Here is a 144,179-nt window from a genome sequence, read left to right as displayed (position 1 = left end):
TCTGTGTTTTCAGAGGGTTGTAGTCTACTCTTTGTTTTCAGAGGGTTGTAGTCTACTCTGTGTTTTCAGAGGGTTCGGTCTACTCTGTGTTTTCAGAGGGTTGAAGTCTACTCTGTGTTTTCAGAGGGTTGTAGTCTACTCTGTGTTTTCAGAGGGTTCAGTCTACTCTGTGTTTTCAGATGGTTGTAGTCTACTCTGTGTTTTCAGAGGGTTGAAGTCTACTCTGTGTTTTCAGAGGGTTGAAGTCTACTCTGTGTTTTCAGAGGGTTGTAGTCTACTCTGTGTTTTCTGAGGGTTGCAGTCTACTATGTGTTTTCAGGGAGTTGCAGTCTACTCAGTGGATCACTGTGAAGAGGTAGACAGTAGACAGGCTTTTGGATGGAGATGTTCATGTATCTCCCCTTTCACAATAGAAATACAACCTCCAACCTCTTGACATGCAACGCTCCACAAGGGAGGGATTTGGGCTGAAGGGTAATCAAGTTCACAACTTCAAAGACCTTATATCTAGCTAGTCAACATCATGTATGTTCTGTGATTACCTTCCTTAAGTAGAGTTATCCATACCACACAACATTCTGGCATAGTTCCAAAATTGGTGAGAAGTTTCGATATGAAAGGCCCCTGAAACTTCTTGTTTACTATATAACGTCCATCAATAACTTTTTAAAATGTCAAATCTATTTACGAGTTAAAAACAGCAATCAAACAATCGTTACAGCATCTGTGAATTAAAACAACTTTTTACATATTCCCTCTGGGATTTAAGACACATACATTCCAGAATGAAAGGTTGAGAGAGAGAAGCAAATCTGAGGTCCCAATGACAGAGACAGGCAGGTAGGTAGGCGGCATGGCCAGGCATCAACAAATACTGTGTGATTGATAGCTCAGATTGGGGCTCAGGGCTCCCCACGCCACACTGGGGGGGCATTTATGGTCACTTCCTGGGTTCCTTTGTGAGGAGCGAGGGGCATGTGACCTGGAATGTTGGCACACGGTGCGGCCCCAAACGGGGGCTCTGCCATCTGCCGCAGTAATTCTGCTGGCGCTCTCATGCCAGAATAGAGCCGCAAGCTTACGGAATGCATTCAGACCCACACAATGCACAGAAACAAATAGGCACAAGTTGACTTGTAAAAATAAGGAGGGCTTGTTTGGCTGCGGAAGGATGGAGGGACTGGGACCAGCGTGAGGGGAGACTGCTTGTGTTAGTCCAAGCCCTGACGTTGGGGGGCCCTATGTACCTCTACAAACATCAAAGGGGATTTGTAAAGCTAGTTTAGAATAGTTTAGAATCTGCGGAGGCTGGTTGTTGTGGCGTTTGTTTTCGGCGGAATGTTTCTGTTGCAGTGGTGTAGTAGATATTACTGGTGTTTTATTAGGTGAAGGATTATCAACATTCAACATGTAGTCTAAACCCAAATCATGCTTATAATTCAGTTTGAATAACAATTTTGACCAAGATTCAAGAAAGCTATGGACATAAAGTCAACCAACATACCCTCTAATATAAACTGTATTTCCACAAAGGAGCATTAAACAAAGAGGACATGGTATGAACCGCCAGACATCAAAAATGTCAACCATAACAAGAGCACAGTCAAGACAAAATAAGTGAATGGAAACTGTATTGAATAAGCCTCACCTGTATAAAAAAGCCCTAGTCATGTGACCCTACCTCAGGAATGTACTTCGCGCCATCTCTGCTCTGCTCTGTGTTCAGCTCTGTGTTGGCCAGAACTGGGTTCAAATAGTTAACACAGCATCTGTGAATTAAAACAACATTTCACATATCTTTTCACAATCTTTTGTTTGCGTTAGCCTGTCTGGAGTGTGAAATGGGCGAGGTTTACACTTGTCAGACTAGTACATTGGTTCTATTGTACCCGGCAAGCTCAATCAAGCATATATAAAGTATTTAAAATGATTTTGAATAGCATTTGAACCCGGGTCTGGTGTTCACTGCCGTCTCCAAGAGGCATTCCTGGAGCTCACTGGAGCTGGCTGGTGGGAGGGTGGTGGAAGGGTGGTGGAGGAGTGCAACCAGGGGTTCAGCCAAAACGCAGCATGTGGCCTGCCAGAGCCAGATCTAGAGGGGAGGAACATTGCCAGGACTCGTGCGCACCACCCGGGCCAAAAAACACCAGAGAGAGAGAAAGCCAGGTTTTCACTGTTTGTCAAGCGTAACTCACACATACGCTTGTTCCAGGGGCCAGATTGTATCACATTCACAGCATTGTTAAGAATCAACCAACCATAGCTACTACAACCACAACTACAAAACCCTCACACACATACAGTACATTACATTGAATCTTTTTTTCTCCAACATTTGTACAAATAAAATACAACAGTACGTCTGCACTCCCTTCCCATTGTTTATATCCCTCCGGCTCTATTGCACATTATTATTAATATTATTATTATTTTATAAAGAAATGTACCCCCTTTTTCGTGATTACGATCTTGTCTCATCGCTGCAACTCCCCAACGTGCTCGGGAGAAGCGAAGGTCGAGTCATGCGTCCAGCCAAACCACACTTCTTAACACCCGCTCACTTAACCCGGAAGCCAGCTGCACCAGTGTGTCAGAGGAATACATGTATTTTTCATTGTGGCATGGCGTCAGTGAGATACAATCATATCGCTACACCCGCTATAACATCTCCTAAATATGTGTATGCCACCAAAAACAAGTATTTAATTTGATTCAAATCCATGATGTTCTGCTCTCTATCCATGGAATTATTTCACTGCACCACCAGGATGGAGCTAGCAGCCTATGTTTGTTTTCGTACAATGCTGTTCATTTTAGTCTATTCAAACAGCATGTTTCAAAGGAAACGAGCACTCATTAAGATCAGGTGTGGCCAACACACCTGAACACATTTAACAAGATAGAGTTTGGTTGATGCTGAGAACAGAATGTATATGTTTTAAATAACATTCTTTGAACATTACCCATGTTTTCTTGTGGTTTTAATGGAAAGTTTTCTTAGTGTTCTGAGAACATGACTTTAAATAGAACCATGAGGAAATCCACAGAAAAAATTATGCTGAAGTACTGGAATTCCAACAGAAGAACATTGTTTCTTAACCATATCTGGACGTTATGATAACATTACTTTAAAATAGAACTATGAGGAAACCTGTAGGATACGTTATGGGAAGGTTATATGCAAACTAACCATAGGACAACCACACTCTATCCAAACTCTAAGAAACATTTGGTTCTCAGAAGGTATGTGCTAGCTGGGCTCCGAGTAGTTAACTAGAACTTTTGGTTTGCGGTTAAAGAAGTGTAACGCAATGTCTCTCTATCCCCTGATTAGTTTGCTTTGAACCCAGGAGGGGCAGCAGGAGTGAGAAATTGCCCCTGATTCTAACTTGATTTGGACCAGATGGACAAGTGACAGGAATAAGAGCATGTTCCTCAGTGCCCTGCTCTGTTAGCTGGGTCAGGGTCATGGTGAATTTCTCACTACTGACTGACTCCCACTCTCTGAACTCAGAGAAGCATGGAAGCTTTCCATTTTTCTGTTGTTGCCCAGAAACCCATAACTTGCAGTTCCACAGTTCCTTTACATGTAGTAGAGATGATGCAATGAATAGAATAGAATGTGGTCCAAGTTCTTGCTGATTCTGATGCTGTACAGAATATCCCGCCATGGCCCTGACAGGTGATTAGTCATGCAACTCTTTTAACCCTTTACACTCGTGGGAAATGGCCTAAATGGATGTCCTTCTTACAGAAGAAATATGAAAGCATATGCTTAAGTGTGACAGGTTAAAGGAAATACTCATAGCCTGTTATACATTAAAAAGTATTAGTAAGTTCATAGTATGTGAGGATCTTAAAACATCTAAGGTTAAAAAGATCATGCATTCTGTATTAGTTGATAGATATTGATAACATTCATATAATTGTGTTAAAATCCGTCAAGCGTACAAAGGGTAAGAATTGTAAAAGGAATGTGTAAACGTTATATTGATTACTTTATTTTGTGGTGCCTAATTGAAGGGGAAAAGTGTTCATCTGTGATCTACTAAATGTTCTTAATCTATGAGCCTGAGATCGATTGCTCTGGTCTCCACCCAAGTTCAAGGGGAATTCGCGGTCTTTTCCTTATTGCAGTAAAAGTTCTCAGTGAGGAAACAATACCGTATCACTCTCGTGATTATTTCTCCCCTTTTTCAGGGGCGTAACATTTTTGGAGGCTCCGCTGAGATGGCTGCTCAGATGTCCAGTTTCCACACCCTGGTCGCTGAATTCCGAGCCAGCTAAATCCCCACATAACAACTCAGGCAGGCTGCAGTGAGGAAAGTGTTGCTGTTCGAGGAGAGCTGGAAGTTGGTGGTTAAGTACGTGTCAGCTGAGGCCATTGATCGACCATCAGAGACAGTAAGGACCATCTAATTCAGAGTCAACTCCTGCACAGTAAAAGTTCCTCCTGTTCTGTCAACATGACGACCGCCTTGGAAGAACTACAGGAAGAGGTAGTCGGAGAATTCCACACCCTGACTAAAGACAAGTTACTAGAGATATGTGATTTCCTTGACATCTCAGGCGAACAGAGAAGAGATGTTCAAGACAAATCCCGCATATCATTGATGACTCACATTATGATGTTCCTTGAAAGAGAGGAAGTTGCAGAGTTAGAAGGTGGCGGCATGTCGGAATTGTTGCTACTTAAAGACAAAATTACAGAGATGATCAGTGGCATAGATAACAAAACAGGGCAAACTGACCATGATATTGAAACAGCCGGAACACATCACAGAATAGAGGAACTGAGAACTGCAACCCCACAACAAGGGGTGGGAACTGAGCAGATTACTGCAGCCAAAGCCAGTGATTCTCTGCGTCAGCCCCAACCCCATGCTAATCTTCAGGTGAGCGTGCCGCTCTCACCCAGTGCACAGCCCAGCTCATACTAGCGCAAAGAGTTTAAAATTTCTGGTCAGATAGGTGAACCGGGCCAGAAAGATAAACTGATTTTTTCCAGCCTTGCCCATCAGATCGAGAATGGACTTAACAGAGGCTATCCTGAGGTAGAAATAGTAGACGTAGTAGTCAGGGCAATTTCTCCAGGATCACAGCTATGCAGCTACTTGGAAGGTAAACCCCAGCTAACTCTTCCCACACTTAGATGTATCCTGCATTCCCACTTCCAAGAGAAGAGTGCAACAGAGCTTTACAAACAGCTAGCTTCAGAAGCACAGCATAGAAAGGAGAACCCTCAAAGCTTCCTGATGCGTGTCTTAGATTTGAAGCAGAAAGTACTGTTTGCATCCCATGAGTCAGAATCAGGGCTTAAGTATGACCCTGCTCTAGTCCAGCGCATGTGTTTACACACAGTCCTTACAGGTCTCCAGAGTGACAGTATCAGGATAGACATGCAGCCTCTCCTGCTAGATAGCGAAACATCAGATGAGGTTTTGCTAGAGAAGCTTAACATTGCTTGTGCTAATGAGATAGAAAGACGAAACAAAAAGCGGTTAAATGCCCCACAGCCTGCTACAACTGTAAGTGTAGTCCAGTTAGAAGATACGCCATCTGCAAAGTGTCCTGTGAAGGAAGCCAAAGCTAAGATACCTGCAGAACTGTTAACAGAGTTAGCTGAACTTAAGACAGGTGTAGCTTCTCTAAAATGTCTCAGTGCAGAGATTGCTCAGATTAAGGAGACATTACAGCAGCCTATGTTTCAGTCACCGCCTTGTGCCTATGCCCCACCTCCAGTTAGGAGGCCAGATAGGGACAACCAGCCACCTGTTTCCCAGCAGCAGTATTACAGCAACTACAGTCAGCCCCAAGCACCTGACCCTGCGCAGCATCAATATGCACCTAACCTGTATAACAACCGCTCTGCTCAAGCTCCAAGGAGGTGTTTTGTCTGCCAGTAGGCCAGAACAGATGCACGCTGCACACACTGCTTCCGATGTGGGAGTGGAGAACATTTTCAAGCTGGATGTAAAATCAGGGGAGTCAGACCATCAAGAGAGGCCCCTTTAAACGGGGAAGGGTTACCGCTGAGGGACGAGTGTTAACCGTAGCTACCAAAAAGTCCCAGAAATGTGCAAATTGTGCCAGAGAAGATTCATTTGAGAACCTGAAACAATGTTGATCATGTAAAGAGACACTGTACTGTTCCAAAGTATGTCAAAACCAACATTGGACTAAACATAGGGGAAAATGCACTCACCTGAAAATTGACTCTACCGGTGAAAGGTTTTCCTGCACAGAGGAAAATGCCCACTCTTTACCATCCCTAGCTCAAGGTTGCCACCCCCGTAAGGTCACCTCGCTAGTCGGCAGACAGTGCCTTATTGAGTGTCACCTGAATCGCCACCACCTCCAAGCTCTATGGGACAGGCTCTCAGGTATCGGTCATTGATGAACGATGGAAAGAGAAATCTCTCCCAAACGCAAGGCTGAGAGATGTTTCAGAAATCCTGGACTCACCTGATGATCTAAGGTTGACTGCAGCAAATGGGACTGAAATGCCATACCTGGGATGGATTGAAACAACTTTTCGGCTAGCCTCTGAAACTGACCAAACAAAGGAACTGATCATCCCAGTGCTGGTAATGAAAGGCTGTCACCTATCTCATCCCATCATAGGTTTCAATGTTATCGAGCACATCCTGACAATGACCGACAAGACTAAACAATACAGTACAGTAAAAACAGCTTTCCCAAGCCTCAAAAGAAACAAGGTGAGAGCTTTTATACAGGCTGTTAGCGCAGAACAGACAGATGAATATGCAGTGAAAACCAAGAAAGAGAAGGTTGCTGTACCAAAACACAGTAGCATTCAGATTGAGTGCCGTGTAGAATCCCAGCCTTTCAAAGAGGACATGACAATGCGTTTCCAGCCAGACCTGAACCCGCAGTGGCCAGACGACCTTGAGTTCTTTGACACACTAGTCAGTCAGGAAAGGTGTTTTTCCAGTTATCATGCTTGATGTCTCTAACCCCACTGACCACGACATTGCTCTGCTAGGATGCACAATAATCGGTACAGTACAAACCATTATGACTGTGTTACCTGCCCAGGTCTTTGAAAAAACTGTCACCCCAGCCACAGTGAATCACACAAGCGTTCGAACCCCATGTACTGCTACTAAACAGTGGGATCCACCAGTAGGTTTAAATCACCTCACCGAAGAGCAGAGAGAGGTTGTTAGGCAAATGCTTAGAGAAGAGTGTCACTCCTTCTCCAGATCAGACAATGACATTGGCTGTATTGAACGATTGAAAATGACTATTTCTCTAAAGGACTCTGAACCAGTCAAGCGCACATACATGTCAGTGCCCAGGCCACTGTATCAGGAGATGAAGGGTTACCTTTATGACCTCATAGCCCAGGGCTGGGTTAGGACGTCAAACTCTTCATATTCTTCACCTGTCGTGTGCGTTCGGAAGAAGGACGGGACCCTCCGGTTGTGTATAGATTACAGAGACCTGAACAGAAAGACACATCCCGACCGCCAGCCTATCCCTCGGGTCCAAGACATCATGGACAGTTTAGGTGGTAATTCCTGGTTCTCCCTCTTAGACCAGGGAAAAGCGTATCACCAGAGGTTCATCTCTGAAGAAAGCAGACCACTGACAGCATTTGTGACCCCATGGGGACTCTATGAGTGGATACGTATGCCATTCGGCCTCATGAACGCTCCTGCAGCTTTTCAGCGGTGTATGGAGGAGTGTTTGGAAGGGCTCCGGGATAACATCTGCATTCCTTATCTGGACGACACGCTAGTTTTCAGTAAAACATTCGACAGCCATGTGAATGATGTGCGAAAAGTTTTGCAGCGTCTCAGAGAGTATGGCATTAAACTCAAACCAAGTAAGTGTGATCTCTTTAAACCCCAGGTCCGTTATTTGGGCAGAATAGTGTCTGCAGAGGGCAGCCGAGTTGACCCAGCCGATTTTGAAGCAGTAAGAGCATTGAAAGAAATCAGACCAGAGACTGTGGGCTAGCTCAGAAAAATGCTTGGTTTACTCACTTACTACAGACAGTACATCAAAGACTTTTCTAGGAGGGCCAGCTGCCTGTATGACCTCCTGAAAGCAGATTCAGAGAAATTACCTCACCACCCATGGAAAACAAAAACAAAGAAAGTAAGTAATGTGGTGCCCTCAAACAAGCCAATCTTGTGGACTGACCAGCATCAACAGGCACTTGAACAGCTGATTGCGTGTTTGCTTCACCCACCAGTCTTAGGTTTCCCTGATTTCACTCAGCCATTTGTTGTACACACTGATGCGTCACACCAAGGCTTGGGAGCAGTTCTTTATCAAAAGCAAGATGGGAAGCTTAGGGTCATTGCTTATGGCTCTCGAACCTTAACAGCAGCTGAGAAGAACTATCACTACCACTCGGGCAAGCTAGAATTTCTAGCTCTAAAATGGGCAATCACTGATAAGTTCCGTGATTATTTGTACTATGCTCCGACCTTCACTGTATACAGCGATAACAACCCGCTCAGCTACATTCTGTCTACTGCAAAACTGAACGCAACCACTTCCAGGTGGGTTGCAGAATTGGCTGATTTCCACTTTACAATAAAGTACAGGCCAGGCAGAGAGAACGGTGATGCAGATGCTTTGTCAAGGATTCCACTGGATGTAGAGTCACTGATGGAAGAATGTTCTGAGGAGCTTCCACCAGACACCATTGCCGCCACGATACAAGCAGTTGAGGTACAGAAAGAGGCTGTTGTACCTTGGTCACTTTCAGCTGCATCTATGTCAGTATCAGCTGAAGGTGAGACAACCACTGCCACAATCAGCTCGATCCCAAAAGATGGGATAAGAGAAGCACAAGAATCTGATCCGGTCATCCGTCCTGTGCTCAAGTTCAAACTGTCTGGTTCCAAACCGCCAGTTAAAGAGCAACAGGAATCCAGTCCAAAGACAAAATGCCTATTCAGAGAATGGGACAAATTGACAATAGACAGTGATGGCATTCTGTACAGAATCACTACAGCAGTTAGTTCTACCAGAGCAGTACAAAGGTAAAGTAATGGAAGAGTTGCACAATAACATGGGACACCAAGGTACTGACCGCACTGTATCACTAGTACGTGACCGCTTCTTCTGGCCATATTTGCAAGCTGACATCGAGCACTATGTGACTAAAACTTGTAACTGTGTCAAGCAGAAAAAGCCAGCCCATGAAACAAGAGCTCCTCTGACAAACATTGTGACAGCACAGCCATTTGAACTGGTATGTATAGACTTCCTTCATCTCGACAGATGCAAAGGGGGATATGAGTACATCCTCATGATTGTTGATCATTTTACACGTTTCACTCAAGCCTACGCCACCACATCAAAGTCAGGTAAAACTGCTGCAAATCTCATCTTCAATGACTTTGCCCTGAAGTTCAGGTTCCCGTCCCGCATCCACCATGGCCAAGGGGGAGAATTTGAAAATCAGTTGTTCCATCAGTTAAAGAAACTCAGTGGCATGGCGGGGTCCAGAACAACACCCTACCACCCGATTGGGAACGGTCAAGTGGAACGCATGAACAGAACAGTGTTGCAAATGTTAAAGACACTAACTGAGACACAAAAGTCAAATTGGAAGGAGTCTCTTAACAAACTGGTTTATGCCAATAACTGCACCCATTGCGAAGTGACTGGCTATTCACCATTTTATCTTCTTTTTGGGAGATCACCCAGGCTTCCAGTTGATATGCTCTTTGGATTGTGCACAGAGACAGGTTCCAGTAACCAGCGAGACTACGTGGAGAACTGGAAACGAGGGATGGAAGAAGCATACGCCATTGCAAATGAAAATGCTCAGAAAGCCGCTGAAAGAAGTAAGAAGTACTATGACACTAAAGTTAGGAGTTCAGTGCTACAGCCTGGCGAGCGAGTTCTGATTAAAAACCTGACACCAAGAGGAGGACCAGGAAAACTTTGTAACTATTGGGAAGATACAATTCACACAGTAGTGAAACAAATGGGTTCAGACCTGCCGATTTATGAGTTGTGACCAGAAAAGGGTAGGGGACGCTCCAGGGTCCTGCACAGAAACCTGCTCATGTCATGTGACCACTTACCTTTTGAGACACAACCAGAAATGACCAAAGATGACAAAAGTCTGAAATAAAGGAGACATCAGCCTGAATCAGAGCCTCTAGATTCTGATGAAGACAGCGGGGATGAATATGACCTTTATCATGAGCCGCTACAGGTTCCCACATCTCCTACAGTACCTGAGGAGAGGAATGCTGAACCAGCAAGAGAGTGGGAACACAGGCCCCCACCAGTGAAACAGACAGTTGCAGTGCCAGTCCCTGATATGCTACCAGCACAGCCTCTTGTTGAAAAGCGGCTGGAGGAGACAACAACAGTTAAAGACCTGCCTGCTGAGGAGATGAACTTGCCTGCTGAAAATTTGCCTGATGATCGTCCACCAAGTGCCTTTCCTTCATTAACTGCTGCTGCTGAACCTGAGGAACCAGCCTACCTGCTGCCACAAAGAGAGAGACACCCTCCAAGACGTATCACCTATGATCAGCTTGGTATCCCTTCCTGCTACAGTATCCAGCCACAGCCACAGTTGTTCCCTGTCTACTCTGCACCAGGAATGGTTCCATGGCTGCCATCACTACAGCAATGTTACTTTCAGCCACCTTACATGTATGGGCTTCAGCAAACATGAGGCTACAGAGTTGACATGTTTGACCATGGACTACTGACTAATTTCACAGACTGTCACAAGAGACAATTTGCAGACTATGCATATAGATCATTAAAATTGATGGACTGTTGATCAATAGTATGACAATAAACTGCTTATGGACTGTTTATACAGCTGGTCAACAGATATGGACTGTGAAAATAACTTGTTAGTTATATTTGAACTGTGACCCTTGACCTCTGCTCAAGTACTACCTTACAGAAGAGGATTTCCTAGGTCCAGTGCATACAGACTGTTGAAGAAGACAATGTTGGTAATGTTGGGACAACATTTATTTTGTTGGGGAGAGTGTGACAGGTTAAAGGAAATACTCATAGCCTGTTATACATTAAAAAGTATTAGTAAGTTCATAGTATGTGAGGATCTTAAAACATCCAAGGTTAAAAAGATCATGCATTCTGTATTAGTTGATAGAGATTGATAACATTCATATAATTGTGTTAAAATCCATCAAGCGTACAAAGGGTAAGAATTGTAAAAGGAGTGTGTAAACGTTATATTGATTACTTTATTTTGTGGTGCCTAATTGAAGGGGAAAAGTGTTAATCTGTGATCTACTAAATGCTCTTAATCTATGAGCCTGAGATCGATTGCTCTGGTCTCCACCCAAGTTCGCGGGAAATTCACGGTCTTTTCCTTATTGCAGTAAAAGTTCTCAGTGAGGAAACAATACCGTATCACTCTCGTGATTATTTCTCCTCTTTTTCAGGGGCGTAACATAAGCATGGTAGCAATTGCTGCCGCTTTCAAGGAGCCGGACACTAATCCGGACGCTTATAAGATATCACGCTATGCCCTCAGACGAACAATCAAACAAGCAAAGCGTCAATACATGATTAAGATTGAATCCTACTACACCAGCTCTGACGCTCATCAGATGTGGCAGGGCTTGAAAACTATTACAGACTACAAAGGGAAACCCAGATGCGAGCTGCCCAGTGACGCGAGCCTACCAAACGAGCTAAATGCCTTTTATACTCACTTCGAGGCAAGCAACACTGAAGCATGCACGAGAGCACCAACTGTACTCTTTAAACAGGTCAACATTCACAAAGCCATGGGGACAGATGGTTTACCAGGACGTGTACTCAAAGCATGTGCGGACCAACTGGCAAGTGTCTTCACTGACATTTTCAACCTCTCCCTGACTGTCTGTAATACCAACATGTTTCAAGCAGACCACCATAGTCCCTATGCCCAAGTAAGCGAAGGTAACCTGCCTAAATGATTACTGTCCCGTAGCACTCACGTCAGTAGCCATGAAGTGCTTTGAAAGGCTGGTCATGGCTCACATCAACAGCATCCTTCCGGATACCCTAGACGCACTCCAATTCACATACCGCCCCAACAGATCCACAGATGACACAATCTCAATCTCGCACTCCACACTGCCCTTTCACACCTGGACAAAAGGAACACCTATTTGAGAATGCTGTTCATTGACTACAGCTCAGCGTTCAACACCATAGTGCCCACGAAGATCATCACTAAGCTAAGAACCCTGGGACTAAACACCTCCCTCTGCAACTGGATCCTGGACTTCCTGACGGGCCGCCCTCAGGTGGTAAGGGTAGATAATAACACATCTACCACGTTGATCCTCTACACTGGGGCACCTCAGGGTTGTGTACTTAGACCTCTCCTGTACTCCCTGTTCACCCACGACTGCGTGGCAAAACACGACTCCAACACCATCATTAAGTTTGCTGACGACACAACAGTGGTAGGCCTGATCACCGAAAAACGATGAGACAGCCTATAGGGAGGAGGTCAGAGAACTGGCAGTGTGGTGCCAGGACAACAACCGCTCCCTAAATGTGAGCAAGACAAAGGAGCTGATTGTGGACAACAGGGAAATGGCTGGCCGAACAGGCCCCCATTAACATCAACGGGGCTGTAGTGGAGCGGGTCGAAAGTTTCAAGTTCCTTGTTGTCCACATCACCAACGAACTATCATGGTCCAAACACACCATGACAGTTGTGAGGAGGGCACGACAAAACCTTTTCCCCCTCAGGAGACTGAAAAGATTTGGTGTGGGATGGCAGCTGCTCGGCATCTGACCGTAAGGCGTTACAGAGGGTAGTGCGTACGGCCCAGTACATCACTGGGGCCAAGCTTCCTGCCATCCAGGACGTATATAATAGGCAGTGTTAGAGGAAAGCCCATAAAATTGTAAGAGACAAAAGTCACCTAAGTCATAGACTGTTTTCTCATAGCAATCGGTACCGGAGCACCAAGTCTGGGACCAAAAGGCTCCTTACCAGCTTCTACCCCCAAGCAATAAGACTGCTGAACAATTAATCAAATGGCCACCGGACTATTACATTGCCCCCCCCCCTGTTTTGTACACTGCTGCTACTCGCTGTTTATTATCTATGCATAATCACTTCACCCCTACCTACTGTACAAATTACCTCGACTAACCTGTACCTGTACTAACCTTTTTGACTCAAAGAAGAGTCTTCAACTATAAGGTCTTCAACAAAAGAGTCTTCAACTATAAGGTGCTTTTTTAACACTCCTAACTGTGCCGTTGAGGAACTAGAGCAAGCACACTATCATACGATCTTACAGTGTTAGGCTTTCACAAGGCAATTCAGAGAAACAGATGGTAATTTGGGTGCTCATAGAAAGGAGTCATGAGTGCATTCAGGTGCTTGTTCCGGGGAAAAATGTCTTCACAATCGACCAACATGTAGGGTCATTCTGTTCAGAACAACCCAGGATATGACGCCATGTCATCTTGTAACTGTACATCAAACATAGTGATCATAAACATTGACACTGTATACGACCTGAGTTTTATGATATGGAAATGTGAAGTGCACATTTAAAATTGTATTGTCAAATACACGGGATAGGTGCAGTGAAATGTGGTGTTTTACAGGGTTAGCCGTTGTAGCACATTTGGACTCGCGGGTGTTTGGTTTGCTTGTATGACATCAAAGCGGTATTTATTATAATCGTCAAGGTCTCATCTTTCAAAATATACTGCTAAAAAAAATAAAGGGAACACTTAAACAACACAATGTAACTCCAAGTCAATCACACTTCTGTGAAATCAAACTGTCCACTTAGGAAGCAACACTGATTGACAATAAATTTCCCATGCTGTTGTGCAAATGGAATAGACAACAGGTGGAAATTATAGGCAATTAGCAAGACACCCCCAATAAAGGAGTGGTTCTGCAGGTGGGGACCACAGACCACTTCTCAGTTCCTATGCTTCCTGGCTGATGTTTTGGTCACTTTTGAATGCTGGCGGTGCTTTCACTATAGTGGGAGCATGAGTGCACTACCTGAGCCACACTATAGTGCACTACCTGAGCCACACAAGTGGCTCAGGTAGTGCAGCTCATCCAGGATGGCACATCAATGCGGGCTGTGGCAAGAAGGTTTGCTGTGTCTGTCAGCGTAGTGTCCAGAGCATGGAGGCGCTACCAAGAGACAGGCCAGTACATCAGGAGACGTGGAGGAGGCCGTAGGAGGGCAACAACCCAGCAGCAGGACCGCTACCTCCGCCTTTGTGCAAGGAGGAGCAGGAGGAGCACTGCCAGAGCCCTGCAAAATGACCTCCAGCAGGCCACAAATGTGCATGTGTCTGCTCAAACGGTCAGAAACAGACTCCATGAGGGTGGTATGAGGGCCCGACGACCACAGGTGGGGGTTGTGCTTACAGCACAACACCGTGCAGGACGTTTGGCATTTGCCAGAGAACACCAAGATTGGCAAATTCGCCACTGGCGCCCCGTGCTCTTCACAGATGAAAGCAGGTTCACACTGAGCACATGTGACAGACGTGACAGAGTCTGGAGACGCCGTGGAGAACGTTCTGCTGCCTGCAACATCCTCCAGCATGACCGGTTTGGCGGTGGGTCAGTCATGGTGTGGGGTGGCATTTCTTTGGGGGGCCGCACAGCCCTCCATGTGCTCGCCAGAGGTAGCCTGACTGCCATTAGGTACCAAGATGAGATCCTCAGACCCCTTGTGAGACCATATGCTGGTGCGGTTGGCCCTGGGTTCCTCCTAATGCAAGACAATGCTAGACCTCATGTGGCTGGAGTGTGTCAGCAGTTCCTGCAAGAGGAAGGCATTGATGCTATGGACTGGCCCGCCCGTTCCCCAGACCTGAATCCAATTGAGCACATCTGGGACATCATGTCTCGCTCCATCCACCAACGCCACGTTGCACCACAGACTGTCCAGGAGTTGGCGGATGCTTTAGTCCAGGTCTGGGAGGAGATCCCTCAGGAGACCATCCACCACCTCATCAGGAGCATGCCCAGGCGTTGTAGGGAGGTCATACAGGCACGTGGAGGCCACACACACTACTGAGCCTCATTTTGACTTGTTTTAAGGACATTACATCAAAGTTGGATCAGCCTGTAGTGTGGTTTTCCACTTTAATTTTGAGTGTGACTCCAAATCCAGACCTCCATGGGTTGATAAATTGGATTTCCATTGATTATTTTTGTGTGATTTTGTTGTCAGCACATTCAACTATGTAAAGAAAAAAGTATTTAATAAGATTATTTCATTCATTCAGATCTAGGATGTGTTATTTTAGTGTTCCCTTTATTTTTTTGAGCAGTGTACATTGAGTCCTCTTAATGTACAGAATTTCCCTCACTCAGAAAAAAAAAATATGCAAAAGTTGCCGTATTAGCAGGAGGGATGGGGACAACGTCTTGCCGTGTGCGGTGCTCAAGTTCAGAACGGCTGTCAGTCAAAACTCATACAGCGCTCTTCCAATTTAAGCGTTCATCAGTGGCCAAATCTGCCAAATCTGAGTGTAAAGGGCTACAAAAATCTATGTGAAGTACACAAAACATTAACATGTTAATCCAGGGAAATCCTTGCCCCTGAAAATGTTATGAACCAATCAGCACAAGGACATGAACTTTACTTCCTAACTCTCTGTTCTGTTCTATTCTGCTCTTTTCCCATCATATCAATCCTGCTTTCTGAGTCATACTTCCACTGGAATGTCAGTGACTCACAATGAGACAAGAATAATACTTTCATTTTAAAGGGATACCAATGTGCATACAGAAAGTTTGGACATGCAACAAAACACTTGCATGCTGTTGGAAATAATGTATATCGTCCACATGTCAGCATAAGATTTACTCACACCCTCCTGTCTATGTAGGTTACCTGATGCAGTTTGTGTTTCACACAAGAGCCGTCATACCAAACTACTCCCACGCAAGTCACACCAACTCCCTGGCATTCTCCAGCTCTCTCTCTCTGTGTGTGTGTGTGTGTGTGTGTGTGTGTGTGTGTGTGTGTGTGTGTGTGTGTGTGTGTGTGTGTGTGTGTGTGTGTGTGTGTGTGTGTGTGTGTGTGTGTGTGTGTGTGTGTACACAGAGGTACTCAATCTTTGATTACTGTACAGCTTATTAAGATTCCCCCCTCTCCCCTATTTGACTTCCATTAATTATTGCAGTTTATTACATTATTACAATGTATTGCAATGAATTCAGTTTCTGTATCAGGTGACAGTTAATATACATTCTGAAAGGTAGAGGAACTCCATATATGCACATCCTGTCTGCCTGACCCTGAAACCTTCTCAAACCTTTGTATTCAATATATCGCAAAGGTGTGTTCAGTTTGCATGACTTCAAACACTTACTAAAGTGGTTTCATGCCTAGCTACATGTCTTCTTTCAGCCTAAGGGGACAGTTCACGTGGCCCTAAAGTAGAGCTGAAAACGTTTCTGGTTGAGTTGACAGACAGGAGACAGACACTAGAAGACGGCTGTCTGTTTTGATTGAGTCTGCGTTTCAGAGGTGCAGAACATCCATCCACATCTGTCTGTTTTAATTGAGTCTGCATTCCTGAGGTGCTGAACAGCTATCCATGTCTGTCTGTTTGATAAGACAGTATCAGAGGTGCAGAACAGCTATCCATGTCTGTCTGTTTGATAAGACAGTATCAGAGGTGCAGAACAGCCATCCAGGTCTGTCTGTCTGATAAGACAGTGTCAGAGGTGCAGAACAGCTATCCATGTCTGTCTGTTTGATAAGACAGTATCAGAGGTGCAGAACAGCTATCCATGTCTGTCTGTTTGATAAGACAGTATCAGAGGTGCAGAACAGCCATCCAGGTCTGTCTGTCTGATAAGACAGTGTCAGAGGTGCAGAACAGCCATCCAGGTCTGTCTGTCTGATAAGACAGTGTCAGAGGTGCAGAACAGCCATCCAGGTCTGTCTGTCTGATAAGACAGTGTGAATGTATTTAGCAGTTGGTGTTGCTGTTGGAGTGGCTGTGTGGGATCAGTGTAGAGGATCAGTGCAGAGGATCAGTGCAGAGGATCACATTTTTACATTTTTCTACATTTTAGTCATTTAGCAGACGCTCTTATCCAGAGCGACTTACAGTAGTGAATGCATACATTTTCTTCCGTACTGGTCCCCCGTGGGAATCGAACCCACAACCCTGGCGCTGCAAACACCATGCTCTACCAACTGAGCCACACGGGACCAGTGTAGAGGATCAGTGCAGAGGATCAGTGTAGAGGATCAGTGTGTAGAGGATCAGTGTGTAAAATATCAGTGTAAAGGATCACTGTGTAGAGGATCAATGTAGAGGATCAGTGTGTAGAGGGTCACTGTAGAGGATCAGTGAGCAGATGATTCATGTGTAAAGGATCACTGTGTAGATGACCAATGTAGAGGATCAGTGTGTAGAGGATCAGTGTGCAGAGGATCAGTGTGCAGAGGATCAATGTAGAGGATCAGTGTAGAGGATCAGTGTGTAAAAGATCAGTGTAGAGGATCAGTGTGCAGAGCATCAGTGTGCAGAGGATGAATGTGTAAAGGATCAGTGTAGAGGGTTAGTGTGTAAAGGATCAGTGTGTAAAGGATCAGTGTGTAGAGGATCAGTGTGTAAAGGATCAGTGTGTAGAGGATCAGTGTGTAGAGGATCAGTGTGTAAAGGATCAGTGTGTAGAGGATCAGTGTGTAGAGGATCAGTGTAGAGGATCAGTGTAGAGGCTCAGTGTAGAGGCTCAGTGTAGAGGGTCAGTGTAGAGGGTCAGTGTAGAGGATCAGTGTGTAGAAGATCAGTGTAGAGGATCAGTGTAGAGGATCAGTGTAGAGGATCAGTGTAGAGGGTCAGTGTAGAGGATCAGTGTAGAGGATCAGTGTAGAGGATCAGTGTGTAGAGGATCAGTGTGTAGAGGATCAGTGTGTAGAGGATCAGTGTGTAGAGGTTCAGTGTAGAGGATCAGTGTAGAGGATCAGTGTAGAGGGTCCGTGTAGAGGATCAGTGCAGGCACACACTTTTGCAGTTAGGCAAATAGTCGAAGTTCCAGCCACCCTAGTCATAGACTGTTCTCTCTGCTACTGCACGGCAAGCGATACCAGCGCACCAATACTGAAACCAACAGGACCCTGAACAGTTTCCACCCCAAAGCCATAAGACTGCTAAATAGTTAGTTAATTAAATAGTTAACCAAATAGCTACCCGGACTATCTGCATAAACCCCCTTTTGCACTAACTCTTTTGAGTCATCACATGTGCTGCTACTGTTTATTACATATCCTGTTGCCTAGTCACTTTACCCCTACCTATACCTACATATCAAATCAAATCAAATCAAATCTTATTAGTCACATGCACCGAATACAACAGGTGTAGACCTTACAGTGAAATGCTTACTTACGAGCCCCTAACCAACAGTGCAGTTTAAAAAAAATACGGATAAGAACGAGATAAAAGTAACAAGTGATTAAAGAGCAGCAGTAAAAAATAACAATATATACAGGGGGGTGCCGGTACAGAGTAAATTTGCGGGGGCACCGGTTAGTTGAGGTAGTATATACATGTAGGTTGAGTTATTAAAGTGACTATGCATAGATGACAACAGAGAGTGGCAGTGGTGTGGAGAGGGGAGGGGGCAATGCAAATAGTTGGGTAGCCATTTAACTAGATGTTCAGGAGTCTTACGGCTTGGGGGTAGAAGCTGTTTAGAAGCCTCTTGGACCTAGACTTGGCGCTCCGGTACCGCTTGCCATGCGGTAGCAGAGAGAACAGCCTATTGCTAGGGTGGCTGGAATCTTTAACAATTTCAAGGGCCTTCCTCTGACACCACCTGGTATAGAGGTCCTGCATGGCAGAAAGCTTGCCCCCGGTGATGTACTGGGCCGTTCGCACTACCCTCTGTAGTGCCTTGCGGTCAGAGGCCAAGCAGTTGCCATACCAGGCGGTGATGCAACCAGTCAGGATGCTCTCAATGGTGCAGCTGTAGAACTTTTTGAGAGCTTTGTAGGCATCTCTGTGTGTGGAGTATAGGTGGTCTACAGTTATTTTCCCTCTGGTTGCGTATTTAACATGCTGATAGAAATTCGGTGAAACTGATTTAAGTTTCCCTGTATTACAGTCCCCATTCAATGCTAGCTTAGTGCAAAACCTCTGACTGAGGTGGTATTTAAACAGCTACGAAGAATACGGATGATAACTCTCTCGGTAGGTAGTGTGGTCTACAGCTTATCATGATATACTCAACCTCAGGTGACAATAGCTCGAGACTTCCTTAGATATAGTGCACTAGCTGTTATTTACAAAAATACATAGTCCGCCGCCCCTTGTCTTACCAGACGCCGCTGTTCTATCCTGCCGGTACATTGTATAACCAGCCAGCTGTATGTTGATATTGTCGTCGTTCAGCCACAACTCCGTGAAGCATAAGATGTTACAGTTTTGAATGTCTCTTTGGCAGTTTAATCTTCCCCGTAACTTGTCAATTTTATTGTCCGACGATTGCACGTTTGCCAGCAGAATTGAGGGAAGTGGGGGTTTATTCGATCGCCTTCGAATTCTCAGAAGGCAGCCCGCTCTTCGGCCTCTCTTTCTTCGTCTCCTTTTCACGCAGATCACAGGGGTCGGGGCCTGTTCCCAAGGGAGCCATATGTCCTCTGGATTCTGCTAGTCCGTGGTGAGTAATCGCAGTCCTGATGTATAGAAGTTATTTTCGGTCATAAGAGACAGTAGCGGCAACATTATGTACAAAATGAGTAATAAAATAAGTTACAAACAACGCAGATAAACGAACAAAAACACAATCGGTTGGGGCAAGTAAAACGTCTGCCTTCTGCTCCAGCGCCATTTTACATATCTACCTCCATTACCTTGTGCCACTGCAAATCGACTCGGTACTGGTATGCTACCATAGAACAATAGCCTATTATCACTTGTACACTGAGGCTTGCAGGTTAGGTCAGCATGCCTCAAATCAAATCAAATGTTATTTGTCACATGCTTCGCAAACAACATGTTTAAATTAACAGTGAAATGTTTACTTATGGGCCCTTCCCAACAATGCACAGAGAAACAATAGGTTTAAACTAACAGTGAAATGCTTACTTACAGGCCCTTCCCAACAATGCACAGAGATATAATAGATAGATAATAGTAGGAAAATAACACGAAGAATAAATACAAAATGAGTACCAATAACTTGGCTATATACAGTCCCTTCGGAAGGTGTTCAAACCCCTTGACTTTTTCCACATGTTGTTACATTACAGCCTTATTCTAAAATGGATTACATAAAAAAATATCATCAATCTACACACAATACCCCATAATGACAAAGCGAAAACCGGTTTCAAACATTTTTGCAAATGTATAATAAATAAAAAACTGAAATACCTTATTTACTTAAGTATTCAGACCCTTTGCTATGAGACTCTAAATTGAGCTCAGGTGCATCCTGTTTCCATCGATCATCCTTGAGATGTTTCTTCATTGGAGTCCACCTGTGATAAATTGAATTAACTGGACATGGTTTGGAAATGCACACCTGTCTATATAAGGTCCCACAGTTGACAGTGCACGTCAGAGGTCAAAGGAATTTTCCGTAGAGTGTCGAGGCATAGATCTGGAGAAGGATACCAAAACATTTCTGCAGCATTGAAGGTCCGAAAGAACAAATCAATCTTAAATGGAAGAAGTTTGAAACCATCAAGACTTCCTAGCGCTGGCCGCCCGGCAAAACTGAGCAATCGGGGGAGAAGGGCCTTGGTCAGGGAGGTGACCAAGAACCCGATGGTCACTCTGACAGAGCTCTAGAGTTCCTCTGTGGAGATGGGTGAACCTTCCAGAAGGACAACCATCTCTGCAGCTCTCCACCAATCAAGCCTTTATGGTAGAGTGGCCAGACGTAAGCCACTCCTCAGTAAAAGGCACATGACAGCCCGCTTTGAGTTTGTCAAAAGGCACTTAAAGACTCTCAGACCATAAGAAACAAGATTCTCTGGTCTGATGAAACCAATATTTAACTCTTGGCCTGAATGCCAAATGTCACGTCTGAAATAAATCTGGCACCATCGCTACGGTGAAGCATGGTGGTGGCAGCATCATGCTGTGGGGATGTTTTTCAGCGGCAAGGACTGGGAGACTAGTCAGGATCGAGGGAAAGATGAACGGAGCAAAGTATAGAGAGATCCTTAATGAAAACCTGCTTCAGACCGCTCAGGACCTGACTGTGGCAAAGTTTCACCTTCCAGTGTCCTTGAGTGGCTCAGCCAGAGCCCGGACTTGAACCCAATCAAACAGAAGACTCTTGGCTGTAATCGCTGCCAAAGGTGCTTCAACAAATACTGAGTAAAGGGTCTGGATATTTATGTAAATGTCATCTTTCATGATTTTCTGTATTTATTTTTTTGCAAAAATTTTTAAACACCTGTTTTTTATTTCTCGTTATGGGGTATTGTGTGTAGATTGGTGAGGGAAAAAGGCTTTAACCTAACAAAATGTGAAAAAAGTCAAGGTGTCTGAATACTTTCCGAAGGCACTCTCTTTCTGTCTTTCTCTCGGAGGACCTGAGCCCTCGGACCATGCCTCAGGACTACCTGGTATGATGACTCCTTGCTGTCCCCAGTCCACCTGGCCGTGCTGCTGCTCCAGTTTCAACTGTTCTGCCTGCGGCTATGGAACCCTGACCTGTTCACCGGACGTGCTTGTTGCACCCTCGACAACTACTATGATTATTATTATTTGACATTTTAACATCTTGACCATGTTCTGTTATAATATCCACCCTGCACAGCCAGAAGAGGACTGGCCACCCCTCATAGCCTGGTTCCTCTCTAGGTTTCTTCCTAGGTTTTTGGCCTTTCTAGGGAGTTTTTCCTAGGGAGTTTTTCCTAGCCACCGTGCTTCTTTCACATGCTTTGCTTGCTGTTTGGGGTTTTAGGCTGGGTTTCTGTACAGCACTTTGAGATATCAGCTGATGTACGAAGGGCTATATAAAAATAAATTTGATTGATTGATTGACTGTACCGTAGGTAATCATTTCACTGTTAGTCTGCACCTGTTGTTAACAAAGCATGTGACAAATGCAATTTGATTTGATTGATTTGCGTTTAGTGATAAAGAACTATAGAGATTTGTAGTGAAATATATCTATAGTGATATCTTATATGCTTGATCTAATCAATCTGATAAACATAATTATTTACATACTAACCCTGGCTATGTTACGTTCTCTGCAACTCTGTATAATATTACACATTCCCTATTGTATACTTATAAGTTAACTTAAATAATTGGCATACTTCTCTTTCATTGCTCCCTCTTGGTTAGGTCATTATTGTAAAAGACAATGTATTCTCATTGACTTACCTGGTTAAATAAAGGAGCTGTTCACACAAGTTAAATCACATCACAAGGCCTTAGGTAGCTGAGTCAGTCAGAGGAAAAAACTGGGTTAATGCGAGTCGCTATGTCACATTTTAAAGATGTTTGAGGAATTTCACCAGCACTGTAAAGCCCTTTATGACATGTCAAACAGATGTGGGTTAAGCTGTGTGAAGGATATGCCTTAGGGCCTGGGCTGGAGTGCACAAAGGTGTGCCAAAGGCAGTGGAGATGCCACCGACCATTCCAGCCATCTGTTGGTCGGTTCACAGGCAAGAAGAAGAATACTTGAGATACCATTTTACATTGTATTCATGACAAATCTGTAAAGTCTCAACCATTTACCATTAAGTTCCATTTCCACATACTCGCTCTAGTTTGTGTTGAAGGAATTAAATCTGCGTGACAAAGATGCCAAACGATAACACTATATTACAGTTTTCCACAATTGTTTCAACACGTTTGCTGAATCTTTGGGTCATTTTCCCAAAACTCTAAACACAAAACACAACCACAAAATGCAAAACTCTACAAATCTCTAGCAAAAGCAAACATTGCATTCAAAACTGTTTTATCTCCAAAATGGTTTTTTTTTTTTGCATTAAAACACACACGTCATATGAATAGATCTGTCTACCAATCAAAAACACACTGATGTGCTCAACACAAAACACTACTATGAATATCCCATCAGTAGGTTTATGCCTTTTGCATGTTCAGTGTTACTGTAGCCGGTTGTAAAAGATTGTTACAGTAATGTATACCTACTCAAATATACATAAATAAACACACAAATGCAATACATTAACAAAAACATTGTCATTTATTTAAAAAATGCAGTATTTTTGAACACTTGTGTTTTGTATCTAACACTTTCTATACCCAACAGGAGAAAACCAGGAAAAATATTCAATAAGATAAAGGGCTTTCTGTACAAAAATAAAAAATGAAAGTTGCTCATTCTTTCATAACTCTAAACACAAAAAGACAAAAACACATGCAAAATGTAAGAAAAAAAGACATTAGGCTGCATCCTGTCTCCTATTTGGTCTGGCCCCAGCACCTCGTCTACATCACAAGCAATGTTCTCCCTGGCTAAACAGTGGGGAAAGAATCTTCTGGAGTGACGGATCTAGCTGCTGAAAGCCCCCACATCAACTTCACAACATGCATCCTCCATTGCCTGGAGAAGAGGCAGGCGTGTGAGGAGATGGCGTTCATACACCTTCCATCGCCATGCCGAAAAAAACTCTTCGTTTAGGAATGGGGAAGATGGTGGGAGGTATAGACAAATACATTGTGGGTGGTTGATGAACCAGTTGTGGACCAGAGCAGCCCGGTAGAAACTCACGTTGTCCCAGATGACAACATACCTGGGCTGCTCTGGTCCACTCCTCTGCTCGGCTGGAATGAGGATGCCATGTAGTGTGTCCAGGAATGTGATGAGAAGGGCGGTGTTGTAGGGACCAAGGTTGGCATGGTGATGAAGGACGCCTTACTGGCTAACGGCTGCGCACATGGTGATATTCCCTCCACGCTGTCCAGGGACATTCACAATGGCACGGTGGCCAATAATGTCCCGTCTTCGTCCCCTTCTTTTGGCTAGGTTGAAGCCAGCCTCATCAATGTAAGTATAAATGTGCTGAATTGCAGCAGCTTCCAGCTCCAAGTCTCTCTGAAACAGACAACAAGACAATATGTGACATAGACCTAGAGCAGTCAATATGGTGAAGCACAATACACTGAATTACAGTACTGTAATGTGTCCATACAGTGCTGATATGATAGTACATTCACAGTATAGTACTTACTTGCACATATTCATAGCGCTGTTCTTTAACCCTCTCTGAGTTTCGTTCAAATGGCACCCTGTAGACCTGTTTCATCCGGATTTGGTTGCGCTGTAATACACGGTCCAATGTAGACAAGCCCACTTGGTGAATGTTATTGTTTATTGTGTTGTCTACAATTATGTGGTACTGGATTTCTCGTAGTCTAATGGTATTGTTTGCCACCACCATGTTCACAATACTGGTCTCCTGTTCTGGTGTGACCAGACGGTGTCTTCCACCATGGCCTGGCCGTCTCTCAGTTCTGCAGAAGATCCACAAATATGATAGGATTGGTTATAGTAAGCTAAAATAATCTATTTTCTTTCAATATGAAATTACATTACTGTAACATCGGCCATCAATCACTGAGTAACATAGGCCTACTGATATGTCGGACTGCAGCATACTACAGTATACCTACATAAAGAGCATAGTGTAGATGGTAGGTAACTTACCGGTTCTCATTTCTGAATGTACGGATGATAGATGCAACCGTGTAGCAGCTCAGGTTGGGCTGAACTCTCTGCCCAGCCTCCCTCATACTCAATCCATGGTTGAGCCCATGGTTAACCAATGTGTCCCTTTTCTCATCTGAGACAACTGTCCTTCCTCGTCCTTCCTCTTCCTCCTCTTCCTCTCACTCCTTCACCACTAGCTCTTGCTTCACCATTGACTTTCATTTTCCTCCAAAACAGGAGCGCTCATCTGTGGCCTTTTATAGTGCTAAAGCTCTGATTTCTAAGTGAACAATTCAGCAACTAGTGTTTACACCTGTGAGGAGTGGGTGTTGCCAATTGGTGTATAAAGCTTGGCATTGTGATTGGCGTTGCTTTCCAAAGGGACTAACGAGATTTTAATTGTGAATGTTGTGCCTAATGTAGAGAACTGTGTGTAGTGTTTGGCAAATAGTGTTATAGAATTGAAAACTGAGTGTAAAGCAGGAATTGTGCTCGCAATTTTGCAGACTTGGTTTAGGGATTTGGTACATTAGTTTCAGGTTTCGGTGATTGTCACGCTTGTCGTCGTAGAGAGAAAGGGACCAATGCGCAGCGGGTTTCGTGCTCAACATATTTATTTATAAACTAATGCGAACACCACGGAAGAAAACAATAAACAAACTAGCGACATGAAACAGTGAAAGCAGGCTCAACAAAAAGCAGTGCTCTCAAACAACTACCCACGAAAAACAAAGACAAACACACCCTACTATATAGGACTCCCAATCAAAGGCAACTCAACACACCTGCCTTCAATTGAGAGTCCAATCCCAATCAACTAGACATAGAAACACAGACATAGACCAGTGACAAACCCCATAATACATACATCAACTACCCTCTGCCACGTCCTGACCAAACTACAATAACCAAATATACTCTATACTGGTCAGGACGTGACAGTGTGTAACGATCGTCGTCGGGTGTTGAGGAAGCGGACCAAAACGCAGCTGGGAGCGAACACGTTTATTCTTTACAGTGAAATAAACACGTACACAAAATCAAGAAAATGCCGATACGTTAACTGCTCAAACACAAGAGGCAACACCCCACAAACAGCGTGGGGGAAAAAGGAACTTAAATGTGATCCCAATCAGAGACAACTAGCGACAGCTGATTGGGAATCGACAGAACCCAACATAGAAATAAACCACATAGAGCTAACACAAGGCTATAACGCAAACATAGAAAACAAACCAAGGAAAATACCCAACATGACACACCCTGACCCAAAATTCCCGAGTTCACCTGGTCAGGGCGTGACAGTAACCCCCCCCCCCCAACGGTGCGTACTCCCGGCGCACCAAACTTAAGTCTATTAGGGGGGGGACCCGGGTGGGCGCCTCACCCTCGGTGGAGGCTCTGGCCCCGGGCGTGTTCTTTCCCCCGCCTCCACCTTAGCCCTACCCCTCTGGCCCGGACTGGACCACTGTGGAGCGGCATGCTCAGGCTCTGGAGCGGAGCCGTCGACCGGAACAGGATTGGGCACCGGTGGACCGGACACGGGCCGTGCCGGACTGGGAACACGCACCACTGGCTTGGTGCGGGCAGCAGGAATGGGCCGGGCTGGACTGGGAACACGCACCACTGGCTTGGTGCGGGGAGCAGGAACGGGCCGGGCCGGACTAGGGACACGCACCACTGACTTGGTGCGGGGAGCAGGGACGGGCCGGACAGGACTGTGGACACGCACCGTGGGCTTGGTGCGGGGAGCAGGGACGGGCCGGACAGGACTGTGGACACTCACCGTGGGCTTGGTGCGGGGAACAGGAACGGGCCGGGCTGGACTGTGGACATGCACCGTGGGCTTGGTGCGGGGAACAGGAACGGGCCGGACAGGACTATGGACACGCACCGTGGGCTTGGTGCGGGGAACAGGAACGGGCCGGACAGGACTGTGGACACGCACCGTGGGCTTGGTGCGGGGAACAGGGATGGGCCGGACAGGACTGGGGACACGCACCACTGACCTGGTGCGGGGAGCAGGGACGGGCCGGGCCGGACTGGGAACACGCACCACTGGCTTGGTGCGGGGAGCAGGAACGGGCCGGGCCGGACTGGGGACACGCACCGCTGACTTGGTGCGGGGAGCAGGAACGGGCCGGGCCGGACTGTGGACACGCACCGTGGGCTTGGTGCAGGGAGCATGGACGGGCCGGACAGGACTGTGGACACGCACCGTGGGCTTGGTGCGGGGAGCAGGGACGGGCCGGACAGGACTGTGGACACGCACCGTGGGCTTGGTGCGGGGAACAGGGATGGGCCGGACAGGACTGGGGACACGCAGCACTGACCTGGTGCGGGGAGCAGGGACGGGCCGGACAGGACTGTGGACACGCACCGTGGGCTTGGTGCGGGGAGCAGGGACGGGCCGGGCCGGACTGGGGACACGCACCACTGACTTGGTGCGGGGAGCAGGGACGGGCCGGGCCGGACTGGGGACACGCACCACTGACTTGGTGCGGGGAGCAGGGACGGGCCGGGCCGGACTGGGGACACGCACCACTGGCTTGGTGCGGGGAGCAGGAACGGGCCGGGCCGGACTGGGGACACGCACCACTAACTTGGTGCGGGGAGCAGGGACGGGCTAGACAGGCCTGTGAACACGCACTGGTGAACTGAAGCGTGGAGCCGGTTTAGCCACTCGTCCTGGCTGGGTGCCCATCCTAGCACGGCATGTGCTGGGCATGTCCACCGGACGCACCGGGCTGTGCGGGCGCACTGGCGACACAGCGCGCAACTCCGCATCCCATGGCTTGGTGCGGGGATTAGGAATGGGCCAGACAGGACTGTGAACACGCACTGGTGAACTGAAACGTGGAGCCGGTTTAGCCACTCGTCCTGGCTGGATGCCCATCCTAGCACGGCATGTGCTGGGCATGTCCACCGGACGCACCGGGCTGTGCGGGCGTATTGGCGACACAACGTGCAACTCCGCTTCCCATGGCTTGGTGCGGGGAGCAGGGACGGGCCGGGCAGGACTCTGGTCACGCACCGTGGGCTTGGTGCGGGGAACAGGAACGGGCCAGACAAGACTGTGAACACGCACTGGTGAACTGAAGCGTGGAGCCGGTGATCCCAATCAGAGACAACTAGCGACAGCTGTCTCTGATTGGGAATCGACAGAACCCAACATAGAAATAAACCACATAGAGCTAACACAAGGCTATAACGCAAACATAGAAAACAAACCAAGGAAAAATACCCAACATGACACACCCTGACCCAAAATACCCGAGTTCACCTGGTCAGGGCGTGACACAGTGATTGTGTTTCAAGTTCCAATTTTAGTGTGTAAACAATTGGGGAAAACTGTAAATAAGGATGTGATGACAGCCATATCTACTAAACCTCACAAACCAGTATTGTTACAACAGACAGTGCAGAATTGTATGACTTCATGTTTTTTTTTCAGTGGCTTTATTAAACACCTTCAACATGGATCAGCATTGAACCACGTAGCCCACATCTTGTGAATTATGAGGTCATTGTTATGGTAGCGTATCCAGCTCTAATATTTCAGATCACATAAAAGGACAAAGCAAAAGGCTACAATGTATTCCAGGACAAGTTGTAAATCCTTCACTTACATTCAGCCCATTCCCTTTTCATAATGATCACTTAACCATTCTCTTTTCCGTAATGGAGCCTAATGATCATCTTAGTACCACATGAGAGAAGTCTAAATACCACAGGAGCAACCTGGCTTGCACAAATGAGCACCACGACCTTGGCTGGTTAAAAGCAGCAGGTCTCCAGTGTAGAAGAGTTAGCTACTGGGTCAATCAAAGGTCAGGATAAGAGTCACAGAGCACAGAAGTTATATGGTGTCTGTTATGGTTACATAGTGTCTGTTATGGTTACATAGTGTCTGTTATGGTTACATAGTGTCTGTTCTGGTTGCATAGTGTCTATTATGGTTACATAGTGTCTGTTATGGTTACATAGGGTCTGTTATGGTTACATAGGGTCTGTTATGGTTACATAGGGTCTGTTATGGTTACATAGGGTCTATTATGGTTACATAGGGTCTGTTATGGTTACATAGTGTCTGTTATGGTTACATAGGGTCTGTTATGGTTACATAGTGTCTATTATGGTTACATGGTGTCTGTTATGGTTACATAGTGTCTGTTATGGTTACATGGTGTCTATTATGGTTACATAGTGTCTATTATGGTTACATAGGGTCTGTTATGGTTACATAGGGTCTGTTATGGTTACATAGGGTCTATTATGGTTACATAGGGTCTGTTATGGTTACATAGTGTCTGTTATGGTTACATAGGGTCTGTTATGGTTACATAGTGTCTATTATGGTTACATGGTGTCTGTTATGGTTACATAGTGTCTGTTATGGTTACATGGTGTCTATTATGGTTACATAGTGTCTATTATGGTTACATAGGGTCTGTTATGGTTACATAGTGTCTATTATGGTTACATAGTGTCTATTATGGTTACATAGTGTCTGTTATGGTTACATAGGGTATGTTATGGTTACATAGTGTCTGTTATGGTTACATAGGGTCTGTTATGGTTACATAGTGTCTGTTATGGTTACATAGGGTCTGTTATGGTTACATAGTGTCTGTTATGGTTACATGGTGTCTATTATGGTTACATGGTGTCTGTTATGGTTACATAGTGTCTGTTATGGTTACATGGTGTCTATTATGGTTACATAGTGTCTATTATGGTTACATAGGGTCTGTTATGGTTACATAGTGTCTATTATGGTTACATAGTGTCTATTATGGTTACATAGTGTCTGTTATGGTTACATAGGGTATGTTATGGTTACATAGTGTCTGTTATGGTTACATAGGGTCTGTTATGGTTACATAGGGTCTGTTATGGTTACATAGGGTCTGTTATGGTTATATGGTGTCTATTATGGTTACATAGGGTCTGTTATGGTTACATAGTGTCTGTTATGGTTACATAGTGTCTATTATGGTTACATAGTGTCTGTTATGGTTACATAGGGTCTGTTATGGTTACATAGGGTCTGTTATGGTTACATAGTGTATATTATGGTTACATAGTGTCTGTTATGGTTACATAGGGTCTGTTATGGTTACATAGGGTCTGTTATGGTTACATAGTGTCTGTTATGGTTACATAGGGTCTGTTATGGTTACATAGGGTCTGTTATGGTTACATAGTGTCTGTTATGGTTACATAGGGTCTGTTATGGTTACATAGTGTCTGTTATGGTTACATAGGGTCTGTTATGGTTACATAGGGTCTGTTACGGTTACATAGGGTCTGTTATGGTTACATAGGGTCTGTTATGGTTACATAGGGTCTGTTATGGTTACATAGTGTCTATTATGGTTACATGGTGTCTATTATGGTTACATGGTGTCTGGTATGGTTACATAGGGTCTGTTATGGTTACATAGGGTCTGTTATGGTTACATAGGGTCTGTTATGGTTACATAGGGTCTGTTATGGTTACATAGGGTCTGTTATGGTTACATAGGGTCTGTTATGGTTACATAGTGTCTGTTATGGTTACATAGTGTCTATTATGGTTACATGGTGTCTATTATGGTTACGTGGTGTCTGGTATGGGGGCGTCAGCTCATGATTTTCCCTGGTCTACTTGATACAACCATTTGTTTCCACCACTTTATCATTGCAGGCATTAACCTACCGTTTTAGTAGCCTATCAATAGATTCCTGTTTGTCTGACAAAAGAGAATGATTTTCTGTCTAGATGGAACAAGTTAAGCCCTAACGTTCCGAAATGTTTCCCAGTCGCATTGATTTTATTAAAGCATATTTATAAACTTTACTATCACATACTTTAAACTTGCATACAACAGGTCTATCTTTCCATGCATAGGATAGGTGATGACTTCGTGAATTATGTTAAGGTCCACTGATCAGTGCAGGTAGATTCGTCGCTCTATCTGATGTAATGACTACTGCAGGCAGACATTGACCTCATTGAGGTGGCAGAGAGCAGACAGTGTCCCCACACACCCCTGGTAGTCACGTCACTCTGGCTCTGAGGAGAAATCCATTAAGCCCAGACCTCTATAGGATCAGCTATGCTGCAATGAATGAGACACACTGATGTTGTTTATTTTGATGGCTGGACCGGCGAACAATGTAAAAACAGACAGGCCTCCACAGCCTCCTTTTGTGCCTATTTTGGTTGGTGCCGTGGTCTGGCCTGCACGCGCAAGGGAAGAGAGTTTAAATATAGCCCAGCTAGTTTCTATTATCTCCATAGTGTCTGAGGAAACTGAGGCAGGATGGACCTGTGTTGAGCCAACCCATCAGGAGCTATCAGAGAGGCCTGTCCAGTGGTCTGATGATGTAATGGGAGGTCAGGAGGGCACTTCCTGGCAGTAGGGTTACAGATGTGCAACACCCTGAACACTGAACCGTTCCCCATATACCTCCAGGCAACAGCTCCATCCTGGTTGTCCCATATACCTTCAGGCAACAGCTCAATCCTGGTTGTCCCATATACCTCCAGGCAACAGCTCCATCCTGGTTGTCCCATATACCTCCAGGCAACAGCTCAATCCTGGTTGTCCCACATACCTCCAGGCAACAGCTCAATCCTGGTTGTCCCACATACCTCCAGGCAACAGCTCAATCCTGGTTGTCCTATATACCTCCAGGCAACAGATCCATCCTGGTTGTCCTATATAGCTCCAGGCAACAGCTCCATCCTGGTTGTCCCATATACCTCCAGGCAACAGCTCCATCCTGGTTGTCCCATATACCTCCAGGCAACAGCTCCATCCTGATTGTCCTATATACCTCCAGGCAACAGCTCCATCCTGGTTGTCCTATATACCTCCAGGCAACAGCTCAATCCTGGTTGTCCCATATACCTCCAGGCAACAGCTCCATCCTGGTTGTCTCACATACCTCCAGGCAACAGCTCCATCCTGGTTGTCCTATATACCTCCAGGCAACAGCTCCATCCTGGTTGTCCCACATACCTCCAGGCAACAGCTCAATCCTGGTTGTCCTATATACCTCCAGGCAACAGCTCCATCCTGGCTGTCCCACATACCTCCAGGCAACAGCTCAATCCTGGTTGTCCTATATACCTCCAGGCAACAGCTCCATCCTGGTTGTCCCACATACCTCCAGGCAACAGCTCCATCCTGGTTGTCCTATATACCTCCAGGCAACAGCTCCATCCTGGTTGTCCCACATACCTCCAGGCAACAGCTCCATCCTGGTTGTCCTATATACCTCCAGGCAACAGCTCCATCCTGGTTGTGGTGTTTGATAATTACACTTAAAAACGAAGCACATCCAGTATTTCCTCTAGTCTCTTATCTCTACTACAAAATACAAAACAAGTGAAGCATTTACCCCTAATCACTACCAGTCTTGAATAACATCACCAAAAGCTGTCTGACTAGTTAGTTAGATCATTTTTCAGGAGATAAATGAGGTAGCATACCATTGCTTGTGTGTGTCTGTAAAGCAGCTGTACCGAGTCTCTGACTCACCGTCAGATGCCTTCTGAACCAATCAGAGAATGCATTCCTCCTTCCTCTACCTCCCCCATCTTCCTCTTCTCTACCCACAACCACCTCAATGGAACTGGGGTATTTCATTCTGCCTATGGCCTATTACCAACGCAATTCTATGAAGCCTCCCCAACAATGTGTGCCCACACATGAAAGTGATGCCTGGCCCTAAAGAGAATCGGGGAGCAGCCTGCCCAAAACGTCTGCACTTGAACTACGGCCATTCAGCCGAGGGCCCCCTTTTATCTGTCCTCACACTGAGCAAGCTGCTCCTAGTCTTAATTCCCTTGACCCCTCAATGTAGTCGGATATTGTGGCATAATCCGTTTTTTCAGACCTTCTCATTTGCAGAGTTTGACTTTTTTCTCTCCTCTTCCCCTCTACCTTCTTTTTCTACCCATTATTCATCTCTCTCTCTCTCTCTCTCTCTCTCTCTCTCTCCCTATCCCTCCCTCTATTCCTCTTCTTTCTCCCCTGCCTTTAGGCACCAGCATTCCTCTGTCCTCTCTTTCCTGGGCTGAGACATTCCCTCTGACCTCTCTTTCCTGGGCTGAGGCATCCCTCTGACCTCTCTTTCCTGGGCTGAGGCATTCCTCTGACCTCTCTTTCCTGGGCTGGTGCATTCCTCTGACCTCTCTTTCCTGGGCTGGTGTATTCCTCTGACCTCTCTTTCCTGGGCTGGTGCATTCCTCTGACCTTTATTTCCTGGGCTGGTGCATTCCTCTGACCTCTCTTTCCTGGGCTGAGGCATTCCTCTGACCTCTCTTTCCTGGGCTGAGGCATTCCCTCTGACCTCTCTTTCCTGGGCTGAGGCATTCCTCTGTCCTCTCTTTCCTGGGCTGGTGTATTCCTCTGACCTCTCTTTCCTGGGCTGAGGCATTCCCTCTGACCTCTCTTTCCTGGGCTGGTGCATTCCTCTGACCTCTCTTTCCTGGGCTGGTGCATTCCTCTGACCTCTCTTTCCTGGGCTGAGGCATTCCTCTGACCTCTCTTTCCTGGGCTGGTGCATTCCTCTGACCTCTCTTTCCTGGGCTGAGGCATTCCTCTGACCTTTATTTCCTGGGCTGAGACATTCCCTCTGACCTCTCTTTCCTGGGCTGGTGCATTCCTCTGACCTTTATTTCCTGGGCTGAGGCATTCCCTCTGACCTCTCTTTCCTGGGCTGGTGCATTCCTCTGACCTCTCTTTGCTGGGCTGGTGCATTCCGAGAAACAATGTGCTCCCAGTGTTAGGGGATTAACTATGCATTCAGGAGACTGTGGCAACTCTATCACATATCTCTGCCTGCGAGGAAAAGAGAAGAGAAGAAAGGAAAATAGAAGAGAAGAGAGTGGAGACAGAGCCCTGAGAAGAGAGGAGAGTAGAAGAGAGGGGAGACAGGGACCTGAGAAGAGAAGAGAGGCAGGGCCTTCCAAAGGGATGTGATTGTGTGAAAGGAATTCCAGAATGGTCTAACGTGGAGGGCCATGGAGCTTGGATGGGGTGTAAGAAAGGGAAGAAAGAACGAAAGAAAGAAAGTGAGTATGAGATGGGTATGGGGATTGGTGGTGGTCATGCTAGTATGTTGTTATTGGGTGTTAGAAATGTCCTATGTTGGTAAAGGCTTATTCAGGACTATGAGAGGAAGAAAAGGGTGGTGACCCTTTATGACCCCCAGGATCATCCACTTCTGAGTTAAGTCACGGATATTTTCCATTGACAGTATTCAGCAGATCATTTTACATTGATATTGTTGTGCAGATCCAGGACTCAACAAAACATTTTTTAAATCATATAATGTTACAGAAACAGAATGGAAAAATGAAAATAATGTATTTTGTATTATCTAAAGACATAAATGAATTCAACACATTTCAGTGGATAAACATTAACAGTGAGTTTGTGACATACTGTGTGTTACTGAGAGTGGTTTGGTTTCCACAGGGAAGAAGCTGTCTACAGTGGTAGTTAGGGAGGGGGCAGGGAGGATGTGTCTCTGGGGTTGGGTGATCAGAACAGCTGGAGTAGGAAAACATCATGGGAGGGTATCTTTTTTATGTAACCTTTATTTAGTTAAGAACCAATTCTTATTTACAATGATGGCCTAAACCCTAACCCTATGGGACTCCCAATCACAGTCTGTAGTGACGCCTCTAGCCCTGAGATGCAGTGCCTTAGACCGCTGCGCCACTCGGGAAGCATTTAGCCAGAATGGAGCACAGCTGGGTATGTTCAGCAGTTCATACATATGAAGTTGCATAGCTATACAACTGAAATGCTGGTAAGATAAGTGTGACCGCTTAACAAATACCAATGCAGATGATTACTTACTACATGCATGGTGAATTAGCAGCTCACCCATAGCTTCCACATTCCAAACCAACCCCTCTTTGAGGACTAGAAACAGTGTGGACTTCTAAGACAAAGACAACAGCTCTCCAGCTCATACTGTATCTGATGATTTTGGTTTTCTTTTCTCTAGTCTCTAGTCTCAACAACAATTAACATCCCATTTGCCATTGTGACCTTTCATTATGATTCAGGCTTTTTCTCATGTATATCTCTATCATTGCAGAGTCCTAATGGCGATTGGAGGAGCCCATGGTCATTGATGTTTCTGGTGCTGGCTGGGAGGCCAGGCTGCCAGCAACATGCCACTGACTGGGTCTCCTAGCAGCAGCCATCCATCCCCGTTATTTGGTTCTGCATCCCAAAGTGCACCCTGTTTCCCGTAGGGCTCTGGTCCAACGTAGTGCACTATGTAGGGAATAGGATGTCATTTGGGATGCACCCTTGGCCTTTCTTCCAGGGGCATCGCCACCTCCATCTGAAAGTGACTTACTTCAGGCCCGTTTATCTCTCTCGCTCGTTCTGTCTCCCGTTCTGTTTCTTGTTCTCTCGTTCTCTCTAGTTTGCTCTTGTTTTCTCGTTCACTCTCATTCTTTCGTTCTCTCTCTCTCTCGCTCTTTCTCTGTCCACCTCATCACTGTCCCCCTTTCCCCTTCTCCTCCGCTGCCTGCCTGTTTCTGCATGAACAGCTACCAGTGGCCTCCTGCCAATGCAGCCCCATCCCTCCTTCAAAACACGTCCACCAAGCAAAGGCCCCCCTTTCATGTCCAGGGCCTTGGAGTGGCACTGGGCCTTTTAAAGGGCATTGTTGTGAAGATGAGGCCTTGCTCTGTGGAGTGAGCCTGGAAGAGGAACGCACAATAAGAGACGATTGACGCCTCATGCAGTCCCCAAGACGTAGGCATGTATATTAATTCACACAGCCCTGCCGGCCAGCGGACCCCGGGCCGGGGAGTGGAGCCAGAGATAGCCTGAGGAGACAGTCCTCCTTTTGAGGAGCGGGGGAATGGGGCGGAGGGGGTGCGGAGCGGAGGAGGGGGTCATCACAGAGAGGTGACAGTCCTAAAGAAGGCTGCACTGTCTGTCTGTCGGTCCCCAGCCCCCGCCTGGCCCGCCTGGCCCACAGCTTCATGCCAACTGTGTGAAGTGAGGCTTCTTTTCAGGAGCCTGTCGCCATCCCCTGTTTGCATTCGAACAAACCACTGTGCAGGCGATGACTTGTCTTTGTATTGATGTGGTGAATAATTTAATAATAAGAATAACAATAATTTTTCACAACACCCAAAGTCACTTTACATAAACAAGAAAATCAGCAGGACAACAAGTAATACATTCATAAATTAATATAAGTATATAAAAATACACTAAACATGATGACAGACTAACCAGGGAGAACACTAAACATGATGACAGACTAACCAGTGAGAACACTAAACATGATGACAGACTAACCAGTGAGAACACAAAACATGATGACAGACTAACCAGTGAGAACACTAAACATGATGACAGACTAACCAGTGAGAACACTAAACATGATGACAGACTAACCATGGAGAACACTAAACATGATGACAGACTAACCAGGGAGAACACTAAACATGATGACAGACTAACCAGGGAGAACACTAAACATGATGACAGACTAACCAGGGAGAACACTAAACATGATGACAGACTAACCAGTGAGAACACTAAACATGATGACAGACTAACCAGGGAGAACACTAAACATGATGACAGACTAACCAGGGAGAACACTAAACATGATGACAGACTAACCAGGGAGAACACTAAACATGATGACAGACTAACCAGGGAGAACATTAAACATGATGACAGACTAACCATGGAGAACACTAAACATGATGACAGACTAACCAGTGAGAACACTAAACATGGTGACAGACTAACCAGGGAGAACACTAAACATGATGACAGACTAACCAGGGAGAACATTAAACATGATGACAGACTAACCAGGGAGAACACTAAACGTAAGGACAGACTAACCAGGGAGAACACTAAACATGATGACAGACTAACCAGGGAGAACACTAAACATGATGACAGACTGACCAGGGAGAACATTAAACATGGTGACAGACTAACCAGGGAGAACACTAAACATGATGACAGACTAACCATGGAGAACACTAAACATGATGACAGACTAACCATGGAGAACACTAAACATGATGACAGACTAACCAGGGAGAATACTAAACATGATGACAGACTAACCATGGAGAACACTAAACATGATGACAGACTAACCAGGGAGAACACTAAACATGGTGACAGACTAACCAGGGAGAACACTAAACATGATGACAGACTAACCATGGAGAACACTAAACATGATGACAGACTAACCATGGAGAACACTAAACATGATGACAGACTAACCAGGGAGAATACTAAACATGATGACAGACTAACCAGGGAGAACACTAAACATGATGACAGACTAACCAGGGAGAACACTAAACATGATGACAGACTAACCATGGAGAACACTAAACATGATGACAGACTAACCAGTGAGAACACTAAACATGGTGACAGACTAACCAGGGAGAACACTAAACATGATGACAGACTAACCAGGGAGAACACTAAACATGATGACAGACTAACCAGGGAGAACATTAAACATGATGACAGACTAACCAGGGAGAACACTAAACATGATGACAGACTGACCAGGGAGAACACTAAACATGATGACAGACTAACCAGGGAGAACACTAAACATGATGACAGACTAACCAGGGAGAACATTAAACATGATGACAGACTAACCAGTGAGAACACTAAACATGATGACAGACTAACCAGTGAGAACACTAAACATGATGACAGACTAACCAGGGAGAACATTAAACATGATGACAGACTAACCAGGGAGAACACTAAACATGATGACAGACTAACCAGGGAGAACACTAAACATGATGACAGACTAACCAGGGAGAACATTAAACATGATGACAGACTAACCAGGGAGAACACTAAACATGATGACAGACTAACCATGGAGGACACTAAACATGATGACAGACTAACCAGGGAGAACACTAAACATGATGACAGACTAACCAGGGAGAACATTAAACATGATGACAGATTAACCAGGGAGAACACTAAACATGATGACAGACTAACCATGGAGAACACTAAACATGATGACAGACTAACCAGGGAGAACACTAAACATGGTGACAGACTAACCAGGGAGAACACTAAACATGATGACAGACTAACCATGGAGAACACTAAACATGATGACAGACTAACCATGGAGAACACTAAACATGATGACAGACTAACCAGTGAGAACACTAACCATGGTGACAGACTAACCAGGGAGAACACTAAACATGATGACAGACTAACCAGGGAGAACACTAAACATGATGACAGACTAACCAGGGAGAACATTAAACATGATGACAGACTAACCAGGGAGAACACTAAACATGATGACAGACTGACCAGGGAGAACACTAAACATGATGACAGACTAACCAGGGAGAACACTAAACATGATGACAGACTAACCAGGGAGAACACTAAACATGATGACAGACTAACCAGGGAGAACACTAAACATGGTGACAGACTAACCAGGGAGAACACTAAACATGATGACAGACTAACCAGGGAGAACACTAAACATGATGACAGACTGACCAGGGAGAACACTAAACATGATGACAGACTAACCATGGAGAACACTAAACATGATGACAGACTAACCATGGAGAACACTAAACATGGTGACAGACTAACCAGGGAGAACACTAAACATGATGACAGACTAACCAGGGAGAACACTAAACATGGTGACAGATTAACCAGGGAGAACACTAAACATGATGACAGACTAACCAGGGAGAACACTAAACATGGTGACAGACTGACCAGGGAGAACATTAAACATGATGACAGATTAACCATGGAGGATATGTGTATGGATTATGAGGTTCTGACAATAAGCCCAGAGATGTCAGAGGAATGCCCCAGCCCAGGTTCCAGATTTGGGGAGCTGCACTGCTAAAATCCCTGTCTCCTATGGAGTGGAGCCTGGTGGGGGGATAGTGAGGAGGCAAGTGTAAGAGGAGCACAGTGAACATGTGGGAGTGTTGGGGTTCAGGAGGTCAGTAAGGCATATGGGTGTCAGTCCATTGAGTGCTTTGTAGGTGAGCATGAGCAATTTGAAGATGATCCTGTATTGAACTGGGAGCCAGTGGAGTTTGTTAAGGTTGGGGGTGATTTGGTCCCAACGTCTGGTGTGTGTGAGGATTCGTGCAGCTGAATTTTTTATATGTTGAAGTCTGTCCAGTGTTTTGGCGGGGAGTCCGTAGAGAATGGCATTGCAGTAGTCCAGGCGTGATAAAACAAAGGCATGAATGAGGGTTTCAGCAGTGGGGTCAGTGAGAGAGGGTCTGAGTCGTGAGATGTTTTTGAATTGGAAGAAAGACTGACTTTGTGATATTCTGGATGTGGTGAAATGTAACACCAAGGTTCTGTGGAGTTGGAGTGGATGATGCAGCCTTCAATTGTAATGTTCAGTTGACCCAGTTTCTTGATGAGGGAGTTGGAGGCCATGAGCATGATCTCTGTTGACCCAGTTTCTTGATGAGGGAGTTGGAGCCCATGAACATGATCTCTGTTGACCCAGTTTCTTGATGAGGGAGTTGGAGCCCATGAGCTTGATCTCTGTTGACCCAGTTTCTTGATGAGGGAGTTGGAGCCCATGAGCATGATCTCTGTTGACCCAGTTTCTTGATGAGGGAGTTGGAGCCCATGAGCATGACCTCTGTTGACCCAGTTTCTTGATGAGGGAGTTGGGGCCCATGAGCATGACCTCTGTTGACCCAGTTTCTTGATGAGGGAGTTGGAGGCCATGAGCATGATCTCTGTTGACCCAGTTTCTTGATGAGGGAGTTGGAGGCCATGAGCAGGATCTCTGTTGACCCAGTTTCTTGATGAGGGAGTTGGGGCCTATGAGCTTGATCTCATTTTTTTCATCATTTAGTTTTAAAAAGTTATTGCTCATTCAAGTTTTCACTTCAAGTAGACAGTCAACAACAGAGGGGGTGACTGAGTGGAGTTGGGTTATGTCTGGATGTAGATAACACCATTCCAAAAATATACTGTAGAGCATTGCTGGATCAATAGAAATAGTCTCATAGAGTTATGATAATCCAGCTATCCTTCAGCTTCTGCCAACAGGTTCCGCTTCAATAAAATCAAAAGTAACATTTAGTCACACACTGATATTACAAGGCCTCTGAATTTATCTTTATTTAAGGTTTTGTGCTGACAGATTGTCTGAGCTTTTTTTCCCGACTCAGTCCAATATGATGTCAAGCCTGTGGAATGCATGTTTTACTTGGGTGTTTCTCTACAGCTGTCACCAAAGCCTGGCCCCTGCAGCAACAGACTCCATGTACGATCCGCTATCGGTTAGAGCCTGTAAGTAAGCATTTCACTGTAAGGTCCAACCTGTTGTATTCGGCGCACGTGACAAATAAACTTTGATTTGATTTGATTCAAATGGCACCCTATTCACTATATAGTGCACTACCATTCTAATACACTTACCACCTCGGAGGCATGAGGCTTTCTCTCCTCTGATCACTGTGAGGTCATATAACCTCTGGGTTTTTCTTTATTCTTTATTTACTATATTCTACACTGTGGAATAATAGTGAAGACATCAAAATTATGAAATAACACATGAAATCATGTAGTAGCCAAAAAAGTGTTAAACAAATCAAAATACATTTTATATTTGAGATTCTTCTAAGTAGCCATCCTTTGCCTTGATGACAGCTTTGCACACTCTTGGCATTCTATCAAACAGCTTCACCTGGAATGCTTTTCCAACAGTCTTGAAGGAGTGATTCCATATGTGTTATATCATAGTTTTGATGTCTTCACTATTATTCTACAATTTAGAAAATAGTACAAATAAAGGAAAACCTTTGAATGAGTATGCGTGTCCAAACTTTTGACTGGTACTGTATAGTGTTTGTTTACATTTACATTGCTTACAAACATTGCAGATTTCCCATTTAAAAGTACAGTCTGTGAACTTGGAATCTGTTGAATGCACATTTTTATTCTTGATATTTACCCATTGATTCTTGATTAATATAAGTTATGAATGCTTCATGAGCTATAGACCCATGCCTCAGCTGAATAGCAAAACAAGTGACAGCTGCTGTTTTGTAGTTTTTGAAATCCCAGATTGTAGCTTTAAGATGCTCAGCTCTGTTCCTCGACATCCCAGGAAGAGAGAGAAACCCAACCCTTGTCATGCCAATGTTCCAGTGTTTTCACCCCCTATGGTTGTAAAATGGGCCATTCTTCTGCTATCTTTGAGGTGGCTACAACTGACCCCTCTCCCTTTCACTTTTGATTGCTCTGAGATGGGTCTGGATGGTGAGTAGAGGTTTGTTCATGATTTACTAAGAACAGCTGTATGCGGGAAGAGAAAGCTGAGAAATAACTGCATTAAAAGGGGGGATTTTCCCGCCTACCCAGCAGCATACCACCCTGCATCCCACTGGTGGCTTGCCTCTGAAACTAAGCAGGATCAGTCCTGGATGGGAGACCAGATGCTGCTGGAAGTGGTGTTGGAGGTCAGTAGGGGGCACTCTTCCCTCTGGTCTAAGGAGATCCCAGGGCAGGGAAGGGGACATTGCCCTGCGTAGGGTGGTGTGTTTCAGATGGGACGTTAAACGGGTCTCCTGACTCTCTGTGCTCATTAAAAATCCCATGGTGCGTATCATTCCCAATCTGGCCCCCTTCCATCATGGCCACCAAATCATCCCCTCATTCATAATTGGCATATATCGCTCCTCACCTCTCCAGCTGATGTGTGGTGAGCATTCTGGCCAAAAATAATTGCCGTGCATCCCCCAGGTACTACACATTGGTGGTGGATAAGGGGAGTTTCCCCCTACTATGTAAAGCGCTTTGAGTATCTCACTCAGTTGACAGAAAAACACAAAATAAATCCAATCAATTATTACAATCAGGTTTATTTTTTTCAACTTTGTGAAAGATAGCAAAATACATTTATATTGGCACATATTAGTTATACACTATTATGTTTACTAATGGGAGATTTCTTGTTAAAAAAATTTTTTATATAGTACCGTAAATTCTGGACTATAAGCCACAACTTTTTTCCCAGGCTTTGAACCTCGCGGCTTAAACAATGACGCGGCTAATATATGGATTTTTCCCGCTTTCAATTTTTTTTTCCCAAAAAACACATTCTGTGACGTGCTCAGTTTTTTGGCGGCATGAAGCTTTCATTAGACCAATGAAATTGCCAAACGGGTTAAGGTCAAACAACTTTTTTGTTTACTGTTTAGATTAAATCGAGCGCTCTCAAACTTCCCATCATTCTGATTACGGTAGTCATTTTGTCACCCTCATCATGGCAAAGACACGGAGAAATGCATATGATGCAGCTTTCAAGCTGAAGGCGATTGATCTGGCTGTTGGAAAAGGAAATAGAGCTGCTGCACGGGAGCTTGGTCTTAATGAGTCAATGATAAGACGTTGGAAACAGCAGCGTGAGGAATTGACTCAGAGCAAAAAGACAACTAAAGCTTACTGCTAATTTTTTATTTTTGTTACAAGCTGTGTTTCGTTAAAGCCTATTTATTTTTGTTACAAGCCGTGTTTCGTTAAAGCCTGTGTAAAGTTCATTTGTTTCAATGTACCGGTAGGTACCTGCGGCTTATAGACATGTGCGGCTTATTTATGTTCAAAATGTATATATTTTTTTAATTCAGTGGGTGCGGCTTATATTCAGGTGCGCTTAATAGTCCGGAAATTACGGTATACACTTTATATAGTATACACTCCCACTAAAAGGTTTAGGCCTCTAAAGATGGTAGCTCTGATAGTGTGATACCCTAATACAAACACTAATTGGTGTCAATGGGAGATTTGTGTCTGACGTCCATATACTGTCTACTGTATGCATACAGTATTGCTCATTATACAATGTGTCCTCTAGTGACAGAAGGCACAGAGTGCTGGCAGAGGTCCATGGCTGGCCTGGCCTGGCACCTAGCCAAAGCCTGTCCTGTCATCAGGGTCTGTTGAGAGGTAGTAGGAAGGGGAGATGAGGGGGCCTCTATCTGTAATTTCACTGAGTTGACGGGCCTGCAGACACGGCAAGGTTCTGTCTGACCCTATTACTCTAGGAGTGACTGACCCCTAATGAAGACCACTGTCTGGGTCTCACAAAGATTCAACTCTATGTTACTCTCTCTGTTGGTCTGTCTCTCTCTCTCTCTGTCTGTCTCTCATCTCTCAATCTCTCTTTTTCCCTCTATCTCTCTCTCCCTCTCATCTCTCTTTCCCTTTCTCTTTCTCTCTTTGCCCCCACTCTCTCATTGTCTCTTTGACCCACCTCTCTTCCTCTCCCTGCTAGCCTACTCATTTGCAATCACACACTCCAGCATACTCCTGCTTTCTCTTGTCTTCTTTCTCAATCACTCTCATTGCTCATGACATTAGAATAGGGAGTCTCGCCAGGGGTGATGACAGCCAGGGAATAATGTTACAATAAATCACAATGTTTGAAATGAATTAATCCAGTAGAGTCGGTTGGTCATCTTCATTTGACAAAGCAGTGGTAGGGCAACTAGATTATTGATTGAGTGAGTGAAAGTTGTCATCATCATACCACTCTGAAATATAGGTTATAGCAAATCGCTTATGTTTAGAAAATTGTTGCAACTCCAACTGTTCGTTGGACTTTCAACATTAGAGCACTTTCACAGACAAAAAAGTTTTGTGAAAGTATCTCCCTGTAGCTTCTCAGTCTCCGTGATGTCTGAGGTGTCCTCTGCTCTGGGTATTACAGGTACGATAGGAGAAAGAGAAAGTTTATCGTTCATATTTCATGTCTCTCTGCAGTGAGACCTGGTCAACCATGGCTCCAGCCTCCAGGTGAGAAATGCAGAACACGGTGTTATTCTAGTTAGCATCACAATGTCTCTGCTAGACGACATTAATCTGACAGCCAGGCAAGCTTTGAAAAGCTGCCTGCCGAATTGGTCATAGTGGGGGCTGTGTGGTGTGGATCTGTGGGGGGAGATGGAGTGGTCTTCAGTGGTCGTCACTCAGTGTGAATGAATGAGAAGCCTCTGAGAGAGAAACTCTGGCCTAGCTCATTCATTCTGATCACAGGGTCAGAGCTGGAAAGAGCAGAGACATGACTTATCAATAGATCAGACAGCCAAAGGAATCTCTCACCCCTCGTCATGACCCTGTGAAGAGAAGCAGGACAACAAGGACAATCATTAGGATTAAACCACCTAGATATATAACACTGGGCTTTTATTCTGTCTTTAAAACAAAGGTTATTACACAGAAATATATGTCAATGGGTTACTACCTAGTGCTCTTAAATATATGGTTAAATTATACCTGCATTTAGATAGCAAGTGTGGCTTAATGAATTTTGGTCAGGGGAAACTAAACAGGTCCTTATACCATGTAATTAATTGGTATGGTTGCGGAACAAAGAAGAAGAGAAGATAAAAGGTTCTTGAGGTCCCCGAACAAGTATTGATCACCACTGAACTCATTAATTCAATATCAACCATTGACCATTGAGCATTGATTAAAGACATGAAATTGATGATCTACATGTCAACGATACGTAGGTAATGTTTCCTGCCCTGCTCTGCCCTGTAGAAAGCCCTTCTCCAGGTCATAGCCTACCCTACCTGTCAGCAGATGAATGATTAGAGCATCTAAGACAAGGGCAGCCAGGGCATGTAGTGGAGGGGTTTGTTGGAAGCAACCTTTAAAGCTGGGGTCGTGGTTCAAGGGATCAGGGTCAAAATGGATGCATTTTTGATATGGTGATGTATTTCATTGAAATTTGGGTAAAACTGTGCGTGAGCTTGAGGGTCAGAACTGTGGGAAGATTTCTCAGTGAAGAGGGCCAGAGGGTGACCAGGCAGCAGCTGCCATTGTGTTCAACACAGCTTAAAAGAAGAAACTGTAGACTATAGAGTCCCAACAACCATTGTTCTACAGAGCAGTCATATCAGTATGTGGACAGGCTCACTTCTGTCAGCAGTTTTCACTACAGAAAGCACAGAAATCAAGAGAACAGGAAGTACTAACAAAGTCTGTAGATAAAGTTTATGTTCAATTGTTTGAATTATGAATTATGATTTACAATGCTTCCTACAGTTAGTTGGGATAATAGATAATGACAATATAAGAAGCACACACACACACAAACACACACGCACACACACATGTACATGTAACAAGTGTTTGGACTTCAATGGCACACTGCTGAATGATATCCTATACCAAGTTTCCAAAGATCCGCTGACCAGGAGCAAGAGATTCCAGTACGTCCTGCCTGAGACGTATTGGAAGGAGGCTTTTTCCGGTGTTTATGACCTGGCTGGCACCCTCTCCCTCACCTGTCAGAGGTTCTTCTGGCACGACTCGGAGAAAGACGTCCGCAACTATGCCAAGACCTGTCAAAGGTGTGACCTAAGCAAGACCTCAGAGCCTGCAGCAAAAGCCCCACTGGAGATCACCAAGACCACTGCCCCACTGGAACTTCTGGTCTGCTGAAGACAACAAGACAACAAGTGATTACTGATCACTTCACCGAGCTATCACATGCATTCTCCTGCCGGGACCAGACAGCAAAGAAAGTGGCAAAGAAGCTTTGGGACAACTTCTTCTGTGTCTATGGATTTCCTACCCATCTCCACTCGGACCAGGGAGCGAATTTCCAAAGTGAAATCATGACCGAACTCTTACAGTTGGCCGGTGTCATGAAGTCTTGGATCTCCCCCTACCATCCTATTGGGAACGGTGGCACTGAGAGGTTCAATAGGACACTAGGCAACATTCTGAGATCCTTGACCCCAAAGTCAAAGCATAAGTGGCACCAGATGGTCCAGAACATGAGCTTTGTGTACAACTGTACTACTCATGCGACCACTGGCTTCACAACCTTGGTAGAGTACCTAGGCCGCCTGTTGACCTGATGTTCAAGAACTTCTTCCAGCACGAGACTGTCTGTGACTGCAATGTCTAAGTGAAGTCCCCGGTGAGCGACCTCCAGTCTGCCATGCTCCAAACTCAGAAGAAGTTTGCAATGGAACAGAGACACCAGTCTGGCCAGTACAACAAGAGAGTTAAGGGCCAGTCTCTTTCCATTGGTGAACATGTTTTCGTGGCTAATAAAGGATGCAGAGGAAAATGCAAGCTCGGCGACAAGTGGTAACCAAATGTCTACACTGTCATGGCTTCAAAGCCAGCACTCCACATCTACAAATCCAGGGTCGGGCTGGAAATGAAAGGGTGCAGCACAGAAACCTTCTGTTCCATGTCAATTTCCTCCCCTTGGATGAGACACAAGATGTGTCTGCCCCCAGCTTCCAGAGCAACAACAGTATGGCAAGTGACACCCATCTGACAAATGTGCCTGAGACTGAAGTTCCTCGATTGGAGTTCATCAGCAGCTGAACCTTCCATGGAGGATGCTCTCTCCTGGCTAGATGGATGAGCTGAGGATCGCACCACTTCCTGGGTCCAAGAACAGTCTTCGGCTGAAGACGCTGATGAAAACACTGGCAGCCTTAACCCAAGTAACCAACAGATGAACATTCACTCAGTTAAGCTTCCTGTGGCTGGTGCAACTGGTGCTGGTGCCCCTATATCCCCCTCCCCTATCCCTGCCCCAGAACAACCTAAAAAGGGCTCCCATGCAGGAAATCACTCCACTTCTAGGTTTTGGAGGGTTATAAAACCAGTGTGTAGACCATGGTACAACAAATTGTAAACACTAAAGGAACATTGATAAGACAGAGTCCCACGTCACTCATCTTAGATGTTGAGAAGTTTTTGTTCATGACAGAAGTAGAACTTATGGTCTAAGTCGTAATGTTAAAGGTGCCTTGTTTTTCTATAAGGAGCAATGAGACCTGATCAATCTCAATTCTGTCTTAACCTTTTATTAGGGCCTGTTTGGCCCTGTCCGGGGGTATCATCGGATGGGGCCACAGTGTCTTCTGATCCCTCCTGTCTCAGCCTCCAGTATTTATGCTGCAGTAGTTTATGTGTCGGGGGGCTAGGGTCAGTCTGTTACATCTGGAGTATTTCTCTTGTCTTATCCGGTGTCCTGTGTGAATTTAAATATGCTCTCTCTAATTCTCTCTTTCTCTCTTTCTGTCTTTCTCTCGGAGGACCTGAGCCCTAGGACCATGCCTCAGGACTACCTGGTATGATGACCCCTTGCTGTCCCCAGTCCACCTGGCCGTGCTGCTGCTCCAGTTTCAACTGCCCTGCCTGCGGCTATGGAACCCTGACCTGTTCACCGGACGTGCTTGTTGCACCCTCGACAACTACTATGATTATTATTATTTTTGAACATTTTAACATCTTGACCATGTTCTGTTATAATATCCACCCTGCACAGCCAGAAGAGGACTGGCCACCCCTCATAGCCTGGTTCCTCTCTAGGTTTCTTCCTAGGTTTTTGGACTTTCTAGGGAGTTTTTCCTAGGGAGTTTTTCCTAGCCACCGTGCTTCTTTCACATGCATTGCTTGCTGTTTGGGGTTTTAGGCTGGGTTTCTGTACAGCACTTTGAGATATCAGCTGATGTACGAAGGGCTATATAAATACATTTGATTTGATTTGATTTGATATTTAGCTTTATAAAGTGCATTCGGAAAGTATTCAGAGCACTTGACTTTTTCCAAATTTTGTTACGTTGCAGCCTTATTCTAAAATGTATTAAATCATTTTTTCCACCTGATCAATCTACGAACAATACCCCATAGTGACAAAGCAAAAAAAGTTTTGTTAAATTTTTTTGCAAATGTATAAAATAAATGGAAATATTACATTTACATAAGTATTCAGACCCTTTACTCAGTACTTTGTTAAAGCACCTTTGGCAGCGATTACAGCCTTGAGTCTTCTTGGGTATGACACTACAAGCTTCTGTATTTGGGGAGTTTCTCCCATTCTTCTCTGCAGATCCCCTCAAGCTCTGCCAGGTTAGATGGGGAGAGTTGCTGCACAGCTATTTTCAGGTCTCTCCAGAGATGTTTGATTGGGTTCAAGTCCGGGCTCTGGCTGGGCCACTCAAGGACATTCAGAGACTTGTCCCGAAGCCACTCCTGCGTTGTCTTGGCTTTGTGCTTAGGGTTGTTGTCATGTTGGAAGGTGAACCTTCGCCCCAGTCTGAGATCCTGAGCGCTCTGGAGAATGTTTTCATCAAGGATCTCTCTTTACTTTGCTCCGTTAATCTGTCCCTTGATCCTGACTAGTCTCCCAGTCCCTGCAGCTGAAAAACATCCCCACAGCATGATGCTGCCACCACCATGATTCACCGTAGGGATGGTGCCAGGTTTCCTCCAGATGTGACGCTTGGCGTTCAGGCCAAAGAGTTCAATCTTAGTTTCATAAGACCAGAGAATCTTGTTTCTCATGGTCTGAGAGTCTTTTAGGTGCCTTTTGGCAAACTCCAAGTGGGCTGTCATGTGCCTTTTACTGAGGAATGGCTTCCATCTGGCAACTCCACCATAAAGGCCTGATTGAAGGAGTGCTGCAGAGTTGGTTGCCCTACTGGAAGGTTCTCCCATCTCCACAGAGGAACTCTGGAGCTCTGTCAGAGTGACCATCGGGTTCTTGGTCACCTCCCTGACCAAGGCCATTCTCCCCCAATTAGCTGGACGGCCAGCTCTAGGAATAGTCTTTGTGGTTCCAAACTTCTTCCATTTAAGAATGATGGAGGCCAATGTGTTCTTGGGGACCTTCAGTGCTACAGAAATGTTTTGGTACCCGCCCATAGGTCTCTGGTCAAAAGTAGTGCACTATATAGGGAACATGGTGCAATTTGGGAAGCACTGTCATATTCGTGAATGTAGGTGGCAGGGAAGTCAGGCGCAGGAGAATCCAAGTTGGTTAAATATGGAGTATTTAATGAAAAACAAACTCCATAACCAAAGTACAAAATAAATTGGGTAAAGGATACCCGTCGCACACCGATACACAAATCCACGTAACATAACATACAAAAAATCACCGACAAGGACATGAGGGGAAACAGAGTTAAATACACAAGTAATTAATGGGATTGTAAACAGGTGTGATGGAAGACAAGACAAAACCAATGGATAATGAAAAACTGATCAATGATGGCTAGAAGACCAGTGACGTCGACCGCCGAGCACCACCTGTGCAAGGAGGGGCATCGACTTCGGCAGAAGTCGTGACAAGCACACACATTTAGGCTCTGCTGGACAAAAATGCCTGTCTGTCAGTTGCTTAATTTTTTGCCCACATGTGAGGGAGTAATTGCAAACTTCCTCCAGATAACTGTAAACATTTGACATTGGAATTTATAAAGGGGAAGGGAGTACTTCATAGTGAAAGAGAAAGAAACAGAGAGTAAAGGCATGTTTCCCATCCGAAACAGTTTGTCTATATGTTATGATGGCATTTTGTGACGTTTTGGTTCACTTTGGTCTTCAGCAAGGTTTTTTTTGTGCACACAAATGTTTTTCCTGAGGATAGCCAAAGTAGGCCCCTTCATCTGTGATTGGTAAACAGTAGGTGTTGTCATTCAACAAGAGATGACTAGTGTTGTTATACATTTTTTCACTTGACAAATACTGTACCAAACATCTTTGTCAGATGTAAAATTGCTCAAGTCAGATCTCCTCTGCAAAAATGTTGAAATGAATAACAGATATCTTGAGTTATCTTAGATTCATTCTGACTATTGTCATGAAGTGTAATACTGGCTACGGCATCTCAAAAGGGACAAAAAGTACTATTGTCACTTTTTTCTTGTTTTTCAAGCTTTTAAGGGGGTATGCGAGGGACAGACATTCACTTTGCCTAGCCGAGTTCTGCTAGGAGGAAATCGAACCTAGCATGCAGACGTCTTGAGGGGGGAGCATTGTCAGTGCTGTGCTTTTCCTATGGACTGACAGCAGACACCCTTGTTTTAGGAAAGGAGCAGGAGAATCTTTTGATGGAAATGCCAACTGAAGACAAACATCTTCAGGGCATATCACTAATGTTTCCTAGAATTGAAACGCATGAGAGGGTAGATTCTGTACACCAGCTGTTGTTGGAGTTCCAGGGAGAATAATGACAGATGCTGATTCATTGCCGTAATACTGACCGCTAGCCAACATGTAACGATACTTACCGAATTGACCCATGCTCTCAGGTCGAGGTTATTTCACTGTGATGGAATGTTCTATCTAACTATGAACCAATCTTAGAGATCCTATAATTCACTGTAATTCATGGGACATTTTGATGTTTTTCTCACCTGAGGTAGAGTACCTCCTGACAAGCTGTAGACATGCACTATTTACAGAGAGATACACGCATATAAAGCTCTCCCTCACCCTCCATTTGGCAAATCTGACCATAATTATATTCTCTTGATTCCTGCTTACAAGCAAAAACTAAAGCCAGAAGTACTAGTGACTCACTTAGTACGGAAGTGGTCAGATGACGCAGATGCTAACCTACAGAACTGTTTCACTAGAACAAACTGGAATAAATTCCGGGATTCATCTGATGGCATTGAGGAGTACACCACATCAGTCACCGGCTTCATCAGTAAGTGGATCGATGACGTCATCCCTACAGTGACCGTACTTACATTTCCCAACCAGAAGCCATGAATTACAGGCAATATCCGCACTGAACTAAAGGCTGGAGCTGCCACTTTTAAAGAGTGGGACACTAATCCGGACGCTAATCAAGGCTTCAATACAGGCCTAAGATGGAATCCTACTACACCAGCTCTGATGCTCGTCGGATGTGGCACGGCTTGCAAAATATTGCTGATTATAAAGGGAAGCCCAGCCGCAAGCTGCCCAGTGACGCGAGCCTACCAGACGAGCTAAATGACTTCTATGCGCGCTTCAAGACAACACTGAAGCATGCATGAAACCATCAGCTGTTCCCAACGACTGTGTGATTACATTCTCTGTAGCCATTCTCTGTAGCCAATGTGAGTAAGACCTTTAAACAGGTTAACATTCACAAGACCACAGGGCCACACGGATTACCAGGATGTGTACTCTGAGCATGCGCTGACGAACTGGCAAGTGACTTCACTGACATTTTCAACCTCACAGAGTCTGTAATACTTACATATTTCAAGCAGACCAACATAGTCCCTGTGCCCAAGAACTCCAAGGTAACCTGCCTAAATGACTACCTACCAGTAGCACTCATGTCTGTAGCCATGAAGTGCTTTGAAAGGCTGGTCATGGCTCACATCAACACCATTATCCCAGAAACCTTAGACCCATTCCAATTTGCTTACCACCCCAACAGATCCACAAATGACACAATCTCTATTGCAGTCCACACCCCTCTTTCCCACCTGGAGGAAAGGAACACCTACAGTTGAAGTGGGAAGTTTACATAAACTTATGTTGGAGTCATTAAAACTCATTTTTCAACCACTCCACACATTTATTGTGAAAAAAACATAATTTTGCCAAGTCGGTTAGGACATCTACTTTGTGCATGACACAAGTAATTTTTCCAACAATTGTTCACAGACAGATTATTTCACTTATAATTCACTGTATCACAATTCCAGTGGGTCAGAAGTTTACATACACTAAGTTGACTGTGCCTTTATACAGCTTGGAAAATTCCAGAAAATGATGTCATGGCTTTAGAAGCTTTTGATAGGCTAATCGACATAATTTGAATCAATTGGAGGTGTACCTGTGGATGTATATCAAGGCCTACCTTCAAACTCAGTGCCTCTTTGCTTGACATCATGAGAAAAAATAAAAATCTGCCAAGACCTCAGAAAAGAAATTGTAGACCTCCACAAGTCTGGTTCATCCTTGGGAGCAATTTCCAAACTCCTGAAGGTACCACGTTCATCTGTACAAACAATAGTACGCAAGTATAAACACCTTGGGACCACGCAGCCATCATAGCGCTCAGGAAGGAGACGCGTTCTGTCTCCTAGAGATGAACGTACTTTGGTGCAAATCAATCCCAGAACAACAGCAAAGGACCTTGTGAAGATGCTGGAGGAAATGGGTACAAAACTATCTATATCCTCAGTAAAACGAGTCCTATATCAACATAACCTGAAAGGCCGCTCAGCAATGAAGAAGCCACTGCTCCAAAACCGCCATAAAAAAGCCAGACTATGGTTTGCAACTGCACATGGGGACAAAGATCGTACTTTTTGGAGAAATGTCCTTTGGTCTGATGAAACAAAAATAGAACTGTTTGGCCATAATCGTTATGTTTGGAGGAAAAAGGGGGAGGCTTGCAAGCAGAAATACACCATGCTAACCGTGAAGCACGGGGGTGGCAGCATCATGTTGTGGGGGTGCTTTGCTGCAGGAGGGATTGGTGCACTTCACAATATAGATGGCATCATAAAGACGGAAAATTATGTGGATATATTGCAGCCACATCAAGTCGTCAGTCAGGAAGTTAAAGCTTGGTCGCAAGTGGGTCTTCCAAATGGACAATGACCCCAAGCATACTTCCAAGGTTGTGGCAAAATGGCTTAAGGACAACAATGTCAAGGTATTGAAGTGGCCATCACAAAGCCCTGACCTCAATCTTATAGAAAATTTGTGGGCAGAACTGAAAAAGCGTGTGCGAGCAAGGAAGCCTGCAAACCTGACTCAGTTGCACCAGCTCTGTCAGGAGGAATGGGCCAAAGTTCACCCAACTTATTGTGTGAAGCTTGTGGAAGGCTATCCAAAACATTTGACCCAAGTTAAACAATTTAAAGGCAATGCTACCAAATACTAATTGAGTGTATGTAAACTTCTGACCCACTGGGAATGTGATGAAATAAATAAAATGTGAAATAAATAATTCTCTCCACTATTATTCTGACATTTCACATTCTTAAAATAAAGTTGTGATCCTAACTGACCTAAGACGGGGAATTTTTACTAGGATTAAATGTCAGCAATTGTGAAAAACTGAGTTTAAATGTTTTTGGCTAAGGTGTATTTAAATTTCCGACTTCAACTGTACATGAGAATGCTGTTCATTGACTACAGCTCAGCTTTCAACACCATAGTGCCCTCAAAGCTTATCACTAAGCTAAGGACCCTGGGACTCAACACCTCCCTCTGTAACTGGATCCTGGACTTCCTGACGGGCCTCCCCTGGTGGTAAGGGTAGGCAACAGCACATCTGCCGCGCTGATCCTCAACACGGGGGCCCCTCAGGGGTGTGTGCTTAGTCCCCTCCTGTACGCCCTGTTCACCCATAACTACGTAGCCAATCACGACTCCAACACCATCATTAAGCTTGCCGATGACACAGCGTGATCACCGACAACGATGAGACAACGAGGAGGCAGCCTAGGTCAGAGACCTGGCAGTGTGGTGCAAAACAACAACCTCTCCCTCAATGTGAGCAAGACAAAACAGCTGATCATGGATTGCATGAAAGGGAGGGCCGAGCACGCCCCCGTTCACATCGACGGAGCTGTAGTAGAGCGTGTCGAGAGCTTCATGTTCCTTGTTATCCACATCACCAACAAACTATCAAGGTCCAAGCACACCAAGACAGTCGTGAAGAGGGCACGACAATGCCTACTTCCCTCTCAGGAGACTGAAAAGATATGGCATGGGTCCTCAGATCCTGAAAAAGTTCTACAGCTGCACCATCAAGAGCATCCTGACTGGTTGCATCACCGCCTGGTATGGCAACTTCTACAGAGGGTAGTGCGTATGGCCCAGTACGTCACTGGGGCCAAGCTTCCTGCCATCCAGGACCTCTATACCAGACAGTGTCAAAGGAAAAAAATTGTCAAAGACTCCAGCCACTCAAGTCATAGACTGTTCTCTCTGCAACCGCATGGCAAGAGGTACCGGAGCGCCAAGTCTAGGTCCAAGAGGCTTCTAAACAACTTCTACCCCCAAGACATAAGACTGCTGAACAGTTCATCAAAAGGCTACCCAGACTATTTGCATTGACCCCATTTTTTCCGCTGCTGTTGCTCACTGTTTATTATCCATGCATGGTCACTTTACCCCTACCTACAGTACATGTACATATTACCTCAATTAACTCGACTACCATAGTCACTTTAATAACTCTACCGACATGTACATATTGCCTCGACTGGCCGGTGCCCCTGCACATTGACTCTATACTGGTACCCTCCTGTATATAGTCTCGCTATTGTTATTTACTGCTGTTCTTTATTTACTTGTTACTTTATTTCTTATTCATATTTTTTTTTAAACTGCATTGTTAGTTAAGGGCTCGTAAGTAAGTATTTCACTGTAAGGTCTACGTCTGTTGTACTCGCGCATATGACTAATAACATTTGATTGGATTTGATTTGATTGTTACTGTTATTATTATTTTATTGTTATTTTATGGTGTTAGTTTTTTTACTTTAGTTTGTTTTGCAAATGTTTTCTTACTCTACATTGTTGGTTAAGGGCTTGTAAGTAAGCGTTTCACATTAAGGTCTACATCTGTTGTATTCGGTGCATGTGACAAATAAAATACAATTATTATGTGTTCTACATGTAACTCTATGAATCCACCTTACTAGCCTGAAGCGCTACCTGCTAACTAACTGGGAGATGTATGATATCTACCGTAGCTCAAGTTCATTCTGCTACTGTGTATTTTTGTCCTGATGATAACAAACACAATATTTGAAAATGTTTAAAATGGCCGACATGTCAATTTAATATATTAATGATATTACATAATCATATATACACCCATATAATAAATGCAGAGTGAACTCTAGATAATTTATGGAAATTAACCATCAGAAATAATTCACATTTGCATAGTCAGCTTAGCCTCCAAATCTAATTCCATTATTCTCTCAGCTCGCCTATTGGTACCTCCTCCTGAATTCCCTGTAGGATGTCCATATTCTCCGCCTAACGGGATTTCAGGCACCGCTACTAAGTTCCCTATGTAGCTTGTTCTTAAACGCTGAACTACAAAGTTCATTAGAGGATGTGTCAGCGTGTAACTGCTTGGACGGTTTTGTGCCAGGCTAGAATCCCCTGACCTACCTCCCCTAAACAGAGACACCCTCTAATTCAGCAAATGAGAAGTGCATAATGTGATTATAGTGCAGACTAGCACTGCCTGTCACTGACCCTTCGGTGGAAGCATTTTGCCCACCTCTGGGGAACACTGAGAAACACTGAGGCCTGTAAAGCATTGCTTTAATCCAGGGACACATGGCAGTGGGGGATTCGGTGCCGAGGTAATTCTTTCTACGCTATAGAATTCTTGGGTATATGCCAGAGTGAGGGGCTACATCAGACGTTCTTATCGGTTGGTTGACAAGCAGTCTTCATTTTCTGTTATATTTTGTTGATGTAAAACGGGTTATGGAGCGAGTCTCACTTTCTGCAGCGAAAATAATCCTGAATTGTTTGATGCACCAGTGGTTGACCATGACAAGACCAGCGGCTCATTTCACAAACCGTGAGACATGAGGGTTTTTTGTTTTAAATTATTGTCACAACTGGAAATGCACAATTCGTTTTTTAATAAAAAAATGTTTTTTATTGTTCTTTGGCATAGTGTTGTCACATTTAAAACTTTCCAACATGAGAGAGAGGTCATTTTCTTGGACGTGTTTGTACGCAACGGTATATAACTTAAAAAAAAGAGATAATTGTCCAGTCGCATAACATGACTACATATCTTCTAAGTATGATATAATATCAGAACTTGTGATGTAAATGACAAAATCAGACAAATGGGAGGCCCAGGAGAGGAGAGGTGTGAACTAGAGCTGGGGGAGATGAGGGGGGTCAGAGCCACAGAGCTCGCTATTCACTGCACCGCCACCTTCAAACAGCAGGCTATCTCCTGTTTGGCAGGAATTCTGTGCCCAATCTCATCAGGCCGTGTCGCTGCTGCTAGCGGGCGGGATGCTCGCTGGCCGGCCGAGAATAATTGGAGGAATGCTGCCTCTTGTGCCAGGCCACCAGGCCATGAGAACCTGACCCACTGATATTCAGTCTGGTAGTGCTGCAGAGGACAGGAGACCAGAGAACTAGTTGTCTGCCTGCATACATCACTCCCACTGCAGAGAGGAGAGGAGACCAGAGAACCAGCTGTCTGCCTCCATACATCACTCCCACTGCAGAGAGGAGACCAGAGAACCAGCTGTCTGCCTCCATACATCACTCTCACTGCAGAGAGGAGAGGAGACCAGAGAACCAGCTGTCTGCCTCCATACATCACTCCCACTGCAGAGAGGAGACCAGAGAACCAGCTGTCTGCCTCCATACATCACTCCCACTGCAGAGAGGAGACCAGAGAACCAGCTGTCTGCCTCCATACATCACTCCCACTGCAGAGAGGAGAGGAGACCAGAGAACCAGCTGTCTACCTCCATACATCACTCCCACTGCAGAGAGGAGAGGAGACCAGAGAACCAGCTGTCTGCCTCCATACATCACTCCCACTGCAGAGAGGAGACCAGAGAACCAGCTGTCTGCCTCCATACACACCAGAGAGACATTGACTATGTCTTATACTTTAGCTGTGCATTATAAACCCCCCCACACTAGTGACTTGATTCTAAAAACATATATTGAACGAAAAGCACCCCCCCCCCCCACACACACACACACACATTTTCTCTTAACACCTAAGCTAGATGTTTCAAGCCGACAACTTTAAATCCCAATGAGCTGATTGTTCCCCCAGTCAAAACGAGCTTCCATCGACCCCACTGGGGAAGAACTGACTGTATCAGTGGGTCACCACTGGAATGTAAACAACAGACATTTGTTTCTCTTTAGGGGTTCGTTGAGCTACTCTTCAGGAGGGGTTGAGGATCAATCAGTCGCTGAAGTGTGAACTGGAAAGTTGTGGTCCTGCATGGCCCCTTCATCGCATATGACGGGAGCACCTTTAACTGAAAAACAAATCTTGAAGCCTGGCAGGAGATTAGGTTTTAGTCCTGTGAGTAAGAGCATGTAGATGTGGCTCACCATCAGTGTTGGGATTAGTTACTTGAAAATGTAATATATTACAAGTTACTCGTTACATTTTACTGAAGTATCGCATTACTTTAACAATATTACTTTGTGTGGAAAGTAACGCGTTATATTGCTAGTTATATTACTTTGCGTTACTTTCATGAAAAAAAAAACAATCTCACCGTTTTCTTTGACTGTCAGAGGCAGCAAGGCTCTACCAAAGATAGGCTGCTTACTAACTCAGACACCAGTTTCTCCTTTCATCTGTGGTGCTGCTTTCCTGTGCCAGAGCAGGGTTATCATATGGGCTGCTTAATTAGCCATATACACTGTTAGCCAAACATCTGCACAGTTCACATCTATTCATTCAAAATCTTTCTCTCGAGCCGACAGTTCTGTTTATAGACGTACGGACGCACGTACAATGACCCATAGAGGTGTATTGAAGGCACACTTGCTACTAGATGGGGAAGCCCTTTATGGACTTTGCTATCACAGAAGCAATCAATGGCAAAGATCAGATGTGTGCCCTTTTATACATTTCTAGCATTTCTCCACTCACTCGAGAATTAAATGTGGGAAAAAAGTCAAGATCGGGTCATGGAAACACGCGCCCGGTAGAGATATGATTCTGAAAGTAACGCATGTGTTGTTTGACAAAGTAACAATAGGAGTATTACCCCATTTTATAAAGTAACATGTTACATTACTCCATTACTCATTAAAGTAATCTGATTACGTAAAGCATCACACCCAACACTCCTGTTACCCACAGAGGTGTCTCCTGCTGTCCAACTGAGAAGATGGGTTTGGGTTTGCATCTCATTATTTTATTCAGATGCATCTCATTGTTTTATTCAGATGCATCTCATTGTTTTCTTCAGATGCATCTCATTGTTTTCTTCAGATGCATCTCATTGCTTTATTCAGATGCATCTCATTGTTTTCTTCAGATGCATCTCATTGTTTTCTTCAGATGCATCTCATTGTTTTATTCAGATGCATCTCATTGTTTTATTAAGATGCATCTCATTGTTTTATTAAGATGCATCTCGTTGTTTTCTTCAGAAAGTGCCTAGTAGTGAATGATTTTAATGAATGTTGCCAGTTTTAAGAAACCACAGCACATTGTCTACAAATCATACTGCCATGGTATTGTTTGTCTAGACTAAAAACAAGCATTCACGGCTGTTTATTTAACAGTCAGTTAAGAACCAATTATTTTTTACAATGACGGCATACACTGGACAACACAGGGCTGCCCTATGGGATTTCCAGTACATGGCCAGATGTGACTCTGCCTGGATTTGAACCAGGGTCTGTAGTGATGCCTCTAGCACTGAAATGCAGTGCCTTAAACCACTGCGCTACTCGGGCGCAACCTAACAAGTTGTATCAAGAGCATGTAAATGAATACATCATGGTGCTAACTCCTATATTCATGTACGCTCTGCTAAGTTGTTGTGGTAAGCCTACCACACACACGGTCAACATATGAAATGCTGTATTTATGCTTCAGATGGGATTTCCTCAAAGAAAGGGTGACTAAATATCAATTTAGCAGTTCATAAAAGTGCTACGATGCGATTCAACAAACAAGACAAGTCAACAGACAAAACAACTCTATTTCCCTCCCTTCATTAAAACAGGCATTTTAAAACAAACAAATTCATGCATGGCTGACAATGCGGCTGATTCCCCCAACAGATGCTCTCAGGCTTCCCCAAGGAATCCCTGGAATTTGACAAGCCACCCACTTGGTGTTCTCCATTCATTCATGCTGCTGTAGTCTCTCTTCTTCCCTCTCCCCTCTCTCCCCTCTTCCCTCTTCCCCTCCCCTCTCCTCTCTTCCCTCTCCCCTCTCTCCTCTCTCCTTGTTCCTAGGTTGGACCTCCTTTCTATCCCATTTCTGCTGCCTAGCTGCCCTGGTTTTAGGAAGCCATTCGGCGCTAGTGAACTACTGAAATCATGCAAACAGCTTCATTATGTTGACTGAGGGAAAAGCGTGGGGGGAGGGAGATGGGATGGTCTCGTCTGCAAAGGGAATGCAGGGTATTTTACCAGGATTACATTGAGTTATTTGAAGCAGGAGAAGTAAAGGGTGGGGGAGGGACACTGTTGAAAAGGCAAAGAGAAGAGTGAAAACAGGTGGAGAAAGGATACGTGAAGGAAAACTTTCTAATTGATGATGGTAAACCCTTTAACAACTGAATGTCATTGGGGAATTGCATAGTTCTAAATATAGGCTACCTTCAGGAAATCTAACCTAAGGCGTTTTGTTGTAAAGGTCATTCCCACTCATACAACCTATATCCAAATGTATGCATTTAGTAATGCCATTTGTTAATGGTTGCCATCACATCAATCACCAACCGACTGTACTCATAATGAAATTAGGATGTTAAGACTACCCAAACCTGTTGAATTCCAAACCTGTTGAGACCCAAACCTGTTAAGGCTCAAAACCTATTGAGGCCCAAACCTTTTGAGTCCGAAACTTGTTGACCAAACATGTTGAGGCCCAAACCTGTTGAGACCCAAACCTGTTGAGGCTCAAAACCTATTGCGGCCCAAACCTGTTGAGGCCCAAACCTGTTGAGGCTCAAAACCTATTGAGGCCCAAAACCTGTTGAGGCCCAAACCTGTTGAGGCTCAAAACCTATTGCGGCCCAAACCTGTTGAGGCCCAAACCTGTTGAGGCCCAAAAATGTGGCCCTTTTTATATCTACTGGGTTCATGACTGGGAAGGAAGATTCTCAACAGCTGGAGTTGTTTTAAAGATAATTTATATTTTAACAGAATAGGTGCTCTATATTAGGATAAACCTAGTACATGTTCTCCTTTGTTTGACACCATAGTTTACCATTATAAAGTGCATAGGTTAACATCATGAAGGCTTTTTTATCGCTGCAATTTCCCCTGCCATTTTAGACAAATTATTATATTTTTTGGGATCCTTCCTTCTTTTTTCCTCTCTGATAATTTGTTGGAGCTCCACCCTGGAAATCCTGGGGATGTGTGGGGCCGGCTGTGGCCATATTCAACTGAGCCATATGGTGACACAAACTGATTGTGTCAAAAGAAATATACTGCAGTCAGAGATGGTGGGGGCCAACAGTGAATTAGTGTTTCCTGACTGTGCTCTTCAGGCCGAAACTGATACAGGCACTCTAAGACAGTTTCCTGTAGATAAGATATATCAGTTAGCAAAGGCCTTGCTGCATGTTCAGGGCGATATTGGTAGAGATATAAAAACATTAGAGGCTATTTTGATATCAAAAATCGATAATTCTATTGGAATGATGCTTGCAATATCAGGTCCAGTCTGCTTGCCATATCAAGTCCACTCTGCTTATCATATCAAGTCCACTCTGCTTGCCATATCAAGTGTAGTCTGTTTGCCATATCAAGTTCATTTTGCTTGCCGTATCAAGTCCAGTCTGCTTGCCATATCAAGTCTAGTCTGCTTGCAATATGAAGTCCAGTCTGCTTGCAATATGAAGTCTAGTCTGCATGCCATATCAAGTCCAGTCTGCTTGCCATATCAAGTCTAGTCTGCTTGCAATATGAAGTGTAGTCTGCTTGCCATATCAAGTCCAGTCTGCTTGCCATATCAAGTCCAGTCTGCTTGCCATATCAAGTCCAGTCTGCTTGCCATATCAAGTGTAGTCTGCTTACAATATGAAGTCCAGTCTGCTTGCCATATCAAGTCCAGTCTGCTTGCCATATCAAGTGTAGTCTGCTTGCAATATGAAGTCCAGTCTGCTTGCCATATCAAGTCCAGTCTGCTTGCCATATCAAGTCTAGTCTGCTTGCCATGTCAGGTCAAAGTGGGTTGGTAAAGTGAGTGGGGTTATATACTGCCTGTTTGGCCCTGTCCGGGGGTATCATCGGATGGGGCCACAGTGTCTTCTGACCCCTCCTGTCTCAGCCTCCAGTATTTATGTTGCAGTAGTTTATGTGTCGGGGGGCTAGGGTCAGTCTGTTATATCTGGAGTATTTCTCCTGTCTTATCCGGTGTCCTGTGTGAATTTAAGTATGCTCTCTCTAATTCTCTCTTTCTCTCTTTCTTTCTTTCTTTCTCTTGGAGGACCTGAGCCCTAGGGCCATGCCTCAGGACTACCTGGCATGATGACTCCTTGCTGTCCCCAGTCCACCTGGCCGTGCTGATGCTCCAGTTTCAACTGTTCTGCCTGCGGCTATGGAACCCTGACCTGTTCTCCGGACGTGCTACCTGTCCCAGACCTGCTGTTTTCAACTCTCTAGAGACAGCAGGAGCGGTAGAGATACTCTCAATGATCGGCTATAAAAAGCCAACTGACATTTACTCTTGAGGTGCTGACTTGTTGCACCCTCGACAACTACTGTGATTATTATTATTTGACCATGCTGGTCATTTATGAACATTTGAACATCTTGGCCATGTTCTGTTATAATCTCCACCCGGCACAGCCAGAAGAGGACTGGCCACCCCTCATAGCCTGGTTCCTCTCTAGATTTCTTCATAGGTTTTGGCCTTTCTAGGGAGTTTTTCCTAGCCACTGTGCTTCTACACCTGCATTGCTTGCTGTTTGGGGTTTTAAGCTGGGTTTCTGTACAGCACTTTGAGATATCAGCTGATGTAAGAAGGGCTATATAAATACATTTGATTTGATTTGATTTGAAGTCTAGTCTGCTTGCCATATCAAGTCCACTCTGCTTGCCATATCTAGTCCAGTCTGCTTGTCATGTCATGTCCAGTCTGCTTGCCATATCAAGTCCAGTCTGCTTGCCATATCAAGTCTAGTCTGCTTGCCATGTCAAGTCTAGTCTGCTTGCCATATCTAGTCCAGTCTGCTTGCCATGTCAAGTCTAGTCTGCTTGCCATATCAAGTATACTCTGCTTGCCATATCAAGTCCAGTCTGCTTGTCATGTCATGTCTAGTCTGCTTGCCATATCAAGTCTACTCTGCTTGCCATGTCAAGTCCAGTCTGCTTGCCATATCAAGTCCAGTCTGCTTACCATATCAAGTCTACTCTGCTTGCCATGTCAAGTCCAGTCTGCTTGCCATATCAAGTCCAGTCTGCTTGCCATATCAAGTCTACTCTGCTTGCCATGTCAAGTCCAGTCTGCTTGCCATATCAAGTCTACTCTGCTTGTCATGTCAAGTCCAGTCTGCTTGCCATGTCAAGGCCAGTCTGCTTGCCATGTCAAGTCCAGTCTGCTTGCCATATCAAGTCCAGTCTGCTTGCCATGTCAAGTCCAGTCTGCTTATCATATCAACCCTTTATGGACAACAGAAAATAATGAGCACTTCTCTCGATCTTGCTTTGTCTGTAGGTCTCACTAACTATTCACGTCTTTCATGGAGTTAAGTCAATAACAATAACTCAGTATTGTCTGAAGACCCAAATGATGTTGATAAGGGACAGAGAGTATAAAGCAAAAAGGGCAGGCTCACATGGTCTATCTACTGTCTAAACACGATCATGCTTTTACCATCCCACAGCATCTGTGTGGGGGAGAATAAGGTTCCCCCTATTCCAATAAATGGGTCTGCCCCTCCCTCCCTACATATTGTCCTCACACCCCATGTGAAGGATGCCCCACGTTACCACAACCCACACCACCACAAACAGACCCAACCAAACCCATACCCCACGTTACCACAACCCACACCACCACAAACAGACCCAACCAAACCCATACCCCACGTTACCACATCCCACACCACCACAAACAGACCCAACCAAACCCATACCCCACGTTACCACAACCCACACCACCACAAACAGACCCAACCAAACCCATACCCCACGTTACCACAACCCACACCACCACAAACAGACCCAACCAAACCCATACCCCACGTTACCACAACCCACACCACCACAAACAGACCCAACCAAACCCATACCCCACGTTACCACAACCCACACCACCACAAACAGACCCAACCAAACCCATACCCCACGTTACCACAACCCACACCACCACAAACAGACCCAACCAAACCCATACCCCACGTTACCACAACCCACACCACCACAAACAGACCCAACCAAACCCATACCCCACGTTACCACAACCCACACCACCACAAACAGACCCAACCAAACCCATACCCCACGTTACCACAACCCACACCACCACAAACAGACCCAACCAAACCCATACCCTACATCAGCCCCTCTCCTCAGAACAAACAGTCACCCCTTCTTCATTTGAGACGTCGCCCCATTCTTATTGTGCTCATTACCCAACCCCGCGCCGTAGCTGGGGCCCCTTGGCCCATTGACATTGTTACATAAACGCTGGAGGACTGGGGGCCAAGCATCCACCTGTCAGACCGTTTCACTGGGCAGCCGGCCGATCTGTTTGGACTGAGACCCTCCACACACACACACATATACACATTTACACACACACACATGCATGCATGAATGTGCACACAAACACACACACACATTGCCCTCCACATCTTGGGACCTTTAACTGTGTACTGCCCCTCTTCCTACACTGCTGTAGACCATGGCCCTCTGTTTGTCTGCTGTTCTGAGAATTAGGTCAAGGGCCTCCACATCATCTGTTCATCATCTGTTCATCCATCAGGGGTTTCCAAAAACATATCGCCTGGCAAATTTTATTTCATTGATAGAAAATGTAAAGCGTATTGTTACTAATGTTAATCTGAGAAATGAATTGCTTGGCTTGGAGGTTCGATTAAATGAAGCACGGAGGCCTTATGATTTGGAGTATTACGCAACCTACAGTAAGGCTTGTTACCTTACCGTAGCCATGCTAGCTCGCTAGGTTAGCTAGGACTGTAATAGGCCTTATTCTGGCCAATGTGCTGTCATCTATCAGCCTACAGTAAGGCTTGTTACCTTACCGTAGCCATGCTAGCTCGCTAGGTTAGCTAGGACTGTAATAGGCCTTATTTTGGCCAATGTGCTGTCATCTATCAGTTTTTCAAAGTAAACTGTAACCCTCTTTTGAGCCCTGAGATAATATCCAACCTTTCAAAATAGTCTAGACCTCTACTATATTCATGAAATCTAGTCTGTAAGTTACTGTAAGCCTACTGTACGTTTTCTACAGTTCTACTGTATCTGTTTAATCCTTTTCAGACATGGTCGAGTGGCAGCCAACATTTTCACAGAGTCAATAAAGTTAGTATTGTATCAGAGAGAACTAGGCTCAAGTTGAACCTCTCTATATTTCCTCTGACTCTGTGACTTCAAGGGACTGAAGGGGTTCAGAGCCTAGAATCTCTCACTCAGAATGAGGGATTTACTATTTGTATTTATTTTCCAGACCTCTGTTTGCTTTTGGATATGAATGGGGCCCTTCTATCCTGTGTTCCATACCCAAACGCCCCAGTTCTCAGCCCACGTCGGCGTGGGAAGTCCGAGGAGGACGTCACTTGAACAGTGTAATGTGCTTTCCAGCCACCCCATAAATGCCAAAGAACTCCTTTGTTGTTGGAATTCCTGTCCTCATGGCCGCGGGAAGATGTTTTGGGGTGGGGGGGGGGTGCTGCTGAGGGGTGGGGGGGTGCTGCTGACGGGGGGGGGTTATATGTCACCTTAGCTGACATGTTAGTTATATGTCACTTACAAAATTCAGATGTTTACTGCATGCTAATATTGCCTCACAGACCATGAAAGACTCAAATGATTATTATAGATCTGGGTTAAATAATTGGATTTGTTTCCATAGGGCGAATCAACACACACTCAGAACAACATCCGGCTTATTGATAGGTGTGTAGTAATCAATAAGAACAAGATCTGTTAGGGTGTGGATCACCTTATTGATCTGTCTGGTATTGAGATGATTATGCATGATATTAGCTATTAGCTAGTTATGTCCTTTAGTAAACCTACAAGATTATTTATCAAAACCAATTGATGGGGAATCTGAACATTTCGATTTGGGTTTTAGTTCCAGTGTTTTTACTACTGTTGAAGTATGAGAAACTTGCCATGAGAAAATGGTTATGGTGAATGATCCGATTGGGTTCTCGTGAGAAAATGGTTATGGTGAATGATCCGATTCGGTCCTCATGAGAAAATGGTTATGGTGAATGATCCGATTGGGTTCTCATGAGAAAATGGTTATGGTGAATGATCCGATTGGGTTCTCATGAGAAAATGGTTATGGTGAATGATCCGATTGGGTTCTCATGAGAAAATGGTTATTGCGATGGGTTTCTCACTTGCACCATAACATGGATCATGAAGAGCTTTTCAAGCAAAAGGCTTCTCATACATCCTGGCAAACTAGCTTGAAGTAGGAACCTTTAAATATGATCATGAATCTTGCAGACCTGGGATGAAATAAATGTGTCTTTGAGTATCTGGTATTTAAAAAAAATGATTATTTTCAAATACACAGCCCAAAACAATAACTTTTATTTGAGGCTTGAATTTGTAAAAGCGAAATAGTCTACCAAATTGATTTGAGAAATACTTATTTCAAATACTATTTTAACATACTTGGGTTAAATGGCTGGGAGTGTATTTCAAAATCCAAATATAAATATTCAACTGCTTGTCTTTTCAAATAAAATGTATCTGAATACTTACTTTGAATATATGTGAAAGTAATTTAGATATTTGAAATAGTATTTGAACCCAGGTCTGGAATCCTGCAAGCCAAGCTATACGATTGTTGTTGTTCTCTTATTACAGGGATTTTCAACCTGGGGTCCGCGGCTCACTAGGGGTTCACTGAGGTACTGCAGGAAATATTGGAAATATTAAAAACATTTATTTAAGTGTTTTTATGAATATACATGGAAAGAACAGAATAAACACATTTTGAATTACGTACCTACAGTAGAAAAGAGGAAGAATATCTTCTTTCTAATTACAACTTTATTTTTCAACTCCTAATATTGAGATAATTACACTTACTGGAGTATCTGACATACAGATGTAGGATCTTAATTTGAGCCAGTTTGCTACAGCAGGCAAATAATCCTGCAGCAACAGGAAATTTGAATTATTATGTGGACTATAATTCATGGATATGTTCTTTAAGGGTTGATACATTTTACATTATGGCAAATCAATTCTGAAATGTTAAAGTGGTAATTACAAACTTTAGAAGCCATTTTAAACCCTGAATACACAAAAAGTTTACTACTATGTTGTTGTCATGTTGTGTTGCCTCCATGCTGTGTTGTCATGTTGTGTTGCCTCCTGCTATGTTGTTGTCTTAGATCTCTCTTTATGTAGTGTTGTCTCTCTTGTCGTGATGTGTGTTTTGTCCTATAAATATATATATATTTTTAATCCAAGCCCCCGTCCCCGCAGGAGGCCTTTTGCCTTTTGGTAGGCCGTCATTGTAAATAAGAATTTGTTCTTAACTGACTTGCCTAGGTTAAATAAAGGTTACATAAAAATAAAAATACAATTCTCATCAAATAGTGATCAAATGAAGATACTATATCTGTAGGCTTTGAAAAAGCAGTTGTGGTTAGTGCCACTGGCTGCTGGTAATCTTTCTGGACACACATTTTTGCCCACACATGGCTAACCTTTGTTTAAACAGCTAAAGAGCTGCTCTTACCGAAAATGTGTTTGGAGTTACTTTTCTAGCTAATAAGCTGTTAGAGTTTACACTTCCTCTTCCAATTATAATGTGGGGTGGTTAAAATATTGGAAAACTATCAACCAAATCTATTCATTTTAGAATGCTGATTAATTTTGCTTGCCATTATCATTCACCTGATGAGTCAAAACATGTGAAACATGTCATGCTAAACATGTGATGTGGGTCCATGGATCACCGATATGTCTGGGCGGGGGTCCCTTGGTAAAAAAAAGGCTGAAGACCCCTGTTTTAGTCTATTATTTTCCGACTATCATTACACCACAGACAAAGTGACCACCACATTGAAGAAACCCTGCACTGACCGTTGGGTTTAGGGGATGGTGTTGGGGTGATGGGGCTGTAGCTGTTTTGTCTTTTTAAAGGCGCCGTCTTTGTAAGGGGTCTTATAGAAGGGAAAACACTGGAGGTAAGAGTGGGGGAAATGGATTGTCCCCTCCTTTTCTCTTTCTCCTTCACTGGGAAACCTCACCATAAAGACAACAGAAGTTCAGAGGATCCCTGGCTATAAGCACTATCCAGAGGGACAAAGAGCTCCATGTCACAGGTCACACTGACCTAAAGCTTTGAGAAATGCTAAACGATGTGTCAGCTAGGGCCAAACCTGGCTAGCCTGGCTGACTGCAAAGAAAAGTCTTATCAAGGGGAAGGGAGGAAGGAGTCTTAAGTTGACAAATGGCAGTGCCCACTTTACATTTTTCCTCCTATCTTTCCTTCTTTCTTTCCTCCTATCTTTCCTTCTCTCTCCACTGAAGGATTTACAGCTGGACAGGGAGGGCATGAGCAGGGCCTGAGAGCCTTGGGCCACAACACTGACTCCTGTCAACTATTTACAGGTCCACAATTGGATAGACTGGGTGGTTCTGATTTGCAATTATCCATGGTGAACTAGCCATATAAGGTCATAGAGGTCCCCTGTTGAGGTGACCATTGAACAACATGCGCCAAAATAGAAGTCTTCCTAACTAACAGGTTCAACTTCAAGTTCATCCATATAACAGTAAACTTAGTGTTGTTGCCTACGTATGTGCTGCTTCCAAATCTGTTAACTAAGTATTGTCTGTTTTGGCATGATAAGCCTGTAGTCCCTCCAGGAGCCTGCTCTAACCAGACGGGAGCAGATGGGACAGCGTGTCTAACGGTGGTAATCCTAAAGAGGTGTTCTTGTCATAGCCTTTTTGTTTACTACATGGAAAGAGATGTGCAGCAAGCTTTATTATGTCTGTCAGTGTACTAGAAAAGGAACCATGAAGACTATGAATTCTACATGAAAACAATAGAAACATATTGTATGGTCTGTTATTTGCATGTGTAGGCCTGTGCTCAGGAATTGTATTTTTTTTATTTAACCAGGCAAGTCAGTTAAGAACAAATTCTTATTTACAGTGACGGCCTACCCCAGCCAAACCCAGACAACACTGGCCCAATTGTGCACTGCCCTATGGGACTTCCAATCACAACCAGATTTGATTCAGCCTGGATATGAACCAGGAACAAAAGTGATACCACTTTCGCCGAGATGCAGTGCCTTAACCACTGCGTCACGCTAGAGCCCAATGTGTGTCCGTGTGCGCGTGTGCGCCCAGTCACCAGGTGTACGGTGTTTCCTCCGATACGTTGGTGTGGCTGGCTTCCAGGTTAAGCAGACGTGTCAAGAAGCAGTGCGGCTCGGCTGGGTTGTGTTTCGGAGGATGCACGGCTCTCGAGTCCGTACGGGAGTTGCAGCGATGGGACAAGACTGTAACTACCAATTGGATACCATGAAATTGGGGAGAAAAAGGGGTAAAAAAATAAAGGAATGTGTGCACTATGTTTGTGTCATTGTGTCTCCAAGAAATTTTGGAAGACATCATTTGTTTTCACAATTTCAAAACTAGATATAACCCTCTAAAACACGTATCCTACAGAAGCAGGCTGGATTACTGTGTTACTGTGGAATATAACTTGGAGAGGAAAATGTCCATGGTTGGCGGCCTTTTGGATACACACGACGCAACCGCACAATAAGAGCCAGCTTCATAGTTTCTATATATAATACCCATCCTTTAGCCTGTGTGCCTGTCTTTCTAGTGATGTCCTTTAGGAAGGTTTGCTTGTTTGCCCTGTATTCTAAGTTACATGGCCAAAACGAGCCGAAGAGAACTCCTACAGAATATGATTTGTTTCGTCCCTTTAAGTATTATACACAGCTGAGCTCAGACAGCAGACCAGAATCTGGTGGTAGGAATTTAACATATCAAGGTTAGGTTGCCGGTCAATATCTGTTTGGTTAAGAAACTCAGGTCCACAGCTGCCTGAACTAATGTTGCACCATCTTCACTCATCTTCACAAAAGGAAAGTACAGTAACTTACAGTAAAGTAAAGTACAGTCAAGTAAAGTACAGTAAAGTAAAGTACAGTAAAGTACAGTCAAGTAAAGTACAGTACAGTAAAGCAAAGTACAGTCAAGTAAAGTCAAGTACAGTAAATTACAGACAAGAACAGTAAAGTAGCACAAGGTAAAGTCAAGTGAAGTAATAGTAAAAGTAGCATTATCAGTAGCATGATCAGTAGCATTATCAATATCATTATTGGTATCATTATCGGTAGCATTATCAGTATCTGTAGCATTATCCGTGTCATTATCAGTATCGGTAGCGTTATCGGTGGCGCTATCATTACCGGTAGCATTATCGGTATCGTTGTTTATATCATTATTAGTTGCATTATCATTATCGGTAGCATTATCGGTAGTGTTTTCGGTAGCATTATCAGTAGCATTGTCATTATCTGTATCATTATCGGTATCATTATCGGTGTCATTGTCAGTAGCGTTATCAGTAGCATTATCAGTATCAGTAAAAGTATTAGCAAAAGTGTCTACCATTCATGTAATATATCAATACAAGAGAAATCAACAGGCACTACTATGCCTTTTCTTTTGTTGTTTTTCCACTTAAATGCTAATTAGGGTGAGTTAATGAGTGAATCGAGGAGCTGAGTGTGGAGCTGTTTGCATTGTGCCAATGTGTCTAATTGAGCTTTGGCAGGTTGTTTGACGTGATGCCAGGCTGAGGTTGCATGGATGGGAGCTGACAGTGGCTTGTGTTTCACAGGAGTCCAGTCTAGATAATATGTGGGAGATGTAATTACAATGTAATTATTTTCAAGAACCAATGTGTTACTGGGTTAGTAGTGTCTGTTTATTATTAAAGAGAAATCCTAAGTCTCTCCTGGCCCATAGACTAATGTCAGGGTAAGGAAAGTAAAGATACCTTAATAGAAAACGACTCAAGTAAAAGTGAAAGTCACCCAGTAAAGTACTGCTTGAGTAAAAGTCAAAAAGTATTTGGTTTTAAATATACTTAAGTATCAAAAGTAAATGGAATTTCCAAAATGTACTTAAGTATAAAAATTAAAAGTATAAATCATTTAAAATTCCTTATATTAAACAAATGAGATGGCACATTTGTATTTTGATTTTGATTGACAGATAGCCAGGGGAACACTACAACACTCAGATATAATTTACAAACGAGCATTTATGTTTAATGAATCTGCCAGATCAGAGGCAGTGGGGATGACCAGGGATGGTCTCTTGATATGTGTTTGAATTGGACCATTTTCCTGTTAAAATGTAATGAGTACTCTTGGGTGTCAGGGAAAATGTGTGGAGTAAAAAGTACATTATTTTCTTTAGGAATGTAGTGAAGTAAAAGTAAAAGTAGTCAAAAATATAAATAGTAAAGTAAAGTACAGATACCCTCAAAAATTGACTTAAGTAGTACTTTAAAGTAGTTTTACTTAAGTACTTTACACCACTGGTAAGGAACCATATAACGATGAGTTCTAAAATGAACTTATCCTTCAATGCTGTCCTCCTAACCCTCAGCAGAATGGTAGGCCTACAGAAACTGCAGTGTAGGAGGGCCTTGCCTCCCATCCCACTTGTCTTCTCCAGCCCCATGGGTGCCTCTGTGACAGGGAGAGGCCAAACGCTGTGTGTGGCATCCAGACTTTACTGGCCCCGGCCCCCTGTCTCAGCTATCACTCTTGGCTACAGCCTCATGAAGAGGGCTGGTGCATCCCATCCGTCTGATCAGCAAGCCAGGATCACTTTCCAATCGTCACTTTAAAGTCCACTAGTCAAGGACACATTTCTATTGCAGGAAAGCATGGATCGTTTCAAGTCATTACAAAACAATATTTGTTTATATTTGAGGGTCAAAGGAAACCAATGCAGAATGAAAGCAGCCCAGTCAATCATAGTCACTGACTGAATGTCTGCTTTCAAAAAATGCCATGTCGTCAGATCAGTAGACCATATGACTGTTTCCATTATGTTCAAATTGTCCCTTTCATAATGAAAGCTAAGTTGGTTTATTTGGAAGATCTTGCATCAGCAAAGCATCCATTTGGCAAAATCGATACAAATGCTGTCCATCCCAAGTATAAGCAATGCTAAAAGAAAGGTTAGCTGTGTTCAGTGTGTATGAATCTAAGTAGTGGTTCACAACCACATTCTTCTGCCAGTTCTCCCAACAACACAGACTGACTTCTCTCTCCCACTGCTCCCATGGAAGTGGTATTGAGAGAGAGAGAGAGAGAGAGAGAGAGAGAGAGAGAGAGAGAGAGAGAGAGAGAGAGAGAGAGAGAGAGAGAGTGATACTAGTGTCCTGTCAGTATATTACATGGCTACTGGTGTCTGTTCTATCACACTACCGAACTGTTAGTGTTTGTTATTGAACACTCATCTTACTTATGCTAGTTTATACAACGGGTAGGTCTAATCCTGGATGCCGATTGGTTAAAAACCGCATTAGTAGTAGAATAATAATATGTGACTTTTAGCAGACGCTTTTATCCAAAGTGACTTACAGTCATGGGTGTAATACATTTCCTGTATGGGTAGTCCCGGGAATGGAACCCACTATCCTTGCATGCTCTACCAACTGAGCTACAGAGGACTTGTGGAATGTTCGTGCAACACCTTCACCCCAGTAATGTGTCTGGTCTACCGACGGTACCATGCGCTGCTGTAAACTGTTAAACAAGAGATCACATGCAACCAGTAACCAACTGTTGACATCTACATTCCTCTGCAGGGCCTGCTAATAATGTAATCATTAACCCCTGACCTCTGTTTAAAGTGGACCACCTCACGTCCATGATGACTTTAGCTGTTGTGCGTAAAATAGTGGAGCAGCCTGAACACAGTTGTAACTATCACCTAAGAAGGGTTGGACTGACGACCCATAAAACAGGGTGTTCCTCCCAAATGGCATCCAATTCCTGATATATTGCACTACTTTTGTCCAGAGCCCTGTGCACTATATGGGCAATAGGATGGCATTTGGGACGCAGACAGTGTAAGGAGATCCGGGCTGTTATTTTAACTCACAATGACTGAAATAAGAGGTTGTGCTAGTTGGGCGATCCCAGGTGATTCCATGGACACCATCTGTTCTCAGGATCTTTGGTCCCTAACATCAGTGCAGAGCAGTCAAAGAGCAGGTCAGAGATCAGTGTGAGAGTGAGAGAGAGAGAGAGAGAGAGAGAGAGAGAGAGAGAGAGAGAGAGAGAGAGAGAGAGAGAGAGAGAGAGAGAGAGAGAGAGAGAGAGAGAGAGAGAGAGAGAGAGAAAGAGAGAGAGAGAGAGAAAGAGAGAGATCACTGTCCTAGTTTTTTCTCTTCTCCTGCCTTTGGCTCCTGTCCTGCACATGATGTCGTGTCTGCACACAGATCAAGAGCTGAGGGGTTTGGTGAGGAGAAAATTCCCAGAGGATGAATAACGTGTAGCTAGAATATGTTAGGTAGCACTATGGGGTCAGGCATGCAGGGACAAAGGCCTATAAGGCCCCACTTAGGGCCACTTACTTTGTTATTAATGGGTGGGCTGTTTCTTGTTATTTTACATAACTTATCACAGTGGAGATAAATCCTTGAAAATAGACATGATCTTATTTCTGGTGGATAACTCTTACTGGATAGTTTGACACTGGTAGATTTTGTGAATGTCTAGTCACATTATGCCACATATAAACTTCAGACAAGTTGTTTGTGAAACAAGGGCAGAATGATAGCCCTAAGTCTTGATGAATATGGATAATGCTTGAACAGAGCTGTAGGGGATTGGGACCCTTTTGTTGAAATACGAACAAACCTTCTTCAAGCCACATACAATGAATCTGAGTTCAAAGTGATTGGGCTGGGAACTCCAGAAGGGTTTCTTTCCTCCCCCAAAATAAAATCTTATAGATATATAGAATCTAGATAGAAAACGAGGACCTTAAATCCCCTGGGTCACTTCTTAACCAAGAAATCAAAACATTAGGAATGGAAAATAAATTGTATTGTAAAACATATAAATTGTCAATAGTCATATTTGCATCACAGATAATTTGGTCAGAACATGCTCATCATTCAGCATGCTTATTTCTTATGAGTCAAGTACTGTATATGATCAAGCTCTTTACTAAGCATGATTCATGAGTCAAATACGTAATTTATTTTCAAGCCCTTTAGCAAGCATGATTCATGACTCAACATTGATTAAAAATAATTATATAGAGCTACAGAGTGCTTTGGCAAGGTTAATGTCCTAATTTAGTTGGAAAATGTAATTGTTGAGAAATCAGCTAAAAGGAAATTGTGGTTAAAAAATGTATGAGTGTGGATGAGTGTAAGTCTGTCGTAAAGTCAGACTGAACCGGGATTAAAACAATCTCTGATTCACTTGAATAGTCTGAATGTGCATATGTTGGCCAACAAATACACTTTGAAAACGGACATAGGCTACTCTTGGGTCAGGTTAATTAGGTTAACATTTTGCATTTTGGTCATCATAATAAAGTATACTATTTCAATTTCTGTCCATAACTTATAAAGTGCTGTAATAACCAGCAACATAAATGTTTTCTCATGTCTCTTTTAGCTCCCTGTCTTTTGACGTGAAACAATCTGAAACACTGCTATGCTGTAGTCAGATAAATAGGACTTGAAGAAACAGTCACTTTCTAAACAAAACAGTCTTTTGATTAGTCATTCTAAACAGGACCTCCATGTTAGTTCTGTTGTGGCCCTGTTCTGTTGTGGGGTTCCTACGTGCCTAGAAAATAAGATTGATGACTGCATAATTCCATTCTAATTGGCTTGAAATGTTCTAATTTCCCATCTGCTCCTTTGGCTGACAACATAAACAACATTCCAGAAAAAAGAGAGAGAGAACAGAGAGAACAGTGGCAGGGCCTTATTTGAGGAAAGGAATGAAGCAGAGGAATGGCCTTAGCTGCTGATCGATCAGCCCAGGAGAACACAGACCCTATTCATCACTACAGTATGTTTAAACACAAAGCCCTTTGGGTGCAACTCCTTTTCATGTCAAATCAAATCATCTTTATTTGAGTGGATAGTGTCTAACTAAACTCTCACTGAGGAGACCTGTGGAGTCCAGTCCCTAAGAATATTTCTAAACCTAAATGGTCGAGGCCACACGGTAGCCCACCCTGACTGCTTCTGCTCTCTCTGGTCACTGGGGGAAACTTTGCGTTCCTTACGCTCCACTTGGCCTTCTGGTGTCTAAAGCATTTCATTTTGCTGCTCTGTGGCTGGCGTGGCCACAGCTCTGCTCTGGTGGAGGCCCCTATTGTCTCCGGGTTTTCCTCTCGTTAGCACCCTTGGCCTCTCATTGTCAAGCCCCCTCTGTGTCAGGTCAGGTCGGGTCCGGTGCACAGAGGACCCCCTTCTCTCCCTTTTGCGGATCACTAAACAGGACCATTTCTCTATCCATCGTTTCATTATTGTGGAGACACCCTGGGTTGAGAACGCTTTTCTTTCACTGGGAAAACTTTTTCTCCTCTTTCTCCTCCTCCTGAAGGTTAAGAAAGAAAACGAAGCAAACCCCCAGACTATGTGTCTCTTTTGGGAAGCCCTTATCCGTTTTCTTTTTTAATGCCCAGACTTGATATCCATGACATGAAGAGTATTCAGCAGGACATCAAAGCAGCTGATAGACCGGGAGCCAGAGAGAGCGGCTTTCCCTCGGACGGACAGAAGAGTGGGATGGAAGAGGTGGATTGTGGGAAATTCTAACTCATTAACAGACGAATATTGCAACATTTATTAATGAAGGTCATAAAAGGTCATAGGAGGTCTTGTGAAAAAGCTCAGACTCAAGATGGGTATTTACTTTAGAAATACATTGTTTTTCTTTTAAAGCAAAAAATTAACTTATTCCGCTGCCTTCTTGCCTGTAATAGACTGTGTGTATCATTAGGCGCAGAGGCGTGTTGTGATCTCCAAAGTTCTCACCCATCACTGTAACCTCTATACCAGAATGGGCTGGCCTTCCTTAGCTCTTTGGAGACTAAGTCATTGGTACATTTTTATTTAGAAGGCCATACTGAGACAGCTCCCATTTTACTTGTGTTCGCACACTGTCCAACAGACAAATGACAATTATCTCCAACGCGCACAGGACTGTATCTCCGTGAAGAAGCCTAAGTTCCGTACAGAGAAAGAAAAAGCATTCCAGTACTCTGCCTCTTCTACTTGGAATGAACTACAAAGGGACTTGAAACTATAGGAGCTTGTCTTTTACAGCTAGGGAAAACTCTATGGTGGAAAATGATTTAGGAGGCTGTCAATGTTTTGACCCCAAGTTGAACCCCTCCTCCCAAAACCAATGTTCCAGTTCAATGTGTAAACTGATGTTTTAAACTGTAGTGCTTTGTGTTTTATGTTGTAAATGTTTGAAATGTTTGTGTGCTGCTATTTTGGCCAGGTCTATCTTGCAAAATATATTTTTAATCTCATTGAGACTAACCTGGTAAAATAAATGTAAAATAAAGATATAAATAAAATAGGAAATCGTTATGTTCTGCCTAAGAATGTGTTATGTACAGCTTATTAATGTGTTATGAAGTCCTAAGTAGGTACTCTTCAAATAAAGTTTAACAAAACAAAAAGATTTGATAGAGCATGTCCTGTTTCAGCTGTTCGTAGTCTGTAGCATTTCATTTATATAGTGGAAATATGCCAAAGTCCTGTTTAAAAAGCTTTACTTAGTCGTATAATAATGAACATAGATCATAGATCACATAATCACAACATGTTGGTTGTGCATCATGAATGTTCTCTTTCTCCACGATTGTCTTCCTTCCACACATCATGTTGTCATCAATAGTCTCTGGTCTGTAACAAGCCATCCACTGACTGGGATGCAGCAGGAATGTGTTGTATCAGATATCACTTGGTTAGTTAGAGGCTTTAGAGAAAGCGATACAACACCGGTCTGCATACTTACCCTAGTGCTCTGAATTCCTAAACTGAACAAAAATATAAACACAACATGTAAAGTCGTGGTCCCATGTTTCATGAGCTGAAATAAAAGATCCCCCGAAATGTTTCATACGCACAGACATTTCATTTCTCTCAAATTCTGGGCACAGATTTGTTTTCATTCCTGTTAGTGAGACAGGTGTGGCATATCAAGAAGCGGATTAAACAGAATTGTCATTACACATGTGCACCTTGTGCTGGGGACAATTAAAGGCCACTCTAAAATGTGTGATTTTGTCACACAACACAATGCCACAGATTTCTCAAGTTTTGAGGGAGCTTGCAATTGGCATGCTGTCTCCAGGAATGTCCACCAGAGCTTTTGCCAGAGAATTTAATGTTCCTTTCTCTACCATAAGCCGCCTCCAACGTCATTTTAGAAAATCTGCCAGTATGTCCAGCTGGCCTCACAACCGCCATGTGGGTGAGCGATATGGTGATGTCAACGTTGCGAACTGAGTGCCCCATGGTGGCGGTGGGGTTATGGTATGATCAGGTATAAGCTACGGACAACGAACACAATTGCATTTTATCGATGATAATTTGAATTCACAAAAATACCGTGATGAGATCCTGAGGCCCACTGTGAGGTCCATTTTTTTTATGGTATCTGTGACCAACAGATGCAAATCTGCATTCCCAGACATGTGAAATCCCTAGATTAGGGCCTAATGAATTTATGTCATAGGAACTGTAACTCAGTAAAAGCAATGAAATTGTTGCATGTTCTGTTTATATTTTTTGTTCAGTATATTTTGTTGTGACGCTCACTCTCTCTCTCTCTCTCTCTCTCTCTTTCAGTCTCTGCTGTGGGTGAATGGAAGTAAGTGGGGTGACAGGTAGCCTAGTGGTTAGAGCATTGGGCCAGTAACTGAAAGATTGCTGGATCGATTCCCTGCGCTGACAAGGTAAAAATCTGTCGTTCTGCCCCTGAACAAGGCAGTTAACCGACTGTTCCTAGGCCATCATTATAAATAAGAATTTGTTCTTAACTGACTGCCTGCTTAAATATATATTTTTAAGTCACTTTCATTTAAACTGAAGACTATTTATAACCCAGGGGGTGTTCTACTAAGCTAACATATAGGATCATTTAGCAATTAGATTTTGATCATTTTTAAAACACCGCTCTAGCTCTGCCGTCTTTCACCACAGATGCGGAAGGGCAATGTCGTCAGATGTGGTGGATTGAGACGCAGCCCATGCAACAAAAAAACTAGATATCTCTAGTTTAAACAGACAGATTTTGATGGGGATTTTCTGCAGGTCCGCGGAAATTGTAGGAGAAGGGTTAATGCAGAATCATATTCAGAGCTGAATTTGAGATAACCAGATATCCTAATGTTATTGAGAAGAACATCATTAGCAGTCAAGTACTCAATGTGCTCACTCAAACAGTGATTCACCCATTAACCCAAACACAGAACACAGAACATTCTTCACACAAGAGCCCAAACTTCCGGCCTTTCTGTCAGCAACCTGTTGTGACAGAGACTCACTGTAGTAAAGTGTTTTTCTTCTCAGAGCACCTTCTATTCTCCAGGTAGTTCACACCCACTGTATTATAAGCCTGTCTGAATAAAATATCCTGCCTTAATCCTGTCTTAATTGAGTAGGCGTTGTTTTGTTATTTTTTACGACCAGGCTTGAATTCAATTTCACTAGTCAAAACAAGGTACTAATCATAACGTTAGTTTACAGTTAGTTTGCAGTTAGTTTGCAGTTAGTTCGAGAGACAATAGAATGTCCAGAGGGCAGGATTAAACGGGTGACTATGTGTCTGTCACCGGTGCATCTCATGAAACCTGCCGCGAGGTGTGAATGATCCTGCAAAACAACACCCTCATCACGGCCCCCCTACTGCTCCATACCCCCACCCCATGCCCCATTACAGCCCCCTCAGTCAGAGGTCCTGAAGCACTAATGCAGTCAGACCTGGGTTCAAAAAACGTTCAAATATTTTTAGTGTTTGCTTAAGCCTGCCTGGGCTACCAGATGGCGTCAGGTGCCAGATTTGCACTTTTGGGACCAATTCTATTGGTTCCCATGCAACAGGCAACCTCTATCAAGCTCAGCTAAAGTATTTGAAATGATTTCAAACCCTTTTTGAACCCAGGTTTGACTGCAGCACATCCATCAATTAGAGATGACCCTGTGTAAACAGCCTCTAATCTAGGCTCCCCTGCTTGAAAGGATTTGGTTTTCCCAGTGATGTGTTTCAGGGGAGGAATCCCACTGTAGCTATGCTCCCTGGCTGTTTCAATGGGGAATTTCCTCAATGAGGTTTTTCTGCAGGCAGTGTGCTGTGTTTGCGTTATTGGGTGCTTGACTGTCAGATTCTAATGCCTGTAAAATCATATTGGAATTGGTCAATTAGTGAAAACAAGGAATGTGTATGATGAAAACATTCACTCAGAGTGGGAAACAGTCTTGGCTTGGCTGAGTACTTTGAAAGCAGGGTTAGGGTTTTTCCATTAGTGCTGATTGGGAAATGCTTATTTACTCGTATCTCAACTTGCTTGAATGGAATGTAAACTGAAAATTCTCAATCTCTGTCATAAAGGAAACGTACGCACAATCACATATTCGTTATAAATGTATCACATTCATGTAACGGATTCAGTCATGACAGATTGCATTGATTTTAACATTGATATTCAAATCGAGTTGCTGCCCACAAGCACACAAGCAGATTTGATTCTTGGTTTGAGATCAGGGATCCAGTGGGTGTGGAATAAAGAGACAAAAGCCCTCCCCCTCACAGGAGGACAGACTTTGATGCAAATAATCCCCCAAAACTAAAGCTTTCAGGTCACTCACTTCATCTACATTTATCTTCACAGAAAGACAGAAATGCCAGATCTTTCTCAAAGGGCAGCAGGCATCTATTTTCTTCTGCTTGGCACTTCATTTATCTTCATCATCATTACCGCATAAAACACTGGCCAGGGAGAAGGAGAGTGACTTCAAAAAGACACGGGCTAGCTGGGGATGGAATCACATGGATGCATCCCAAAAGGTACTCTATTTCTTATATCGTGCACTACTTTTGACCAAAGCCCTATGGGCCCCTTTAGTGTAGTATGAAGGGAATAGGGTGCCATTTGGGATGCATACTTCATACACAGAGAGACAGAGGGCGAGAGAGAAAATGTAGCCCTAGAGATCAGTTGAATATTACAGCAGCCATAAAGGTATGTACAAAACCTCTATCCCATAGGCAATGGCATAACCTCACTGCGTAATCAAGTCACTGAGGCTTGAATAAATAAAACCAAATAATGTCAACAAGCGATTAATCTGTACCCCTGCACATTGACTTGGTACCGGTACCCCCTGTATATAGCCTCGTTATTGTTATGTACATTTCTTGTGTTACCTATTGATTGCTTTGATTTTTTTTAACTTTCGTTTAATTAGTAAATCCTTTATTAACTGTATTTCTTGAACTGCATTGCTGGTTAAGGGCTTGTAGGTAAGCATTTCACAGTAAGGTCTGTTGTATTTGGCGCATCTGACAAATACAATTTTATTTGAAGCAGCACTGCACTGGGGTCTGTGTGGAGAGAGGCCCTCATGTAAGCATTGATAGGGACCCCTCTCTGTCCTAATTATTGCTAATGATTGCTATTACTCCAGGGTAAGGATATGGTTAAAGGTAACATGACAAGCAGTAAATAACAAGGTAAACACTGATAACATTAAGATCATGCTAAGACAAAGATTCAGTTGAAGACCTATGGGTCCATTAAGCAAGAACCGTACTCAGAACAGGACCAAAATAACCCTCACCCCAACAAGATGATCCAGGCCATACAAAAAAAAATCCTAGCATCAAAACATCATTGCCTTTGTTGCTTGTGCCAGCCAATGACACTCCCTTTCTGACAAGTTCTTTCATTTGGAACCTTTGACACAGGTTATAAGAACCAATCAAACTCCCTCCTTTGAGTTCTAGATTCATTGGGTTTTGAATCACTTCAAGTATAGTTGATTTACAGCTATGGGGTCACAGTGCTGTGGTCAGAAGATAGAGTGTAGACATTCATCTTGTATTACTGTTACATGGTACTCTACCACTCCCTATGTAATTCGTTTTCCATTATGTTGCCTGATTTATGGGGTTGTCAAAGTTCAGAATTCTCCAAGGAACTGGAATTTATATTCACAAGGAGATCTCAGGTGTGGCTCAAGATTTAGACCAAAGGGGGATTTTTGAAACAGAAGTTATTCAACCTTCTCTCAGGGGAAATCATATCAGCTGCTGTTCTGTCATCTATTGTATATACTATGTTGTGACTAAAATTACTTTATTGGTCAATTTTACACAATGTCCAACTGAAATTTGACTTCAACTTTTAACCCCTCCAAAAGACACACATACAGGTTGTTGGAAAGGGGCGGGGGACTGCCACACTGGGGAGCTGTTGTTGTGGGGGGGTTAAGTGCCTTGCTCAAGGGTTCAATATCAGTCAATGGCATCTAGGATTTGCCAGCTCACTTCTGGTTGCCAGCTCACTTCTAGCAGATTTTTTCAGTCCAACCCAGGATTCAAACTGGCAACCCTCTGGTTGTCGGCTCGCCTCTCTAACCGGTAGGCTAGCTGACGCCGGTATGTGTGCTTGCTGTTACTTGTTCTTAATTTTTCTTTTGATTAACTTTAGTAAAATATTTTGGCATTTGTATCTACAATGTCAAATTGACATGTCAAATAGATTGCTGACACAACTATAAAGCTACAGTAGGTGTGACTCACAGTCAGTGTGGGTAAAAAGTGAGAGGGGTTGTTACTTACCATGAATGGCAACCTTTACCTATCTCATTCATCCATGAATTAGTTTGTTTTGATAATCCATGGCAACTAAAAAGAGCCAGCCCCACTGGCAGCTAATGAGTAGCTATTCCTCAAGCACACCTACAGGTGTATGGCACAGAGGAAGAGAGCAGAGGGCCGTGGGAAATCTAAACTGCCCTCGCCTTCCCATCACCTCCACCTCTCCCACTCTGCTCTCCTGGAACTGAAGCCTTCCTACACAGGGCTGGGCCAGGCTTTGGCACACACTCACATACCTCCTCTGTTGCTCATACGTGGCAATGGACCAGAAAGTCACTGTGAAATAAGTGAAGTATACAGTATTGCTCTTTCTATAGTATTATTCCCCTGATCAGACCAACGGGAGGAATGAATCCCTCTGTCTACCCCTGATGCAAGCTTAGCAGAGGACAATTATATAAGAGGTGTGTGTGTGTGTGTGTGTGTGTGTGTGTGTGTGTGTGTGTGTGTGTGTGTGTGTGTGTGTGTGTGTACGTTGTGCGTGCATGCGTGCGTTTTCCCTTTCTTCTTATACCACACAGACATGTTACACTGTAAGGAAATATTTAGTTTTTACAATATATTAGTATGAATACTCAAAGGTTTGTTATGTATTCACAATACATGATCTGAGAATACAAAGTGCTGTGTGGAAGTGAACTCTGGATTGTTTTACATTAATTCTAAGACTAAAAGGGATTGTTTAACAGTAATTATCAGACTAAAAATGTTTTTTTTACTATAATTATCAGACTAAAAGGGATTGTTTTACAGTAATTCGCAGACTAAAAATGTTTTTTTTACTATAATTATCAGACTAAAAGGGATTGTTTTACAGTAATTCGCAGACTAAAAATGTTTTTTTTACTATAATTATCAGACTAAAAGGGAAAACATATTTTGTTTCATTTAGTTTGTTTAGTCCTGATTATTGCCATTTAGCCTACAGATGTTGGATCTTAATTTGATCACCCTGTTGCAGGAGAAACTTTAAAATCTTTTAGTGTATTTGAGGTTTAAAAAGGCTTCTGAAGTTTGTAATTTACACTTTGAAATTTCAGGCTTGATTTTCCCTTACGAAAAATGTATCAACCCCTACAAAAATGTCCATCAATTATAATCCACATAATAATTCACATTTCCTGTTGCTGCAGGATTATAGCAAATTGGCTCAAATTAAGATCCTACGTCTGTAGTAAGCCTAGTCTATTTATTAGATATTATTTATGCGGTTCTCATATGAGTTTTACGGCTTGTGCAGAGCTGAGAGAGGAATGATTGGAATGTTCCATGCTGCTACTATACTCAAGCAGCGACCCTTCATAGCAACTAAAATCCATGAGTGCTGCATCTTTGAATTGGTTAAACTGTAATGTCTATATCATTGGACGTAAAGCCTAGAAAGCTAAACCCAGCTACCCTTTTCAGATTCACTCAAATCCTAGTTACAAGTAGTGTGGCCTATAGGCCTATTGTGAACAAGTTGCAAGAGAAGTCAGAGCAGTATTTATTAATACATGCTTATAAAGCTAGAATCCTTAGTTGTTAAATCCATTTTGGGATTTAAAGATTCATTATACAGTAAATACCCATTGATTCTTGAAGAATATGACTTATAAATGCCCCATAAGCTTAGTACAACTGTCATACCCCATCAGAACCCAAAATACAGTGGCTTCAGCAAGTATTCTTACCCCTTGACTTATTCCACATTTTATTGTGTTGCAGCCTGATATCAAAATTGATTAAATAGATTTCTCACCCATCTACACACAATACCCCATAATGTCAAAGTGACTGAACCAGGTCCTCCAGTCCTGTCACTGAGCATCTCTGCTTCCCCTTTTTGGTACCCCTCAGTAGCTGCAATCATACCCTCGCTTAGACTACTGCCTCCAGATCGGACCTGAGACCTCCCACTTCCAATAGCCCACGCAATGTTCTGGCTGCGATGGGAAAGGACTGAGCTCATGCGTTCTAAAACTTGCCCTCTTCTCTAAGGCGGCTTTTTTGTGGGGTCTCTCTCCTGCTGTCTGTCTCAATTGTCAATTTAAAGAGCTTTATTGGCATGATAAACATATGTTTACATTGCCAAAGCAAGTGAAATAGATTATACACATTACACTCACAAATGTTCCAAAAGAATAAAGACATTTCAAATGTATTATTATGTCTACATACAGTGTCTATATAACGATGTGCAAATAGTTCAAGATCAAAAGGGAAAATAAATAAAAATAAATATAGGTTTTATTTACAATGGTGTTTGTTCTTCACTGGTTGACCTTTTCTTGTGGCAACAGGTCCCAAATCTTGCTGCTGTGACTGCACACTGTGGTATTTCACCCAATAGATGTGGGAGTTTATCAAAATTGGATTTGTTTTCGAATTCTTTGTGGGTCTGTGTAATCTGAGGGAAATTTGTGTCTCTAATATGGTCATACATTTGGCAGGAGGTTAGGAATTGCAGCTCAGTTTCCACCTAATTTTGTGGGCAGTGTGCACATAGCCTGTCTTCTCTTGAGAGCCAGGTCTGCCTTTCTCAATAGCACGGCTATGCTCACTCAGTCTGTACATAGTCAAATATTTCCTTAATTTTGGGTCAGTCACAATGGTCAGGTATTCTGCCACTGTGTACTCTCTGTTTAGGGCCACATAGCATTCTAGTTTGCTCAGTTTTTTTGTAAATTATTTCCAATGTGTCAAGTAATTATCTTTTTGTTTTCTCAGGATTTGGTTGGGTCTAATTGTGTTGCTGTCCTCTGCGGGGTCTGTTTGTGTTTGTGAACAGTGCCCCAGGACCAGCTTGCTTAGGGGGATCTTCTCCAGGTTCATCTCTCTGTACAGTAGCTTTGTTATGGGGGGTTTTGGAATTGCTTCCTTTCAGATGGTTGTAGAATTTAACGGCTCTTTTCTGGCTTATTATAATTAGCGGGTATCGGCCTAATTCTGTTCTGCATGCATTATTTGGTGTTTTACATTATACACTGAGGATATTTTTGCAGAATTCTGCATGTAGAGTCTCAATTTGGTGTTTGTCCCATGTTGTGAATTATTGGTTGGTGAGCGGACCCCAGACCTCACAACCATAAAGGGCAATGGGTTCTTTAACTGATTCAAGTATTTTTTTTGCCAGATCCTAATTGGTATGTCGAATTCTCTCTCTCTGTCTCTCTCTCTATCTCTCATGGTGGACGCCGCCTTCCTTTAATCTGCTCTCTAATAACAACAGGCACGTCATTGACCAAGTGCGCCGAGGGGAGGGGAGTTTATTGAGGAGAGCAGAGTTGGGTCGCCTACTGAGAGCTTCGACACAGCAGTCGCAGCAGACAGAGCAGAGCAACATCCACGGAACTTTTGGGGGAAGCAATCAATCAGTTTCTCTATCAGTCTCTCTCTGTCTCTCTCATTGCTCGAGCGACTGCCGAAGCCGAAGGAATGGAACATCAGTTGCTGTGCTGTGAAGTGGAGACCATCCGGAGAGCTTACCAAGACTCGAACCTGCTCAACGATAGAGTTTTGCAGACCATGCTAAAAGCTGAAGACAGTTATCTCCCAGCAACGAACTACTTCAAATGTGTACAGAAAGAGATTGTACCTTGCATGAGGAGAATTGTTTCTACATGGATGCTAGAGGTTTGTGCAAGAAACACTTTCTAACAGATACAAAACATTCCATTCACTGAAACATACCATAGGTCTATATGCCTATATGCCCTTTGGAATAATAATAGGCAACATACGCTACTAACATGCGTCTATAAAGATTACTTGTCCTGTGTTGGTCAACGTCTTCTATAGGCCTACCTTTAAAATGTGTTTATTACATTAGACCTAGTTATTCACCCAGTTTATCCTTTGGACTACATTAAGAGGTTGTCTGTGAGATTCATTGAGCCTAATTTGACCAGATACATGGTGCAAATGACGTAAAATATTCCCTTATATTATGTATTCAAGGGAACGAACAATTTAGTTTCATAATTCTCTAAATTAAAGTCAATGTACACGTATGCAGTCACAAGTGCCAAAATGCGCCATCTTTGTTTTCTTGTGGTTTATAGCACTTTGTCACTGATGTTTTCGATATAGTAGGCTAATTGAACTCATATGCATTTGGAGCTATGTTTACATTGTTAAGTTACAACTTGATAAAGCAAACTTACAACTGAACCATCAACGTGGATGTGGGAGTTGCAAAGGTCGACTCTAGTCTGAATATGGTTAATAGCTTCGATCCCTTTTGAGAGAATGCACTGAAAGTGTCATATAATGAAAGAAGAGACATTGCTTAAAATTTACATTATAAAAATGTTCTCGTGATGTGGACGAATATACTTTTTATTAATTTCTAAAGTTGCATGCTGTAATGAGATGTGGGCGCATGCTCCTTGTCCAATTTAGTGGCTTACCAAAAAGTTATTTTTGACCAGTATTATTTTAGCTATTCGGAGTAAGACACTTCTGTCCAATGAAGTATACTTCTTGGACTGTTTACATTCAATTGTTACATGCTAAAACCATTTTCAAATATAAAAAAATATTTTTTGAAAATATGACGAACTACAATAGCTTTCTACGCCATGTGCTTGCCTTGAGGCCACCTTTGTGTCCACGAGTGAAATAAAATGTATGTCAAAATGTTGTAGATGAATCCAAAAGGTCTTACATCTGCATTTACGGTCACATAATATGTACTTATATGCATGCATGTTATTGTTTGTTCTTTAAGATTACTTTGTAGTAGTGATGGTCACCGATATGTAAAATCTCAGTTGCATTTTTCGATTTGATATTGATATCATATCGGTTTGTAGAAAGTACAGTTCATACAACTGCGTTCGGATTGCCCATTGGCTCTGGTGTAAATGTTCTGGTAGCCTAAAGCCACCCAACCAGTTTGAAAACAAGGGGATCCCATCCACAGTTGTTGGCCCATCAGCAGGTAATTAAAGTATGCTTAAATCCTATGATTTGTTTTGCATGCAGGAACAGTCATGTATGCTCTTATTTTACAGAACAGTGTAGGTTAACAGGGAGAATAAACCAATATCATGATATGCCTTGCTCATATTGATATAATACTGAAAATCAATATTGGTGCCCACCACTACTTTGTACTATATATATATATTAATATAATATATATATATATATATTAGGCCTATACAGGTATAGACTGGATATGTAATGCATTTTTCGTTTGGTTTTTGATTACAGGTGTGTGAGGAACAGAAATGCGAAGAGGAGGTTTTTCCCCTCGCTATGAATTTTTTGGACAGATATTTGTCTGTTGAACCGACAAAGAAGACCCGACTACAATTATTGGGAGCTACCTGCATGTTTCTGGCGTCTAAAATGAAGGAGACCATTCCTCTAACCGCAGAGAAGTTGTGCATATACACTGACAATTCCATCCGACCAATCGATTTGCTGGTAATTTGACTTCCTCATCATGTTCTCATTAGTTGTAACCAATGTAGATTCTGTTAACGAGCTTTTGTATAATATAGTATAGTGCATGCCTATAATCATAACTATAATTGCTGTGTTCATTATATTCCATATAGCCATGGTTAACTTTGGGAGATCAATCATTTAAAATGAGAAAATAACTCAAATTCGGAATTAAATTCTCAAATCTAATTCCCATAACATACTGTATCAATGATTGTAATGATAAGTCATTGGCACAGTGGCAGAGCGTAGGCCTGTGTGGTGCATACCCCCTCTAGTGGTGTGTTGGTGTCTTGAACCCTTGCACAGTGTCCTACTACAGGTTATTCTCTCTCTCTCTCTCTCTCTCTCTCTCTCTCTCTCTCTCTCTCTCTCTCTCATCTACAGCAAATGGAACTACTAGTATTGAACAAACTGAAATGGGATCTAGCCTCAGTGACTCCGCACGATTTCATAGACCATTTCCTCTCCAAACTACCCATCCATCAGGACACCCAGCAAATCCTGCGCAAGCATGCCCAGACCTTTGTGGCCCTCTGTGCTACAGGTATGCATGATGGGAGCTCCACCACCACCTGCCTGTCTGTTGTTACAGATGTAGGACCTTAATTTGATCACCCTGTTGCATTAGAACTTTCCTGCAATGCAGGACATTTAAAACTTGTAGTGTATTTGAGGTTTTAAAGGCTTCTGAAGTTTGAAATTTCCATTTAGACATTTCAGACTTGATTTTTCCTTACAAAAACATCCATTAGTTATAATCCACATAATAATTCAGATTTCCTGTGACTGCAGGATTACTTTCCTGCTGTAGCAAACTTCGTCACATTAAGATCCTATATCTGTATACTGCTGACTGCTCTGCTGTGCTCTTGCTGTTGTTGTTTAGTGCTGCTGATTTAGAGGGATGTTGTAGGCCTACATATCCAGCTGGGTTATAGATATACTGTCTGTGTGGTACTAAAGATGGGTTTTTAAGGTAAGCAGTTACATTGATATTTGTCAATGGCGTGATCAATCTCATAGTGAAAGCTGTGAGTTACATATATATTGTCTTCTCCTTATGTCTGATCAGTAGGGCAAATACTTCAGGGAGATACTTAGACTTAGCTGCTGTTGCACTGTCCATTTTCCACCGTGTAGAAATCCTTTAAGCTCTGTCATAGGCCTGCACAATGGAAGACTGCTCTCCATTTGCAAGCAGAGTTTTAACCAAGATGATACTGAGGAGAATACCTGCTCTGTAGGTTTCAAACCTGTACCTCCTCCTTCCCTCAACAAAAGTGGATTTGTGCTAGAGGAAACTATTTTGCCCTGTGGTAGGTCAGGGGAAAACTCAAGGTGCTGTTTGAAGTTACTGCTTCATTTAGGAGATTGACTGAATGGGCCTGAAGGTGGTTTGGGCTGGAGGTGGAGGGGTAGAGGGGGTTTAGGCTGGATTGTGGAGGGGGGTTTGGGCTGGAGGTGGAGGGGTAGAGGGGGTTTAGGCTGGAGGTGGAGGGGGTAAAGGCGTTTTCAGCTGGAGGTGGAGGGGTAGAGGGGGTTTAGGCTGGAGGGGGTAAAGGGGGTTTGGGGTAGAGGGGGTTTAGGCTGGAGGTGGAGGGGGGTAAAGGGGGTTTGGGCTGGAGGTGGCGGGGGATTTGGGCTGGAGGTGGAGGGGTAGAGGGGGTTTAGGCTGGAGGGGGTAAAAGGGGGTTTAGGCTGGAGGTGGAGGGGGGTAAAGGGGGTTGGAGGTGGAGGGGTAGAGGGGGTTGGGCTGGAGGTGGCGGGGGTAGGGAGTGGAAGACGAGAGTGTGAAAGCATGTTGAAGATCCTGTATATGCTATTTGTGATGAGTAATACTTCTAAGGAAGGGATTTAACTATTCTGAACAAAAATATAAGTGCAACATGCAACAATTTCAAAGATTTTACTAAGTTACATTTCATCTAAGGAAATACATTAATTGGGCCCTAATCTATGGATTTCACAAGACTGGGAATACAGATGTGCATCTGTTGGTCAAAGATACATTAAAAAAAGTACGGCATGGACCAGAAAACCAGTCAGTATCTGGTGTGACCACCATTTGCCTCATGCAGCACGACACATCTTTGCATAGAGTTGATCAGGCTGTTAATTGTGGCCTGTGGAATATTGTCCCACTCCTCTTCAATGGCTGTGCGAAGTCGCTAGATATTTGCCGGAACTGGAACACGCTGTCGCACACGTCGATCCAGAGCATCCCAAACATGCTCAATGAAAGACATGTCTGGTCAGTATGCAGGCCACTGGAACATTTTCAGCTTCCAGGAATTGTGTACAGATCCTTGCGACATGGGGCTGTGCATTATCATGCTGAAACATGAGGTGATGGCGACAGATGAATGGCATGGCAATGGGCCTCAGGATCTCTTCACAGTATCTCTGTACATTCAAATTGCCATTGATCAAATGCAATTGTGTTCGTTGTCCGTAACTTATGCCTGCCCATACCATAACCCCATTGCCATGATGGGGCACTCTGTTCACAACGTTGACATCAGCAAACCACTTGCCCACACAACGCCATACACGTGGTCTGCAGTTGTGAGGCCAGTTCGACGTACTGCCAAATTCTCTAAAACGACGTGGAGGCGGCTTATGGTAGAGAAATGAACATTCAATTCTCTGGCAACAGCTCTGGTGGACATTCCTGCCAATTGCCCGCTCCCGCAAAACTTGAGACATCTGTGGCATTGTGTTGTGTGACAAAGTGCACATTTTAGAGTGGCCTTTTATTGTCCCCAGCACAAGGTGCACCTGTGTAATGTTAATGCTGTTTAATCAGCTTCTTGATATTCCACACCTGTCAGGTGGATGGATTATCTTGGCAAAGGAGAAATGCTCACTAACAGGGATGTAAACAAATTTGTGCACAACATTTGAGAGAAATAAGCTTTTTGTGAGTATGGAACATTTCTGGGAACTTTTATTTCAGCTCATGAAACATGGGACCAACACTTTACCTGTTGTGTTTATATTCTTGTTCAGTGTAGTTTTGAACTGCTGCCAAATTGTTGTTGTCAAAGGTGTTTCGATAGGCTTTGACACACCCCTGTGAAATACCTCTGTGAAATACACCTCAGTGAAATGCATTTACTGTACTTCCTTCATCTTGCCACCATAGAAGAGATGATCCCCTTTTTTTATGAGACTGTGGAGTCTCTTGTTTATATAGTTCCTTAAGGGCGGCTACCGGCTGGCATTCCTACATTTAATCTAAAGGCTTTCATGCATTTAGTTCCTTTCGCTTTTAGGGGAGCCTATGATTGGGTAGATTTAGTGAGGATATGATTGGTTAGATTTACATTTACATCATTTAGCAGACGCTCTTATCCAGAGCGACTTACAAATTGGATCTAGTGAGGATATGATTGGGTAGATTTAGTGAAGATATGATTGGGTAGATTTAGTGAAGATATGATTGGGTAGATTTAGTGAAGATATGATTGGGTAGATTTAGTGAAGATATGATTGGGTAGATCTAGTGAGGTTATGGTTGGGTAGATCTAGTGAGGATATGGGCCAAGATAATGGCTCTCTGTCTTGCCTTTATGCCAGTGTAAAGTTCAATTAATCTGACAGCTCTCTACCTCCATCCATGTGTCTAAGCTCTTTGTGGTGCAGGCTCTTGTAATGGGAGCTCAGTCACAGTGATGCCCCATACTCTTTGCATGGGTTGGTGGGTTTAAAGGGGGCTTGTCTCCTAGACTGGGAGGCCCCTAATTAATATGGTCAAATTAATGGTTTGCGCCTGGTGATTAGACCTGTTGTTTCACACAATGTGCCTCGCCCGAGGAGCCCCTCTGTGTGTGTGTGTGTGTGTGTGTGTGTGTGTGTGTGTGTGTGTGTGTGTGTGTGTGTGTGTGTGTGTGTGTGTGTGTGTGTGTGTGTGTGTGTGAGCACCCCTGCCTGGAGTAGATGCATTGTCTCTCTAACCACTTAAAAATAGGAAGTGAGACGTGATCTTTCCAGAGAGGTGTGCCAGCAGAGCTAGTTGAAGGGTGATTTATTGCATTGTGAGGCTGTGGAGAAGTGGAGGGAAAGGGGGTTTGGCTGCAGGGAGTAGAGGGGGTTTGGCTGGAGGGGATAGAGGGGGTTTGAGCTGGAGGGGGTAGAGAGGGTTTGAGCTGAATGTGGAGGGGTAGAGGTAGTTTGGGCTGGAGGTTAGGGGGGTAGAGAGGGTTTGGGCTGGAGGTGGAGGGCGTAGAGAGGGATTGGGCCGGAGGTGAAAGGGGGTAGAGGGTGTCTGGGCTGGAGGTCGGGGTTTGGGCTAGAGGTAGAGGGGGTCTGGGGTGGAGGCAGAGGGGGTTTGGGGTGGAGGGGGTTTGGGCTGGAGCTAGAGGTGGAGGGGTAGATGGGGATAGTGCTGGGGCTAAAGGGGGTTGGGCTGGAGATGGAGGGGGGAAAGGGAGTTTGGACTGGGGGTAGAGGGGGTTTGGGCTAGAGGGGGTAAAGGGGGTTGGGATGGAGGTGGAGGAGGGGTAGATGGGGTTTGGGCTGGAGGGGGTAGAGGTGTGTTAGGCTGGAGGTGGAGGGGTAGAGGGGGTTTGGGCTGGAGGTCAAGGGGTTAGATGGGGTTTGGCCTGGAAGTGGAGGGGTAGAGGGGTTTGGGATGGAGGTGTAGGGGGTAAAGGTGTTTTGGCTAGAGGGGGTAGATTGGGTTTGGGCTGGAGGTGGAGGGGGTAGAGGAGGCTTTGGCTGGAGGGATAGAGGGGGTTTGGGCTGGAGGTGGAGGGTTAGAGGGGTTAGGGCTGGAGGTGGAGTGGGTAGAGGGGGTTTGGGCTGGAGGTAGAGGGAATAGAGGGGTTTTTGGCTGGAGGGGGTTTAGAGGTGAATGTCTCTCTGTCTTTCTCTGTGTGTGATTATTAAGCCGCTCTTGGGCTGAATAAATAATTAATCACCAACGTCATTATTCCAACAAGTGCAATAGGTTTCCCCTCTTATTTTAATTACATGTTTTATCTGCTCTTTAATCTTACCTAATGTGCTGTATGCATGCCAAGTTACTCTCTAAGTGGACAGAGAGAGGATGATAGAGAGGATAGAGAGAGGAGGATAGAGAGAGGAGGAAAGAGAGAGGGGGCTGGAGAGAGGAGGACAGAGCTGGGGGCATAGAGAGAGGGGGCTGGAAGGGGAGGATAGAGAGAGGGGTCTGGAGAGAGGAGGAGAGATGATGGCTGCAGGGGTGTAATAAAGGCTGGGAACTACAGCATAGTTCATCGGTAGCAGGCAGGGCATCCTGCCACATATCAGCATGGTGTCACTAGAACTTTAGAATGCCTCTGTTCTGATTCTGCTGGATGCACGGTCTCTCTCCTCTCTGCCTTGCCATTATCTGGTTGTATCACATTAAACTGCCCCATCTCCCTCCTTCCCCTTCCCCATCCCCGTCACCTCTTCTCACCCCTCTCTTCCTCCCCCACACCTCCTCCTCACCCTTCACTGCCAGGGTGGTGGATGGAGAAGATGTGGCTAGTTAGAATGGCCTATTAACATTTGTAATCTGTGTCTTGTTGTCTCACCCTGTGTCGACGGCTCCCTTCAGATAATCAATGGCCTGAGCTGCCTCGTTGCAGCCAGTGAACAAGGTCATTAGTGAATTGTTTGTGGATCATATGCCTTGCTTCAGGAATTTGACCTGTTGCCTCTCTCTTTCTTCCTTCCTTCCTTCCTCTCTCTCTCTCTCTCTCTCTCTCTCTCTCTCGCTCTCTCTCTCTCTCTCTCTCTCTCTCTCTCTCTCTCTCTCTCTCTCTCTCTTTTCTCTCCACACCAGATGTCAAATTCATTGCCAACCCTCCGTCAATGATCGCAGCGGGCAGTGTGGCGGCTGCTGTGCAGGGGTTGCATCTGAAGATGGACGATGCAATGTCATCCCAGCAACTGACTTACTTCCTGTCCCAAGTCATCAGAAGTGACCCGGTACGCGAGGACAACCCAGTCTCATGCAAAAACATTGAAATTGAACATATAGCTCCGAAGAGAGCCTAATATAACAAATGTGTAGTATTCTGCACAGCTTTGCATACTTTATCTATGCCCGTCTCTTTAGTCAGTTTGAGATGTATCTTCCACAGATTCCATTTATTGATCTGATTGCTTTCACTATGTGGTAACTCGTGCGGGAGAGGGGATGACAGTAGAACAAGAGAGGAGAGAGAGAGAGGAGAGAGAGAGAGATCTGAGAGACGGGATGTGGAGCAGCAGGTAGCCATGTCATAAACCCTGTCTCTGAAAGGGGCTAGGAAATGAGAGGCGAGTGAAGTCAGCTACACGACAACAGTGTGAAAACGTTCTTGCTCATTGTTCCCATGGTCATTGGTACAGGGACTTAACTCTTGTGGCGTCCAAAGGGAAAGGAGAAAAACATCTAAATAAAATGAAAGTAGAGGAGGCACCATGATTAAATGCACTTTTGTGCATGTACTTTTTTTTCTAGAAGTCTGTTGTGCATATTCACATAACGAACACAGGACACAGTCCTAATGTCATAATTCAATACAGAATCTCTCATTATTTCAGAGGAATGTCACAAATTACTTTTTTTTTATAAAAACACTTTTAAGCCATCCTCTCTTTTAGGTTAATAACTTAGTATTGTTAGCAATAGAATAACTTCTGAATCCTTCCTCCACTGGTCTGGCTCTAGTTTCTACAGGCCTCTTTGATCGAGGTAATAAGAACTGTAATCATTAGAATGAGATCCCTGGGGAACTCCTTCACCCACCTGATTGAGGGTCTGGCCCTCTTATCCTTGGCCCAGTGAATTGCTTTAGCTCCTATTGTTTTGGGGCCAGAAATGGGTGCTAGCAGATTGGGTTTCCAGTCGTTCTGGATGTATTGTCTTCCTCCTAATCCTCACATAGTCACAGCCCTTCCCAGTAGAGTACCTCTCTGCCCTTGTGGTTCTATGTGTGCTGCCACGACTCCTTAGCCGTGGTCATTGGTACCATTGTCATACCATTCTAATACTGTATACAGACGTAGGATCTTAATTTGAGCCAGTTTGCTACAGCAGGAAAATACGTCAGCAACAGGAAATGTGAATTATTTTGTGGATTATAATTAATGGATATTTTTTATAGGGGTTGATACATTTGACATTAGGGAAAATCAAGTCTGAAATTTGAAAGTGGAAATTGCAAACTTTAGAAGCCTCTTTAAACCTTGAATAGACTACAAGTTTGCATTTCCTGCAGTGCAGGGAAATTCTCATAAAAAAAAGAGTGCTCAAATTAAGATCCTGCATCTGTATTGTTCAGATTGATTGAACATTTTAGTTAGAAGGCAGGCCAAAAGGCCCCTGACTGTAAGTGGCGCTCATTACTGAGAGACCATCTAGCGCTAGTTCATATCTTATCACTAACGATGTGTCTCCCTCTGCAGGACTGTCTACGGGCGTGTCAGGAACAGATCGAGTCCTTATTGGAGACCAGTCTCCGTCAGGCACAGCAACACACTGTTTCCACGGACACCAAGAGCATGGATGAGGAGGTGGACCTCTCGTGCACGCCAACGGACGTGAGAGATGTGAACATCTGAGTGGGACAGTGTTGTCTGGTGCACTCCATATGAGGCCATAGATGGAGGAGAGGGCTTCGGGGAGAGAAGAGGATGCGCTGATTGACACTGTCTCAGCAGCACCGCTCCCCGCTGACTGCGCTCTCACCTACTTGCATACCTGTGCTCATAGCACAGGGACTGGTCTGGCCTGGCCTGAACGTCTTGTCTGGCTCCCAACATGGGTTGTAAGGGATCAGCCAGGGCTTCATTCCTACATTGCTCTCTGTCCCGTCACTGGTTTGAGGCAGCATAAATTGGGCGTGGTTCCAAAACAAGCTTGAATAAGAGAAGAAAATTAGATGTAGTGCTGTATGTGCAACATAGACAAACTATAGAATAATGAACTAGGTCTTCTTTTTGTTCAACAGATTGAACCTGCACCTGCAATTTGTCACATAAAAAGCTAGTTTCAAGTTGTTTGATGACATTGGCGTTTTAAAGTGTGTTAAACCCACTTCTAAAGGAGCAGGGGTTTTGCTGTGCCTGGTTTGTTCGGTATGTCCATGCTTGCATCAACGTTTAACCAACTTTGAGATATTGTTTAGAAAATCGGTCTTCTAACCTCCTCTTATTTTTAAATGGAGAATGTAACCATATACAATGTAATTTTGTTTAGCATACTTTTTCAATTATCGTCAGAGGACTGTGGATTACCTCTGTCATAACTGCTGACACACTGCCTTCAGAAGAGAGCAAGCTAACCAGTAAAGTACAGTTACTTCAGAATGTAGGCAGGAAAAAGTCTACATTCTATTGTACTGAATACTTGCAGCATTGCATTCTGCTGCAGAATGATTAGCTAGCTGTCCTGTATGCTCTCTCTATGTAAGCTAACATAGTCCACAGTCTTTATAGAATTGTTACTCTGTCTTACTTTCTAAAAACATTCCATCGGAAAAGCACTTTGGGTCAATAACTCTTTACTGACTATTTTTGAGAAGAATGGAATGGTTTGGGAACAACGACAGACTTGCCTCTGGGATGTCTAAATAGGGTGTTATGTGGGAAAGGCAGGACATAGTAGGATGTTTTGGGGAAGTCTAATCTATTTATCCAGCTATAGTACCTGGACCCAAGCTTTCTTAATAGTAAAGACACAGTGAAAGATGGCGGTGCCATCCTCAAAGAAGGCACCTTTCTATCAGTTCTCCTCATGACAGTTGATGACAGATTTGGAATTTTCTAACTGCTTGAATTGAATCTGAAGCTTGTAATTTATAGTTACTTGAACAACAACTATTTATTGCACAATATTCTATTTTCAAGGCCAGTGTGGATCATGATGACAGAAGGCTATTTCATGTCAGTATGTCAAACCATTCAATACTTTGAAAGGCATGCGAAGTGGAAGTAAACTCAAAATATTACTATGAAATCATTGCATTGGCTTAGTGTACTGAAAGTTGAGGAAAAGCTCAAATTTAAAAACTAAATGTTTTAAATTTTCCCCTGTCATCAAATAATCATTTAAAAGGCTTTTATATCATTTTGCACAAATTCAAATATGTGTTTTTTGTGTTGCTAGAGATCTGTGGAGGATGAATCTGGAAGACATAACTGAAGTTGCTAAGGGGTTTCTAGGGGAGTGATAGGGGGGCATGAAGTACACTATGTGGGGAAACTGCAGAATCAATGTGTGTGATTGTATAATGACAGAAAAATAATGAGTGAACACTCCTTATAATGAGGCTGCTATGGAGGAATATTCCCAGCAAAGTTTCACGACTAAATGAAATTAAAAATAAAATAAAAACAATGCTTTTTTCTTATCAATTGTTTGCTGCTACTTTGTAGATATTTTTATTAAAATGTCAATATACTGCCATGTAATAAAAATAATTTTCTCATAGAAAATTATATGATATTATTGATATTGTCCTTCTTTCATAGTTGTATTGGTATGTGATCTGATTTTTTTAAACTCTTGTTTTATGATTTCTGCTCTATTCAAATTGTTTTTTAAATAGAGCTCCTTTCCTTCACAATACCTCATGCCACAGACACAATTATCTGTTAATTTCATCTGAGTTTTACTTTTTTATTTGCCTATGATGATAGTTCTGTTATAACATTATAAAAAAAAGTATGATTTAGTACCATTATCCAAATGGGTCCTGCAGGGAGCTAGTAGAAAGCATTGATTGAACCTGGTGCCATAATAACCAACCTGATGTAATAAAGTTGTTATAATTCCTTTATTACATCTTTATAAGCCTATTTTAAGTTGTTTCAGTTAAGAAGCCTGTATCCCCCATTAGGTCGACGATGGCCCTATATATATATATATATATATATATATATATATATATACAGCTTTTGTACAAATTGAAAACAGATATGATGGACTTTTGTAAATGGTATCTTTACCTATTAAGCCATAGGTTGTTTTCTGATAGCGATTTAACACCATTTTGATAAAAATTATATACATTGTGTCATCAGCTCGAAACGACCAGAGACATGACATTATCAATCATGTGTTTTTACTGCACAATAAATGGAAAATAAAATGACCCAGGAGACTATTGCATCTTTTGTCTTTATAGTATGTTAGTGTCCCATACTAAGCCAATATTGTTATTTTTTTTGCCGTAAAATAAGAAAATACTGTACGTATCTGGTCTCTGTGAGCAAAGTCAAGTAAATACTTTGCATGGATATGATGCTGCTGTACAAGTCTTTCTCACTTTGATTCCTACCTAGTGGGGAACATTTGTTAAAAAGACATCAGGCTAGTTTGCTTGTGTTGGTGTGTGTGGGGGGGGGGGGCAATAGAGAGGAAGGAGAGGGATATAGGACATACTATTTTGTTATGCATGGAATTCTTTTGAAGGGGGGTTCTGTATAGAGGAATGGAAAGGCTGAAACCCTAATCCTTTCTCACAGGCCTGTGAACATGAGCTGGACAAACAGGGCAGTGGAAGGAGAAGAGCAATGCTGTACCCCTACCTCCTACCACCAGACCGTATCCCAAATGCCACCCTATTCCTTACACAATGCTGTACCCCTACCTCCTACCACCAGTCCGTATCCCAAATGCCACCCTATTCCCTACTGAATTATGTAGGATCTTCATTTGAACAACCTGTTGCAAGAGAACTTTCCTGTAGTATATTTGAGGTATTAAAAGGCGTCTGAAATTTGTCATTTCCACTTTGAAACTTCAGACTTGATTTTCCCTTACAGAAAATGTATCAACCCCACCCCCCCAAAAAATGTAATTAATTATAATCTATGTAATAATTCACAATTCCTGTTGATGCAGGATTATTGTCCTGCTGTAGCAAACTGGCTCAAATTAAGATCCAACATCTGTAGTGCACTACTTTACCAGTCAGCCAACCGCCATGTGCCTCAGGTCAAACTGCACCACCATTGTTATGTCACACAACAGAACAGCTGCTGTAGTAACCAGCCTCTTACTGCATAATGTAATTTATCAAACAGTAGAGAGAGAAGTAGCGTTTTCCTCTTCATTAGCTTGTAAGATTGTAAATCTGCTTTTAGTTTGTGTCCTTCAGAGAGTAACCATAAAGACTAGCCTGTGAAGTGATGCACGCTGTGATAAGTGTAAATTAGTTACAGTATAATGACTGCAGGGTTTTCCTCTTATGTGACTACTTTTGATACCAGCTGTCGCTTGTCTAGAATACTGCTTTCTAGAGAATGCTGCTTTCTCTCTCTTCTTTTCTAAATGATCTCTCTTACCAACACAAAATGCTCTTACAGACAGTGCTTCTCAGAGTTGTCCGCTTTGTGCTCTTGCATTTTCCACTGACACAGCATTATGAAGAAGAGGGTCATGGTCATTGGCACACAGGTTTACAAGCGGTAAAGCTGGCAGCATTTGACGTGAAGTGCTGTTTGTTTGCAGAGCGGAGCCTTGAAGTAGAGAGAGAGATACCAGAGAGAGAGAGAGTGAGAGAAGAGAGAGCGAGAGCATGTTATCAGTGGGCCTCAGTTCATGCCGCCAGTCCGATCCTCACCTGCTGCAGAGTGCTATAGGCCAGCTGTCCTTTCGGCAGCTGGCCCCTGCCTGCTTTGTCCTGTTGAGTTCTGATCCAGGCCTCTTCTAGGAAAAGGAAAATCAGAAAGGCAGCTGTCCAGCAGCATCAGGACAAAACCAGCCTGGCAGGCAGCAGCATTGAGCAGACAGCCTCTGTGGCTCTCATTCACTCTCTACCAACTGTACTGCCATGTGGTGTCACAGGGTCCCAGAGGAAGGGTCATAGCACCCTCTACTGGAAGGTCCAGAACAGATCGAGCACACCTCTGATAACAAGGCAATCAGTACTGTTGTTGTCATACTTCCTCCTTTCTATAGAATTTGGGGTCACACTTTAAATAAACAAAAATGTTCAATAGTTTATGAAGTCATCATAAACCTTCTATAAGACCTATATAGATGCATGCTTCAGAAATCATTCCTAACGGCTGCAGAGAGTGAGAAAAGACTATGCCACATTGCTACCTTGTGATTCTCTATTTTACCCAGATGATGGCAGCACTTTGCTGGGTTATGTTTTCTAGGTAATTGTTATGGCACCCAGACTATCCCAATGGGGTCTTCGTTCTAACTTTGGAGTCTCACAAGAAGTAATTTAATGTGTGACTGATTTTACTATACTAACCGGTTGAACTGCTTTCAACACCTACATGTGTGATATCTTTTAAAACCCATTGAACCTTGGAGCAGTAGATTAGATGATTAGAACTGTAGTTGTCTTCTTATCTGCTCACCTTCTGTGTTATTGATCCTTAATTCATTCTCACAGTACCAAGAATCATGATGTTTGTTGTTGAATCATTCATGACTTTCTCATGTTTTAAGTCTAATTCAGTCCAGTCCAATCCAATCTACTCAAATGAAGCAGAATGAGCATTGCTGGGACAAAGTTGGCAAAATAAACTGAGGTCCATGCTGTTCAAAGCTCTCCAGGTAAATCCTTAAACAGGACAGGACAAAACACCTTCCTTTAAATGGGCATTCCTGCAGCCAGCATTGAGGTAATCTGTGCCCCCTGCTCTCTGGTGTCTCTGAAGTGTAGTGCTCCTCCAGGAATATATTGTTATGTCGCGGTGCCTTATCTGAAGCGGCTCTGCCTTTCAAGGGCTCCCTATCAGAGGACAGGCAGGTAAATAAGGTGGCTTAAAAGAGCCTTTTAAGATGACTGTTTTTGTCAAGGCTGATGGGAAATTGACACGCTATTCTCAGTGTGTGGGATACTGGTTTAATACATGTATAAGGCACTTGTCCTGTACTGTACGTTCCATGTTCCGCTGTAAATGACTGTCACACAAAAATCACCCTTATTGGTTACAGGGTCTCCTGGGTAAGGGTGCTAAGCTTGTCAATGGGAATACATATTACACCTTTGGTCTGTGATTTACACTATTGGCCCATGCAGAACAAAATCTAACTCCATGCATGTCAGGGCATAAGCATGAATGCATGTGTACCTACCTGTAAATCTAGTCCACTTCTGCAGGTGAGCCTGAGCGGCACTACAAACGCAGCCTTTGAAATTCCGTCTCTATTCAATCTGTTCTCACGCAACATCGCCCTCGTGTGGGAGCTACCGCTCCTGCACCAACACTCTACACACACTTTGAAGATCACATATTGAGGAGGCCCAGTTGAGGAGGCGCAGTTGAGGAGGGCCAGTTGAGAAAGCCCAGTTGAGGAGGCCCAGTTGAGGAGGCCCAGTTGAGGAGGCCCAGTCGAGAAGGCCCAGTCGAGGAGGCCCAGTTGAGAAGGCCCAGTTGAGGAGGCCCAGTTGAGGAGGCCCAGTTGAGGAGGCCCAGTTGAGGAGGGACAGTTGAGAAGGCCCAGTTGAGGAGGCCCAGTTGAGGAGGCCCAGTTGAGAAGGCCCAGTTGAGGAGGCCCAGTTGAGAAGGCCCAGTTGACAAGGCCCAGTTGAGGAGGCCCAGTTGAGGAGGCCCAGTTGAGGAGGCCCAGTTGAGGAGGCCCAGTTGAGGAGGCCCAGTTCCATTTTATCCTAGCTCCTTTGATGACGACTCCTTCAGTAATTAAAGATGTGAATTTTCTGGCTAGTGCTGGAAGATGCACCACTTAGCATGTTACAGAGATTTTTGTTATTTTTTTTAACCTTTATTTAACGGCTTGAGGCCGTCACTATACTGCTTTCACCTACCGAGTCGTTGACTCTTTTTGGATTTATGAACACGAAACCCACAGGATCTAAAACAGGAGGTGGAAATGGAACCAGGGCTGACAAGTGTTGTGGTCATCAGGAGAAGCCCTCAGTCAGGCTGACTCCTTGTGTCTCTCAATCCACTGACTCAACTCACTTGTTTTGTTTTCTATTGTGTAGGACGTATCTTATTGTGCAGTTTGCACATCTGCCCAGAGGGTAAGGGTAAGGGAACACTTCCTGATGATGAGTGAGCCTGGCACATATATGATGAGTGAGCCTGGCCTGTATAGATTGTATTGTCACACCAAGGTGGGTGGGAGATATACATGCACACACACACACACACGCACATGCACACACATGCTCACACATTCACACGCACACACACAGACTGGGGTGGATGTAGCGTCTGATCTCCAGAGCCCATTCCTCCACAGAGAGACAGTCAGGCAGGACAGACACCTAGAGAACTCACTGCTCACCTGCTGAGAAACTCACTGATGACTCGTGTGTTTGATGATTAGAACCCCCCCCCCCACCAGAGCACAACTCTCAACAAGCTGACATTTATTTCCCCTAATAATACTTTTAAATTGTTTATTTGTAGCTCACTCCGCCTCAGATTGTCTTTGAGAGTTTGTTTCACTGTCAGATAAGAAGGGAAGGGAATACGCTGCTATATGTAAGTTGGATAGTTGTAGGACATGCTGACAATGTGTTATTAGTGATTTATTACTAAATATCTGTACTACTATTCCATCAAACACAAAGATATCAAACCTTATTTATCACTGTTATCACTGCACTGTGAAAGATCTGTACTACTATTCCATCAAACACTAAGATATCAAACCTTATTTATCTCTGTTATCACTGCACTGTGAAAGATCTGTACTACTATTCCATCAAACACAAAGATATCAAACCTTATTTATCTCTGTTATCACTGCACTGTGAAAGATCTGTACTACTATTCCATCAAACACTAAGATATCAAACCTTATTTATCTCTGTTATCACTGCACTGTGAAAGATCTGTACTACTATTCCATCAAACACAAAGATATCAAACCTTATTTATCTCTGTTATCACTGCACTGTGAAAGATCTGTACTACTATTCCATCAAACACAAAGATATCAAACCTTATTTATCTCTGTTATCACTGCACTGTGAAAGATCTGTACTACTATTCCATCAAACGCAAAGATATCAAACCTTATTTATCTCTGTTATCACTGCACTGTGAAAGATCTGTACTACTATTCCATCAAACACAAAGATATCAAACTTTATTTATCTCTGTTATCACTGCACTGTGAAAGATCTGTACTACTATTCCATCAAACACAAAGATATCAAACTTTATTTATCTCTGTTATCACTGCACTGTGAAAGATCTGTACTACTATTCCATCAAACACAAAGGGATTGAATGATATCAAACCTTATTTATCACTGTTATCACAGCACTGTGAAAGATCTGTACTACTATTCCATCAAACACAAAGGGATTGAATGATATCGAATGTTATTCCATAACAAAATAATGTTAATGTTATAATCTCTGAAACCATGTCACTTTTTTGTCCCCTTCTGAAGTTTCACTGAGTGCTCTATTCTGTTGATTTAAATCATGAGTAAAGTTTGATTCAGATACAAAATGTGTGCCTACCTCGCTTCCTGCTTAATGACTTCTCATAATAGGTTGTTTGATCTCAGGCTCCCATGGGGCAATAAGGCTGTGGCAGCTTTTTGGAACGATAGTCTCTGCCTGATTTGACATCAACCCCCACAGGCCACTGAGGAGGCACTCAGGTGAAAATGAGGGAAACAGCGGGAAAAGGAGTTCATGTAGATTACAAGACCAATAATTAAACGCTGCATTTATTCGTCATATGTGAAATGAATGCCATTCATATACTGCAACTAATGCCTTATGCATTATGAAGAACCATAAGCCCAGTGAAGTGTTGGAGGTAGTCACAGTTCACAGAGTACCTAAAAACTCAAAGCCCTTTTACCACCAACGTCAATCCTGAGCAACAATCAAGTGTCCCACATCATTTATGAAACGATAATACCCCTGTTTATAGCGAGCCCTCATGTACTGATACGGTACCTTGTTCCCTGTCGCAGCCAAATGTTTGCTGGATCTGATACCTGAGAGTGAAGCGTTTGATCAAGAGGCTGCTAAATGAAAGAAGACGGCTTCTTATGCTTAACAGATCAGATATGATACATCTTTGAGTTAGGGCAGGGCCTGAACTCAGAAACGTTGATGAATGAGATGAGATGTTTCCCCCCCCTGAAGCCATCACTTCTTCTCTCTCTATGATAGGAGTCTAGCAGCAGGACAGGAGTATTATCCCCGGGCATGACAACACTCAGCTGTGGATGTCAACGAGTGCGCTGCCGAGAGGGAGGAGCCAGTCAAATGAAGGCTTCAACTTCATATTCATCATTTCCAAACACCACCCCAACACACTGTATGTGAAAATTGTAGTAAAAAATATAGAAGAAGAAGATAAGTGTTTACATCAACAACGAATTAGTAGACAATTAGTAGGCAATGCCTACTCATACTTGGTTAAAATCACACGATGCATATCGATTATGTAATTGTAAACACTTTGTCTATATTTTTTACTACAAAACACAGAAACGAGCAATTTTCACATATGTGGATGTTGGGGTGGTGCTGGAGATGATGAATATGAAGTTGGATTTTTTATTCTTTAACGACCTCACTGACCATGCCGCGAAACAAACCTGGGTCAAGAGGAGCGTGCTTAGGCATCACTTTATGTTGGACCTTATCAGGAAAAAATAGACGTTTGTTGAAAAAGAAACCATTGTTTCATGTTCTATTGGAAACTATCAATTTAACTATTTGAAAAGGAGAACAACCATTCAATTTCTAACAGGAGTGTACAAGCTGTTTATTTGTTTTACAATTTCAAGGCCTGCCTGGGAAATCTGTTTGAGCTGTAACATTTCATGCCTGTATTGCCCTGGCAGCACCAACTCAGCTGTGAGGGAGTGCCAGAGGAGAAGAATGGGGACGTTTGACAAAGCAACTGGAAATGTGAAAACATGTAGCAGGAATGCAGTAGAAATCTGACTGACCTTTGAGAACAGAAGTTGTTCTATTCCCCTGTAGAGAAAATTCTAATCACACAAACACTGGAGGTGTGCACATCAAGTCCCTCCTATGTCCTGCCTATACCGCTTGTCACCTGGGGCTCGTCAACTAGTGGGGGCTTCAACGGAGCTTCCAGGAGGGTTGAGCAGCTACACTATACCAGGCGCTATGCCACCGCTAGGATACTATGATCAATTAGAAATGACATACTGTAAGCTAAAGTGTAAAGGCCCTAAGCCAGATCCCTGGGGAACCCGCATTGTACAGTTGTTGGTCAATGCGACGTTCCGACTGAATCTAACACATTATATACTGTCAGATATGAACTTGGCTAGTTTAGAGAGAATTAACAGGAAATAACACAGTAAATACAACAGTGTTGATACTTCCAATACTTCCAATGTCCTCACCAACCAGTCATTTCCTCTGTGGTCCCTGCAATCAAGTGTTTGTGATGCGGATCTGAAGAGCTTCAAACAGATGGGCTTAACAGGTCTAAATCCTTGGTTAAATTACCCACACGTAATTGTCAGAGCACAGAATGAATCCTTCATGTAAGTCAGAGCACAAAATGGATCCTTCATGTAATTGTTAGAGCAGAACAAAATGGATCCTTCATGTAATTGTTAGAGCAGAACAAAATTGATCCTTCATGTAATTGTTAGAGCAGAACAAAATGGATCCTTCATGTAATTGTTAGAGCAGAACAAAATGGATCCTTCATGTAATTGTTAGAGTAGAACAAAATGGATCCTTCATGTAATTGTTAGAGCAGTACAAAATGGATCCTTCATGTAATTGTTAGAGCAGAACAAAATGGATCCTTCATGTAATTGTTAGAGCAGAACAAAATGGATCCTTCATGTAATTGTTAGAGCAGAACAAAATGGATCCTTCATGTAATTGTTAGAGCAGAACAAAATGGATCCTTCATGTAAGTCAGAGCACAAAATGGATCCTTCATGTAATTGTTAGAGCAGAACAAAATGGATCCTTCATGTAATTGTTAGAGCAGAACAAAATGGATCCTTCATGTAATTGTTAGAGCAGAACAAAATGGATCCTTCCTGTAATTGTTAGAGCAGAACAAAATGGATCCTTCATGTAATTGTTAGAGCAGAACAAAATGGATCCTTCCTGTAATTGTTAGAGCAGAACAAAATGGATCCTTCATGTAATTGTTAGAGCAGAACAAAATGGATCCTTCATGTAATTGTTAGAGCAGAACAAAATGGATCCTTCATGTAATTGTTAGAGCAGAACAAAATGGATCCTTCATGTAATTGTTAGAGCAGAACAAAATGGATCCATCGTGTAACTGTTAGAGCAGAACAAAATGGATCCTTCCTGTAATTGTTAGAGCAGAACAAAATGGATCCTTCATGTAATTGTTAGAGCAGAACAAAATGGATCCTTCATGTAACTGTTAGAGCAGAACAAAATGGATCCTTCCTGTAATTGTTAGAGCAGAACAAAATGGATCCTTCATGTAACTGTTAGAGCAGAACAAAATGGATCCTTCATGTAATTGTTAGAGCAGAACAAAATGGATCCTTCATGTAATTGTTAGAGCAGAACAAAATGGATCCTTCATGTAATTGTTAGAGCAGAACAAAATGGATCCTTAAATAGATCATGCAAACATGTTAGCTGATCCAGTTCCCAGTATATATTGATAAAACACCCAGTGTTAGTACTAATATAAGCTTTCCTAACTCACACATGGTTCTGGTGTTTTCAAATGCTTTACTAGAGGTTGTTCCTGGACAGAAACAGGACGGCCAGGAGGGAAGGCAAGTAGAAGTCAAGTTCAAGGTGCCCAAAGTTTACAGACATAAAGCCTTGCCTGGCCAGTCCGCTCTATCATGTGAGAGACAACAGCATAGAAAGTAACTTGCATCTAAACTTGTTTCTCCAGTCCAAAACTAGCCCTTTACTCTTCACACCTGTCGGTGGCCTCTGATTACAAGGCCCAAGTCTGCATTGTTTCCCATCTCTGAACTCCTCCAGTGTGGAGCTGTGTCCCAGAAGACAGGGGCGGAAGGAGGGAGGAGGGAGGGTAGAGAGGGGGGAGCCGGGGATGTCTCAGACCTTTTGAAGTGCTGCTCTTTATGGTCAAACATCTGCAGGACCGCACCGCACCACTGTCCCAAACACACACCTCACAGCTGGCTCTACAAAGGAGACCAGGGGCACAAACACGCTGGCTAAATACATCCCTTGCTCTGCTAGGCTAGGACTCGGCTCCCAGCTGCAGGTCCGGGCCTGCCATACCATGGACCCAGGCCAAGTCTGGGCCGCCATTGCTGCACGGGGCAGGAGCAGACATGCGCACACTTCTACAGAGCACGCCCAGATAGGAAATGAGCACTTTCACGTGAGTGGCCATTTAGTTTGGAGGGAGAAGAAGGAGAAGCAGGTGAACAGCTAAGCAATGACTTCCCAGATTGTGAATTCCTAGCAAAGAAAAGGCTGGCCATTACGTGCTTAGAAATGATTACAGACAAACAGACCAGAGCATGTGGCATCTTACTGCAGCCCTGACTGTATATCATGCGATTTCACTCTTAAATGAGCGCTCTTTCATGTCTGGCCATGAGTAATTCCCCTTTGATGTTTAATGTTCTGTTTGCATTGAGAATTGCTTCTTTCGAACGGGACAGTAAACTCGCTTAGTACTTGCCTGGATTCAATACTGCAACATTTTACTTTGACATTCACTCACAAAGAACACAGTCACACAAATATTTATATGTTCCCAAAGCAATTGTATCATATTTCAAACCCCATGAAAAAATCTAATAATTAGCAGTTGTTAGTGAGTATGGCTATCGGCTGGGAGACCTGGGTTTGAAACCCTCTAGGGTTTCACTGTCATTACTCACTTCCATATTGCACTATAGCTAAGTATAATACGCAAGGTGGTCTGACCTTAGGGAAAGAAAGACTTCCATCTGCTCTGTGTTTTGTTTTAGCCCAAGGTGAAGTGACTAGATAAAAGCCCAGGGCCAGACTAAACAGCAGCACAGCCAAACACTAGCTGTGTCTGGAGTATCACACCAAAGCTCTGAGATCTAGAGAATAAACCTTTAACACGAGTCAAATGAGATGCAGTGTGGATCGAGGACAGCTTTAATTCACAGTCTTGTGAATATTCAATTAAATGTGATCAAAAGGCAAGTGGATTTTGTGTTGAAGAAGAAATTACATAGGTGTATCTTACTGTCCCCAAAACACATGTTGAAAGGAAAGTTATGGGGGACTGTGTCCGGGAAAACCAGCCCCTGAAGTCATACTGGATTCACCAAAGCACTGCATTGTTTCACACTCCCGTGTCTACAGACATTTCATACACGGTCCAGAAAGTCACTGCACTATATGAGTCTTTAGTAGCAAATCTGACCTCCTACTAAACTACCATACCCACAAACCCCCTTTCTGTGGTGTACTCACGATCGTCCCACAGCTCTTCTCCTACTTGCTCAAGCCTGAAGGCCATTACAGAGAATAAGACATGAGCCCTCTCCTGGAGAGTGCTTCCTGGCACTGAGCCTATCGCTGTTTCCCAAAAACAGAGTCTGTGTGTTTGTTAAAGGAGGATAAAGAGGGGAATAAAACCCCCCGTCTATTTAATGGATTCAACAATCATGGATGCTGAGACATTAATGGGACCATGAATAGTCAAAGGCTCCCCTGACAGTCAGTCACAGCAGTAGAGGTAGATGAAGAATAAGTCAGTCATAGCAGTAGAGGTAGATGAAGATTCATTCACTCACAGCAGTAGAGGTAGATGAAGATTCATTCACTCACAGCAGTAGAGGTAGATGAAGATTCATTCACTCACAGCAGTAGAGGTAGATGAAGATTCATTCACTCACAGCAGTAGAGGTAGATGAAGATTCATTCACTCACAGCAGTAGAGGTAGATGAAGATTAATTCACCCACAGCAGTAGAGGTAGATGAAGATTCATTCACTCACAGCAGTAGAGGTAGATGAAGATTCATTCACTCACAGCAGTAGAGGTAGATGAAGAATAAGTCAGTCACAGCAGTAGAGGTAGATGAAGATTCATTCACTCACAGCAGTAGAGGTAGATGAAGAATGAGTCAGTCACAGCAGTAGAGGTAGAGGAAGAATAAGTCAGTCACAGCAGTAGAGGTAGAGGAAGAATAAGTCAGTCACAGCAGTAGAGGTAGAGGAAGAATAAGTCAGTCACAGCAGTAGAGGTAGAGGAAGAATAAGTCAGTCACAGCAGTAGAGGTAGAGGAAGAATAAGTCAGTCACAGCAGTAGAGGTAGAGGAAGAATAAGTCAGTCACAGCAGTAGAGGTAGATGAAGATTCATTCAGTCACAGCAGTATAGGAAGATTAAGTGGGTCCTACATTTTAAGATAAATGCTTAGTTTAACCTTTGCCCTGCCGTAAATCTAATTAACATAATAAAAAATCCCCATCAAAATCCTTCTGTTTAAGCTGGAGAGATATGTCATTTCTTTTTTTGCATGGGCTGCGTCTCAATCCACTGCGTCCGCCGATATCTGCTAGAGCAGTGTTTGTCAGACCATGAGACATCCCGAAAATAGGTCTTCTCACGAAAACGTCTGTAGCGTCCGAAACGGTTTGGCCTACACACTATATAATAACCCCTCTGTGGAAAGCTGAGACCCTCACTAACACGATGGTCTTCCCTAGGACGACCACAAGCCTCTAAAGACTCATCTGAAGGTCCCTAGTACCAGTTTAAAAAATGAATGGAAGAATATATGGAGTTAGTTTAGAGCCTAAAATAAGGGGATAAAAAGTAAATAAAGATAGTTTCCTGATATTTTTTATATCTCTCATATACAGTGCATAGGACGGACACAAGTTACTTTTCATAGCAGGTTAGGAGAACCTACGCAGCAGGTTAGGAGAACTTCATAGCAGGATAGGAGAACTTACGTAGCAGGTTAGGAAAACTTACGTAGCAGGATAGGAGAACTTACGTAGCAGGATAGGAGAACTTACGCAGCAGGACAGGATAACTTATGTAGCAGGTTTGGAGAACTTACGTAGCAGGTTAGGAGAACTTACGCAGCAGGATAGGATAACTTATGTAGCAGGTTTGGAGAACTTACGCAGCAGGTTAGGAGAACTTACGCAGCAGGATAGGAGAACTTACGTAGCAGGTTAGGAGAACTTACGTAGCAGGATAGGAGAACTTACGTAGCAGGATAGGAGAACTTACGTAGCAGGATAGGAGAACTTACGTAGCAGGTTAGGAGAACTTACGTAGCAGGATAGGAGAACTTACGTAGCAGGTTAGGAGAACTTACGTAGCAGGATAGGAGAACTTACGTAGCAGGATAGGAGAACTTACGTAGCAGGATAGGATAACTTATGTAGCAGGTTTGGAGAACTTACGTAGCAGGTTAGGAGAACTTACGTAGCAGGTTAGGAGAACTTACGTAGCAGGTTAGGAGAACTTACGTAGCAGGATAGGAGAACTTACGCAGCAGGATAGGAGAACTTACGTAGCAGGATGGGAGATCTTACGTAGCAGGATAGGAGAACTTACGCAGCAGGATAGGAGAACTTACGTAGCAGGATAGGGGAACTTACGTAGCAGGTTAGGAGAACTTACGCAGCAGGATAGGGGAACTTACGCAGCAGGATAGGAGAACTTACGCAGCAGGATAGGGGAACTTACGTAGCAGGTTAGGAGAACTTACGCAGCAGGATAGGGGAACTTATGTAGCAGGTTAGGAGAACTTACGCAGCAGGATAGGGGAACTTACGTAGCAGGTTAGGAGAACTTACGTAGCAGGATAGGATAATTTATGTAGCAGGTTTGGAGAACTTACGCAGCAGGATAGAAGAACTTACGTAGCAGGATGGGAGATCTTACGTAGCAGGATAGGAGAACTTACGCAGCAGGATAGGAGAACTTACGCAGCAGGATAGGAGAACTTACGTAGCAGGTTAGGAGAACTTACGCAGCAGGATAGGGGAACTTACGTAGCAGGTTAGGAGAACCTACACAGCAGGATAGGAGAACTTACGCAGCAGGTTAGGAGAATTGACAGAGCAGGTTAGGATAACTTACACAGAAGGTAGGTTAGGAACACTTAAGCAGCAGGTTAGAAGAACTTACGCAGCAGGTAGGTTAGGAGAACTTAGCCAGCAGGTAGGTTAGGAGAACTTACGCACCAGGTAGGTTAGGAGAACTTACACAGCAGGATAGGAGAACTTACACAGGAGGTTAGGAGAATTGACAGAGCAGGTTAGGAGAATTGACAGAGCAGGTTAGGAGAACTTACACAGCAGGTAGGTTAGGAACACTTAAGCAGCAGGTTAGAAGAACTTACGCAGCAGGTAGGTTAGGAGAACTTACCCAGCAGGTAGGTTAGGAGAACTTACGCACCAGGTAGGTTAGGAGAACTTATGCAGCAAGTTAGGAGAACTTACGTAGCAGGATAGGAGAACTTACGTAGCAGGTTAGGAGAACTTACGTAGCAGGTTAGGAGAACTTACGTAGCAGGTTAGGGGAACTTACGTAGCAGGTTAGGAGAACTTACGCAGCAGGTTAGGAGAACTTACATAGCAGGTCCGTTAGGAGAACATACGCAGCAGGTTAGGAGAACTTACGCAGCAGGTTAGGAGAACTTACGCAGCAGGTTAGGAGAACTTACAGAGCAGGTTAGGAGAACTTACGCAGCAGGTTAGGAGAACTTACGTAGCAGGTTAGGAGAACTTACGCAGCAGGTTAGGAGAACTTACGCAGCAGGTTAGGAGAACTTACGCAGCAGGTTAGGAGAACTTACGCAGCAGGTTAGGAGTACTTACAGAGCAGGTTATGAGAACTTACAGAGCAGGTTAGGAGAACTTACGCAGCAGGTTTGGAGAATTTACGCAACAGGTTAGGTTGATTAATGTGGCAGGTAAAGAGGATTAGGTTAAGGTTAGGAAAAGGGTTAGGGTTAACTAAAATTACTGAATTGTCTCCAACGCACCTCAAAAATGTCTAGCTACAACCAGGAGTGCACTGAGATGTGATTCTGCAAACATTTACGACATCCCCCCTTTTGCACCTGAGTTCTCAGACACAAGGTGATAGGACAGTTGGATTATACATTCACTCTTACAACAGCCTGCTGTCAATGTATCGTGCTGGCTGTGAGTTCCCTGCTGCAAGCCTCCATGCCACTCTGTGTGTGTGTGTGTGTGTGTGTGTGTGTGTGTGTGTGTGTGTGTGTGTGTGTGTGTGTGTGTGTGTGTGTGTGTGTGTGTGTGTGTGTGTGTGTGTGTGTGTGTGTGTGTGTATTAGCACTGCGATGTGCAAAGGAGAGAGGAACACATCACTTGAAAATAGCTAGCAAAACGCTATCATCTAGCCTGCCATTGCCTGGCTGGGATGTTTAACCACCATTCAATTACTATCAATACACTTTCGGTTATCACGCACATCGTTGTCAGTTTCCTGGATTGTCTGGCGTTTGTTGGGACCTTTGTACATCTGAAGGACATGAAATTACCATTGGGCATAAAGCAGACAATTGAGGTAAGCTGTTCAATGTAGGAGTAGCACCCGAGCGATGCGCAAATATTGGTTTTGATGTTGATAGTGCAATTAGTGCGGAAATGACATCGATTTTATAGGTCCTCTCAGCTGCAAGACAGATCTTGGCTGGGAGGGTATCAGCGTACTGTCATCTTTATGGGGGAAGCATTTGGAAGAGGAGGCCTAACATGTTAGTGTGTGGAGTGGACACATACAACACCTGGTTTTACCTAATAAGTCACTACCTTCTGTGATCTTATGATTCTAGCTACTAAAGTATAAAAACAAATTCCCGGTTACTACTTTGCATCTTAGAGCCACCTTAGATTTAGCATGTCAGAAGACTAACTTACATGGGCTAAGCACTTTGTTAAAGTTCTGAATGTCTGTCTCTATAGTGAATGGTGGGTTAATCCAGGCAAGCAGAGCATGTATAGAGGCTGAGTGGGGCCAAACAAGGAGGCAGGACTGATGCTCTCCTGACACACAGTACATTCATTCATTGAAATCACACTCTCGGATTGGCTACTGCTTTGTCCTCCATTCAAATTCATGTCTCAGCCAGCTACAAGTAAAACAGTCTAGTCATGTTTATCCCTGTTAGCATAGCCAATTTTATTGATGTGATTTCCGCAGCGTTACCACTTTAGAGAAGTGTGAATGCAACAGGCTTTTAACATGTTAATCTGCTCTCAACACAGTGATAAATCCAAGTATGCAAATTACCCATTCGTCTCAGTGATCTGGTTACCGCTCAGTAACCTAAGCAGCGTGGACTTGGATTTCTCTGTTGAAGTGTCATTGATAATTAGCCTGGAAATCCAGATTGAATCATGTCACGTTTCACCATTCTTTCACTGAAACAGATACGAAATGAAGCTGAAATCAGTCTGGATTTAAAGTCTAATTTAGTGCTGCTGTTAATTCTTTTGCAGGTCTGTAAGTGAGTATAAATTACAGGGGTGAGTAAGATAATACAATCCGTTATTCATCACCATTATTAATTGTTTCGTTCACTTTCTGTCTTTTTTGAGAACGCATTCCAACACTGTCATTTTTGGGCAACCCCGTTATTTAGTATGACACACCGAAGCGTCATAGTTTGAAGTCTGAGCTGTATCCTTATGAGTCATCTTTCACAAGAGCACACTGCGTAACACGTTTTTGTTATGGGAGCGTCTGATAGGCCTATGTCCCCCAGGCTATCTATTGCCCCAATCAGTAGGCCTACTTGAAAGAGCTTTCTGAATTCCACAAGTGCTGTGAGTCGTTGGTATGGACAAATTATCTGTGATATGTGTCTATTTTATATACAGTACCAGTCAAAAGTTTGGACAAAGCTATTCATTCAAGGGTTTTTCTTTATTTTTACAATTTTCTACATTGTAGAATAAGAGTGAAGACATCAAAACTATGAAATAACACACATATGTTATATTTGAGATTCTTCAAAGTAGCCACCCTTTGCCTTGATGACAGCTTTGCACACTTCTGGCAATCTCTCAACCACCATTAACCTGGAATGCTTTCCCAACAGTCTTGAAGGAGTTCCCACATATGCTGAGCACTTGTTGGCTGCTTTTCCTTCACTCTGCAGTCCAACTCATCCCAAATCATCTCAATTGGGTTGAGGTTGGGTAATTGTGGAGGCCAGGTCATCTGATGCAGCACTCGATTACTCTCCTTCTTGGTTAAATAGCCCTTACACAGCCTAGAGGTGTGTTGGGTCATTGTCCTGTTGAAAAACAAATGATAGTCCCACTAAACGCAAACCAGATGGGATGGCTTATCGCTGCAGAATGCTGTGGTAGCCATGCTGGTTAAGTGTGCCTTGAATTCTAAATAAATCACTGACAGTGTTACCAGGAAAGCAACCCCACAGCATAACACCTCCTCCTCCTCCATGCTTCACGGTGCGAAACACAAATGGATATCATCCGCACATCACAAAGACACGGCGTTTGGAACCAAAAATCTCAAATTTGGACTCATCAGGCCAAAGGACAGATTTCCACTGTCCTTAGCCCAAGCAAGTCTCTTCTTATTATTGGTGTCCCTTAGTAGTGTTTTCTTTGCAGCAATTTGACCATGAAGGCCTGATTCACACAGTCTCCTCTGAACAGTTGATGTTGAGATGTGTCTGTTACTTGAACTCTGTGAAACATTTATTTGGGCTGCAACCTGAGGTGCAGTTAACTCTAAAAAACGTATCCTCTGCAGCAGAGGTAAATCTGAGTCTTCCTTTCCTGTGGCGGTCCTCATGAGAGTCAGTTTCATCATACCGCTTGATGGTTTTTGTGACTGCACTTTAAGAAACTTTCAAAGTTCTTGATATTTTCTGGATTGACTGAACTTCATGTCTTAAAGCAATGATGGACTGTCATTTCTCTTTGCTTATTTGAGCTGTTCTTGCCATGATATGGACTTGGTCTTTTACTAAATAGGGCTATCTTCTGTATACTACCTTGTCACAACTGATTGGCTCAATCTCATTAAAAAGGAAAGAATTCCACAAATTAACTTTTAACAAGGCACACTTGTTAATTGAAAAGCATTCCAGGTGACTACCTCGTGAAGCTGGTTGAGAGAATGCCAAGAGTATGCAAAGCTGTCATCAAGGCAAAGGGTGGCTACTTTGAAGAATTTTAAATATAAAATATATTTGGATGTGTTTTACACTTTTTTGGTTACTACATGATTCCATATGTGTTATTTCATAGTTTTGATGTCTTCACTATTATTCCACAATGTAGAAAATAGTAAAAAAATTAAGAAAAACCCTTGAATGAGTAGGTGTATCAAAACTTTTGACTGGTACTGTGTTTGTAAACTATCGAGAGAGGTTGGCATTATTCACAGACAGAGCATTTTTTTTAGGTTGACTTGAACTTGAGTATTAGCTTGATAGGGTGGTGCAGAGTTGGTTTCAGTCTCTACTTGTCAATGCACTGCTTTCTGGAACAATCCATAACACAAAGTTGTTATGCTGCAGAACACAATTTATTTACTTTCCTAAAGTCTTTTGATAATATGCACAGCACATACACCATAATGTTGAACAGGACCTGTATAAAACTACAGACATAATGTTGATACATACTGTATAGGCTACATGAAATGCATAACATAAGGGGACATAATATAATTTTGAACTGAACGCAGAATATCACAAGGGATAATATTAATGACCACAGTAAGAAAGACATCTACTGCTCTATTCAATCCGTACCACGGAAGTTCAGCGTTAATGTGTGATTGAAATTTAACAACAATGTTCCAGCGTTAGCGGAGATTGCGTTCACATTAAACACTGCATAGAGATGTAGAATCTTAATTTGATCACCCTTTCCTGCAATGCAAGACATTTTTAACGTTTAGTGTATTTGAGGTTTAAAAAGTCTTCTGAGGTTCCCTTACAAAAAATGCATCAACACCTACAAAAATGTCCATTAATTATAATCCAAATAACAATTCACATTTCCTATTGCTGCAGGATTATTGTCCTGCTGTAACAAACTGGCTCAAATTAAGATCCTACATCAGTATGTTGGCTAAATCTGAAATTAACTTTATATTTCCATTCGGCAATTTGTAATGCTTCAGCTATACAGACTGAATAGAGAGCCCTGTTTCAGTTTACAGTATATGTCAATTTTCTGCATCTGCTGTGCCAAAGAAGAAATTATATTCTTCTTGGTTTAATTTCCACATATCAGGCATTGAGTACAACAAGACATATGTTTGAAATACAGGAAACCTTACAACGTAACAATGTCATAGATAACTTTATATATGTATATAAAGTTAGAATAATCACTAATGTGGCCGTAGAGGAGGGTCCAGTCATTTGTGTGTAAATTTGCTATTTATGAAAGAGTTTTTACCATACATGCATACAACAACAATATAGTTCAACCTTGGACCGGGGTTAACGGATGTGCCATCTAAACTCCGATTCCATCTCTCTGATTGGGTTCCTCTCTATTCAATCTCATCAGTGATATCCAGTGTCGGCTAAGTTGTAAAGCGTAGAAGCGTGGTTGCGTCATACTGTATGTCATGCTCAGAAAGACAACATAAATGACACTGAACAAACAACAACACAATCCCTCCTTGCTTCTCCATAATGAGGTAGTAAAACACTAAATCAATTAGAAATGAAAAAAAAAAAAATACTGCAATGACACAACTCTGGCCAAGACCATGACTTTGTTCAACAAATACAATGCAGGAACCGATTTCTGTGTTGATTCGTTTTTGGGTCCACTCGTCATTGTACTGACCAATAAATAACTAATCATGGGACCAGTACTGAACTGAAGGGTTTGGACCTGCCATCATCATCTTCCTTTTTGATGCTGAGACACAAATCTGGCAAACGTGGGTCTCCAATTCCTTTCAAAGTAGTACAAGTAGGATAACAATGCTTACTGCACAACCTCTGCGCACAACAGATCTTTAAAAAAGTGCAAAATCAAATTTACTCTTAAAAAAAAAATCTCAAGACACTTATAGCAGCACACAAAACAAAACAATTGTCATTATTCATCCCCTCTTTCTACATTACTCCACTTTCCCAAAATACAAACATTCTCAGGAATCATAAATAAATAACTTAAATATCTCACTCTAGAAAAACATTTGAAAGTGCATTGTTTCCAGTCTCTCTCCTCTACCCTTGTTGAAGGTACAGTCTCATTGGAGTCATTCAGATCCTTGGTAAGAAGTGTGTCACTGTCATAGCTGGTGTAACTCGATTTCCTTTTTTGGTTTTGCCAGTCTTACTCAGTCCAATATACATCCCTGGGTGGGCTGCTGACTCATAAGCATTGTAGTTATTTGCCAAGAGATTCTCCTTGAACTTGCACTCATCATTGTAATGACCCTGGAGAAGAGATGAGAGAAGAGAGGTTAATATTTACCTTAAAATAATCCAATGTACAGTAGACTATAACGAAACTCTGTTGGCCAAATGACCCCAATCACGCATGTCAATCTCAACACCTGGGATTTTTTTGACAATTCCATATTACCATATAGGCTACTGTACATGTCATGGAGTCTAGGGAAAGGACATGTCTACACCTTGTATTGAATGCATCTGTGGCGTAGTGTACTATGACGTTCATAAGCTACAAAACATGTACAGGCATGCCAAGACATTGACTATCATTTTGCTGTGGAGATCTCTCATGAAGCAAAGTATGTTGTGACGCAGAAATACATCCCAGAAAACATGTCATGTCTACTTACAGATCCATAGAGCTTCCCTTTGCTGTTCATTGCCAGAAACATACCACTTCGGACGCCAAAGAGCGTCACAACCCCTCTCTCCACAGGTGATATCTCAAGGAGACCTGAAATGAGACAAAGAATATCACTGCTATGTTTACACTGTACTTATCTACACCAAAACGAAGTTGTTTATAATCCATTGTGTTGTAAAACTAGACGGAGTAGATAAGGACAACTGTAGTAGACAGGTCTGTTTAGGTCTCTGTTTAAACTGGTACTGGAACATCCTGCAAGGAAATGATGCTTTCCTCCCTTGATACTAGGTGATGAATTGGAGCATCGAGTAGGCCTAGGCTAAATATGATCTAGACTTCCTTTCAGTCAAGTACCCAGTAACAGGTTGGACTTTTGATTAAATTGCCTACGTTGGGCTTGCACAATAAAACAAGATAAAAAAACACAACAACTTGGTCTTGTCTCTGTGGCTCTATTTGAGGATTGTTTAAAAAAAAAAAAAACATATTCTCATTTGTGAGGAAAGAAGAGAAAAATAGTCCATATTTTCTAATGGGTCCTGACTTTATGCACTACTGGACCTAATACCATAATGTATTATGATGACTAGTCTATTCTCCATAATACCTCCCGAGTTGTCTAAGGCACTGCATCTCAGTGCAAGAGGTGTCACTGCAGTCCCTGGTTTGAATCCAGGCTGCATCACATCAAGCTGTGATTGGGAGTCCCATTGGCCCAGCGCCGTCCAGGTTTGGCCAGGGTAGGCGGTCATAGTAAATAAGAATTTGTTCTTATTTTGAGGTATTTTGATCTAATATTTTGTGATTTTGAAAAAAGTTATATATATACTTGAATGGGGTTAGATCTATAAACAGTTTTATATATACCAGTGAGCCCAAAGATAAATAATCCACTTGGTTAGAGAGATTTTTTTTATAACGTTTTAATAAAATAGTACATTTTAAAGTGAGTGTGTTTGGGGCAACCCCCCCCCCCACACTCTCAGATCTGGTATCATCCCTGATTCCTTTTGACATTTCAGAAACATGTCCCGAAGCCTTTTTAATTGAAAAAAAAGACCAGCGAAAATTGTTCAAGGAGGCGCAATAAATAAAAGCCTTGCAAAGAAGCCGAAATGAAAAATCACTTTTGGCTAAAACACACCGTTGCATCCTTCGACTGTAGTCACATGGGACAATAACACTAACATCCATGTGACGTCAATTCGCTAGTAGCCTAATCTAAACACAGTATTATGCTCAAGTTGGCACGGTGCCCATTCACACAACTCGATCCCACAATATGAATTTCCAAAGTGGTGGCGCATGGCATAAACAGGTTGCAGACCAAGAGAGGGGCATCAAACAATTGGCGCAAAGATGATGAGTTCAATAAAAGCATGAGAATGAACTTACTGTATCTATTTTCGTTATGTATTCCAGTTATCTTTCCGTCTGGTAAAACTTGAATATGAAACCCAATGCCGACATTGCAGTATAGACGCCGAAGTCTTTTGATGCCTGTAAGATAGTCACCGTCTCGGTTGATTTCTCTTTTTTCCCATGGGTTTCGAGCCAGTGAGCGAGAGTAGAGCGTTTCCCAATGGCGCTCTGGAGTGTCGGTCTGCCTACCCGCGAATGGGGCAGTGCGCACTGAGGTACACACTAGTCCCCACACCAGAAGCGGTACTGGTAGCCAGGACGCGTGGACAGACATCCCTGTGTGCGGTCGGTCAGTGCTGTGTTTGAAGAGGTTTTACAATTCCCCAAATCCCCTTTCCCCTGTCCGTGGTGCTCACAGGTTGACAAAAAAGTTGTGGAGACTGTGGGACTCAGTGAGCCTCACTAGTCTATCCAGTGAAAAAGTTAACTTATTTCTGAGTCTGCATGAAGTCTTTTCTGTAGGCTACTTGAATGGCTCCGCTGTTTTTTGTTTTGTTTTTTGTATTACTCTATTCCGAGTTGCTTTGTGTTGGAGTTGTGAGTTGTCAGGCGTATTGCAGGACATGGCCATGTATCTCCTCTCCTGACGATACTTATATGTGCTCCGAAATTTCATCACACGCCACCTACTGCACCAAAATGTTGCTCTCAACTCTTAGAGTCGGAGCAACCTTCGACGCAAAGTCATTAGAAAACCACCTCCCTTTCTTGTGCACTTTGATATCGGAGTGGCGGTGGGCAAGCAATTCAATGCGCTCGGTTGATGTATTGACTGTAATGTTAGTGTGAGCTGACACATGTAACCTATATAAAAACGTTTTGCCCAGCCTGTATATAGTGTATTTTTATCTTGCTCTTCCCAGGCTTCTCAATGTGTGTCCAGGCGACAGGATGAATTACGCATGGGATCGTTGTCTAAAACTTCCTCCGATATCGTCTGAAATAAAACAAATGTGTTGCAGGATGCAGAATAGGAAGCTGAAAAGCCAGCAGACTGTTGCACAGTAGACAGTGCTATAAATGAAACCATAACAGGAAAACAACAGCACTTTAGTGGAATTTCCTACTTTTACAATAATGGAAATAAGAGACAGGTGGAGCGAAAACAATTATTTAAATGGGACAATGTCAACAATAAGGTTATATTTGTATTATTTTGATGCAAGACAAATACTTTAGCATCTTAAAAAGGTTGGAGACATTATCAACCCAAGTCTCCTGCATGGGGATGAGGGATCTACAGTAATCTGATACAGACATCTTCTGTTCATCTGATCAGCTAAACACAATGTAAAACACCCAGACTGTACCAAGCGATTACGCACAGGGTTCCAAGGCTTTACGCACAGGATGTTGGAGTTGTCCATTATTAGACTCAACTTCTGGCCCATCGTGTTCAGTGATGCGTAAAACACCCATGCAATACCAATGCACGTCCATAAAAGTTAAATAAAAGTTAATATCAAAGGTTTGCTCGATGTTTGAACCCTATGTGTGACCGTCCAGACCTTGGAAAGCCTATTGCCACTCTGCCAGTGTAATACACAACCGGAATGACATTGAGGTGTCAATTGGTGCGTGAGGCGCAGCGACTTTTGCACCTGTTCACAAACATGATTTAATTATTTCAAGCTGGCGAATTACTGGTGGAAAAATTGCGGCGAATTGTTGTTAAATTATACATAAAACAAAGACTGAGGGCCATGTAAGAAGCTATATTAAATCCACAGGAGGTGGGTGGCACCTTCATTGGGGAGGACAGACTCATTTTAATGGCTAGAGTGGAATGAGTGGAATGGTATCAAATACATCAAACACATGGGTTCCATTTGTTTGTTGCCATTCCATTAGCTCCTTTCCAACCATTATTATGAGCCGTCCTCCTCTCAGCAGCCTCCACTGATAAATCTCTATTTACTTTTGATATAAGGTGGTCCTGAGTTTAAGTCAAAAACGGTCCATGTAATGTCTGTGACACCATTACTTTGGCAAAATTCTCAAATATACTTAACTTTATTTGATGTTTAAAATGTGTTTTTGGTATTAAACTTCCAACAATATTGCTTTGGAATCGGTTCAGAGTAAATGTTTAACGCAAACTCATGTCCGAAGAAAAATATTAGCCTTTAGTCTGATATTTAGACAGCCTACTTATTTTATTTGATACTTGAAAAAAAGTCTGAAAATCTTCAGGTTTAGGTAATTAATTGCTTTGCAAGAATCAAACTTCAACACAGTCTTTTAGATCGTTTTTTTTATTAGATCGATGGTTGTTGATATTTACCCATATCGTATCACACAAGAGCCGAAATATGAATAATAATTTCAGGCTTCTGAGTTCTAGCCTATACGTAGGCGTTCCAGCTGCTCTCCATGGTACTACATTTTAGCCACGTGGTTTTGCGTTGTCGTCAGATCGATGCTGGACGGGGTGCCGCATCCAGGATGTCTGTGTTCAACTTTTCACAGGCTGTGAAACAATGTATGTTAAAGCCACAGTCCGTCACTTGTTTCAGTAATTTCAAATAATAAAATACATTGATTTTGTAAGACAATGATTTATGACTACCTACAACTGTCTAACCTTATCATTACTCCAAAAACGAATGACCTGTGCTCCTTTCGTTATGTTTCTGTTGTCATTGGGAAATTGGTCATCTAATAATAGCTTCAAATATGTATTTTAACGAGTACAGTTACTCTCTTGGAATGTAATTTAATGTGAACAGAACGTCTGAAGAGAAGTGGTTTTACTTGCTGCCCCTAGGGTGCAGTGTCTACTAATGAACAGAACCGATGCTACACATTGAAAACAGAACCCAAAGGCTGCGTTTACACAGGCAGCCCGATAATTCCACAAAACTCTAGACTATTTGCCTAATTCTTAAATAAAAATATAGACTGCCATGATTAATGAAACTTGAGTTATATAAACCAGTAGAAAAACAATGCAAAAGCAATTTTGATAGAAAATGTGTTCATGATATAAAAATCAAATAAATAAACACCACAATGGTAATATACATAATATTTATCATTTGCAAAAACTTTTACCCATAGTAACGTACATCAGGATGGGACCTGGCATGCATCAAGCTTTACCAACGGAGTCACAGAGGACAATATACCACTGATTGTACAAGTGCTTTTTTGTACATTATATTCTTGTGTAAATCCACATGCATCCTTCCAGACATCTTCCTATGAAATGGTCATCAAGAAAAATACAGGACATTAACTTCATGTAATTCCAATGATGTGATTTAACAGTAAGAGTACACAGATACGTTATATTCAAGACACTGATCACTTTATTCACAGGACAGTATCATTATGCCGGTTTAAATGAGGGCAGGGGTAGCTTGTATCTCTCAGTCACCAGTCATGCTCTTCCCACAGTCCACGTGTCTGACAAGTGAGACTTGTCATCAAGCTCCCTGGAGATGGACACATCTCTATCTCCTCTGCCCTGTTCCCCCTGTGAGTCCGAGGGCCGTCTGCCTGTACCCCAGACTACTGTTGATCAACAGGTGAACCATGTCATGGTCCTCGTTGCCCAGGACCCTAGGCAGGAAGAGGGAGGCCTTCTCTGTCTTTCGGGTCTTCAGGCCCCGCCTTGGCTGGCCCTTTCCATTGATTGACACATACCACAGCCTCCCAGCGCTCACCCTTTGCTTACTTCCTGTTGAGGTGGAGTGTGGGGTCGTCCGGTAGCGGTGGGAGGCGTAGGTGTTGTAGCCTAACTCATGGATCCGCTCCATGAACTCACACTCCTGGGTGAAGGCAGCCTGAGAACAAAATGACTTTAGTTGAAACCAAATAAAGTTTTTCCAAATGTAACAGAGACTGTATATGAATGGTAGTCAATTATCCAATTATTAGAAAGAGAGAGAGAGAGAGAGAGAGAGAGAGAGAGAGAGAGAGAGAGAGAGACAGAAGGACAGACAGACAGACAGAAGAACAGAGGCAGGACAAAGATAGAGCTCAGAGATCATCTCTCATTTACAGATGCATGTAGTCGTCCTTTTTGGTTCATGGCCAGATATCTCCCGGAGAACAGTCCTTTAATCATCACCAGTCCCACATCCACTGCTGTGATCTCCAATATACCTCAATTGGAAAACAATTTAGTCAATAAAAAAAAAAGTTCATTCATTGTCATTTCATGGAATGAGAAGTGATACTTATGTCAGTGTAATAACAATGTTATTATAATGTATATACCACTACAGTTGTGTTGGATGCAACAACAATGTTGTATGGATTTTAGTTAAGACTTCAGTAACACTTTACATCATCATCAGGCAGTCTTCTGGTCTCTCCAATGTAGCCTTCCAAATTGCCAATGCACAGTGGCTAGTAGGAACGACCCCCATAATTAAGAAGTAAAACAGAGCTCTGTTTTAACGGAGAAATCATGAATGTCTACTTTAAAACTATTTCCAATCATGTATACCGTGGGACTATCCTTGTTAGTCTTTAGCCTCTATAGTGGCTGAACATAAACTTCAATATATGTATAACATATAAGAAGGCAGAAATAAGAGCGTAAATTATACTGTACTCACTGAAAGGGTTATGCTCCTCCAGGGTCCCATCTATTTTCCCATTGGGATGTATTTGTAAGTGATATTTTGTGGCACAGTATAGCTTTCTGTGTCTCGGTGCTCCCCCAAGGTGCTCATACACTCCTCCGCGCCCCACAGCATCCCTGCGCTGCCTCGGGTCACAGCTCTGCCCACCGACACTCTGCGGAGTAGATGTCCTGACCACCGAAGAAGAACGAGGCTTTTGGTGACAGGGGTGTAATACATTCACCAATAGCAAGACCAGAATTATAACCATTGTGGCATGGCCGAAAATAGTATATTAGTCCTTTTCCATGAGTGACATAAACGGACTCAATAGTTTCCATCGAATTCTTAGGAAGTCCATTAGTCCAGTCCGATAAAATGGATCCACTTTAGATACATTCGTTTTGCCAACAGTAACTCGCTTTCAGTCAACCTGATTTTGAAATCGTCATGGAAATGAGACGAGTACACCGTGAAGATGTCCAAGTTGCGCGCAAAATAAAAGCCCTCGTTCATTCGATAGCCCTTTTGCGGCGATTGTTACGACGGAGAAAGGCAAGGTACGGTCTTGTGTGAGCTATGAGAATGCAGTAGGTATGGATGGATAAAACATGACATTACACACAGAGGCTCATTGCTGAAAGCAGCTTCACAAAGGGCGAGCCAGCCATCTGAGGACAGAGCGTTCCTCTCAGCTTTACTTTTGATGGATCCAAAATGCCAATTAGACATTCCAAAATTATAGCCTACAGCATGGGTTTCAACACCAGCATTCCCCTGGTCAATTCAAACTCCCAACTCTTGCCCACTTGGTGGAAAGATGCTAAAACGAAGACATCGGTGGTAAAGATGGCAGAAATGGTTTCACATTCGAAACAGCTGGACACTATAATGTTATTTAGAGGGCAGACATAGTGATCAAAATATGTACATCTTATTTAAAGTATTCCCACAAATAGTATATAGTCTACACCCCTGTCAAGATATTGGTACATGTTATGGCTGTTTTGTAGTGTCAAAATAAATCTGATGGAATAACACATTTCTATTTTGAAGAGATGGAGGTATGGAATAGGTTTATGGGAGAAAGACTGCAAGTGGAAAGGATGCCACACTGCTTGCTTAGTGGGTACTGGCTCATACTGAGGCTCGAACACAGGACGTCTGCCGAACACAGGATGTCTGCTTCGCAAACACAAGTGACTGCCCTCCAGGAGCATCTTGCCCAGTCACTCCACTGAAAGCAAGTGCAGAAACTTTAGGTAGACTGAGTTTCACAGATCCCCATCTGCTACACAAGCCAGTATTACTATGAGTATCTGGAGGAGGCAGCACATGTTCCACTGCAGAGAAACACCCATGGAGCAGGTTAAGTGCCTTGCTTAAGGGCACATGGCAGTAGGTGGCATCTGATATTGTGATGCCAGATACAAAATTAGATGTATCCTGATTGCAGCTTCAGTTACCAGCTCACTCCCACCACTTCCAGGATTTGATCCAGCAACCTTCTGGTTACTGGCCTGCTTCTTTGGCCTCAAGGCTCATATTTACTGTCTATTCACTCACTTGGATGCTACACCAAAGACTGATATTCCATGTTCCTACCATTCTTTATCGTACGCTCATAGTTCACTGTAAAATATTGAAGTTTGCTAAAGCTCAGAGTTTAACCCACAAATTACTCATGCTGAAATTGCTTAGATCTTGGCAGCGTTGTGGTTACAGCCTTGATAATTAGCACTCCATCATTAAGCTACATATCTATCATGCCCTTGGCATTGTGTGAGAGCGGAGTGGAGTGCTTGCTCATGAAGCCATAGACCCATGGCATACTGCACAGAGAGTACTCATGGGATTGTGTCGATCATTTGTCCCGCCCTTTATATAATGACGGTTGGCCACACATCCAAGTTTTAAAAAGGATTCTAAAGTTTGTAATTTCCATTTAAAAATGTCAGACTTGATTTCCCTAACATAAAATGTATCAACCCCAACAAAAAATATCCATAAAATATAATTAACATAATAATGTACATTTCCTGTTAGCTGTAAGATTATTTTCCTGCTGTAGCAAACTGGCTCAAATTAAGATCCTACATCTGTATGGTGTAGTTTGTTACACGTCTTTAGCTCTGTTTCTCATAGACCTACAAATCGACTATCATGTCATGTTTTTGCTGGTGACTGTGCATGTCTGATGTGGTGGGACTGAGAGTATAGTTAGTTGAGGCCCTTTGAAGTATTTTTGATCTGAGGGCCCGTTTAGGTTGTAGGCAATCAAGGTATGGGTGTTAGGGTTGTTTGGTGTTAGAGTTGTAAGGTTGTGAGCCTGTAGAGTTGTAAGGCTGTAGAGTTGTAAGGTTGAAAGGATGTAGAGTTGTAAGGCTGTAGAGTTTTAAGGCTGTGAGCTGTATGGTTATAGAGTTGTAAGGCTGTAGAGTTGTACGGTTGTAAGGCTGTAGAGTTGTAAGGCTGTAGAATTGTAAGGCTGTAGAGTTGTAAGGCTGTGGAGTTGTAAGGCTGTAGAGTTGTAAGGTTGTAAGGTTGTAGACTTGTAAGGCTGTATAGTTGTACGTCTAAGGTTGTAAGGCTGTAGAGTTGTAAGGTTGTAGAGTTGTAATGCTGTAGAGTTGTAATGCTGTAGAGTTGTAAGGCTGTAGAGTTGTAAGGCTGTAGAGTTGTAAGGCTGTAGAGTTGTAAGGTTGTAAGGTTGTAGAGTTGTAACGTTGTAGAGTTGTAACATTGTAGAGTTGTAAGGTTGAAAGGATGTAGAGTTGTAAGGCTGTAGAGTTGTAATGCTATAGAGTTGTAATGCTGTAGAGTTGTAAGGTTGTAGAGTTGTAATGTTGTAGAGTTGTGAGGTTATAAGGTTGTAGAATTGTAAGGCTGCAGAGTTGTACGGTTGTAGATTTGTAAGGTTGTAGAGTTGTATGGCTGTAGAGTTGTGGGGTTATAAGGTTGTAGAGTTGTAAGGCTGTAGAGTTGTAAGGTTGTAAGACTGTAGAGTTGTAAGCTTGTAAATTTGTAAGGTTGTAGAGTTGTAAGGCTGTAGAGTTGTAAGGTTATAAGGTTGTAGAGTTGTAAGGTTGTAGAGTTGTAAGGCTGTTGAGTTGTACGGTTGTAGAGTTGTAAGGCTGTAGAGTTGTAAGGTTTTAGAGTTGTAAGGCTGTAGAGTTGTAAGGTTGTAGAGTTGTAAGGCTGTAGAGTTGTAAGGTTGTAGAGTTGTAAGGCTGTAGAGTTGTAATGTTGTAGATTTGTAAGGTTGTAGAGTTGTGAGGCTGTAGAGTTGTAAGGTTGTAAGGCTGTAGAGTTGTAAGCTTGTAAGGTTGTAGAGTTGTAAGGCTGCAGAGTTGTAAGGCTGTAGAGTTGTACGGTTGTAAGGATGTAGAGTTGTAAGGTTGTAGATTTGTAAGGTTGTAGAGTTGTGAGGCTGTAGAGTTGTGAGGTTAAAAGGTTGTAGAGTTGGAAGGCTGTAGACTGTAGAGTTGTAAGGTTGTAAGACTGTAGAGTTGTAAGCTTGTAAGGTTGTAGAGTTGTAAGGCTGCAGAGTTATAAGGCTGTAGAGTTGTACGGTTGTAAGGCTGTAGAGTTGTAAGGTTGTAGAGTTGTAAGGCTGTAGAGTTGTAAGGTTGTAGAGTTGTAAGGCTGTATAGTTGTAAGTCTAAGGTTGTAAGACTGTAGAGTTCTAAGGCTGTAGAGTTGTAAGGTTGTAGAGTTATTCAGGCTGTAGAGTTGTAAGGTTGTAGAGTTGTAAGGCTGTATAGTTGTAAGTCTAAGGTTGTAAGACTGTAGAGTTCTAAGGCTGTAGAGTTGTAAGGTTGTAGAGTTATTCAGGCTGTAGAGTTGCAAGGTTGTAGAGTTGTAAGGTTGTAGAGTTGTAAGGCTGTAGAGTTGTAAGGTTGTAAGGTTGTAGAGTTGTACGGTTGTAAGGCTGTAGAGTTGTAAGGTTGTGGAGTTGTAAGGCTGTAGAGTTGTAAGGTTGTAGAGTTGTACGGTTGTACGGCTGTAGAGTTGTAAGGTTTTAGAGTTGTAATGTTGTAGAGTTGTAATGTTGTAGATTTGTAAGGTTGTAGAGTTGTAAGGCTGTAGAGTTGTAAGGTTGTAGAGTTGTAAGGCTGTAGAGTTGTAATGTTGTAGAGTTGTAAGGTTGTAGAGTTGTGAGGTTATAAGGTTGTAGAGTTGTAAGGCTGTAGAGTTGTAAGGTTGTAAGGTTATAGAGCTGTAAGCTTGTAAGGTTGTAAGTCTATAGAGTTGTAACGCTGTAGAGTTGTAAGGTTGTAAGGCTGTAGAGTTGTAAGGCTGTAGAGTTGTAATGTTGTAGAGTTGTAAGGTTGTAAGACTGTAGAGTTGTAAGGTTGTAAGACTGTAGAGTTGTAAGCTTGTAAGGTTGTAAAGTTGTAAGGCTGTAGAGTTGTAAGGCTGTAGAGTTGTAAGGCTGTAGAGTTGTAAGGTTGTAGAGTTGTAAGGCTGTAGAGTTGTAAGGCTGTAGAGTTGTAAGGTTTTAGAGTTGTAAGGCTGTAGAGTTGTAAGGTTGTAGAGTTGTAAGGCTGTAGAGTTGTAATGTTGTAGATTTGTAAGGTTGTAGAGTTGTGAGGTTATAAGGTTGTAGAGTTGTAAGGCTGTAGAGTTGTAAGGTTGTAAGTCTGTAGAGTTGTAAGCTTGTAAGGTTGTAGAGTTGTAAGGCTGCAGAGTTGTAAGGCTGTAGAGTTGTACGGTTGTAAGGATGTAGAGTTGTAAGGTTGTAGATTTGTAAGGTTGTAGAGTTGTAAGGCTGTAGAGTTGTGAGGTTAAAAGGTTGTAGAGTTGGAAGGCTGTAGACTGTAGAGTTGTAAGGTTGTAAGACTGTAGAGTTGTAAGCTTGTAAGGTTGTAGAGTTGTAAGGCTGCAGAGTTGAAAGGCTGTAGAGTTGTACGGTTGTAAGGCTGTAGAGTTGTAAGGCTGTAGAGTTGTAAGGTTGTAGAGTTGTAAGGCTGTAGAGTTGTAAGGCTGTAGAGTTGTAAGGTGGTAGAGTTGTAAGGCTGTAGAGATGTAATGTTGTAGAGTTGTAAGGTTGTAGAGTTTAGGCTGTAGAGATGTAATGTTGTAGAGTTGTAAGGTTGTAGAGTTGTGGGGTTATAAGGTTGTAGAGTTGTAAGGCTGTAGAGTTGTAAGGTTATAAGGCTGTAGAGTTGTAAGGTTGTAGAGTTGTAAGGCTGTTGAGTTGTACGGTTGTAGAGTTGTAAGACTGTAGAGTTCTAAGGCTGTAGAGTTGTAAAGTTGTAGAGTTGTAAGGTTGTAGAGTTGTAAGGTTGTAGAGTTGTAAGGTTGTAGAGTTGTAAGGCTGTAGAGTTGTAAGGTTGTAGAGTTGTAAGGCTGTAGAGTTGTAAGGCTGTAGAGTTGTAAGGTTGTAGAGTTGTGAGGTTGTAAGGTTGTAGAGTTGTAAGGCTGTAGAGTTGTAAGGTTGTAGAGTTGTAGAGTTGTAAGCTTGTAAGGTTGTAGAGTTGTAAGGCTGTAGAGTTGTAAGGCTGTAGAGTTGTACGGTTGTACGGCTGTAGAGTTGTAAGGCTGTAGAGTTGTAATGTTGTAGAGTTGTAAGGTTGTAAGACTGTAGAGTTGTAAGGTTGTAAGGCTGTAGAGTTGTAAGCTTGTAAGGTTGTAGAGTTGTAAGGCTGTAGAGTTGTAAGGCTGTAGAGTTGTACGGTTGTAAGGCTGTAGAGTTGTAAGGCTGTAGAGTTGTAAGGTTTTAGAGTTGTAAGGTTGTAGAGTTGTAATGTTGTAGAGTTGTAAGGTTCTAAGGTTGTAGAATTTAAGGCTGTAGAGTTGTAAGGCTGTAGAGTTGTTTATAAGGTTGTAGAGTTGTAAGGCTGTAGAGTTGTAAGCTTGTAAAGTTGTAAGGTTGTAGAGTTGTAAGGCTGTAGAGTTGTAAGGTTATAAGGTTGTAGAGTTGTAAGGTTGTAGAGTTGTAAGGCTGTAGAGTTGTACGGTTGTAGAGTTGTAAGGCTGTAGAGTTGTAAGGTTGTAGAGTTGTAAGGCTGTAGAGTTGCAATAGAGTTGTAAGGTTGTAGAGTTGTAAGGTTGTAGAGTTGTAAGGCTGTAGAGTTGTAAGGTTGTAAGGTTGTAGAGTTGTAAGCTTGTAGAGTTGTAAGGCTTTAGAGTTGTAAGGCTGTAGAGTTGTAAGGTTGTAAGGCTGTAGAGTTGTAAGGTTGTAGAGTTGTAAGGCTGTAGAGTTGTAAGGTTGTAGGGTTGTAGAGTTGTAAGGCTGTAGAGTTGTAAGGTTGTAGAGTTGTAAGGTTGTAGAGGCTTTAGAGTTGTAAGGTTGTAGAGTTGTAAGGCTGTAGAGTTGTAAGGTTGTAGAGTTGTAAGGCTGTAGAGTTGTAAGGTTGTAGAGTTGTAAGGCTGTAGAGTTGTAAGGCTGTAGAGTTGTAAGGTTGTAGAGTTGTAGGTTGTAGAGTTGTAAGGTTGTAGAGTTGTAAGGCTGTAGAGTTGTAAGGCTGTAGATTGTAAGGTTGTAGAGTTGTAAGGTTGTAGAGTTTGTAAGGCTATAGAGTTGTAACGCTGTAGAGTTGTAAGGCTGTAGAGTTGTAAGGCTGTAGAGTTGTAAGGCTATAGAGTTTTAAGGCTGTATTGTAAGGCTGTAGAGTTGTAAGGCTGTAGAGTTGTAATGCTGTAGAGTTGTAAGGTTGTAAGGCTGTAGAGTTGTAAGGTTGTAAGACTGTAGAGTTGTAAGCTTGTAAGGTTGTAAAGTTGTAAGGCTGTAGAGTTGTAAGGCTGTAGAGTTGTACGGTTTTAAGGCTGTAGAGTTGTAAGGTTGTAGAGTTGTAAGGTTTTAGAGTTGTAAGGTTGTAGAGTTGTAATATTGTAGAGTTGTGAGGTTATAAGGTTGTAGAATTGTAAGGCTGCAGAGTTGTACGGTTGTAGAGTTGTAAGGCTGTAGAGTTGTGGGGTTATAAGGTTGTAGAGTTGTAAGGCTGTAGAGTTGTAAGGTTGTAAGACTGTAGAGTTGTACGCTTGTAAATTTGTAAGGTTGTAGAGTTGTAAGGCTGTAGATTTTTAAGGTTATAAGGTTGTAGAGTTGTAAGGTTGTAGAGTTGTAAGGCTGTTGATTTGTACGGTTGTAGAGTTGTAAGGCTGTAGAGTTGTAAGGCTGTAGAGTTGTAAGGTTTTAGAGTTGTAAGGCTGTAGAGTTGTAAGGTTGTAGAGTTGTAAGGCTGTAGAGTTGTAATGTTGTAGATTTGTAAGGTTGTAGAGTTGTGAGGTTATAAGGTTGTAGAGTTGTAAAGCTGTAGAGTTGTAAGGTTGTAAGTCTGTAGAGTTGTAAGCTTGTAAGGTTGTAGAGTTGTAAGGCTACAGAGTTGTAAGGCTGTAGAGTTGTACGGTTGTAAGGATGTAGAGTTGTAAGGTTGTAGATTTGTAAGGTTGTAGAGTTGTAAGGCTGTAGAGTTGTGAGGTTAAAAGGTTGTAGAGTTGGAAGGCTGTAGACTGTAGAGAGGTAAGGTTGTAAGACTGTAGAGTTGTAAGCTTGTAAGGCTGTAGAGTTGTAAGGCTGCAGAGTTGTAAGGCTGTAGAGTTGTACGGTTGTAAGGCTGTAGAGTTGTAAGGCTGTAGAGTTGTAAGGCTGTAGAGTTGTAAGGCTGTAGAGTTGTAAGGTTGTAGAGTTGTAAGGCTGTATAGTTGTAAGTCTAAGATTGTAAGACTGTAGAGTTCTAAGGCTGTAGAGTTGTAAGGTTGTAGAGTTTTTCAGGCTGTAGAGTTGCAAGGTTGTAGAGTTGTAAGGTTGTAGAGTTGTACGGGTTTGTAAGGCTGTAGAGTTGTAAGGCTGTAGAGTTGTAAGGTTAGTTGTAAGGCTGTAGAGTTGTAAGGTTGTAGAGTTGTAAGGCTGTTGAGTTGTAAGGCTGTAGAGTTGTAAGGTTGTAGAGTTGTAGTTAAGGCTGTAGAGTTGTAAGGCTGTAGAGTTGTAAGGCTGTAGAGTTGTAAGGCTGTAGAGTTGTAAGGCTGTAGAGTTGTAAGGCTGTAGAGTTGTAAGGTTGTAGAGTTGTAAGGCTGTAGAGTTGTAATGTTGTAGATTTGTAAGGCTGTAGAGTTGTGAGGTTGTAAGGTTGTAGAGTTGTAAGGCTGTAGAGTTGTAAGGTTGTAGAGTTGTAAGGTTGTAGAGTTGTAAGGCTGTAGAGTTGTAAGGCTTAGGCTGTAGAGTTGTAAGGTTGTAGAGTTGTAAGGCTGCAGAGTTGTAAGGTTGTAGAGTTGTAAGGCTGTAGAGTTGTAATGTTGTAGAGTTGTAAGGTTGTAGATTTGTAATGTTGTAGAGTTGTAAGGCTGTAGAGTTGTAAGGTTGAAAGGCTGTAGAGTTGTAAGCTTGTAAGGTTGTAGAGTTGTAAGGCTGCAGAGTTGTAAGGCTGTAGAGTTGTACGGTTGTAAGGCTGTAGAGTTGTAAGGCTGTAGAGTTGTAAGGTTGTAGAGTTGTAAGCCTGTAGAGTTGTGAAGGTTGTAGAGTTGTAAGGCTGTAGAGCTGTAGAGTTGTAAGGTTGTAAGGCTGTAGAGTTGAAGCGTAAGGTTGTAGAGTTGTAAGGCTGTAGAGTTGTAAGGCTGTAGAGTTGTAAGGTTGTAAGGCTGTAGAGTTGTAAGGCTGTAGAGTTGTAAGGCTGTAGAGTTGTAAGGCTGTAGAGTTGTAAGGCTGTAGAGTTGTAAGGTTGTAGAGTTGTAAGGCTGTAGAGTTGTAAGCGGTTGTAAGGCTGTAGAGTTGTAAGGCTGTAGAGTTGTAAGGTTGTAGAGTTGTAAGGCTGTAGAGTTGTAAGGTTGTAAGGTTATAGAGTTGTAAGGTTGTAAGGCTGTAGAGTTGTAAGGCTGTAGAGTTGTAAGGCTGTAGAGTTGTAAGGCTATAGAGTTGTAAGGCTGTAGAGTTGTAAGGCTGTAGAGTTGTAAGGCTGTAGAGTTGTAAGGTTGTAAGGCTGTAGAGTTGTAAGGCTGTAGAGTTGTAAGGTTGTAGAGTTGTAGGGCTGTAGAGTTGTAAGGCTGTAGAGTTGTAAGGCTGTAGAGTTGTAAGGCTGTAGAGTTGTAGGTAAGGCTGTAGAGTTGTAAGGCTGTAGAGTTGTAAGGCTGTAGAGTTGTAAGGCTGTAGAGTATGTAAGGCTGTAGAGTTGTAAGGCTGTAGAGTTGTAAGGTTGTAGAGTTGTAAGGCTGTATAGTTGTAAGTCTAAGGTTGTAAGGCTGTAGAGTTGTAAGGTTGTAGAGTTGTAATGCTGTAGAGTTGTAATGCTGTAGAGTTGTAAGGCTGTAGAGTTGTAAGGCTGTAGAGTTGTACGGCTGTAGAGTTGTAAGGCTGTAGAGTTGTAAGGTTGTAAGGTTGTAAGGTTGTAGAGTTGTAACGTTGTAGAGTTGTAATGTTGTAGAGTTGTAAGGTTGAAAGGATGTAGAGTTGTAAGGCTGTAGAGTTGTAATGCTGTAGAGTTGTAAGGTTGTAGAGTTGTAAGGTTGTAGAGTTGTAAGGTTGTAGAGTTGTAATGTTGTAGAGTTGTGAGGTTATTAGGTTGTAGAATTGTAAGGTTGCAGAGTTGTACGGTTGTAGATTTGTAAGGTTGTAGAGTTGTAAGGCTGTAGAGTTGTGGGGTTATAAGGTTGTAGAGTTGTAAAGCTGTAGAGTTGTAAGGTTGTAAGACTGTAGAGTTGTAAGCTTGTAAAATTGTAAGGTTGTAGAGTTGTAAGGCTGTAGAGTTGTAAGGTTATAAGGTTGTAGAGTTGTAAGGTTGTAGAGTTGTAAGGCTGTTGAGTTGTACGGTTGTAGAGTTGTAAGGCTGTAGAGTTGTAAGGCTGTAGAGTTGTAAGGTTTTAGAGTTGTAAGGCTGTAGAGTTGTAAGGTTGTAGAGTTGTAAGGCTGTAGAGTTGTAATGTTGTAGATTTGTAAGGTTGTAGAGTTGTGAGGTTATAAGGTTGTAGAGTTGTAAGGCTGTAGAGTTGTAAGGTTGTAAGTCTGTAGAGTTGTAAGCTTGTAAGGTTGTAGAGTTGTAAGGCTGCAGAGTTGTATGGCTGTAGAGTTGTACGGTTGTAAGGATGTAGAGTTGTAAGGTTGTAGATTTGTAAGGTTGTAGAGTTGTAAGGCTGTAGAGTTGTGAGGTTAAAAGGTTGTAGAGTTGGAAGGCTGTAGACTGTAGAGTTGTAAGGTTGTAAGACTGTAGAGTTGTAAGCTTGTAAGGTTGTAGAGTTGTAAGGCTGCAGAGTTGTAAGGCTGTAGAGTTGTACGGTTGTAAGGCTGTAGAGTTGTAAGGCTGTAGAGTTGTAAGGTTGTAGAGTTGTAAGGCTGTAGAGTTGTAAGGCTGTAGAGTTGTAAGGTTGTAGAGTTGTAAGGCTGTATAGTTGTAAGTCTAAGGTTGTAAGACTGTAGAGTTCTAAGGCTGTAGAGTTGTAAGGTTGTAGAGTTGTAAGGCTGTAGAGTTGTAAGGTTGTAATGTTGTAGAGTTGTACGGTTGTACGGCTGTAGAGTTGTAATGTTGTAGAGTTGTAAGGTTGTAGAGTTGTAAGGTTGTAGAGTTGTAAGGCTGTAGAGTTGTAAGGTTGTAGAGTTGTAAGGCTGTAGAGATGTAATGTTGTAGAGTTGTAAGGTTGTAGAGTTGTGGGGTTATAAGGTTGTAGAGTTGTAAGGCTGTAGAGTTGTAAGGTTGTAAGACTGTAAGGTTGTAGAGTTGTAAGGCTGTAGAGTTGTAAGGTTATAAGGCTGTAGAGTTGTAAGGTTGTAGAGTTCTAAGGCTGTAGAGTTGTAAGGCTGTAGAGTTGTAAGGTTATAAGGTTGTAGAGTTGTAAGGTTGTAGAGTTGTAAGGCTGTAGAGTTGTAAGGTTGTAGAGTTGTAAGGCTGTAGAGATGTAATGTTGTAGAGTTGTAAGGTTGTAGAGTTGTGGGGTTATAAGGTTGTAGAGTTGTAAGGCTGTAGAGTTGTAAGGTTGTAAGACTGTAGAGTTGTAAGCTTGTAAGGTTGTAGAGTTGTAAGGCTGCAGAGTTGTATGGCTGTAGAGTTGTACGGTTGTAAGGATGTAGAGTTGTAAGGTTGTAGATTTGTAAGGTTGTAGAGTTGTAAGGCTGTAGAGTTGTGAGGTTAAAAGGTTGTAGAGTTGGAAGGCTGTAGACTGTAGAGTTGTAAGGTTGTAAGACTGTAGAGTTGTAAGCTTGTAAGGTTGTAGAGTTGTAAGGCTGTAGAGTTGTAATGTTGTAGATTTGTAAGGTTGTAGAGTTGTGAGGTTATAAGGTTGTAGAGTTGTAAAGCTGTAGAGTTGTAAGGTTGTAAGTCTGTAGAGTTGTAAGCTTGTAAGGTTGTAGAGTTGTAAGGCTACAGAGTTGTAAGGCTGTAGAGTTGTACGGTTGTAAGGATGTAGAGTTGTAAGGTTGTAGATTTGTAAGGTTGTAGAGTTGTAAGGCTGTAGAGTTGTGAGGTTAAAAGGTTGTAGAGTTGGAAGGCTGTAGACTGTAGAGAGGTAAGGTTGTAAGACTGTAGAGTTGTAAGCTTGTAAGGTTGTAGAGTTGTAAGGCTGCAGAGTTGTAAGGCTGTAGAGTTGTACGGTTGTAAGGCTGTAGAGTTGTAAGGCTGTAGAGTTGTAAGGCTGTAGAGTTGTAAGGTTGTAGAGTTGTAAGGCTGTATAGTTGTAAGTCTAAGATTGTAAGACTGTTGAGTTCTAAGGCTGTAGAGTTGTAAGGTTGTAGAGTTTTTCAGGCTGTAGAGTTGCAAGGTTGTAGAGTTGTAAGGTTGTAGAGTTGTACGGTTGTAAGGCTGTAGAGTTGTAAGGCTGTAGAGTTGTAAGGTTATAAGGTTGTAGAGTTGTAAGGTTGTAGAGTTGTAAGGCTGTTGAGTTGTACGGTTGTAGAGTTGTAAGGCTGTAGAGTTGTAAGGCTGTAGAGTTGTAAGGTTTTAGAGTTGTAAGGCTGTAGAGTTGTAAGGCTGTAGAGTTGTAAGGTTGTAGAGTTGTAAGGCTGTAGAGTTGTAAGGTTGTAGAGTTGTAAGGTTATAAGGTTGTAGAGTTGTAAGGCTGTAGAGTTGTAAGGTTGTAAGTCTGTAGAGTTGTAAGCTTGTAAGGTTGTAGAGTTGTAAGGCTGCAGAGTTGTAAGGCTGTAGAGTTGTACGGTTGTAAGGATGTAGAGTTGTAAGGTTGTAGATTTGTAATGTTGTAGAGTTGTAAGGCTGTAGAGTTGTGAGGTTAAAAGGTTGTAGAGTTGTAAGCTTGTAAGGTTGTAGAGTTGTAAGGCTGCAGAGTTGTAAGGCTGTAGAGTTGTACGGTTGTAAGGCTGTAGAGTTGTAAGGCTGTAGAGTTGTAAGGTTGTAGAGTTGTAAGCCTGTAGAGTTGTAAGGCTGTAGAGTTGTAAGTCTAAGGTTGTAAGACTGTAGAGTTCTAAGGCTGTAGAGTTGTAAGGTTGTAGAGTTTTTCAGGCTGTAGAGTTGCAAGGTTGTAGAGTTGTAACGTTGTAGAGTTGTAAGGCTGTAGAGTTGTAAGGTTGTAAGGCTGTAGAGTTGTAAGGTTGTAGAGTTGTAAGGCTGTAGAGTTGTAAGGTTGTAGAGTTGTAAGGCTGTAGAGTTGTAAGGTTGTACAGTTGTGAGGTTATAAGGTTGTAGAGTTGTAAGGCTGTAGAGTTGTAAGGTTGTAAGGTTATAGAGTTGTAAGCTTATAAGGTTGTAAGGCTATAGAGTTGTAACGCTGTAGAGTTGTAAGGTTGTAAGGCTGTAGAGTTGTAAGGCTATAGAGTTGTAACGCTGTAGAGTTGTAAGGTTGTAGGGCTGTAGAGTTGTAAGGCTGTAGAGTTGTAAGGCTGTAGAGTTGTACGGTTGTAAGGCTGTAGAGTTGTAAGGTTGTAGAGTTGTAAGGCTGTAGAGTTGTAAGGTTGTAGAGTTGTAAGGCTGTAGAGTTGTAAGGTTGTAGAGTTGTAAGGCTGTAGAGTTGTAAGGCTGTAGAGTTTCAAGGCTGTGAGTTGTACGGTTATAGAGTTGTAAGGCTGTAGAGATGTAAGGCTGTAGAGTTGTAAGGCTGTAGAGTTGTAAGGTTGTAGAGTTGTAAGGCTGTATAGTTGTAAGTCTAAGGTTGTAAGGCTGTAGAGTTGTAAGGTTGTAGAGTTGTAATGCTGTAGAGTTGTAATGCTGTAGAGTTGTAAGGCTGTAGAGTTGTAAGGCTGTAGAGTTGTACGGCTGTAGAGTTGTAAGGCTGTAGAGTTGTAAGGTTGTAAGGTTGTAAGGTTGTAGAGTTGTAACGTTGTAGAGTTGTAATGTTGTAGAGTTGTAAGGTTGAAAGGATGTAGAGTTGTAAGGCTGTAGAGTTGTAATGCTGTAGAGTTGTAAGGTTGTAGAGTTGTAAGGTTGTAGAGTTGTAAGGTTGTAGAGTTGTAATGTTGTAGAGTTGTGAGGTTATTAGGTTGTAGAATTGTAAGGCTGCAGAGTTGTACGGTTGTAGATTTGTAAGGTTGTAGAGTTGTAAGGCTGTAGAGTTGTGGGGTTATAAGGTTGTAGAGTTGTAAAGCTGTAGAGTTGTAAGGTTGTAAGACTGTAGAGTTGTAAGCTTGTAAAATTGTAAGGTTGTAGAGTTGTAAGGCTGTAGAGTTGTAAGGTTATAAGGTTGTAGAGTTGTAAGGTTGTAGAGTTGTAAGGCTGTTGAGTTGTACGGTTGTAGAGTTGTAAGGCTGTAGAGTTGTAAGGCTGTAGAGTTGTAAGGTTTTAGAGTTGTAAGGCTGTAGAGTTGTAAGGTTGTAGAGTTGTAAGGCTGTAGAGTTGTAATGTTGTAGATTTGTAAGGTTGTAGAGTTGTGAGGTTATAAGGTTGTAGAGTTGTAAGGCTGTAGAGTTTTAAGGTTGTAAGTCTGTAGAGTTGTAAGCTTGTAAGGTTGTAGAGTTGTAAGGCTGCAGAGTTGTATGGCTGTAGAGTTGTACGGTTGTAAGGATGTAGAGTTGTAAGGTTGTAGATTTGTAAGGTTGTAGAGTTGTAAGGCTGTAGAGTTGTGAGGTTAAAAGGTTGTAGAGTTGGAAGGCTGTAGACTGTAGAGTTGTAAGGTTGTAAGACTGTAGAGTTGTAAGCTTGTAAGGTTGTAGAGTTGTAAGGCTGCAGAGTTGTATGGCTGTAGAGTTGTACGGTTGTAAGGATGTAGAGTTGTAAGGTTGTAGATTTGTAAGGTTGTAGAGTTGTAAGGTTGTAGAGTTGTAAGGCTGTAGAGTTGTAAGGTTGTAGAGTTGTAAGGCTGTACAGTTGTAAGTCTAAGGTTGTAAGACTGTAGAGTTCTAAGGCTGTAGAGTTGTAAGGTTGTAGAGTTGTAAGGCTGTAGAGTTGTAAGGTTGTAATGTTGTAGAGTTGTACGGTTGTACGGCTGTAGAGTTGTAATGTTGTAGAGTTGTAAGGCTGTATAGTTGTAAGGTTGTAGAGTTGTAAGGCTGTAGAGTTGTAAGGTTGTAGAGTTGTAAGGCTGTAGAGATGTAATGTTGTAGAGTTGTAAGGTTGTAGAGTTGTGGGGTTATAAGGTTGTAGAGTTGTAAGGCTGTAGAGTTGTAAGGTTGTAAGACTGTAAGGTTGTAGAGTTGTAAGGCTGTAGAGTTGTAAGGTTATAAGGCTGTAGAGTTGTAAGGTTGTAGAGTTCTAAGGCTGTAGAGATGTAATGTTGTAGAGTTGTAAGGTTGTAGAGTTGTGGGGTTATAAGGTTGTAGAGTTGTAAGGCTGTAGAGTTGTAAGCTTGTAAATTTGTAAGGTTGTAGAGTTGTAAGGCTGTAGAGTTGTAAGGTTATAAGGTTGTAGAGTTGTAAGGTTGTAGAGTTGTAAGGCTGTAGAGTTGTAAGGTTGTAGAGTTGTAAGGCTGTAGAGATGTAATGTTGTAGAGTTGTAAGGTTGTAGAGTTGTGGGGTTATAAGGTTGTAGAGTTGTAAGGCTGTAGAGTTGTAAGGTTGTAAGACTGTAGAGTTGTAAGCTTGTAAGGTTGTAGAGTTGTAAGGCTGCAGAGTTGTATGGCTGTAGAGTTGTACGGTTGTAAGGATGTAGAGTTGTAAGGTTGTAGATTTGTAAGGTTGTAGAGTTGTAAGGCTGTAGAGTTGTGAGGTTAAAAGGTTGTAGAGTTGGAAGGCTGTAGACTGTAGAGTTGTAAGGTTGTAAGACTGTAGAGTTGTAAGCTTGTAAGGTTGTAGAGTTGTAAGGCTGCAGAGTTGTAAGGCTGTAGAGTTGTACGGTTGTAAGGCTGTAGAGTTGTAAGGCTGTAGAGTTGTAAGGTTGTAGAGTTGTAAGGCTGTAGAGTTGTAAGGCTGTAGAGTTGTAAGGTTGTAGAGTTGTAAGGCTGTATAGTTGTAAGTCTAAGGTTGTAAGACTGTAGAGTTCTAAGGCTGTAGAGTTGTAAGGTTGTAGAGTTGTAAGGCTGTAGAGTTGTAAGGTTGTAATGTTGTAGAGTTGTACGGTTGTACGGCTGTAGAGTTGTAAGGTTTTAGAGTTGTAAGGCTGTAGAGTTGTAAGGTTGTAGAGTTGTAAGGCTGTAGAGTTGTAATGTTGTAGATTTGTAAGGTTGTAGAGTTGTGAGGTTATAAGGTTGTAGAGTTGTAAGGCTGTAGAGTTGTAAGGTTGTAAGTCTGTAGAGTTGTAAGCTTGTAAGGTTGTAGAGTTGTAAGGCTGTAGAGTTGTATGGCTGTAGAGTTGTACGGTTGTAAGGATGTAGAGTTGTAAGGTTGTAGATTTGTAAGGTTGTAGAGTTGTAAGGCTGTAGAGTTGTGAGGTTAAAAGGTTGTAGAGTTGGAAGGCTGTAGACTGTAGAGTTGTAAGGTTGTAAGACTGTAGAGTTGTAAGCTTGTAAGGTTGTAGAGTTGTAAGGCTGCAGAGTTGTAAGGCTGTAGAGTTGTACGGTTGTAAGGCTGTAGAGTTGTAAGGCTGTAGAGTTGTAAGGTTGTAGAGTTGTAAGGCTGTAGAGTTGTAAGGCTGTAGAGTTGTAAGGTTGTAGAGTTGTAAGGCTGTATAGTTGTAAGTCTAAGGTTGTAAGACTGTAGAGTTCTAAGGCTGTAGAGTTGTAAGGTTGTAGAGTTGTAAGGCTGTAGAGTTGTAAGGTTGTAATGTTGTAGAGTTGTACGGTTGTACGGCTGTAGAGTTGTAATGTTGTAGAGTTGTAAGGTTGTAGAGTTGTAAGGTTGTAGAGTTGTAAGGCTGTAGAGTTGTAAGGTTGTAGAGTTGTAAGGCTGTAGAGATGTAATGTTGTAGAGTTGTAAGGTTGTAGAGTTGTGGGGTTATAAGGTTGTAGAGTTGTAAGGCTGTAGAGTTGTAAGGTTGTAAGACTGTAAGGTTGTAGAGTTGTAAGGCTGGAGAGTTGTAAGGTTATAAGGCTGTAGAGTTGTAAGGTTGTAGAGTTCTAAGGCTGTAGAGATGTAATGTTGTAGAGTTGTAAGGTTGTAGAGTTGTGGGGTTATAAGGTTGTAGAGTTGTAAGGCTGTAGAGTTGTAAGCTTGTAAATTTGTAAGGTTGTAGAGTTGTAAGGCTGTAGAGTTGTAAGGTTATAAGGTTGTAGAGTTGTAAGGTTGTAGAGTTGTAAGGCTGTAGAGTTGTAAGGTTGTAGAGTTGTAAGGCTGTAGAGATGTAATGTTGTAGAGTTGTAAGGTTGTAGAGTTGTGGGGTTATAAGGTTGTAGAGTTGTAAGGCTGTAGAGTTGTAAGGTTGTAAGACTGTAGAGTTGTAAGCTTGTAAGGTTGTAGAGTTGTAAGGCTGCAGAGTTGTAAGGCTGTAGAGTTGTACGGTCGTAAGGATGTAGAGTTGTAAGGTTGTAGATTTGTAAGGTTGTAGAGTTGTAAGGCTGTAGAGTTGTGAGGTTAAAAGGTTGTAGAGTTGGAAGGCTGTAGACTGTAGAGTTGTAAGGTTGTAAGACTGTAGAGTTGTAAGCTTGTAAGGTTGTAGAGTTGTAAGGCTGCAGAGTTGTAAGGCTGTAGAGTTGTACGGTTGTAAGGCTGTAGAGTTGTAAGGCTGTAGAGTTGTAAGGTTGTAGAGTTGTAAGGCTGTAGAGTTGTAAGGCTGTAGAGTTGTAAGGTTGTAGAGTTGTAAGGCTGTATAGTTGTAAGTCTAAGGTTGTAAGACTGTAGAGTTCTAAGGCTGTAGAGTTGTAAGGTTGTAGAGTTGTAAGGCTGTAGAGTTGTAAGGTTGTAATGTTGTAGAGTTGTACGGTTGTACGGCTGTAGAGTTGTAATGTTGTAGAGTTGTAAGGTTGTAGAGTTGTAAGGTTGTAGAGTTGTAAGGCTGTAGAGTTGTAAGGTTGTAGAGTTGTAAGGCTGTAGAGATGTAATGTTGTAGAGTTGTAAGGTTGTAGAGTTGTGGGGTTATAAGGTTGTAGAGTTGTAAGGCTGTAGAGTTGTAAGCTTGTAAATTTGTAAGGTTGTAGAGTTGTAAGGCTGTAGAGTTGTAAGGTTATAAGGTTGTAGAGTTGTAAGGTTGTAGAGTTGTAAGGCTGTTGAGTTGTACGGTTGTAGAGTTGTAAGACTGTAGAGTTCTAAGGCTGTAGAGTTGTAAAGTTGTAGAGTTTTTCAGGCTGTAGAGTTGCAAGGTTGTAGAGTTGTAAGGTTGTAGAGTTGTAAGGTTGTAGAGTTGTAAGGCTGTAGAGTTGTAAGGTTGTAAGGTTGTAGAGTTGTACGATTGTAAGGCTGTAGAGTTGTAAGGTTGTAGAGTTGTAAGGCTGTAGTGTTGTACGGTTGTAGAGTTGTAAGGCTGTAGAGTTGTAAGGTTGTAGAGTTGTACGGTTGTACGGCTGTAGAGTTTAAGGTTTTAGAGTTGTAAGGTTTTAGAGTTGTAATGTTGTAGAGTTGTAAGGTTGTAGAGTTGTAAGGTTGTAGAGTTGTAAGGCTGTAGAGATGTAAGGTTGTAGAGTTGTAAGGCTGTAGAGTTGTAAGGCTGTAGAGTTGTAATGTTGTAGAGTTGTGAGGTTATAAGGTTGTAGAGTTGTAAGGCTGTAGAGTTGTAAGGTTGTAAGGTTATAGAGTTGTAAGCTTGTAAGTTTGTAAGGCTATAGAGTTGTAACGCTGTAGAGTTGTAAGGTTGTAAGGCTGTAGAGTTGTAAGGCTATAGAGTTGTAACGCTGTAGAGTTTTAAGGTTGTAAGGCTGTAGAGTTGTAAGGCTGTAGAGTTGTAATGTTGTAGAGTTGTAAGGTTGTAAGACTGTAGAGTTGTAAGGTTGTAAGACTGTAGAGTTGTAAGCTTGTAAGGTTGTAAAGTTGTAAGGCTGTAGAGTTGTAAGGCTGTAGAGTTGTACGGTTGTAAGGCTGTAGAGTTGTAAGGTTGTAGAGTTGTAAGGTTTTAGAGTTGTAAGGTTGTAGAGTTGTAATGTTGTAGAGTTGTGAGGTTATAAGGTTGTAGAATTGTAAGGCTGCAGAGTTGTACGGTTGTAGATTTGTAAGGTTGTAGAGTTGTAAGGCTGTAGAGTTGTGGGGTTATAAGGTTGTAGAGTTGTAAGGCTGTAGAGTTGTAAGGTTGTAAGACTGTAGAGTTGTACACTTGTAAATTTGTAAGGTTGTAGAGTTGTAAGGCTGTAGAGTTTTAAGGTTATAAGGTTGTAGAGTTGTAAGGTTGTAGAGTTGTAAGGCTGTTGATTTGTACGGTTGTAGAGTTGTAAGGCTGTAGAGTTGTAAGGCTGTAGAGTTGTAAGGTTTTAGAGTTGTAAGGCTGTAGAGTTGTAAGGTTGTGGAGTTGTAAGGCTGTAGAGTTGTAAGGTTGTAGAGTTGTAAGGCTGTAGAGTTGTAATGTTGTAGATTTGTAAGGTTGTAGAGTTGTGAGGTTATAAGGTTGTAGAGTTGTAAGGCTGTAGAGTTGTAAGGTTGTAAGTCTGTAGAGTTGTAAGCTTTAAGGTTGTAGAGTTGTAAGGCTACAGAGTTGTAAGGCTGTAGAGTTGTACGGTTGTAAGGATGTAGAGTTGTAAGGTTGTAGATTTGTAAGGTTGTAGAGTTGTAAGGCTGTAGAGTTGTGAGGTTAAAAGGTTGTAGAGTTGGAAGGCTGTAGACTGTAGAGTTGTAAGGTTGTAAGACTGTAGAGTTGTAAGCTTGTAAGGTTGTAGAGTTGTAAGGCTGCAGAGTTGTAAGGCTGTAGAGTTGTACGGTTGTAAGGCTGTAGAGTTGTAAGGCTGTAGAGTTGTAAGGCTGTAGAGTTGTAAGGTTGTAGAGTTGTAAGGCTGTATAGTTGTAAGTCTAAGGTTGTAAGACTGTAGAGTTCTAAGGCTGTAGAGTTGTAAGGTTGTAGAGTTGTAAGGCTGTAGAGTTGTAAGGTTGTAATGTTGTAGAGTTGTACGGTTGTACGGCTGTAGAGTTGTAATGTTGTAGAGTTGTAAGGTTGTAGAGTTGTAAGGTTGTAGAGTTGTAAGGCTGAAGAGATGTAATGTTGTAGAGTTGTAAGGTTGTAGAGGTGTGTGGTTATAAGGTTGTAGAGTTGTAAGGCTGTAGAGTTGTAAGCTTGTAAATTTGTAAGGTTGTAGAGTTGTAAGGCTGTAGAGTTGTAAGGTTATAAGGTTGTAGAGTTGTAAGGTTGTAGAGTTGTAAGGCTGTTGAGTTGTACGGTTGTAGAGTTGTAAGGCTGTAGAGTTGTAAGGCTGTAGAGTTGTAAGGCTTTAGAGTTGTAAGGCTGTAGAGTTGTGAGGTTAAAGGGTTGTAGAGTTGGAAGGCTGTAGACTGTAGAGTTGTAAGGTTGTAAGACTGTAGAGTTGTAAGCTTGTAAGGTTGTAGAGTTGTAAGGCTGCAGAGTTGTAAGGCTGTAGAGTTGTAAGGCTGTAGAGTTGTACGGTTGTAAGGCTGTAGAGTTTTAAGGCTGTAGAGTTGTAAGGCTGTAGAGTTGTAAGGTTGTAGAGTTGTAAGGCTGTATAGTTGTAAGTCTAAGGTTGTAAGACTGTAGAGTTCTAAGGCTGTAGAGTTGTAAAGTTGTAGAGTTTTTCAGGCTGTAGAGTTGCAAGGTTGTAGAGTTGTAAGGTTGTAGAGTTGTAAGGTTGTAGAGTTGTAAGGCTGTAGAGTTGTAAGGTTGTAAGGTTGTAGAGTTGTACGGTTGTAAGGCTGTAGAGTTGTAAGGTTGTAGAGTTGTAAGGTTGTAGAGTTGTACGGTTGTACGGCTGTAGAGTTGTAAGGTTTTAGAGTTGTAAGGTTTTAGAGTTGTAATGTTGTAGAGTTGTAAGGTTGTAGAGTTGTAAGGTTGTAGAGTTGTAAGGCTGTAGAGTTGTAAGGTTGTAGAGTTGTAAGGCTGTAGAGTTGTAAGGCTGTAGAGTTGTAATGTTGTAGAGTTGTGAGGTTATAAGGTTGTAGAGTTTTAAGGCTGTAGAGTTGTAAGGTTGTAAGGTTATAGAGTTGTAAGCTTGTAAGTTTGTAAGGCTATAGAGTTGTAACGCTGTAGAGTTGTAAGGTTGTAAGGCTGTAGAGTTGTAAGGCTATAGAGTTGTAACGCTGTAGAGTTGTAAGGTTGTAAGGCTGTAGAGTTGTAAGGCTGTAGAGTTGTAATGTTGTAGAGTTGTAAGGTTGTAAGACTGTAGAGTTGTAAGGTTGTAAGACTGTAGAGTTGTACGCTTGTAAGGTTGTAAAGTTGTAAGGCTGTAGAGTTGTAAGGCTGTAGAGTTGTACGGTTGTAAGGCTGTAGAGTTGTAAGGTTGTAGAGTTGTAAGGTTTTAGAGTTGTAAGGTTGTAGAGTTGTAATGTTGTAGAGTTGTGAGGTTATAAGGTTGTAGAATTGTAAGGCTGCAGAGTTGTACGGTTGTAGATTTGTAAGGTTGTAGAGTTGTAAGGCTGTAGAGTTGTGGGGTTATAAGGTTGTAGAGTTGTAAGGCTGTAGAGTTGTAAGGTTGTAAGACTGTAGAGTTGTACGCTTGTAAATTTGTAAGGTTGTAGAGTTGTAAGGCTGTAGAGTTTTAAGGTTATAAGGTTGTAGAGTTGTAAGGTTGTAGAGTTGTAAGGCTGTAGAGTTGTAAGGTTGTAGAGTTGTAAGGCTGTATAGTTGTAAGTCTAAGGTTGTAAGACTGTAGAGTTCTAAGGCTGTAGAGTTGTAAAGTTGTAGAGTTTTTCAGGCTGTAGAGTTGCAAGGTTGTAGAGTTGTAAGGTTGTAGAGTTGTAAGGTTGTAGAGTTGTAAGGCTGTAGAGTAGTAAGGTTGTAAGGTTGTAGAGTTGTACGGTTGTAAGGCTGTAGAGTTGTAAGGTTGTAGAGTTGTAAGGTTGTAGAGTTGTACGGTTGTACGGCTGTAGAGTTGTAAGGTTTTAGAGTTGTAAGGCTGTAGAGTTGTAATGTTGTAGAGTTGTAAGGCTGTAGAGTTGTAAGGCTGTAGAGTTGTAATGTTGTAGAGTTGTGAGGTTATAAGGTTGTAGAGTTGTAAGGCTGTAGAGTTGTAAGGTTGTAAGGTTATAGAGTTGTAAGCTTGTAAGTTTGTAAGGCTATAGAGTTGTAACGCTGTAGAGTTGTAAGGTTGTAAGGCTGTAGAGTTGTAAGGCTATAGAGTTGTAACGCTGTAGAGTTGTAAGGTTGTAAGGCTGTAGAGTTGTAAGGCTGTAGAGTTGTAATGTTGTAGAGTTGTAAGGTTGTAAGACTGTAGAGTTGTAAGGTTGTAAGACTGTAGAGTTGTAAGCTTGTAAGGTTGTAAAGTTGTATGGCTGTAGAGTTGTAAGGCTGTAGAGTTGTACGGTTGTAAGGCTGTAGAGTTGTAAGGTTGTAGAGTTGTAAGGTTTTAGAGTTGTAAGGTTGTAGAGTTGTAATGTTGTAGAGTTGTGAGGTTATAAGGTTGTAGAATTGTAAGGCTGCAGAGTTGTACGGTTGTAGATTTGTAAGGTTGTAGAGTTGTAAGGCTGTAGAGTTGTGGGGTTATAAGGTTGTAGAGTTGTAAGGCTGTAGAGTTGTAAGGTTGTAAGACTGTAGAGTTGTACGCTTGTAAATTTGTAAGGTTGTAGAGTTGTAAGGCTGTAGAGTTTTAAGGTTATAAGGTTGTAGAGTTGTAAGGTTGTAGAGTTGTAAGGCTGTTGATTTGTACGGTTGTAGAGTTGTAAGGCTGTAGAGTTGTAAGGCTGTAGAGTTGTAAGGTTTTAGAGTTGTAAGGCTGTAGAGTTGTAAGGTTGTAGAGTTGTAAGGCTGTAGAGTTGTAAGGTTGTAGAGTTGTAAGGCTGTAGAGTTGTAATGTTGTAGATTTGTAAGGTTGTAGAGTTGTGAGGTTATAAGGTTGTAGAGTTGTAAGGTTGTAGAGTTGTAAGGCTGTAGAGTTGTAAGGTTGTAGAGTTGTAAGGCTGTATAGTTGTAAGTCTAAGGTTGTAAGACTGTAGAGTTCTAAGGCTGTAGAGTTGTAAAGTTGTAGAGTTTTTCAGGCTGTAGAGTTGCAAGGTTGTAGAGTTGTAAGGTTGTAGAGTTGTAAGGTTGTAGAGTTGTAAGGCTGTAGAGTTGTAAGGTTGTAAGGTTGTAGAGTTGTACGGTTGTAAGGCTGTAGAGTTGTAAGGTTGTAGAGTTGTAAGGTTGTAGAGTTGTACGGTTGTACGGCTGTAGAGTTGTAAGGTTTTAGAGTTGTAAGGCTGTAGAGTTGTAAGGTTGTAGAGTTGTAAGGCTGTAGAGTTGTAAGGCTGTAGAGTTGTAATGTTGTAGAGTTGTGAGGTTATAAGGTTGTAGAGTTGTAAGGCTGTAGAGTTGTAAGGTTGTAAGGTTATAGAGTTGTAAGCTTGTAAGTTTGTAAGGCTATAGAGTTGTAACGCTGTAGAGTTGTAACGTTGTAAGGCTGTAGAGTTGTAAGGCTATAGAGTTGTAACGCTGTAGAGTTGTAAGGTTGTAAGGCTGTAGAGTTGTAAGG

The 144,179-nt window shown here is 42.8% G+C and overlaps 3 protein-coding genes across 3 annotated transcripts; 1 reads left to right on the top strand and 2 right to left on the bottom strand.

Moving 5' to 3' along the window:
• Positions 1–83,582: 83,582 nt before the first annotated feature.
• LOC106561617 (G1/S-specific cyclin-D1) lies at positions 83,583–95,872 on the top strand. Its single transcript, XM_014125743.2, has 5 exons — positions 83,583–83,954; positions 85,539–85,754; positions 86,163–86,322; positions 91,573–91,718; positions 93,183–95,872. The coding sequence occupies exons 1-5, from the start codon at positions 83,757–83,759 to the stop codon at positions 93,336–93,338; spliced, it is 876 nt and encodes a 291-aa protein (XP_013981218.1). The 5' UTR covers positions 83,583–83,756; the 3' UTR covers positions 93,339–95,872.
• Positions 95,873–113,199: 17,327 nt separating this feature from the next.
• On the bottom strand, positions 113,200–117,463 carry LOC106561638 (fibroblast growth factor 4B-like). Its single transcript, XM_014125764.2, has 3 exons — positions 116,869–117,463; positions 115,457–115,560; positions 113,200–115,088 (listed from the first exon to the last, which is right to left on the bottom strand). The coding sequence occupies exons 1-3, from the start codon at positions 117,167–117,169 to the stop codon at positions 114,912–114,914; spliced, it is 582 nt and encodes a 193-aa protein (XP_013981239.1). The 5' UTR covers positions 117,170–117,463; the 3' UTR covers positions 113,200–114,911.
• Positions 117,464–119,908: 2,445 nt separating this feature from the next.
• Positions 119,909–122,121, bottom strand: LOC106561637 (fibroblast growth factor 3). Its single transcript, XM_014125762.2, has 3 exons — positions 121,464–122,121; positions 120,902–121,005; positions 119,909–120,683 (listed from the first exon to the last, which is right to left on the bottom strand). The coding sequence occupies exons 1-3, from the start codon at positions 121,738–121,740 to the stop codon at positions 120,351–120,353; spliced, it is 714 nt and encodes a 237-aa protein (XP_013981237.1). The 5' UTR covers positions 121,741–122,121; the 3' UTR covers positions 119,909–120,350.
• Between the last annotated feature and the right edge of the window lie 22,058 nt (positions 122,122–144,179).

Source organism: Salmo salar, chromosome ssa10, assembly GCF_905237065.1.
Source record: "Salmo salar chromosome ssa10, Ssal_v3.1, whole genome shotgun sequence".
Taxonomy (NCBI): domain Eukaryota; kingdom Metazoa; phylum Chordata; class Actinopteri; order Salmoniformes; family Salmonidae; genus Salmo; species Salmo salar.
The sequence above is the reverse complement of the archived record's forward strand: the minus strand, read 5'-3'. Positions and strand labels throughout refer to the sequence as shown.

Coding starts and splice junctions, on each gene's coding strand:
- LOC106561638 (XM_014125764.2), bottom strand. CDS start 117,169: ATGTCTGTCCACGCGTCCTGGCTACCAGTACCGCTTCTGGTGTGGGGA. Junction 115,561..116,868: donor ACATAACGAAAATAGATACA/GTAAGTTCATTC, acceptor GTCTCATTTCAG/GTCTCCTTGAGATATCACCT. Junction 115,089..115,456: donor AAGGGAAGCTCTATGGATCT/GTAAGTAGACAT, acceptor TCTCTTCTCCAG/GGTCATTACAATGATGAGTG.
- LOC106561637 (XM_014125762.2), bottom strand. CDS start 121,740: ATGGTTATAATTCTGGTCTTGCTATTGGTGAATGTATTACACCCCTGT. Junction 121,006..121,463: donor GGAGGAGCATAACCCTTTCA/GTGAGTACAGTA, acceptor TTTCCAATTGAG/GTATATTGGAGATCACAGCA. Junction 120,684..120,901: donor AAGGACGACTACATGCATCT/GTAAATGAGAGA, acceptor TTTTGTTCTCAG/GCTGCCTTCACCCAGGAGTG.
- LOC106561617 (XM_014125743.2), top strand. CDS start 83,757: ATGGAACATCAGTTGCTGTGCTGTGAAGTGGAGACCATCCGGAGAGCT. Junction 83,955..85,538: donor TTTCTACATGGATGCTAGAG/GTTTGTGCAAGA, acceptor TTTTGATTACAG/GTGTGTGAGGAACAGAAATG. Junction 91,719..93,182: donor AAGTCATCAGAAGTGACCCG/GTACGCGAGGAC, acceptor CTCCCTCTGCAG/GACTGTCTACGGGCGTGTCA.